Genomic DNA, 117,268 nt, shown 5'->3' with positions numbered 1-117,268 from the left:
TTGGATTGCAGTGGTGGCTGGTAGTCTTTCAAACAGGGGAGGCTGGTCGGTTACGATATTTCCAGATTTTAAAAGAAAAAAGAAAAAACACATCAATTTTGCCCATACTCTTGCCTCTGATCTGGCTGATTGTTGGCAGCGTCACAAACTGTGAAATAACAGGTTCTTTTGGCCCATTAGCCTACTGTCCAATATACATGATGGTGGTGTTGGGGGGGGGGTTATATTTTAACATTTTATATTTTAAAATTGTGGCATGTTGTTTAAAAAGTGATCATTATTGAAAGCAGCTCTTTGTCAGGAACCTCAGCATTCAATGACACTTTCCCTATATTTTACTTATTTTGACTGAGAAATGTTTTATTGACAATTTTGATAACCCTTCACTTTTAATCCAGGTCTGTAGTGTGAAATGTTCTCGGCTGTGTTTTTGTTTAAAAATGTTTTCCAAATTGTAGCTGTGTTTAATTCATATCCAGAAAAATATATATTCCAATATAATATACTCAGCATAAACATTTTAAATAGATTCTATATTTTTGGTCCAGGGCGGCACGGTGGTGTAGTGGTTAGCGCTGTCGCCTCACAGCAAGAAGGTCCTGGGTTCGAGCCCCGTGGCCGGCGAGGGCCTTTCTGTGTGGAGTTTGCATGTTCTCCCCGTGTCCGCGTGGGTTTCCTCCGGGTGCTCCGGTTTCCCCCACAGTCCAAAGACATGCAGGTTAGGTTAACTGGTGACTCTAAATTGACCGTAGGTGTGAATGTGAGTGTGAATGGTTGTCTGTGTCTATGTGTCAGCCCTGTGATGACCTGGCGACTTGTCCAGGGTGTACCCCGCCTTTCGCCCGTAGTCAGCTGGGATAGGCTCCAGCTTGCCTGCGACCCTGTAGAAGGATAAAGCGGCTAGAGATAATGAGATGAGAATGAGATTTTTGGTCCATCCATGACATATTACTAAAGTAGCCTATTTACTGTTGTTGATGTGGGTCACTTGCTGTTAGCCAATTCACTTTCTCGTACCAGGACAGCTGAAAGGAACGAGTATTATTCCCGACCTTTTTCACCAAGTCAATTTGAGGCGTTGGTCTACCCTGCTCTTTAATTTTAATTTTTTCCTCGAAAGGAAGACTGGCAAATGGCTTCGCCAAAATTAAATCAGCAATGCTTGGCATCTGTGCACAGCTTTCTTGCTAGCTGACTAGCCCCCTCAAGTTCAGTCACTCAAATAAATGACATTTCTGGAACTAAGATAGCAAACTTGACAACACTATATTTACACTTTATTTACAATGAAAATATATACAAACTAAAACAGCTGGTAGAAACCGTATGTAATGAATGAAATCGAAATGTAAGCTGATCTCTTACAATACACCACAGCACTTGCGAATCCGCATGGGACTGAACTGAAATTCACCGCTGCCTGTCTATATTTGAAATGAGCTGTCAGTCAAAGAAAATATCCGGCCGCTTTCACCAATCACCAGTCTCATCTCATCTCATTATCTCTAGCCGCTTTATCCTGTCCTACAGGGTCGCAGGCAAGCTGGAGCCTATCCCAGCTGACTACGGGCGAAAGGCGGGGTTCACCCTGGACAAGTCGCCAGGTCATCACAGGGCTGACACATAGACACAGACAACCATTCACACTCACATTCACACCTACGCTCAATTTAGAGTCACCAGTTAACTTAACCTGCATGTCTTTGGACTGTGGGGGAAACCGGAGCACCCGGAGGAAACCCACGCAGACACGGGGAGAACATGCAAACTCCACACAGAAAGGCCCTCACCGGCCCTGGGGCTCGAACCCAGGACCTTCTTGCTGTGAGGCGACAGCGCTAACCACTACACCACCGTGCCGCCCCCAATCACCAGTCTCCTCGCGGAAACTGCCATGTCCCTCCCACTGTGAGGCTGGGAGTCCGTAGGCGGGCATTTTCGCAGTATTTGTCCAATAACCGTCTTGCCTTTTGAGATTGAAAGCGCATAGCTCCCAAATGCCATTGAAGTGCACTTAATCTGGGCTGCATCGCGCTGTCACGAGGGGGAAAAACTCATTAGGCGAACTGGGGAAAGTTATAACGGAATGATTTCGCACTGTAGTTGGGTTGAGCACATATATTTCTATGATTCGATGTTCGTCATTTTTAGAGGAGGCTGAGCCTCCCTCGTTGTCTTAGAGCAATCGCCCGTGTTGGATTGTGCCAATGACAATCTGTTTAAAGAGAAAATTCATTCATTCATTCATTATCTCTAGCCGCTTTATCCTTCTACAGGGTCGCAGGCAAGCTGGAGCCTATCCCAGCTGACTACGGGCGAAAGGCGGGGTACACCCTGGACAAGTCGCCAGGTCATCACAGGGCTGACACATAGACACAGACAACCATTCACACTCACATTCACACCTACGGTCAATTTAGAGTCACCAGTTAACCTAACCTGCATGTCTTTGGACTGTGGGGGAAACCGGAGCACCCGGAGGAAACCCACGCGGACACGGGGAGAACATGCAAACTCCACACAGAAAGGCCCTTGCCGGCCCCGGGGCTCGAACCCAGGACCTTCTTGCTGTGAGGCGACAGCGCTAACCACTACACCACCGTGCCGCCCTAAAGAGAAAATTATTTTGAAAATCTTCGATTGGCCATGCTCGCAAAACGTTATAACAAAGCCAGGGGGACCACAAGCAAACTACTACAGCTACAAGTACATATTGTTTGTTTGTTTTTGTTGTTGTTTTGATGATGATCATAATCAATTGCATTATTTATTTATTTATTATTTCTTATTTGGATCATGCACAATCTATCCACACCTATCAAGAAGAAGAAGCCTTTATTTGACACACACACACACACACACATTGAAATTCTTCTCTGCATTTAACCCATCTGAAGCAGTGAACACACACATGCACGCACACATAAGTGAGCATTGAGCCCCCCAACACACCCAGAGCAGTGGGCAGCCACACTACAGTGCCCAGGGATCAGTGCCAGCATCAGGGGTTCGGTATCTTGCTCAAGGGCACTTCAGCCCAAGGCTGCCCCATGTTAACCTACTGCATGTCTTTGGACTGTGGGGGAAACCGGAGCACCTGGAGGAAACCCACGCGGACACGGGGAGAACATGCAAACTCCGCACAGAAAGGCCCTCGCTGGCCACGGGGCTCGAACCCAGAACCTTCTTGCTGTGAAGTGACAGTGCTAACCACTACACCACTGTGGCGCCCAAACAAAACATAACAAACAAACAAAGAACTAAATAAAGACAAAAAACAACAACCCATGACCACTAATACATTGTTGTTGTTATAAGGAATAATAATAGTTGTCATAGTAGCTTTGCTGATGTTGAAAATGTTGTTGTTGTTCTTGTTTACTGTAGTAGTAATAGTTGTAGTTTTGTTGTTTACTGTAGCAGTAATAGTTGTAGTAGTAGCTTTGTTGTTTACTGTAGTATTAGTAATAGTTGTAGTAGTTTTGTTGTTGTTCTTGTTTACTGTAGCAGTAATAGTTGTAGTAGTAATTTTGTTGTTGTTTACAGTAGTATTAGTAATAGTTGTAGTAGTTTTGTTCTTGTTTACTGTAGTAGTAATAATAGTTGTAGTTTTGTTGTTTACTGTAGAAGTAATAGTTGTAGTAGTAGCTTTGTCGTTGTTTACTGTAGTATTAGTAATAGTTGTAGTTTTATTGTTCTTGTTTACTGTAGTAGTAATAGTTGTAATAGTAGTTTTGTTGTTGCTGTTGTTTACTGTAGTAGTAATAGTTGTAATAGTAGTTTTGTTGTTGCTGTTGTTTACTGTAGTAGTAATAGTTGTAGCTTTGTTGTTTACTGTAGTAGTAATAGTTGTAATAGTAGTTTTGTTGGTGCTGTTGTTTACTGTAGTAGTAATAGTCGTAGCTTTGTTGTTGTTTACTGTAGTAGTAATAGTTGTAATAGTAGTTTTGTTGTTGTTGTTTACTGTAGTAGTAATAGTCATAGCTTTGTTGTTGTTTACTGTAGCAGTAGTAATAGTTGTAGTAGTGTTGTTGTTTACTGTAGCAGTGGTAATAGTTGTAGTAGTGTTGTTATTGTTTACTGTAGCAGTAGTAATAGTTGTAGTAGTGTTGTTATTGTTTACTGTAGCAGTAGTAATAGTTGTAGTAGTGTTGTTGTTGTTTACTGTAGCAGTAGTAATAGTTGTAGTAGTGTTGTTGTTTACTGTAGCAGTAGTAATAGTTGTAATAGTAGTTTTGTTGTTGTTTACTGTAGTAGTAATAGTCGTAGCTTTGTTGTTGTGTACTGTAGCAGTAATAATAGTTGTAGTAGTGTTGTTGTTGTTTACTGTAGCAGTAGTAATAGTTGTAGTAGTGTTGTTGTTTACTGTAGCAGTAGTAATAGTTGTAATAGTAGTTTTGTTGTTGTTTACTGTAGTAGTAATAGTCGTAGCTTTGTTGTGTACTGTAGCAGTAGTAATAGTTGTAGTAGTGTTGTTGTTTACTGTAGCAGTAGTAATAGTTGTAATAGTAGTTTTGTTGTTGTTTACTGTAGTAGTAATAGTCATAGCTTTGTTGTTGTGTACTGTAGCAGTAGTAATAGTTGTAGTAGTGTTGTTGTTGTTTACTGTAGCAGTAGTAATAGTTGTAGTAGTGTTGTTGTTTACTGTAGCAGTAGTAATAGTTGTAATAGTAGTTTTGTTGTTGTTTACTGTAGTAGTAATAGTCGTAGCTTTGTTGTTGTGTACTGTAGCAGTAGTAATAGTTGTAGTAGTGTTGTTGTTTACTGTAGCAGTAGTAATAGTTGTAATAGTAGTTTTGTTGTTGTTTACTGTAGTAGTAATAGTCGTAGCTTTGTTGTTGTGTACTGTAGCAGTAGTAATAGTTGTAGTAGTTTTGTTGTTCTTGTTTACTGTAGCAGTAATAGTTGTAGTTTTTTGTGTACTGTAGCAGTAATAGTTGTAGTAGTAGCTTTTTGTTGTTTACAGTAGTATGAGTAATAGTAGTTTTGATGTTGTTGTTGTTGTTGTTTACTGTAGCAGTAATAGTTGTAGTAGTAATTTTGTTGTTGCTGCTGCTGATGTTGAAAATGTTGTTGTTGTTGATATGAATGACTTCTGTGATCTCTGCATTGCCAGTATTGTAATCACATCTCACTAACTCCACAGTGCTCGCCTTAAATAATTATCAGCCTCATTATCATCTGCATTTTCTCTCTTCATCACAATCCATCACCTGCATCATGCAAATAAGGCGCATGTTATCAGAAGATACTGACATTTTTTAAAACTCTCTCTCTCTCTCTCTCTCTCTCTCTCTCTCTCTCTCTCATGTAGCTCCTGTGAATCACCCGAACCCAGCCTCTCCTCCAGCAGTGTGTCCGGAGGGGATTGTGATGTGCAGTGGACATGAGATGAGCCGCGACGCCGAAGCCCTGCATCACACGCCATCATCAGCAACACGCGCACTGGGCACGGCGCATCAGCCGTGTGCACACTGGGGACACTGGTGTGGTGACGTCCACAAACACACACTGCACGCTATGGTGGCATGTTGGAACGATGCCACGATACTCACCTCCGCCACCGAGTGCAGCACGTCACCATGGCGGCATGTTGTTGTTATTATTATTATTATTATTATTATTATAACCCCATAACACATCACTCACTCAGGCTGGAACAGCGCTCAGTCATAAAAATCAAAATTCACTCCAACACATGAGAACCGTGTAGAATTATTAGACATGTAGGATTTAATCATGATAATAACTCCTCATGTAAAAGGAATGGATGAACACTGACTGCGCCTTTGCGTCGTTGTCCCCCCGCTTCTGTGTCAGAATGGTACAGTCCTACGCTGGACTAGAGGAGGGAGGAGGGAAGTGGCGCTGGAGTAGGGGAGCGCGCTTCTCCTGTTACACCGGGAAACCGAGGCATTAAACACACAGCACACATTTACAGGCAAACACTCCATTCCCAAATAAATCAATCCTCAAGGAGACATTAACACGAAGACATAAGCAAAAGGACATCAAAAATCCAGGTAAGTGTTAATCAGAGGATGGGTAATGAGCAGGACAGGACAGGACAGTGGAGGCTATATTACTGCATTTATTATTAAACAATACAATTCTACTCTAGAAATAAGAGCAGAAGTAGAGGAAAGCTCTTGATTTGATTTTGAAACAAAACAAAACAAAAAAGGTCTCTTAATAATAATCATAACAACAATAATAACAGTGATGATCCAGAAGATGAAGAATAATTCTGCTTGTGTAACTGATCCATTTCCTCCTAACTGCATTTCATTTCTGAGCATGATATCATCCTTGTGTTCTTGTTTACACACCTTTCTGATTGAGTAATAAACGAAACAGGTTGTTTTATGGCATTAATTGGAGAGAAGCCTGAGCCTCGCCCCTTCCCTCACCTTCACACTGGGGCAAAATGTCGAGCTGAAAACCTCCCGAACTGCTGCTCTGTTGTGCGTCTGTGGTTATAACGCGCCATTAGGACTGGATTTGTGTGTGTCATGCTGGAAAATGCGTCTTTTTTTTTTTTTTTTGGTTGGTCGTCATGACGCGAGCAATGACCTTGCAGCAGCAGCAGAAGAAGAAGATGATGAAGAAGATGGATGGACGGATTGATTGCTTTCCATCATAGATGCATTTTAAAAAATGTTGGCCATTTTGGTTTGCAGTTGTGCAGCCAAAAGACAAATGACTTCTAGAGATGGATTGGATATGTAGAGATGGAGTGGAGAAGTAGGGCTGTAGAGATGGAGTAGAGCTGTAGAAATGGAGATGTAGAGATGGAGTGGAGCTGTAGAAATGGAGATGTAGAGATGGAGTGGAGCTGTAGAGATGGAATGGAGAAGTCAGGCTGAAGAGATGGAGTGGAGATGTAGGGCTGTTGAGATGGAGTGGAGCTGTTGAGGTGGAGATGTAGAGATGGAATGGAGCTGTGGAGGTGGAGTGGAGAAGTAGGGCTGAAGAAATGGAGTGGAGCTGTAGAGATGGAGTGGAGATGTAGAGGTGGAGATGTAGAGCTGGAGTGGAGATGCAGAGATGCTGTAGAGATGGAGTGGAGATGTAGAGATGGAGTGGAGATGTGGAGCTGTAGAGATGGAGTGGATATATGGAACTGTAGAGATGGAGTGGAGCTGTAGAGATGGAGTGGAGATGTGGAGCTGTACAGATGGAGTGGAGATGTGGAGCTGTAGAGATGGAGTGGATATATGGAACTGTAGAGATGGAGTGGAGCTGTAGAGATGGAGTGGAGATGTGGAGCTGTACAGATGGAGTGGAGATGTGGAGCTGTAGAGATGGAGTGGAGCTGTAGAGATGGAGTGGAGATGTGGAGCTGTAGAGATGGAGTGGAGCTGTAGAGATGGAGTGGAGATGTGGAGCTGTAGAGACGGAGTGGAGATATAAATCTGTAGAGATGGAGTGGAGATGTGGAGCTGTAGAGATGGAGTGGAGCTGTAGAGATGGAGTGGAGATGTGGAGCTGTAGAGACGGAGTGGAGATATAAATCTGTAGAGATGGAGTGGAGATGTGGAGCTGTAGAGATGGAGTGGAGATGTGGATCTGTAGAGATGGAGTGGAGATGTGGAGCTGTAGAGACGGAGTGGAGATATAAATCTGTAGAGACGGTGTGGAGATGTGGAGCTGTAGAGATGGAGTGAAGATGTGGAGCTGTAGAGATAGAGTGGAGATGTTGAGCTGTAGAAATGGAGTGGATATGTGGAGTTGTAGAGATGGAGTGGATATGTGGAGCTGTAGAGACGGAGTAGATATGTGGAGCTGTAGAGACGGAGTGGAGATGTGGAGCTGTAGAGACGGAGTGGAGATGTGGAGCTGTAGAGACGGAGTGGAGATGTGGAGCTGTAGAGACGGAGTGGAGATGTGGAGCTGTAGAGACGGAGTGGAGATGTGGAGCTGTAGAGACGGAGTGGAGATGTGGAGCTGTAGAGACGGAGTGGAGATGTGGAGCTGTAGAGACGGAGTGGAGATGTGGAGCTGTAGAGACGGAGTGGAGATGTGGAGCTGTAGAGATGGAGTGGAGCTGTAGAGATGGAGTGGAGATGTGGAGCTGTAGAGATGGAGTGGAGACATAAATCTGTAGAGACTGAGTGGAGATGTGGAGCTGTGGAGATGGAGTGGAGATATAAAGTTGTAGAGATGGAGTGGAGATGTGGAGCTGTAGAGATGGAGTGGAGCTGTAGAGATGGAGTGGAGCTGTAGAGATGGAGTGGAGACATAAATCTGTAGAGATGGAGTGGAGCTGTGGAGATGGAATGGACATATAAAGCTGTATCGATGGAGTGGAGATGTAGGGCTGTAGAAATGGAGTGGAGATGTAGAGCTGTGGAGATGTAGGGCTGTAGAGATGGAGTGGAGCTGTTGAGGTGGAGCTGTAGAGATGGAGTCGGGATGCAGTCATGATTCATTGGCAGATTGGTGGATGGAGGATGAAGAACGTACCAATGGCTGTGTCTTCTGCTGAAGTGGCAGTGCACTTACTGAATGCAGTGCATGTGAATAACAGTGAATGAGTTCATGGTTGGGGCGGCACGGTGGTGTAGTGGTTAGCGCTGTCGCCTCACAGCAAGAAGGTCCGGGTTCGAGCCCCGTGGCCGGCGAGGGCCTTTCTGTGTGGAGTTTGCATGTTCTCCCCGTGTCCGCGTGGGTTTCCTCCGGGTGCTCCGGTTTCCCCCACAGTCCAAAGACATGCAGGTTAGGTTAACTGGTGACTCTAAATTGAGCGTAGGTGTGAATGTGAGTGTGAATGGTTGTCTGTGTCTACGTGTCAGCCCTGTGATGACCTGGCGACTTGTCCAGGGTGTACCCCACCTTTCACCCGTAGTCAGCTGGGATAGGCTCCAGCTTGCCTGCGACCCTGTAGAACAGGATAAAGCGGCTACAGATAATGAGATGAGATGAGTTCATGGTTAACGTCACCTCATGCTGAAATAACATCTGGTGATGATAATGGGATTGCACATATTAGTGCACTGATTTCACTCAAATGATAAGCTCATGGTTTCCCATAACCAATTATATCGGCTAGTTACTTCCATTAGCAACCTTGTTTCTGATGATTTCATTCCCAGCGTAAATGTAACATCAAAATACTATCTTGAAGATACACAGTGTCCATCTTAAGCCAGGTTTACACTGAATGAAAGATTCTTTGATTTGTGATTTCTTCATTTTTGCATAACGGCCAATTTAGTGCCACTGAGACCAAACCCAGCCAAATCTCAGGGTCTGAACTCTGCTACGGATTAAAATCCACCAATATGAGGATGTCAAACTCATGGGTTACTACAAATATGCTAGTGGCGATGGCAAAATGCAAACAAAACATGCTAATGAGCATAAAAAATGTCCTTCTCAACTCAAACTAACAGCCTTTGTAGAGCCTGTTTTCTGCAGGAGAGGATTTCCTGATCACGCTGATTGATGACGCAAAGCAGGATGTAAAATAGTTATTTTATTTAGTTGCAGGTTTATGGTTGGAGGACTGCAAGTTGGCCTAGTGGTTAGCATGTTTGCCTTTTGACCAGGAGATTGTGAGTTCTACTTGCAATCAGGTCATACCAAAGACCTACTACCATCTGCACTCAAAAAAATAACTCGCTCAGTGAACGTAATAAAATTATGGAAAGTATTTCCACCCAAGTAAAATGCGTTAACTTAGCCAGAAACAATTTTGTTGAGTGACCTAAATGTCAACCGTGACATGTTGGACTTAGGTTCATGTAACAGACACCCATGTTGGTTTTTTTGAGTGTGGCAAGGTGCTGCAATACAAATTTGAGTAGGGAGTTGAACTGTCGCAGTTACCAGAGGACTAGCCACCCACTGTAACCCCAGTTATGTAATAGGCGAGAGGCTAAGGGCTATAGAAACGGAGACTGGCGCCACCCAATGTGCCTTAAGGGACTGGCTAGTACTTGGACTGCTTGGGAAGACCAGGTCCTGGCACGGGGAAGGACTTTGACTTTGTTTAGAGGACCTTCATCAATGATCTTAATCTGATGTCTTTGTTAGAGAATTCAGATAAGATTTTACTGGGATCTGTTTTCTTCTGCGGGATCTGTGTGGTGGTTGCCAGGGTTTCAAGGTCTGAGCAAAACATTTCCAAACCAACTACGTCTCAAAAACCACACAAAATGAAGACCTCAGACTAGTCCAAGAAATGTTGGTAGTACGTGACAGTACATTACATTATGGGCATTTAGCAAACGTTTTTATCCAGAGTGATGTACAATACACCCAGAGCAGCCTGGGGAGTAGTTGGGGGTTAGGTGTCTTGCTGAAAGGCACTTCAGCCATTTCTGCTGGTCCAGGGAATCAAACCAGCAACCTTTTGGTCCCACAGTTTTTTCTCTAACCATTAGGCCATGGCTTCCCCCATGAACAGTTATATAAACACAAGTCATTTTAATAATTTGACCTCACTGAGGTTTCTCTCGTGTTGTCTTGATATCCCAGATTTCTGAACTGTATTTGAGTGGAAAACCCCCCAAAACAATCAATCACTTTCATGATCAAATCAATTTCAGGAGATTTAAGTATATTATCAAATATGGAAATAAAAATGTACCATAACTATGTTCTATATATTCTTGTTTCATGCCATGTGATGACGTACAGTTCCGAAAGCAGCAGAAATAGTTCTGTAGGTCACAGATACACTGTGTGGTCTTCCACGTTCCCTTTGTTTGCCTTAGCCCATGTTTGCGGAAGTGGATTTGACTTAATTTAGATCATTTGCTTTAAAATAAGAACAGCTCGGACTATTTTCTAACTAGCGGTTTTGCTTTTTCACCCCAGAAACTTATTCCAAACTCGTGTTCTCAGCACCCTTGATTTTAATTGTACAGTTTTCAGAACAAGCAAGACATAATGTTCATTACCCAATTTAGAAGCAATGCTCATTTTCCCAACATATGAACCCTGAATCACATTACACATGCTCCTACTTAACACTTGTTCCAAACATTGATCTAATGGGCTCTTAGCGAACAGAACCGTCCAGATGTTCAGCAGCTTCATCTGCCTGCTTGTGCTCTTCTTGTTCACGGAACCCCTTTTTGAGATGATTCATTAATAATCTCAGCTCTCATGTTCATTTTGGTGAGATTTCTTGCTGTGCATTTTGTCCGTGCTGCGCTTATCTTGACCATGTAACCTTGAGAGGAACCCCCCTAAGGAGCCATCAAAATGGTTGTAGAAAGCAGTTTTAAGTTCCTCACAAGCAGAAAGTGCTTTGGTGGATGTATTGCTTCTTCCAGACGGATCCTGGAAATCACGTGACGCTCATCCAGTCGGCTGTTTATCAAAGCTAATTCTGGCATACTCTGGGTTTGCTCTGGGTTACGTCTGGAGATGTGATCACGAGTGGTAGATCAGGTCTGTTGGATTGGATTTGTAGGTAACTACATTAGATGGATATGATCCAAAACAGAACCTTGTTGTTTTAGAGGTATGGTTTAGTGCTGTGTCATATCTGTTATGCAGATTTAATGAAAATGAGGACATTGTTTGCCAAAATGGCGCCATTTTGGTTTATTTATTTATTTATTTTGAACATGTATAAAAAAAATGTATGTAACTATTTGTACATACAAAAGAAAGACAACGAGAAAGTGACAAAAAATAACTAAATAAAATAACATAAAGAGCTAAGACATTACAGTACACCGCACATTGTTCGAAAAAGGAGTGGGAAGAAGTACAATACTTTTTTAATTTCCCACCCCTTTTTAACTACCCCGAAATCCAAACTACATTAATACACCTATAAAAATATATACCATATATACACTTCATGAATATCTATGTAAATATATAATTACAAAAATATATACTACATACCATATATATATACACACTTCATAAATATCTATATGAATATATAATTACAAAAATATATACTACATACCATATATATATATACACACTTCATAAATATCTATATGAATATTTAATTACAAAAATATATACTACATACCATATATACACTACATAAATATCTATATAAATATATAATTACAAAAAAATATATATATACTATATACCATATATACACTTCATAAATATCTATATAAATATATAATTACAAAAAATATACTATATACCACATATACACTTCATAAATATCTATATAAATATATAATTACAAAAAAATATACTATATACCACATATACACTTCATAAATATCCATATAAATATATAATTACAAAAAAATATATATATACTATTTACCATATATACACTTCATAAATATCTATATAAATATATAATTACAAAAATAAATATCTACTACATACCTATCCCTGTAAATATGAAGATATAAACTATCCCCATAAATAAATATATACCATATATACCATATACTAAGTTAGTTCTAATATAACAATCAATATGAGCTTGAGAATTGGACACATTGACATTTTTCTTTTTCAGCCTACCAATCTCTTTTACCTCCATCAAATATCAGTGTGATCTTGCTCATACCTTTGACCTTGATGTGACCTTTTGAACGTATGCTCCATTTTCAGGTAACACAAGTAAATTGGTAGAGAGTCAATTTCATGCCCACACATTGCACGGTGCTTTGAAGACTGTTGGAGCAATTTAATATAGTTTGATTTTAACATTGTGCAGCTTTCCCGAAATCCACATGTCGATTTAGATCCCTAATGACCAAACCAGAGGTGGCACTGATGAGCGCTGAGGTCTTTATGATAACAGCAGCAGCTCTTCAGTCCAAATCAACAGTATCCAGGTGAAATTATTCATTAAAGCTATTTTGGGGATGTTAAATCTTTCGGAGCTGGAGCAGGGGAGTCAGAAGCACAGAAGCTCCAAGCAGAAGTAGAGCATTAAGATGAATCAGGCAGGTCCTGAGGGCAAGAATAGCCAAAGCAGTAGACGCCTCTCGTTTTGCTGCAAAGTGGCTGCGAGGAGATGCTGTTCCTGTGGGCGAAATAAACTGCATCCAGACGAACACCGTCTGTGCCGTAACGAGAGCTTGTGCTTGCCGCAGGGTCACCAAAACCTCGAGAAAATGTCAAGCATTTAAAAGTAGCACCAGAGTCAGAGTAGCACTTTAGATACAGCAAACTGTCTCAGTGCTGTTAAACACGTCCGTCGATTCCTTCAATAATTTTAAACCGTACTGCTGGGTTGATTCCAGCACCGACTCACAGAGGAATTTCGTAGCAATTTACAGAACTAAGCGTGCGTGAAACACGGGGAATAAATCAGTAGCCTGGGCACCAGGGATAAGCAGATTACGTGTCCAGGCTATTAGCTCTTATTATTCGTTTACTCAGCGGATTAGTAGGTTCAGTACACAGGAAGTCATCTGAATTGCTTTCTTGTCTCATTCAACAACCAGAGAAAGATAAAACCCTCCTCATTATTGACTTTTATATTTTAAAAATTTTCAATTTGCGTTTTTAAACAAACTGACTTTCAAGCTACTTGTTTCCTGAATCCCACCACCTGCTGCACCACACACATCAGCTTTCGCCACACAGATTAACGATTTCCTGGATATCACTCATGACATATGGCATTTTCTGAATCAGGAATATTCAGGTTTGTTGAACCAGTGAAAAAATCAAGCTCAAAGCCGTTGTATGACATAAAAGCGTGAATATCTTTTACGTGTGAATTGAAGAGAAAATCTCGCAACTCGTCGTTGAAACACTGGCAACAAGCTGCTGATTTTTTTGCTTGACTACAAACACATGATGTGATGATAGACGCATTCTTCAAAAAGGATAATGACGATGACTCTATACTCATTTGTGTCTGTATTAAAGCACAATAGCTAACTACTACGCTGTATATTATTGTATAACATTATCTACAACGTTCTACCCGAATCAGTTCTGGACTGTAGCTTTTAGCGAATGGATTTCTAAAAAGTAATGAACTCCAGAATCTCAGAGGTATCAGAATATTTTTACTACTATAAACAAATCATTTTAAAGACGTTTTAAGATAAATAACTGTATAATCCAGGGCCTAAAATGATTAAGTTTAGTATTAGGGGTGGAGTTAGTGTTCATATCTTTTCTTATGATGTCATTTCCGACAAAATGTAACGTATCAGGCTTTTTTGAGTCAGGATTAACGCTCTCCTCTCTCTTGTAAACACACACCTTTCCTATTAATATCACCGAAGTTCCCGAATGACTAATAACCCGAGTCGTTAAAGCACTTAAAATCTTTATCCTGTTTGTATCACCAAGATTTGAATATACCGTCGTCAGTTTGGTCTTAGAGCAATAAGGAGAAATAAAAGTGGTACAAAACGTCCTTTCAGTCCCAGTCACATTTCCTCCATCCTTTATTTCCACCCCCACCTGTGCACACACACCTGCCATCAGCAGAATCCCCAAACATGAGCAGGCCTTTTGTGTGTCTTTGTTTATAATGCAAATAGCTGCGGTGACGATAAAGCATATTTGGTATTCCAGCTTATCATTTGGTTATTGATTATAAAGCTTGAAATGTATTATTCTGCACCTGATTCAGTGATATTCCTCGGAACGGTGTGTAGTTATGAGAAAGAGGAAGGTATTAATCACCTACTGACACATTTGGACGAACAATTATGATAAAGTGCAATATTGCTGAACGTTAACCTGTTTAGATCCCATTTTATTATACAATTATCTTCAAAGATATGAACTACGAGATGGTATCAAAGGCTACGCTAAGGTCAAGCAGTGCAAGCAGGGAGACACAGCCCTGATCAGATGCCAACAGTAGGTCATTTACTATTTAACCAGTGCTATTTAGTAAATATGAAGGATGTGTTGTTATAAGATGCTATTTTCACATCGCAATTAAGCAAAAACTTTCTTTTGTCCATTTTGTGGGCGTGTCACTAAAATTCATGCAAAGTTGTATGATATTCCTGTGCATCAGTGACTGGAGCAGACTGGCTGTTTTTTTTTTGTGTGTGGGGTTCGTAAAATTAATTAAATTCCAAACTAAGTCTCATTGTATACGATGACGTATTAGGACCATTATATATATATAATATATCTCGTCTTCTTCCACTTATCCGGGACCAGGTCGCGGAGGCAGCAGTCTAAGCATGGAAGCCCAAACTTCCCTTTCCCCAGACACCTCGGCCAGCTCCTCGGGAAGAACACCGAGGCGTTCCCAGGCCAGCCGAGAGACATAGTCCCTCCAGCGTGTCCTGGGTCTTCCCCGGGGCCTCCTCCCGGGGGGACATGCCTGGAACACCTCCCCAGGGAGGCATCCAGGAGGCATCCGAAAAAGATGCCCGAGCCACCTCAGCTGGTTCCTCTCGATGTGGAGGAGCAGCGGCTCTACTCCGAGCTCCTCCCGAGTGACTGTGCTTCTCACCCTATCTCTAAGGGAGCACCCAGCCACCATGCGAAGGAAACTCATTTCAGCCGCTTGTATCCGCGATATCTGCGATCTTGTTCTTTCTGTCATTACCCAAAGCTCATGACCATAGGTGAGAGTCGGAACGTAGATCGACCGGTAAATTGAGAGCTTCGCCTTTTGGCTCAGCTCCTTCTTCACCACGACGGACCGGTAAAGCGACCGCATCACTGCGGAGGCTGCACCGATCCGCCTGTCGATCTCACGCTCCATCCTTCCCTCACTCGTGAACAAGATCCCGAGATACTTAAACTCCTCCACTTGAGGCAGGACTTCTCCACCAACCTGGAGAGGGCAAGCCACCCTTTTCCGGTCGAGAACCATGGCCTCGGACTTGAAGGTGCTGATTCTCATCCCAGCCGCTTCACACTTGACTGCAAACCGCCCCAGTGCATGCTGAAGGTTCTGGTTTGAAGAAGCCAACAGGACAACATCATCCGCAAAAAGCAGAGATGAAATCCTGTGGTTCCCAAACAGGATTCCTTCCGGCCCCTGGCTATGCCTAGAAATTCTGTCCATAAAAATTATGAACAGAACCGGTGACAAAGGGCAGCCCTGCCGGAGTCCAACATGCACTGGGAACAGGTCTGACTTACTGCCGGCAATGCGAACCAGACTCCTGCTCCATTCGTACAGGGACCGGACAGCCCTTAGCAAAGAGCCCCGAACCCCATACTCCCGAAGCACCCCCCCACAGAATACCACGGGGGAGACGGTCGAATGCCTTCTCCAGATCCACAAAGCACATGTGGACTGGTTGGGCAAACTCCCATGAACCCTCGAGCACCCTATGAAGGGTATAGAGCTGGTCCAGTGTTCCGCGACCAGGACGAAAACCGCATTGTTCCTCCTGGATCCGAGGTTCGACTATTGGTCGAATTCTCCTCTCCAGTACCCTGGAGTAAACTTTCCCTGGGAGGCTGAGAAGTGTGATTCCCCTATAATTGGAGCACACTCTCCGGTCCCCTTTCTTAAAAAGAGGGACCACCACCCCAGTCTGCCACTCCAGAGGCACTGTCCCCGACCGCCACGCGATGTTGCAGAGGCGTGTCAACCAAGACAGCCCCACAAGATCCAGAGACTTGAGATACTCAGGGCGGATCTCATCCACCCCCGGTGCCTTGCCACCGAGGAGCTTGCAAACCACCTCAGTGACTTCGGCTTGGGTAATGGACGAGTCCACCTCTGAGTCATCAGCCTCAGTCTCCTCAGTGGAAGACATGACAGTGGGATTGAGGAGATCCTCAAAGTATTCCTTCCACCGCCCGACAATGTCCCCAGTCGAGGTCAACAGCTCTCCACCCGCACTGTAAACAGTGTTGGCAGAGTACTGCTTCCCCCTCCTGAGGCGCCGGATGGTTTGCCATAATTTCTTCGAGGCCGACCGATAGTCCTTCTCCATGGCCTCCCCGAACTCCTCCCAGTTCCGAGTTTTTGCCTCCGCAACTGCCTGAGCTGCAGCACGCCTGGCCTGCCGATACCCATCGGCTGCCTCAGGAGTCCCGGAGGTCAACATGGCCTGATAGGACTCCTTCTTCAGCTTGACGGCATCACTTACTTCCGGTGTCCACCACCGGGTTCGGGGATTGCCGCCACGACAGGCACCGGAGACCTTGCGGCCACAGCTCCGAACAGCTGCGTCCACAATGGAGTTAGAGAACATGGTTCACTCAGACTCAATGTCCCCCGCCTCCCTCGGAAGCTGGGAAAAGCTCTCCCGGAGGTGGGAGTTAAAGACCTCCCCAACAGAGTGCTCGGCCAGACGTTCCCAGCAAACCCTCACCATACGTTTGGGCCTGCCAGGTCTGTCCAGCTTCCTCCTCTGCCAGCGGATCCAACTCACCACCAGGTGGTGATCAGTTGACAGCTCAGCCCCTCTCTTCACCCGAGTGTCCAAGACATAGGGCCGGAGATCAGATGAAACGACTACAAAGTCGATCATCGACCTCCGACCTAAGGTGTCCTGGTGCCACGTGCACTTATGGACACCCCTATGCTCGAACATGGTGTTCGTTATGGACAAACCGTGACTAGCACAGAAGTCCAATAACAAAACACCACTCGGGTTCAGATCGGGGAGGCCGTTCCTCCCAACCACGCCCCTCCAGGTGTCACTGTCGTCGCTCACGTGAGCATTGAAGTCCCCCAGTAGCACAATGGAGTCCCCAGTCTGAGCACCCCTCAGTACCTCTCCCAGGGACTCCAAGAAGGCCGGATACTCTATACTGCTATTTGGCCCGTAGGCACAAACAACAGCAAGAGCCCTCTCCCCAATCCGAAGGCGCAGAGAGGCGACCCTCTCGTTCACTGGGGTAAACTCCAACACATGGCGGCTGAGCTGGGGAGCTATAAGCAAGCCCACACCAGCCCACCGCCGCTCACCACGGGCGACTCCAGAGAAGTGGAAAGTCCAGCCCCTCTCGAGGAGCTGGGTTCCAGAGCCCAAGCTGTGCATGGAGGTGAGCCCGACTATCTCTAGCCGGTACCTCTCAACCTCCTGCACAAGCTCAGGCTCTTTCCCCCCCAGCGAAGTGACATTCCATGTCCCAACAGCCAGCCGCTGTGTCCGGGGATCAGGTCGTCGAGGCCCCTGCCTTTGACTGCCACCCAATCCACACTGCACCAAACCCCTACTGCTACCTCTGTGGGTGGTGAACCCACAGGAGTATATATATAATATATATCTAGGGGAAATCTTCCTGAGAAAAAAAAAAACCCTCTGAATTTCCGAGATTCATCAGTCATAAATTTATGAGAGAAAACTCACATTTTCTGATTTTCCTTCTTTTCTATCTGTTAATTTGTGAGAAAAAAATTCAGAGAATTTCTGAGTTTTTCTTGTAAATTATTGGTGTTACAATGTCAGAGAATGTTCAAGTTTTTTCTTGCAAATTTAACTTAACAATCTCTGAGATTACAATATTAATTTGTCTTTATAATTCCCTGAGATTATGACATTAATCTCAGAGAATATCTGAGTTTTTTTTGTAAATTTATGGCTTTAATCTCGGAAATTCCGAGTTTTTTTCTTGCAAATTTGGTTTTGTAATCTCTGAGATTACAATATTAATTAACCTTTATAATTATTTGAGATTAGGACATTAATCTCAGAGAGTATCTGATTTTTTTTGTAAATTTATGACTTTAATCTTGTAAATTCTGAGTTTTTTCTTGTAAACTTGGTTTTGTAATCTCTGAGATTATGATATTAATTAATCTTTATAATTCTCTGAGATTATGACATTGATGTCAGAGAATGTCCGAGTTTTTTTCCTCGTAAATTTATGACTTTAATCTCAGGAATTCTGAGTTTTTTCTTGCAAACTTGATTTTGTAATCTCTGAGATTAAGATATTAATTAATCTTTATAATTCCCTGAGATTGACATTAATCTCAGAGAATATCTGAGGTTTTTTTCCTCATAAATTTATGACTATAATCTCAGAAATTCTGAATTTTTTCTTGGAATAGTACCCTCTTCCTCCTCCTCCTGCACGTCTGTAATTTTTTAACCAGTGTTGTTTTACGTTCAGATTAGACACGTTTTGAAGCAGTACAATTTCCTGCTTGTTTTTGGATGATGGTGAGGATGCTGAAGAAGGTGATGAGGAGGTTGATTGATGGAAATCGAGAGAATATGAGCTGCTTATGTGACTTGACTGTATGTAGCCATGGTTAAAGTATGACATCACATGACGTACTGGTGAATACACACGTCGTTATTTTTTAGCTAGATTTCAACATCGGAAAAACATTTTCTCTTCAGCATCTCCTCATAACCAGACTTCACTCATGAACCAGACTCGTGTGACCAGATTGTTCCACTTTGAAAGCACCTCTGTGACAAAATCGCGTCTCTTGCACTCGCACTATCCCGCTGTATAATCCGAAGAGCCAGAGCAGGTCAGGGGAATACGCAGTGCTCAGTCAGAACAGAGAGTCATTGGGATGCTGAGTTGAGTGAGTTCCTGAGGTGCGTTGAGTTGAAATGGACGAGCTGTAGTCACGATGTGTGTCCATGGCGACAGCAAGCACACAGAGTGATGAGAGATGAGTTCTGTCTTTGAAATGTCCTCTTTCCATGAAACCATGCTGGATTTCGAGGTCTCTCTGAAACCTTGCAGATGAGCCGGATCAGTTCACGGCTTATTTCGTAATCAGAGCGCAGGTGTAGCTTTATGTTTACAGCATTGATTCGCAACCTGGACTCTGTTTTTCACCAAACAGACAGAAAAGTAAAACAGAACAAAATTAAGGCCCAATCCCAATTCTAATTTCTACCCCTCCCCCTTCCCCTCCCCCTTCCCCTTGGCCCTTCCCCTTGAAACTGAGCTACAAGGGATAGGGCTTGAAATTCAACCCTTACGTATTGGGATAGCCCTTCAACGATCGCATACGTCATCGCGTACCTCCGTCAGCGTTTACGTTAGCAAAACGCGACCAAATGCGTCATTGGCTGCGACCAGCCGCTACAGTCAGAGCCAGAGATCTTTGCTGGCAGGGTGTGATTTGTTAACTAACACCACTGAATGGGATATCTTTGGCGCTTCGTGCACCACAGCCGACAGAATGAGGTGTCAGAACACTCATGTAAACAATAAAAGCGAGAATAACAGAACAAAACGTACGCAGTCAAGCAACCGAAAACAATACTCACTCCCAAAGCTTTTTAGCAGCAGCTTGGATTTCAGAAATCGCTGCTCATTCTCAGCTCGAAAGCGAATCAAGCGGCGTGTTTCCTCTGGATAACAACTTAAAACACGTAAATAATGGAGAAAATACATTTATGACAATCTTTCGCCGCGGAAACCGCCATCTTTCTGAAATCCGCATGAAATCTCGCTGAAATCCGCATGGCATTGTGGGAAATCACTCAAACCCCTTCGTTCGGAGTCAGCTCCAGGAAAATCTCCGTTTGGAGGGGTACAGAAGCCCTACCCCTTCCCCTACCCCTCCGCGTTAACTGGGATTGGGATACCCCTACCCCTTCACGTGAACGCGCAAAATGGAGGGGAAGGGCCAAGGGGTTGGTCCAAGGGGTGAAATGGGATTCGGCCTTAGACACAACTTCATCCGCTCTCTGTTACCTCCTGGGTGATGCGATGCCATTTAGTCTCTGCAGCTCTCTTTATGACTTTATTTCTTCACAACAAATGTTTTAATCTGGGTAACAGGGCTGAACTTCAACTCAAAACAATTCCATCAGTCAATATCAGACGATCACCGAAAATAACAAAAATAACTCAAGGTTCATTTTTTTCTTCTTCCAGTGAAAGTCAAGAAATTCTTATGATGAAACTTTCTGTCGAACATGTGAAATTTTTCGTTGAGGTGAATGAGTTCAGGTAACAGGATTGAAAGAAACTAAAATGTATTTTTCATAAAAGAACACTCCAAGCATCAGACATTAAATGAAATCATGAAATTTCTGACTAAGTGCATTTAAAGATGAAGTGTCGCTGTTGTGGGCTGTGAAAGACAAAAAGAGCAGCAAAGTGAAACGGTGCCTCCTTTTCCGTTTTATCCTCCGAACAAATCCAGACGCCTGACTTTAGACTCCAGACAAACGGCTTCTATTGTGTGTCATTTTTAAAGCGGCATTGTTCCATCTCTCGTGGCTCATCTGGTCCACGTTAAAGCCATAAGGAAAGTAAAAATGCGAAAGCATCCTGTATTCTGTACTAATGCAAACTGGCCTTCATTGTGTTTCATTAATCGCAAGCAGTATTTGTATTCGTGTTAAAATGAAATCCCAAATACATGAGTCAGTGTAATAGTAGGACTGCATTGATATGAGTAATTTTTTTGGTCCTCTTCCATACGATACCAGAAGTCGTGTGCTGAACTTGTCGTGATGTTATTTTGTTGAATAGTGAGTGTGAGCAAGTGCGTGAGCAGAGCCGTATCACTAAGCGTGGTCTTTAAACAAGACCATCAATGATGGCGTAGCTCACTCCAGCCCCATCTAATCTAGATGAGCTAAAGTGAATGATCTAGAATGATCTAAAGTGGGCCACCTTACGCAATAAATGTTGCAAGCTATATGCACTACATACAAACTATATATAGAAGCGATATCCACCCTAGGAATACCGACCTATTTACCAGAAAGAATCCAAAACGGCGAGGAATTGACCAAGAACAAGCGATTTTTGTTGAAATGCTCATTAAGGCTGAATTAGTCCATAACTTCATTAATAATCGTAATTAAGCAAATCTGGGTAGAAGTTTTATGTACCCTAGGTACCCCGACCGGGCGGCACGGTGGTGTAGTGGTTAGCGCTGTCGCCTCACAGCAAGAAGGTCCGGGTTCGAGCCTCGGGGCCGGCGAGGGCCTTTCTGTGCGGAGTTTGCATGTTCTCCCCGTGTCCGCGTGGGTTTCCTCCGGGTGCTCCGGTTTCCCCCACAGTCCAAAGACATGCAGGTTAGATTAACTGGTGACTCTAAATTGACCGTAGGTGTGAATGTGAGTGTGAATGGTTTTCTGTGTCTATGTGTCAGCCCTGTGATGACCTGGCGACTTGTCCAGGGTGTACCCCGCCTTTCGCCCGTAGTCAGCTGGGATGGGCTCCAGCTTGCCTGCGACCCTGTAGAACAGGATAAAGCAGCTAGAGATGATGAGATGAGATGAGGTACCCCGACCTTCATGCCAGAAAGAATCAAAATCAGTGAAGAATTGAGGGAGAAGAAGTGATTTGTGTGGAAACTGCTCGTTAGGGATTGATTAATTACTCCGTATCTTCATTATTAATCGCAATTATGCAGATTTGTGTAGAAGCTATATGCACCCCAGGCAGACCTACCTTCCTGCCAAAAACAATAAAAATCGGTGAAGAATTGAGACACGAAACGATTTTTGTGAAATGTGGATGACGCTGGATGGACGACGGACAACGGAATATGATGTGAATTGCACTTCGACTTGAGAGCTAGCTGTCTCAGTGCTCGCAGACGTGAACTGCTCTCACACTTTTATCAGGTTACTTTTATTCCTAGAAGATGCTGTCGTTTCTCTTCTTGATATTTTCACAGAGCAAAGTTCGCAGACTGATTTGCTTTGAAATGCGTCCAGGCCGTTGTTGTTTCATGCCGTTTGTTCATTAGCATGACATTGTACATGTGTCCACTAGGTTTATGTCACACAGCATGATGTTGGTTTTGGAGCATTTTTCTGACTGACTATAAGAATGACTACGATACCTGATGACAGCGTCAGTATCGATGTGTCCCTGTACACTAGAATATAGAGGTCATGGTTTGTTGATGAAAAAAGGAACGTGTCTCTCATTTGTATCATTTACCCACAAAATCTCAAATACACAAGTCAACAGAAAATCAAATAAGTTCGATAAAAGAAGTTCATTATTAGCTGTTCCTCCTGGATTTTCGACATGATGTTTGAACAGACAGTGTATGACACTATGACCAGATATGTCTAGAACTATTTTGGTAGCTTTAAATAATTTAATATGCATTAACATGCATTATTACACCATATTTTAAATAGATAATGAAGGACCAACAAGACACTGAATATTTTGTTGAAATAAATGACATTCTGATGGCACATCAGGCAAACGGCAACAGAGAGAATGGAAAACAAGTGTTATTTATTTTTTTCGCGGTGCAGTTTCCATCAAATCCTGCGCTCTGATTGGCTGGCGAGCGGGTCCGTATCCTATGGTACGGACCCTGGTTACGGACCTCTGGCGACTCGCTCGTTCACAACAACAACAACAACAAACATAGTAGCATTTTTTTTGTCAACATTTATCTTTTTTTTAAATAAAATTTATTTATAAGATTATCAAAAATCTTATACATTTTTGCCAGCATTTCTCAGGAAAATAGCATTAATTTTACAGCATGGATAGTGATATATATTATAGCTGTTAAAGGTGACGTATGATGCCCCTTTTCCACAAGTTCATACAGTTCCCTAGCCTGGCAAGCCAGACTAAATGTGAATATTTAGTCTGGCCTCGATCCGTAGACATTTCTGAAGGGTGGGGGAGGAACAAACCGCTGTCTTTCAAACTGTCTCTGTGCGTATAGGCCAACGCTCTGACCAATCAGCGCAACAGTGACTGTGACGTAGTCAGAGCGACAGAAAGCAGTGGGGCAGGCCTTGAAATAAATCATTTTTCAAAATGCGTATTAATTAATAAACAGGTTCTAGATATTAAGAAGTTTGGAGATAATGACCACAAGTTTGGAGTCTGTACCACATACACTCATTTTTTTTTCCAAGTGTTTTTCAAGGGTTTGCTTAAACTGTTTTTGAGAGTTTTTATTTAGTGGTGTTTGGTGAAATAATTTCCCTTAAATTTAAAATAACGGGAAAATAAGAAACAATCAAAAAGTAATGTTTCAAAGCTGTTTATTAATTCTTCGTACTGCACAAACTAGCCCCATCCTTTTGGCTACGAGCGGAGCCATTTGGTAGATCAGACTTTTGCCATAGCCGGTCGGCAAAACAGCGAAAACGTCCTTCTTGAAAAGGAATGAGCGGAGAGCCTCTTCCTGCTCATGTTTCAATGAAAACTCCAAGTCTAATTCTTCTAAAACTGATTCCAAAGCGGAGTCAAACGCGCGCTGTTCTCTAGCCGTAGCCATCTTTCCTGTTGTGCTTTCTCCAGCGTCACGCAGCTTTGTCGTCACTCCTGCAAAAGCCCGCCCAAAGAATCCAAACAAAAACCTTGCGTTGTGATTGGCGGGCACGATTTGATGCCCGGGGTGTTTTTGTTTATATGGTGCGAGGCTAGACCCACTCGCTAGGCAAAAATATTTTTGGCCGCTAGGCAGGTGGGTCTAGTTTACTAGGCTAACAGTTCCCTGAGGTCATAATGAAATGTCTGTGATGTGTTTTGATCAAAATACCACAAGGATAAAGCACCACAGCTCGCTTCGCACCCTGCCCTGTTCAAAACGGCTGATTTGAGGAACAGCCTGTTCCTTTAAATGATAATGAGCCACTGATCCCCCCTCCCCCCTCTTCCATCAGCTAATCAGGTAGCACTTACCTTACCTCATGAATATTCATTCACAAAGGCAACACAAGTTGAGTTGAGGAATATCTCCACTCATGCCATGAGTGGAGATGTTCAGATGGAGGGGATGGGGGTGGGATTATTCTAATGAGCTCCACTTGTGACACAGAAAGTGGCGCCGAATCTGAACGGCTCATGTTTTCTGAAACAGGCAGCACAAAAGAAACACTCGGGTGTCTTATTTCAGAGTTTGTGTGTTGTTAGCCAGCCAGATACCCAAATTTATGTGCACAAGAACTGAATAAGTGACTTTTTCATAAGGGAAGTGGTTGTATTATGGGATTATTTTGGACAAAAAAACAGACAACGAATCTAGCTTAGTCATCCACCTGGACAGTAAAGGAGTGGGCTGGAATGGACAGGAACTATCTTAAGACTCTAATAACAGGACTGAAGCTGTTTTTAAAGTTAGCAGAGTCATAACCTCAAGGGTTCTAACCCTTTTCCCAACGTAGAGCACATCCTCTCCAGTGAGCTTTCGTTTCCGTACCATGTTATTACACGCACCGTAAATCGGCCCTGGTTATCATAAAAGCACCATTGAAGTTGCATCATAAAGCAGAAGATTTTACAGTTCAGACCCAATTTAAACCTCGCATCGATCGTGAATGGCTCAAAAGTTAATGTTTTGTTAAACGTGTCTGTGCTTGATCAATGCAATGCTCAGTTTGTAAGGGTTACACGTAGAAAACTTTGTGAAAACGATATCACTTATGTTATAGTAGCTAGAAATAGTTCTTCAATCACTAGCTTCGATTGTTGTCTCTCTCGCACACTTTGTCCTGTTACCAAGAAACGGCTAACTGTGTCCTGAAGGTGTCAGAAAACTTACAGCTTTACCTCTGACTGTTACAAAGCGCCGACACTGGAGACTCCTTGCATAAATCCTAAACAAACACGTTTCTCCTTCCAGAAAATTTTACCAATTATTCATTTTTCTTTGCTATACTGAACAACACATTTAGATCACATAGCATGTCCGCTGTACAGATCCACTTGAACGAGCTGTTACTGTAGAAACGGTTGCATGTTAGAACAAGTGTTGCCAGGCAAAACAAACCTCGCCTAGTAGCACTTATGATGAATATGAAGGAAGATATCGCGAAAAAAATAGGTACCCTATGGGTCCATGTGGCTACTGCTTATAAATAAAATAGTTTTCTGATCCCATGTCCAAAAACGATTTTGACCTTTTTGGTAACCTTGACTGGATGATCTTCAAAATGTTGGAAGTTCTATCTGAGACCAATGCCCATCTATCCTGAAAGTTTCATGAAGATTGATCCAGCTGTTTTCCCGTAATATCGTGAACAAAGAAACGAAGAAACCCAACCGCAAACAATACCTCGCCCCTTGGTAGACTCTGTCCCGGGTGAGGTAATGAGAGCATTAATACAGTCCTGTGATTTGCAGCTGCACTCCTGCACAGGGCTTTCCCTGGAAAAATATCAGACTGGTGCTACTGATGCGGAGCTCAGCCCATAACGGCATGTGCCTCCGGAAAATTTTGAAATTAGAGACTTCAAATGGCGTATTCTGGTGGCATCTAGGGCTGATTTAAGCACAGTTCAACATTATTAAATTTGCTGGTTTTTTTTTACTTTGCCAAAGATGCAAAGGGCAAAATTTAAACGGCAAAATTAATTTGAAATGAAAACACTGGAAACAGTCAATTCAGAGAAATATTTAATTTTATTGTGCAATAAAAAATGTGTAATATTGAACAATATAACAGCTGAAATTAGAATATTAGCAATGCGGCTGTCAACTACAGACCTGCAGCCCAACAGGCAAAAGTCACACACAAAAGCCTGCATTACAGTGCCAGGAACAGAATCGAGGTCAAATCACGCAACAGCGCCATCTAGCGATCAGCACCTAGAACGTGGTTTTATGTCTGGTTGCGAATGGCAGTCAGTGCATGCAGCGAAACCCTTTATTTTCACTTCTGCGTTGAGTACCAGGATAGTCTAGACCTATATATTACAATATCTTCCTATTTCTATCGTTATTCTTTGGGGAGTGAAGAATAATCCCCGAAAGTCACGAAGGTACCCTCCGAAGGCGCTTACAAATCTGGACTTCGCCGATGACATTGCCTTGCTCTTTGATGACATCCTGCAGGCCCAGGAACTGCTGTTACATGTAGAAGAAGAGTGTAATGAAGTCAGACTCTTTGTCAATGACCAGAAAAACCAAAGTTATGACCTGCAATGTTCCCCTCACACCTTCACCTAGGACAAAAACTGGAAAGCCCCTTGAGGTCATGAGTGATTTTAAATATCTCGGCTCATGGATTGGCTCCACCGAACATGACATGAAGATCCGAAAGGCTCTTGCGTGGAAGGCCTTTAATGACATGAGAGCTGTCTGGAAATCCACCATATCACGAGAACTCAAGATCAAGCTGTTCTGTGTAACAGTGGAATCCATACTCCTGTATGGTTGCGAGTGCTGGGTCCTGAACATCTCCCTCCAGAAGTCGCTGGATGGCTCATACACCCGCATGCTGTGTGTTGCCTTAAACATCAGTTGGCAGGCCCGCATTCCCAACAAAGACCTCCCAAGGATCTCTGACAAGGTGGCCTGGAGGAGGCTTGGCCTGGTGGGTCACTGCCTCAAACACAACGAGCTCCCCGCAAGTCAACTCATTCTGTGGGAGTCCACACATGAATTGCGGCGTCCTGGTCGTCCAGCGACTACACTAGTCGATACACTCATGAGGGATGTTGGGGCGGCCAACAATGCTGAGCTTGCCACCTGCATGTCCGACCGCAGAGACTGGTCTTCAAGGTGTGCAGCTCAGCTGAGGCCGCCGTCAGTAAGTCAGTCTATCGTTATAACTAATTTTCAGAGCGGAATAGGAGATATTTAGGTGTGGAAAGTACTCTGCATTGTTCAATTTATGGTATTGATTGTTTTTTTTCCGGTGTGCAAGTGACAGCCCGGTGCTGATGTCAGACAGCGTAGCGGAGCGTCACGTATCCATGCTTTGGGGAAAGCCCTGTTGCACTGCCCTGCTGTCAGAGCTGCTGTTCTAGAATATTAATCAACATCTTCTGACTAAACAGATCAGATTCTCCAATTTTGCCCCACATATTTTGTTAACCTTGAACACTTTTTGAGGTCGTGTGGAAGGAAAGCTCCTGAGTACAGGTCTTCGTGGTGCTGTAGTCCGACTCTGAAGGATGTTTCCATCCAGCTGTGATGGAAGATGAGGACTGAAGGATGATCTGGATGGAAGGTGGGCATCAGATGGTGTGTGGGTGTGTGATGTGAAGCTGACGGTGGGAGATGATGGCGTTCGGTGCGGGGATGATGTGAGTCATCAAGGCTGCTAACAGCATGCTGTATAATAAACTGAGTGCGCAGATTCAAATGAGCCACGTTTTGAATCATTCATTCAGAATGTGAGTTTTAAAATATATATAAATATATAAACTGCAAGCATCGTCTTTTCTCCTTCTGGTTCATTCGTGTGAGTCATCCGCCCACACCTCAAATTTGGTGCAATTCATTTTTGTGATCTCTGTGAATGACCATGTAGCACCACATCCATGCTGTAAATCTGTAAATCCTAAATCTGCAACAGAAGGATTATCAGTGTGATTAGCTGGTTCAAAGCGAACAGCGTATCAGACCAGGTTAAGCTCTTTGGCCTTTTTGGATGATCGTGTTTGACATTTATGTGCTCAGTGGAAACTGTTACATATTTTATACCATATAGGATGTGAAACGCAAAGCTAATGGAAATGAATGAGTGGATTCTGATCCGCTGTGTTTACGCCTGGGGCGTTAAACTCATTTTAGATATCCGCCCGTGTTGCCATGTTACTCTGAGTGCATTGTCAAGTGGGTGGGGAAAACAAACAGTTTCGTGACCAATAACGCATCGACAGCATCTCTTAAATGTGATTGTTTATCTGCATTTATCTGAAAGGTACATTCAGAATACAGTTCATCTCATCTCATCTCATCTCATTATCTCTAGCCGCTTTATCCTGTTCTACAGGGTCGCAGGCAAGCTGGAGCCTATCCCAGCTGACTACGGGCGAAAGGCGGGGTACACCCTGGACAAGTCGCCAGGTCATCACAGGGCTGACACATAGACACAGACAACCATTCACACTCACATTCACACCTACGGTCAATTTAGAGTCACCAGTTAACCTAACCTGCATGTCTTTGGACTGTGGGGGAAACCGGAGCACCCGGAGGAAACCCACGCGGACACGGGGAGAACATGCAAACTCCACACAGAAAGGCCCTCGCCGGCCACGGGGCTCGAACCCAGGACCTTCTTGCTGTGAAGCGACAGCGCTAACCACTACACCACCATGCCGCCCCTGGCTTAAAAGTAATGAAATGAAATGTTTCAACATTAAAAAATACTATAAACAGTAAGTAGTCTCAGGTCCAGTGAGTGCAGTTTTATAAGGAAATGAGCTGTAGGTTTTACTGAACATCTTGCAGAACCAGCCACAGTTCTTCTGGACACTTTGCACACTCGCTTCTTCATTCTGCACCAAAACCCAGTAGCCTTCATTATGTTTTTTTTTAAATCTGAAAAGTGCTCACTTATGGAATATCCTGCTCAGATACAAACTTTTTTTAAATGTTTTCTGTAACATTTAATTTTGTGCTGAAAAAAAACCCCCAACATTTGGAACTTGAAAATGTTTTTGTAATGTTTTGACTTGATAATGTAGAAGTCATAAAATAGAAATCTCTAACAAAGTTTGTATGAAAGAGGGTGCCAATACTTTTTCACAGCACCGTGTATACAGTGTGTTGTGTCAATATTCAGCCACAGAGATGTTCACAAGCGCCAGTGACTGGAGGTTTTCTCCGCCTACACAGACGGTCTGTGCCCACTACTCAATCTCAGACAAAAATAAAAACTTGCCTTTCAGTGTTCAAGCGATTTGTATCGTCTCCGCTGCCCATAATTTGCTGCAAATCCAATTATTCCACCACAAAATCGTCTTCGATTTGGATTCCGGCATGACCGGAAGTGACGCCATATTTGTTGATCAATTCTTGCACTCTGATTGGCTGAGCCGGACCACATGATCACACTGTAGTGTATGTACTGTAGTTATGTTACAGAGCCAGGCAGTACACTACAGAAGGGAACTGAGAAAGCCAAGCATGATTGCTCATATCCTGTGAATGTCGATAGAATAATACATTTTATAAGTACTAAAAGTGAGTAAATATTTTCCTTCAGGGAAATCGATAGTTCTTTGGACTAAAAAAACAAGGGACACAGTACTGCGGCATGTTCAGAAGATGAGGCTTGGCCCTGGAAATACGATCGTTACATGACGGCTTAACAAGCAGATTTTCCCTCCAAGTAGATTAACAGTTCTTTCTAAATTAAATACAATTTTTTAAAAATATTTCTCAATTCAATTACAGCCATCAAGACAATTTTGAAATGAGAGCAATATTTGCTTTGTGGGCCGGGTCAGAACCTTTCAATTTGACAGCCCTGCTCTATTTATTTATTTATTTATTTTTGTTTTCCTCTTAGATTTGGCTGGAGTAAGTGCGACTAAATGGGAAATCTCCTCCTAGGGGTTCATCCATCTGTCCAGCAAAATGACAAGTTTCCTCCATGTACAGTTCTGATTCCTTTGGTGTGGGTTTTGTGTTCTCATCTCTTGGTTATAATTCTGAACAAGGGAGGCATTTTTTTTGGATTTGCACCCAATTCCCACCCACTAGCAAGTTCTCCCCGGGCAGACCACGCCTACCAACCAGAGAGGGTGAGGGCTAACACGTGCTTCCTCTGAGACGCGTGCAGCCACCACACGAGACTCTGTGTGTGAATTATCATTACAGCCATTCTCAAGCATCTCACAGCAGCTCAGGAGCATCATACAGTGGTGCTTGAAAGTTTGTGAACCCTTTAGAATTTTCTATATTTCTGCATAAATATGACCGAAAACATCATCAGATTTTCACACAAGTCCTAAAAGTAGATAAAGAGAACCCAGTTAAACAAATGAGACAAAAATATTATACTTGGTTATTTATTTATTGAGGAAAATGATCCAATATTACAAACCTGTGAGTGGCAAAAGTATGTGAACCTTTGCTTTCAGTATCTCGTGTGACCCCCTTGTGCAGCAATAACTGCAACTAAACATTTGCGGTAACTGTTGATCAGTCCTGCACACCGGCTTGGAGGAATTTTAGCCCATTCCTCCGTACAGAACAGCTTCAACTCTGGGATGTTGGTGGGTTTCCTCACATGAACTGCTCGCTTCAGGTCCTTCCACAACATTTCCATTGGATTAAGGTCAGGACTTTGACTTGGCCATTCCAAAACATTAACTTTATTCTTCTTTAACCATTCTGTGGTAGAACGACTTGTGTGCTTAGGGTCATTGTCTTGCTGCATGACCCACCTTCTCTTGAGATTCAGTTCATGGACAGATGTCCTGACATTTTCCTTTAGAATTCGCTGGTATAATTCAGAATTCATTGTTCCATCAATGATGGCAAGCCGTCCTGGCCCAGATGCAGCAAAACAGGCCCAAACCATGATACTACTACCACCATGTTTCACACATGGGATAAGGTTCTTATGCTGGAATGCAGTGTTTTCCTTTCTCCAAATATAACACTTCTCATTTCAACCAAAAAGTTCTATTTTGGTCTCATCCGTCCACAAAACTTTTTTCTAATAGCCTTCTGGCTTGTCCATGTGATCTTTAGCAAACTGCAGACGAGCAGCAATGTTCTTTTTGGAGAGTAGTGGCTTTCTCCTTGCAACCCTGCCATGCACACCATTGTTGTTCAGTGTTCTCCTGATGGTGGACTCATGAACATTAACATTAGCCAATGTGAGAGTGGCCTTCAGTTGCTTAGAAGTTACCCAGGGGTCCTTTGTGACCTCGCTGACTATTACACGCCTTGTTCTTGGAGTGATCTTTGTTGGTCGACCACTCCTGGGGAGGGTAACAATGGTCTTGAATTTCCTCCATTTGTACACAATCTGTCTGACTGTGGATTGGTGGAGTCCAAACTCTTTAGAGATGGTTTTGTAACCTTTTCCAGCCTGATGAGCATCAACAACGCTTTTTCTGAGGTCCTCAGAAATCTCCTTTGTTCATGCCATGATACACTTCCACAAACATGTGTTGTGAAGATCAGACTTTGATAGATCCCTGTTCTTTAAATAAAACAGGGTGCCCACTCACACCTGATTGTCATCCCATTGATTGAAAACACCTGACTCTAATTTCACTTTCAAATTAACTGCTAATCCTAGAGGCTCACATACTTTTGCCACTCACAGATATGTAATATTGGCTCTCTCATTCTCATTATCTCTAGCCGCTTTATCCTTCTACAGGGTCGCAGGCAAGCTGGAGCCTATCCCAGCTGACTACGGGCGAAAGGCAGTGACCCTGGACAAGTCACCAGGTCATCACAGGGCCGACACATAGACACAGACAACCATTCACACTCACATTCACACCTACGGTCAGTTTAGAGTCACCAGTTAACCTAACCTGCATGTCTTTGGACTGTGGGGGAAACCGGAGCACCCGGAGGAAACCCACACGGACACGGGGAGAACATGCAAACTCCGCACAGAAAGGCCCTCACCGGCCACGGGGCTCGAACCCGGACCTTCTTGCTGTGAGGCGACAGCGCTAACCACTACACCACCGTGCCGCCCCCGATAAGTCTAATATTTAATTGCAATTAGTTGCCAATACGAGTCACAATATAAGGTTACTAAAACCAAAAACGTAATTGAATAACATGTTAATTAAGAAATAACACAAGTTTAAAAATTACTTCAGTTCTCCTTTAAAGGAGTGCATTCGAAAAAAAAACACATTACAACATTCATAGCAAGAGTATTCGAGGACTGTAGGGCTATATGGTGGGAGAACCCTGGGATATACGATCACTATCGATCCGTCTCGTCTTTCTTCATTTCACATTGGGTATTCTCTTCTCACTGGGGTTTGTGAGCTGTACATGTTGCTGACTGATGCAGATGTTGGTGCAATGATGAGTTTTTTGCCCCTCCCACTGTCCCCTTATTTGCATCCTGAAATGTCGATGACATGTTGTTCTTCTGTAACCTCAGAGTCTCAGAGAAGCGCTGCGTTCCCAGCAGCACCATCAATGCAGCTTCAAAAAAACTTGATTACATAATTAGGTCTTTCATTAGTACCAAACAAGATCTGGCACTTACCCACTGCTAACACGATCGCTGCCTTACAGTCGAGTCATTCCTAATGAGGCGTGCCAGAGATGCTCGCTATCACTGCGACTGGACCCCAGTCAGCTCGGTACATTCCCATTTGTCCTCATCACTGCCTGACAATTGCACAAACGACTGGCCTTTATACCATTAGAGTGGAAAAGCTGTAATATTTGGTTCTCCGGGATTGGAAATTGCTTCAAAGCCGCCATCCTGGACAGGAGCAGAAAGGATTTGACATTATGACTGCGCCGAATGGTCGCTGAACTCTTGCTTTTACTTAGCTGCGCTGATGTGTTTCATCGAGTCTAATTGAAATGTAAGTGTTGCACTCAGAGGAAGAGTACTGCTCCCTGCTGAGACATTAGCAAAGAGAATGTAAATGAAGCTCTCACAAACACAGCACTCTCGCTCTCTGTACTGTCACAAAGATGAAGCCTTTTAGGCGAGCACATTTTCACTACAACGCACATGTAAGGTTTCACATTGTCAGACCTCGATCAATAATGATCAATAATGCAGCTGGTTTATGGATCAGTCGCTGGCTTGACTTTGCAGGACGTTGAGGGAAATCAATTACAGGATCACGCTGCACACTCAAACCCAGCCAATGATCATTTTAATAACAATTCAGTTCTATACTCTTTGCCTCGCTGATTACATTTTTTGTCACCTCACATTCTCGATTTAATAACGCATAAACAAGAGATGAAATAATCATTTATAATGGCCATGAATGTTCATACTATTACATGTAAAGGGAAGAGTATCTCATCTCATCTCATCTCATTATCTCTAGCCGCTTTATCCTTCTACAGGGTCGCAGGCAAGCTGGATCCTATCCCAGCTGACTACGGGCGAAAGGCGGGGTACACCCTGGACAAGTCGCCAGGTCATCACAGGGCTGACACAGACAACCATTCACACTCACATTCACACCTACGGTCAATTTAGAGTCACCAGTTAACCTAACCTGCATGTCTTTGGACTGTGGGGGAAACCGGAGCACCCGGAGGAAACCCACGCGGACATGGGGAGAACATGCAAACTCCACACAGAAAGGCCCTCGCCGGCCCTGGGGCTCGAACCCAGGACCTTCTTGCTGTGAGGCGACAGTGCTAACCACTACACCACCGTGCCGCCCGGGAAGAGTATTGAGGTATTTCACCTGACGTCACAGGGTCACGTGACGCCCCGGTGTCCACCATTTTGGACGGCAAGCTAGCTAATGTCAACAACAGTAGCTAGTATGTTACTGTAGCAATATTTACGTTCAGTCATTTGGATGACTGTTAAAACCTTTCAGTCTCAAGTTTTTCCTTTACTGGATTTACTAGTTTACTGAGCTAGCGCGCGATGGCTCCCGGCTCGGCCGGAGAGCGCGCGATGGCTCCCGGCTCGGACGGAGAGCGCGCGATGGCTCCCGGCTCGGACGGAGAGCGCGCGATGGTTCCCGGCTCGGACGGAGAGCGCGCGATGGCTCCCGGCTCGGCCGGAGAGCGCGCGATGGCTCCCGGCTCGGCCGGAGAGCGCGCGATGGCTCCCAGCCTGGCCGGAGAGCGCGCGATGGCTCCCGGCCTGGCCGGAGAGCGCGCGATGGCTCCCGGCCTGGCCGGAGAGCGCGCGATGGCTCCCGGCCTGGCCGGAGAGCGCGCGATGGCTCCCGGTTTGGCCGAGCGCGCTAGCTCAGTAAACTAGTAAATCCAGTAAAGGAAAAACTTGAGACTGAAAGGTTTTAACAGTCATCCAAATGACTGAACGTAAACGTTGCTACAGTAACATACCAGCTACTATGTTGTTGACATTAGCTAGTGCTAACAGCTAGTTGCTAATACACTGCTACAACACAGACACCGATCCTAATAATACAGTTCTTAGTCATTGCCTGGTAACAGCAAATTTATAACGGGCCATGTCTCAACAGACTAAGAAGTTATTTCAATGACATTTAATAACATTTTGTTTATCCTGAGGACCGAAAGTAAATGAAAATGTGAACAAACCTTAGCTGTAATCAGATGGCGACCACCGGCTCCAGGGACGACCCGCTGATGTAGGCATGTTACCCAGCCTGACACAAAATATTTGTAGGCATCCAAACTCTTATACGCTTTCAGATATACATACCTGTGTATGGCGATGGGTTTTTAACGACATAGGTATACAGATCCTGTGGGCCGAAGTCAGATAAAGACGAGGGCTTCGTGTACTTCCGTACGTCAGTGAACAATCCTGGTGGAAGCAGGTAAACATCGTTCTCTAAGCCTGCTAACCTCAATTTTTGCAAATACCTCTCCCTCTGCTCGCCCTGTAAATGCCCTACGTCGCTGGATAGTGAAGGTGGTTTCTGCATCTCGCTCCTTTTTCTTTTGTTTTTCGTTTGTCGCCTTCCTCGCATTCAAACTGATTCGAGCCGTGACGTCCAAAATGGCAGCATCACATGACTTGGTCACGTGAGTGAAATACCTCAATATAAGGAGTAAATTAGGAGTGTCAAGAGCAAGTAATGAGTGTGTTTAAATTCATTTACACACCAGTCAACTTGTGATTGAGGTCACTGATGTTGAATGTGGATTGAATATACAGTTGTAGTGTACATCATTCAAGCTACCTGCTAAAGTTAGCTGGTTAACGCTGGCTTCCTACTTTGACAGTGAGGTTCCTATTTTGCGGGTTAATAATAATAATAATAATAATAATAATAATAAATATAATACAGGACATATGCAGACATAACATTCATATCAGCAGTAGCCATCACAGTTTTATATAATGTGAGCTATTACGCACAATATAACATAACCCTGCGTTAACTAACTTGCTGATGAACCTGACCTATGGATGTTATTTACATAATACATAACTAATATTGGCTAATAAATTTATCTACTGGTTTACACAATATAACTTAGCCTCATGCTAGCTAGCTAGCAAACCTTTTGTTGGCTAATAAGCTTGGCTACTGGTTTGCACAAAACTGTATAACTTAATTTAACTCTAGCTACACAGCAAATTCCTCAGTGTTGAATTAACACTTTCAGAGTTAATCTGGGTCCAATTGGACCTATATAAACACAGTAGGGTGTTAAATCAACACTCTGGGTGTTAATTCAACACTGGGGATTTTGCTGTGTAGCTCAGAGCTGCCAACTTTTCGAAATTCCTTGGAGTGAGATTTTTTTTTTGGGGGGGGTCGACGGCAAAATTTTTCCGCACACCATGCAGTAAGTGGGAATTTTGTATTCAGTTTGATATTCACTTGTCCCCCTGCATTCTGGTGTTTTGTTTGTGGGTCGTCCAGCTGGAGATGGACAATGGGGGGTGGGGGTGGGGTGTGTGTTGAGATTTTGGATTTAGTAGATGTTCCTGCATTCTGGTGGATTTTTGGAGTGGCCTGCTGTGCCATACCTACATTCTTACACACCCTGACTTGCCAGGCCTTCAGCTTGTGGCCAACAAAAGCACCAAGTTTTGGCTTAAAAGCCCCCACACTAGAAAACTACAGATGACTGCCAATGTTCCTGTAGCCCTATAGACCTGTGTTTCAGATTTAAAGGCAAGTTCATGTTTGAAAATATTTCATCAGCTAAGCCTAAACACCTTCTGAATTGAAACTAAATGTTAAGTTTTTAATAACTGTTGCAAAAATAAGATTGTCCCTCACTGACTATTCATTATGCATTTAAGGGCTTTCCCCACCACTGGGTTCAGCAGAAGATTGGCATGGGGAAAAATATCAACAGCAAAAGAACAAATAAAATGCTTAAACAGTAAGCAAAATGTGCATGTGCTACAAGAAACATTAAAATGATTAAGTTTGAACAGTATTGAAACACAAAAAGCTGAACCCTGGCCATAGATGGAACTGTGCACACAAAGTTGGGCTTAAAATTTTGGTCATACTTAAATAAGCTATATTAATATATTTCTTATTAATTTATTTCTTATCTATGTTTCTTATTAGTAATAGAGCATTCGTCAGGGCCTGTTATCTGACAAATATTCTCTACCTGTCTTGCCCTCTTTGAAACCCTGTCTCCTCAGTATATTCTTCTGTCTTTTTTTTTTAAAAAATTATTCACAAGTTCAAGTTCTTTGATATTACAGGTGACCATGCTTTATTTACTTTAACTGAGCAATTACATACATCATAAATAATTAAAAATAAATACCCTGTAAATAAACAATAGGTATGGTGGCTAATGGCTCTTCTTGCATTTGTAATATTATCTCTTACTTGCTTTATTTTACAACATTTCCAGTATGGCTTCAAATAAAGTCATAAAGTATGATAACATACAGTAAACAAACTAAAAATGCGCCTTAATAACCGTGTGCTAAGGAGGTGCTCTCCCGTGCTGCTTGTTGGGGAAGATAGAGGCTGTGGCACGGCAGTAGGCCTATAATGATTTAGCATGCCTAGTACACAGCTCTCGATATGGCTTTAAATATTCTCACAACACTTATAGGCTAAAACGATTAAGAAACTTTATATAAGTTCATAGTTACGCCAGTAACACCACACACTGGCGTGCATATGTACAAACCTGTCTGAGACACTCGTCTTCAACTTGGATACCTTCTTCTCTCTCCTCTTCCTCTAAATTGACGGTAGGCGATTATCCAACTTCCGGCGAGTGCAGCATCATTAGATGTGCCACCTACCATAGGGGAGTGTGTACAGAAGGGAACACCTCTCTGCCTGTTTAGCCATGCGTAAGGCATAATTGATCGATCGCAAGTAGTTGGCGCGATGCAATGGGTAGCCTAGATCAGATAGATAAACTAGATTTTTTTCTAGCATGAGAAATCGGAGGTATGGCGTGTGAGCGTGTGAAGACAATCAAATGCGTGTCTCACGCTCATTGTGTGAGAGTTGGCAGCCCAGAGCTAGCTAGCAAAACTTTTGTTGGTGAATACATTTAGCTACTGGTTTACACAAAATAACAGCCTCATGCTAGCTAACTCACAGAACTTTTGTTGGCTCATAAATTTATCTGCTGGTTTATACAGTATAATTTAGCCTAATGCTAGCTATCCAGCAAACCTTTCATTGGTGAATAAATGTATCTACTGGTTTACACAATATAACTTAGCCTAGTCCTAGCTTGCTAGCAAACCTTTTGTTGGCAAATAATCTTGGCTACTGGTTTACACAATACTGTATAAGTTAGCCTAGCACTAACTAGCTAGCAAACCTTTTGTCAGTTAATAAATTTAGCTCCTGGTTTGCACATTACACAATATAACTTAGCCTAGTGCTAGCTAGTTAGCAAACCTTTTGTTGGCTAATAGTCTTGGCTACTGGTTTACACAATACTGTATAACTTAGCCTAATGCTAGCTAGTTAGCAAACCTTTTGTTAGCTAATATATTTAGCTCCTGGTTGACGCAATATAACTTAGCCTAAAGCTAGCTAGCTAGCAAACCTTTTGTTGGCTCTTAAAATTTGCTACTGCTTTACACAATATAAATTAGCCTAGCGCGAGCAAACCTTTTGTTGGCTAATAATTTTGGCTGCTGGTTTACACATTACACAGTATAATTTAGCCTAGTGCTAGCTAGCAAACCTTTTGTTGGTGAATAAATTTAGCTACTGGTTTACACAATATAACTTAGCCTAGTCCTAGCTTGCTAGCAAACCTTTTGTTGATAAATAATCTTGGCTACTGGTTTACACAATACTGTATAATTTAGCCTAGCACTAACTAGCTAGCAAACCTTTTGTCAGCTAATAAGTTTAGCTCCTAGTTTACACATTCCACAATATAACTTAGCCTAGTGCTAACTGGTTAGCAAACCTTTTGTTGGCTAATAAATTTAGCTCCTGGTTGACACAGTATAACTTAGCCTAAAGCTAGCTAGCTAGCTAGCAAACCTTTTGTTGGCTCTTAAATTTTGCTATTGCTTTACACAATATAAATTAGCCTAGTGCTAGCAAGCTAGCAAGCCTTTTGTTGGTGAATAAATTTAGCTACTCGTTTACACAATATAACTTGGCCAAGTCTTAGCTTGCCTAGCAAACCTTTTGTTGGCAAATAATCTTAGCTACTGGTTTACATAATACTGTATATTTAGCATAGTGCTCCTTAGGTAGCAAACCTTTTGTCGGCTAATAAATTTAGCTCCTGGTTTACACATTACACAATATAACTTAGCTTAGTGCTAGTCAGTTAGCAAACCTTTTGTTGGCTAATAAATTTAGCTCCTGGTTGATACAGTATAACTTAGCCTAGTCTTAGCTTGCTAGCAAACCTTTTGTTGGCAAATAATCTTGGTTACTGGTTTACACCTAGCACTAGCTATAATTTAGCCTCGCACTAGCTAGCTAGCAAACCTTTTTTTGGCTCATTAATTTAGCTCCTGGTTTACACTGTATAACTTAGCTTAAAGCTAGCTAGCTAGTTACCTAGCTAGCAAACCTTTTGTTGGCTCTTAAATTTTGCTACTAGTTTACATAATATAACTTAGCTTAGCACTAGCAAGCAAGCAAACCTTTTGTTGGCTAATAATTTTGGCTGCTGGTTTACACATTACACAATATAACTTAGCCTAGCACTAGCTAGCTAGTAAACCTTTTGTTGGCTCTTAAATTTAGCTACTGGTTTACAAAATATAACTTTACCCCAGCGCTAGCAAACCTTTTGTTAGCTAATAAATTTGGCGCTATATATATATATGTATTATATATATTACACAATCTGGCTAACTGTTTTCTTTACATCACTAAATGTTGACTTTGGCTACTGGTTTATGCATTATAATCTAACGCTAGCTAGCTTGCTTGTGTTTGGTTTGAATGCTCCTGCTTGTGAGCTACTAAAGTGAAGTCGCTAATGCTGGAGAGATTATTACTGAGATGGCAACATTAGCATCGCCTTCAGCAGCTGTTTTATGGTGTTTAAGGTACAAATAACCAAAAGCGTAGCTGATTATCGTTAAACGTCCATTTAATTCTGCTTCAGATGTCTGTAATCATGTGATTTGTTAGTTGTTGAAACTATACCGAAGTGTGTTGGCTAGCTGTTTTGTTCTTTCTCAGTCATATGTCATGATCATAGAGTTGCTGTTTAACAGCTGTAGTGCGTGTCACATCTGTCAGCCAGGTAACGAAATGGAAAACAAACAGTAACCTGGTAATAAAGGGCGTATGGAATGCTGGACGTGACGTCTGTACCCCAGCCTGGGGGGCTGCGTGATGGAAAAAGCAAACAGAGCTAGACTTTGTGAATTATTCAGAACTGGAACTTTCCCTCTGAAAATGGAGCATAAACGAGCACTTTATCATATATAATTATATCATTTAATTATCATTCACATCATTAAATATTACATGAATCCCTCAACATTCAAAAAGTTTTCACCTGTTCAGTTTTTTTCAATGAAGACGTTAATATAAGTGAATATTATTGCTGTCAATTTTTTTTTTTTAGAAATTCATTGTAATTACTGTAAATAAAATGTTGTAATTCAGTGAACATTAGCAGTAACTACACTGTGGTTACAAAAAAAGGAGCACAATTATATATGTATAATTAACATTAATGCTTCATAAGATAAGATAAGATAAACTTTATTCATCCCTCAGTGGGGGAATTGACATATTCCAGCAGCTCACAGATAGAAAGAGTCAGGAATAGACAGTAACAAAAAAAAAAAAATAGAGTGCAATAAAAGTATAAAATAAATAAAGTAAAAACATGGGCCATGTATGTAATGTACACAACAAAATCAAACAAAGAATTTTTAATTTTATTTACCTGTGGTAAAGGGCTTTTCCTTTGGTGTTTTTTAAATCAAATTTATTATTTCTTTCTTTTTAAATATATTTTGTTTCATTTGAAATATATTTATTTATGCCTCTATCCACTGAATCAGTCGATCAATTTTTTTTTTCATTTATTTACTGACAGTAATGCTTTACGTATTTTTCTTTTTTTATATATGTATATATGTTGATAATAGGGCGGCACGGTGGTGTAGTGGTTAGCGCTGTCGCCTCACAGCAAGAAGGTCCGGGTTCGAGCCCCGGGGCCGGTGAGGGCCTTTCTGTGCGGAGTTTGCATGTTCTCCCCGTGTCCGCGTGGGTTTCCTCCGGGTGCTCCGGTTTCCCCCACAGTCCAAAGACATGCAGGTTAGGTTAACTGGTGACTCTAAATTGACCGTAGGTGTGAATGTGAGTGTGAATGGTTGTCTGTGTCTATGTGTCAGCCCTGTGATGACCTGGCGACTTGTCCAGGGTGTACCCCGCCTTTCGCCCATAGTCAGCTGGGATAGGCTCCAGCTTGCCTGCGACCCTGTAGAAGGATAAAGCGGCTAGAGATAATGAGATGAGATGAGATGTTGATAATATTGGTCAGCATTCTTTTATTTTGTAATATTTAATTAAAAAGTATATGCGTTATTTTTGTACATAAATGTGACAATAGAGCCTTTAGAATAAATGACTCACTCATTCACAGCCATTTTTGGGGATTTGTGATACTAGGGGCATTTATCCAGAGATTTTTTTTTTTTTTAGAAAAACATATCTTTGGAGGAAATTAAAACCAGAACATTAAATTAAACCTTTTTTTTTTTTCATTTCAAAGTGTAAATCTTGTTAAACAAATCAGCAAGTGAAGAGTGAAAGTAGAAATGTCATGGTAAAGTCATAGAAATGGATTTATACATGTATATCATGAATGAACTATGATTTATTAATCTCATCTCATCTCATTATCTGTAGCCGCTTTATCCTTCTACAGGGTCACAGGCAAGCTGGAGCCTATCCCAGCTGACTACGGGCGAAAGGCGGGGTACACCCTGGACAAGTCGCCAGGTCATCACAGGGCTGACACATAGACACAGACAACCATTCACACTCACATTCACACCTACGGTCAATTTAGAGTCACCAGTTAACCTAACCTGCATGTCTTTGGACTGTGGGGGAAACCGGAGCACCCGGAGGAAACCCACGCGGACACGGGGAGAACATGCAAACTCCGCACAGAAAGGCCCTCGCCGGCCACGGGGCTCGAACCCGGACCTTCTTGCTGTGAGGCGACAGCGCTAACCACTACACCACCATGCCGCCCTGATTTATTAATGATACAGAAAATAGATTTAAGTCGATTTAAATGAGGTGTGAAGAATGCAGGAGTATTTACTGTAATCAGTCATGAACTCAGATGACGTCATACCGCCTCACTGCTGTACAGGTTTTGGCTTGTTCTTCTACTTCCTGCTTTAATAAACACCCACATGTTTATGACCTGTGTTTAATAAAATCACGGTGCTGAAATCGTTCAGCTGCTGTGTATTTAGTTATCAGTGAAACGACAGTAAGGTAGTTAACTCAGTGATGAGTCTACTGCTCAAACACACACGGTGAAATGAGCAGCGCTCTTCAGATTGTCCTTTTCTCCTAGAGACGGACGGGCCGATCGTTCAGCCGGCTCGTTATCTCCGGGGACGAGGTGTGGTGAGAAAGGTGAGAGGAGAAAGCCCAGCATGCTCAGCCAAGCTGATGAGCTCTATTTGTGGAGAGGAACACAAGTGCGAGACCATCCCACAAAGCAATTACCCCCGGTGACAAGAGAAAGAGCGAGATCGAGAGAACAGAGTGACAAACGGAGAGGTTTCATTTACAGCCTATGCTGTCTCAAACACTCCTCTACGAATATGATGGACTCGACTGCCCCATGCACTGATCCAACGTAATTATCTCTATCACAATAATAAAAGACGATTCGTTTGTTCAAAGAATTACGAGTTCATCACTTCCCACCGGGAGCTTTTTAATTGCTGCGGTTGTTCATGATGTCGCTGTCAGATTCACAGCATGTTCCTTTAAATACTACAATCACACAGAGAGAGACAGACCAAGGTCACACACAGGGCCTCGGCGTGTTCAAAAAACCCCAAAACACGACCAGTCGATGGTCCTCTGAATAATTAGGCAGGATTAGAGCCACGTCCCTCAGAGGTTTGTTTCCACAGCTCACAGCACTTTAATAACCAACACAGACAGGACTGTTCATCGATTTACTTCATAACCATGACCTTTCATTTCAATAAAATCATCATGGATTGGACAGAATGATGGGAAATGATGCTCTAGAACACAAAGTCCTCCAGGATATTCTAACACAAACATCAATTTATCATTATAAATAGCCTTGCTAATGAGCGGCCTTTTAATTAATACACTATTTAGTGGCATCGATAGCAGCGTAACATCATTCGTGAGCAGTGTGCATCAGCTGGCAACAGCTGCTGGGATCAACAGTCAACAAGCATTAAATAATTACAAAAAAAATATGGATATACACTCACCGGCCTCTTTAATAGGTACACCCATCCACCTGCTGTTCTGTTTTTGCAGTTCTCTAATCAGCTGATCCCTCGACAGCAGCATGATGTATCAAATCATGCAGATACAAATCACTAGCTTCAGTTAATTTTCACAATGTTCAAACATCAGAACGGGAAAAATTGTGATCTCACACGGAAGTGTGACTTACTTTCACTGTGGTATGGGTGTTGGTTTGAGCCAGATGAGTATTTTTGGTTTGAGTATTTCAGAAGCTGCTGATCTCCTCCTGGGGTTTTCACACACAACAGTCTGTAGAGTTTACACAGAATGGTGCGGAAAACAAAAAACAAACATCGAGTGAGTGAGTGACAGTTCTGTGGGTGGAAGCAAACGCCTTGTTGATAAGAGAGGGTCAGAGGAAAATGGACAGATTCAAGGTGGTTCCAGCTTTTTTGCCAGGAAGGATATAGTAACTCAGATAATGACTCTTTACAACCGTGGTGAGCAGAAAAGCATCTCACCATGCAACAGTAAGCAGAAGAGCACATTGGGTTCCAATCCTGCGAAGAACACGAGTCTTAGAATCATGAACAAGTTCCTATTAAAGTGGCCAGTGAGTGTGTAGGTTTTAAAATGTATAATTGTAAATAACCCCGTGTCGTTTTGCTGCAGGTGGACAACCCTGTCTGCTACATGCTAAGTGTCCTTGACTGACTTCCTGCCACCAAGTGTTCACTCCAGCACAGATCACATCAACATGGACGAGGGCTACCGAGACCGATCGGCCTTCATCAAAGGTGCCAAGGACATCGCCAAGGAAGTGAAGCGGCAGGCGGGGAAGAAAGTGGGCCGTCACATGGACCGTATGACTGATGAGTACACCAAGCGCTCGTACACACGCTTCGAGGAGGACGATGATGACGACGATTACCCCGTGCAAGCGCAGGACGGAAGCTACTACCGCAGCAACAGCCGTGCCAATGACGACGATGACGCTGCGCACAGTGACTCCACTGAGGGCCACGACGAGGACGACGAGATCTACGAAGGCGAGTACCAGGGCATCCCGAGACAGGACTCGTCAGCAGGCAAGGAGGACGGGCAGGCGGGTGGAGCGGCGCAGGTTCAGCATCGCGACCTGGCGCAGTACGAGGGCGAGAGACGCAAGGATCGGGAGGAGCTGGCGCAGCAATACGAGACCATCCTTCAAGAGTGCGGCCACGGACGCTTCCAGTGGACGCTGTACTTCGTGCTGGGGCTGGCACTCATGGCCGATGGCGTTGAGATCTTCGTGGTCGGCTTTGTGTTGCCCAGCGCTGAGAAGGACATGTGCCTGTCGGAGCCTAATAAAGGCATGCTGGGTAAGTCATCTGTCAGCTCATTTTCAGCAGTGGGAAGACAGGACAATCAAAAACCCGACAGCATTTCACACAATGAAGGAATAAAACTCTGTTTAATGCTGTTTGGAAAAAACAATCAACAAGATTTGATGATGCGTTACTGTTCCCACTCTATAAGCTAGCTCATCTTAGCTCATTTGTCGATGAGTGAAATGAGTCATTGTTATGGCAACATTATAGTACTGTAAAGTAGTTGTTATGGTAAATTTTGGTTTGAACGTCATTGTTTTGGTTGCAATATGTTTATTACACAGCTACTGAAATCCCACTCTGGAGATTCTCTTTTGAATTTGCTAGCTGGCACATAGTTTGCTGACTAGCTATAAGCTGCTGAAGAATCCTCCATTAATAATCCTCGTCATCACGGAGATGAGAGAATACGCTTCTGTACTCGCTCAGCGAACTCATTCCTTGATTGCGTAAGTCTTTTAGCTTGCTCAGTTGATATTCCAAGCAGTTTTGATATTTTGAATCATTGGATCTCGATAATGGTGGCATGGTGGTGTAGTGGTTAGCATTGTCGCCTCACCTTCTTGGGTTCGAGCCCAGTGGCTGACAGGGGCCTTTCTGTGTGGAGTTTGCATGTTCTCCCCGTGTCCGTGTGGGTTTCCTCCGGGTGCTCCGGTTTCCCCCACAGTCCAAAGACATGCAGGTTAGGTTAACTGGTGGCTCTAAATTGACCGTAGGTGTGAATGTGAGTGTGAATGGTTGTCTGTGTCTATGTGTCAGCCCTGTGATGACTTGCCCAGGGTGTACCCCGCCTCTCACCCATCATCAGCTGGGATCGGCTCCAGCTTGCCCATGACCCTGTACGGTTACAGATAATGGATGGATGGATGGATGGATGGATGGATGGAAATGGATGGATCTCGATAATGGCTCCTGGTTGGTTTGGCAAACATCATTTTCTTTGTTATAGATGTGTTCTCAGCTCTATATACAGTTAGGTCCATAAATATTTGGACAGAGGCAATGTTTTTCTAATTTTGGTTCTGTACATTACCACAATGAATTGTGAACAAAACAATTCAGATGCAGTTGAAGTTCAGACTTTCAGCTTTAATTCAGTGGGTTGAACAAAATCATTGCATAAAAATGTGAGGAACTAAAGCATTTTTTAAACACAATCCCTTTCATTTCAGGGGCTCAAAAGTAATTGGACAAATTAAATAATTGTAAATAAAATGTTCATTTCTAATACTTGGTTGAAAACCCTTTGTTGGCAATGACTGCCTGAAGTCTTGAACTCATGGACATCACCAGACGCTGTGTTTCCTCCTTTTTAATGCTCTGCCAGGCCTTTACTGCAGCGGTTTTCAGTTGCTGTTTGTTTGTGGGCCTTTCTGTCTGAAGTTTAGTCTTTAACAAGTGAAATGCTGATCAATTGGGTTGAGATCAGGTGACTGACTTGGCCATTCAAGAATATTCCACTTCTTTGCTTTAATAAACTCCTGGGTTGCTTTGGCTTTGTTTTGGGTCATTGTCCATCTGTATTATGAAACGCCGACCAATCAGTTTGGCTGGATTTGAGCACACAGTATGTCTCTGAATACCTCAGAATTCATCCGGCTGCTTCTGTCCTGTGTCACATCATCAATAAACACTAGTGACCCAGTGCCACTGGCAGCCATGCATGCCCAAGCCATCACACTGCCTCCGCCGTGTTTTACAGATGATGTGGTATGCTTTGGATCATGAGCTGTACCACGCCTTCGCCATACTTTTTTCTTTCCATCATTCTGGTAGAGGTTGATCTTGGTTTCATCTGTCCAAAGAATGTTCTTCCAGAACTGTGCTGGCTTTTTTTAGATGTTTTTTAGCAAAGTCCAATCTAGCCTTTTTATTCTTGAGGCTTATGAGTGGCTTGCACTGTGCAGTGAACCCTCTGTATTTACTTTCATGCAGTCTTCTCTTTATGGTAGATTTGGATATTGATACGCCTACCTCCTGGAGAGTGTTGTTCACTTGGTTGGCTGTTGTGAAGGGGTTTCTCTTCACCATGGAAATTATTCTGCGATCATCCACCACTGTTGTCTTCTGTGGGCGTCCAGGTCTTTTTGCATTGATGAGTTCACCAGTGCTTTCTTTCTTTCTCAGGATGTACCAAACTGTAGATTTTGCCACTCCTAATATTGTAGCAATTTCTCAGATGTTTTTTTTCTGTTTTCGCAGCTTAAGGATGGCTTGTTTCACCTGCATGGAGAGCTCCTTTGACCGCATGTTTTCTTCACAGCAAAATCTTCCAAATGCAAGCACCACACCTCAAATCAACTCCAGGCCTTTTATCTGCTTACAGTAATTGAGAATGGCATAACGAAGGAATTTCCCACACCTGCCCATGAAATAGCCTTTGAGTCAATTGTCCAATTACTTTTGGTCCCTTTAAAAACAGGTTGGCACATGTTAAGGAGCTGAAACTCCTAAACCCTTCATCCAATTTTAATGTGGATACCCTCAAATGAAAGCTGAAAGTCTGGACTTTATGTCCCTGTCCATTATATAACTATAACTTGAATATGTTTCAGTAAACAGGTAAAAAAAAACAAAATTTGTGTCAGTGTCCAAATATATATGGACCTAACTGTTCATGGGCAGTATATTTAAGGTATTGTGCATCAATGAAGCTGCTCACAGTTTGAGTACCAACAGTCTTCCTGATTTGCTCATTGTTGTATATTTTGTAGTTATAATCTGTATCGATACCTTCATTTTCCTCAAGTACATTATTTCGCTTCCAACTGCCTCTCACCATGCTCATGTCCCATACGTTAACCTTGAACGCACAAACCTTTCTAGTAGCTTTTGTTGAGTCTGCATGTTTATGGTTTTATCAGTTAGAACATTGCGGAATTCAGTAAACTTTGCCACTGCTTGTTTGATACAATAACTGGTGAAGCACACTGCTTTATCAGATATTTCGCCAGATTTCACAAGATGCATTAATGATAACTTGGCAGAGGTATGTAAATTGCTGAACATTCGCTGTTGCTTCATCTCCAACACTGATGAGAGAGTCTTTTCTAGCAAGTTCATCATTCTTAAACACCTGCATCTTGTTTTTTTTGTTGATGATTGCACGTAGATTATCAACCTCAGGAACAGTTTTGCAGAAAAGGACAATATTATCCATGTAGAATATCCATCCATGTCGAGTTTTCCCTTTCCTCTCTGTTCTTTATTCTTACACCAGTGTGGAATATTGTATTCAAATATAAGATATGGACCCTTTTCACGTGACGTCACGACAAATGCGGCCGCCATTTTGGACATGTACTACCAGTAGTTTACCACAGCCAACATTGAGGAACGGCAGCAAAGAAAGTGTTTATTTTCAGCAAGACTTCCATCATGCCACTATATTGTTGTGCACCTGGATGTAGTAACCATCAACAAACAAGGCAAGGGTTATCATTTTATCGGATCCCGGTAGATGCTGACCGACGGAGAAGATGGATAGCGGCATATCAACGCTTGTGTAGTGACCACTTTGTTGGAGGTAAGACGAATAAAATTAGCCAGAAAAGGCATTACATTGCTGTTAACATTCCATTCTAGTTTACTGTGTAAATAGCTGCCGGAGCCAACGTCCGAGGTTCCGGAGCGCGCGCGCGCTAGCTCGCAGCTGGCCGGGGAGGGAGAGCGCGCGCTAGCCCGCGGCTCCGGCCGGGGAGCGCGCGCGCTAGCCCGCGGCTCCGGCCGGGAAGCGCGCGCGCTAGCCCTCGGCTCCGGCAGCGAAGCGCGCGCGCTAGCTTGCGGCTCCGGCAGCTAGCTCGCGGCTCCGGCAGCTAGCTCGCGGCAGCTATTTACACTGGATCCGGTGTAAGTAGCTGCCAGATCATAATTACAGTAAACTAGTAAATACAGTTTTCTGCATCTCGCTCCTTTTTCTTTTATGTTTGTCACCTTCCTCGCATTCAAACCGATTCGAGCTGAAGTCCACTACATGTCCAAAATGGCGGTCGCGTTTACGAAGGTCATGTGACTGAAAAGGGTCTATATGATGTGAGGGCGTTTTCAAATGATATATTTAATAGTTATTCCAGGAAATCAAGTTGTACATGAGCTGATAGCCGACGCGTAGCACCGAGTTGTCTATATAAGCCATGTACGACGAAATTGAGTGGAATACCTGTTTTATTCTATCCACATTCACTGGATTTTGAGAAACAGAGCATTTTTATTTTTATTTTTTGCAAATTCGATAAATAAAAACTTGATACAAAACATCCAACAAAATAATTTCCGCTCAGAAGGTAAACAAACCGGCGAACTGACAGGAGCAATTTGTGAAAAATGCGATAATAATAATAATTCTTGAAAAATAAAAAAAAGATACATTCTTACCATCAAATACTTTCATTCCATATTTTGTTGCTTTTTTTTGTATTTTTTGGGTCGTCGTCTTCTTTTTTTGGCAGTTGGCAAAAGGTGCATTACTGCCATAGACATATAAACATAGACGCCGCATTGAGCTGGTGGCCCGTTGCTGGGATACGTCAGAGTGTCCGCCATATTTGATGTGGCAAATCTTCCCCGTAAACCAATGCAAGTAAATGGACTGAACTTCATAAAGCCCCTTTCTACAATAATATTTAACTCGATGCCTTTTATTCACCCATTAAGACACACACGTATATATTTGGGAAACAAACAGGCATCAAAACAACACACACAACTTTTAATGTGATGGTTATAAATAGTGTGCGAAATCCCCTGTACACTGCAAACTAGCGACAGATACGCGATAGATAGCTCAGGTAAGCTAATCAGTCAGCATACCGTAGCAAGCTACCAAAACCTGAGGCCACAATAACCAACCTACAAGACTGAATATGATAAATGATGGAAATAGTGGAAAAACTGGAAATAGTGAATGAAAATAAAAATGTACTGTTTTATTTATTGAGTCACCACACAGACCTACTCTCGCTGAATAAAGTGAGCTGAATGAGCGCCAAACTGAGTTCGGCCAGGTTCTAACGCCATACCCAAACAAAATACATCACTGATTCCTTCACATTCAGAAAGGTTAAAAACATTCATCATACGTTCAAAAACGTTCATCATAGTGTGGCACTGTATTCTCTAATTCTCACTGCTTATAACTCTACACCTACCCGGTGGAGATGAGCTGGGAAACTGAAGACTGAAGGAACAGCTCCCTCTCTGATCCTGACTGTCTGACCTGTTCTGTCCAAATCCTCCGTTCTGAAGTGTTCACTGCAGAGCATGGATGACGGAGTAGCAGAAAACCCTTCCCGTCGCACAGCTGTCTCCCACTGCTTTTTCGTGGCTTTATTTTTGGGAAACCTACATAGTATGTGAAAAGTTAGCTAAGCAACTAACAACAATCAGCGTAGTTACGAAGGAAATACTTCGTTGTTTGGAGACAGGTTTCACCGAGCGGCTATTATGCGCGAGACTTCATATTAGCCACAATGTCAGAAAAATCTGTTTGTAAAATTACGCTATAATGACCAAATACAATGAAAAGTATTTTTTCCAGTCTCACCTGTGAAAGGTAATCCCATGCGATCTCGTTTGGACGGTAAACTTGTTGGTACAGTTAAACGCAGCACATGAATGAGGCATCTTTATTCTCGGCTACTGTCTAGACGCTATAGCAGAGACGGTTGAAGAATCTCCACTTTGCCACATCCAATATGGCGGCGAGGATGACGTATGATTCTACACAGAAGGCAGGGTCTATGTTTATATGTCTATGCATTACTGCCACCAACTGGTCTGGAGTGTGGAACAGGAGATACTGTATTCTTTTAGCTATTTCTGTTTCTTTTAAATACTTGATAATTTTTGGGGTTTTGTTTTCGAGTAGAGTTTTTATTTCCTCCTCGGTTGATTCAACAACACGCTCTGCCATTTTGTTTTTCTCTACTCACGGTATATGAGCTAATATCCTAGTAGTAGAGTAACCAATCACAGCACGTGATTGCTCATATGCAGTGAATTTGGACAGAATAATCATGAATAGATCCTGGTATTTATAATGAGATTAATGGTATAAAGATGTTTTGTGTACGTTTGTTCCTTTTTTTTTCAGGAGCACATCTTTTATCGTGTTTGCACAGGTATAGTATAATGTTGTGTCACTATAAAAGGCTTTAACTCTGAAAAAAGGGACTGTTACTGTTATTTTATGTGACTGAAATGAATACAAATGATTATATTTAACATTAATCCAGGCAAAATCCTGCGAAAAATTTGTTAGCTTGTAGCATGTAACATCATTACCATGCTTTAATTTTTAAAGCATCAGAGCTTTGAATTATAATCTTTAAATCCACAAAAGGAAATGTGGAAAGTGATCATATTTCGTAGAGCAGTTGGAAATATTATTGTTACTTGGCTGTATGTAAAACATACAGCCACGCATATTTATTTATCGCTCCTGTGCCAGCTGAGATCTCGAACCGAAAGGTAGTTGAAGGTATATTCCTGCAGGCTGATGTCCGTTCCCATTTCATGCCCAGTACACCATCTGTCAGCTCCACCGAGAGGAGAACACACAGCGAAGCACACAGCCGTTCTCTCCTCTACAACATGATGACGCATTTGCAGCTATAATTAACTGGCAGAAAAGGAAACGTTTCACAGTGCCACGGTGCTGCAGGAAGAGAAGATGGAGATTACCGAGTTAACATCCTCCACGATTGTATAATTAAACAGAAACGTCTCGGTGTTTCACGTTCATTCACGTTAGAACGTGAATGAAAGTGCTCGAGAAATTCACATTTCCTTATATTTATATGTCTTGAACAATATCATCCATCACAAATGTAGTGTAATATAAACATCCGGTGATTCTGTTCACCTCACCCATGAAGTTTTATACAGTAATATAATATTCAGGTATTAGGGACACCTGGACATTCCTGGAATCAAAGCATGATCAATACTGGTGCCAGATGGAGTTCAGAAAATCTTCTGGGACTTTTCACGCACGCAGAGCTCTAGAGTTTATACAGAATGGTGTGAAATACAACTCCAAAAAACAACATCCAGTGAGCATCAATTCTGCATGAGATCAGAAGTTAACAAGAAGGCATGGCAACTCCGATCACCACTCTTTACATCTGTGGTGAGCATAAAAAGCATCTCAGAAATCACCACATGATGTTGCCCCTGGAGGCGGGACACAGAGCAGCAGTTGAAAGACCATGTTGGGTTCCAGTTCTGCCAAAGGGGATTAGTTTTTTTACATTATTGTACCGGGGCAGCACAGTGGTGTAGTGGTTAGCGCTGTCGCCTCACAGCAAGAAGGTCTGGGTTCGAGCCCCATGGCCGACAAGGGCCTTTCTGTGCGGAGTTTGCATGTTCTCCCTGTGTCCGCGTGGGTTTCCTCCGGGTGCTCCGGTTTCCCCCACAGTCCAAAGACATGCAGGTTAGGTTAACTGGTGACTCTAAATTGAGCGTAGGTGTGAATGTGAGTGTGAATGGTTGTCTGTGTCTATGTGTCAGCCCTGTGATGACCTGGCGACTTGTCCAGGGTGTACCCCGCTTCTCGCCCGTAGTCAGCTGGGATAGGCTCCAGCTTGCCTGCGACCCTGTAGAAGGATAAAGTGGCTAGAGATAATGAGATGAGATGAGACATTATTGTACCTTTAAGGGTACAACGGCTTGTCACTGGATCAGTTCCCTCTCGGGTACTTATTTGTACCCTTTATATACTGCTTGGGGCCATATATGTACCTTTTTGGCCCTAAAAAGGTACACATATGCTCCTTTTCCACCAAAGCAGTTCCAGGGCTGGTTCGGGGCCAGTGCTTAGTTTGGAACCGGGTTTTCTGTTTCCACTGACAAAGAACTGGCTCTGGGGCCAGAAAAACCGGTTCCAGGCTAGCACCAGCTCTTTGCTGGGCCAGAGGAAAGAACCGCTTACGTCAGCGGGGGGGCGGAGTTGTTAAGAACAACAATAACAAGACCGCGAAAGATCGTCATTTTTAAGCGACGAGAAGCAGCAGCTGTACAAACGCGAAGTCATCCATTATTATTATTGTTGTTGCTGCTGCTGCTTCTTCCGCGTTGTTTTTGCTTCGATATTCGCGCCAAGGTTTATGCAAACGTAGCGACGTAACTGACGTATACAGCGACGTAACTGATGTATACAGCAACGTAATGACGTGGCTTCCCTTAGCACCGCGAGCTATGGAAAAGCAAACTGGTTCTCAGCTGGCTCGCAAGTTGAACGAGTTGTGAACCAGCACCAGCACTGGCCCCGAACCAGCCCTGGAACTGATTTGGTGGAAAAGGGGTAATAGTTACCTTGAGGTCTAATAATGAGCCCTAAGGGGGACATTAGTGTAGATTGTACCTTGGGGAACAAAAATGGACTCCTACTGTTTCTAACAGTATAGTTACAGAGCTTAAAATCAAGATTAGATACAGGCTCAGAAATATTCAGCAACAGTAATAATCGAAGTAGAAGAAGAATTTCCGTACCCTGCACACACACATCGTTAATCTTCATTTCACACGCGCGGTCTCCAGCACCGAGCCCCGACCTCTTTAATCCCAGCTCCTCTAGAGTTTCGAGACTCATTTAGAAAATTAAATTCTGTTGAGACCTTATTGTGTGATTCAATTCATTTTTAATTCACAGTTCCAAAATGTGATTATAAAGAAATTCTTGATCAAATTATTATCATTATTAGCTCATCCGGCCGACAGGTGATGAGTTTATGCCATCAAGAAATTGCTTCTTCTCTCTCAGTTCTTCACTGATTTTTATTCTTTTTGGCAGGAAGGTAGGTCTGCCTGGGGTGCATATAACTTCTACCCAAATTTGCATAATTGTAATTAATAATAAAGATATGAAGTAATTAATCCCTAACGAGCCGTTTCCACACACATCGCTTCTTCTCCCTCAGTTCTTCACTGATTTTGATTCTTTCTGCCATGAAGGTGGGGGTACCTAGGGTGCCTATAACTTCTACCCAGATTTGCTTCATTACAATCATTAACAAATGTTGCCAGGCAAAACAAACCTCACCCGGTAGCACTTATGATGAATATGAAGGAAGATATCACAAAAGAAATAGGTACCCTATGGGTCCATGTGGCTACTGCTTATAAATAAAATAGTTTTCTGATCCCATGTCTATACAGTCAATATACAGCGGTGCTTGAAAGTTTGTGAACCCTTTAGAATTTTCTATATTTCTGCATAAATATGATCTAAACCATCATCAGATTTTCACACAAGTCCTAAAAGTAGATAAAGAGAACCCAGTTAAACAATTGAGACAAAATATTATACTTGGTCATTTATTTATTGAGGAAAATGATCCAATATTACGTATCTGTGAGTGGCAAAAGTATGTGAACCTCTAGGATTAGCAGTTAATTTGAAGGTGAAATTAGAGTCAGGTGTTTTCAATCAATGGGATGACAATCAGGTGTGACTGGGCACCCTGTTTTATTTAAAGAACAGGGATCTATCAAAGTCTGATCTTCACAACATGTTTGTGGAAGCGTATCATGGCACGAACAAAAGAGATTTCTGAGGAGCTCAGAAAAAGCGTTGTTGATGCTCATCAGGCTGGAAAAGGTTACAAAACCATCTCTTAAGAGTTTGGACTCCACCAATCCACAGTCAGACAGATTGTGTACAAATGGAGGAAATTCAAGACCAGTGTTACCCTCCCCAGGAGTGGTCGACCAACAAAGATCACTCCAAGAGCAAGGCGTGTAATAGTCGGCGAGGTCACAAAAGACCCCAGGGTAACTTCTAAGCAACTGAAGGCCTCTCTCACATTGGCTAATGTTCATGAGTCCACCATGAGGAGAACACTGAACAACAATAGTATGCATGGCAGGGTTGCAACGAGAAAGCCACTGCTCTTCAAAAAGAACATTACTGCTCGTCTGCAGTTTGCTAAAGATCACGTGGACAAGCCAGAAGGCTATTGGAAAAATCTTTTGTGGACGGACGAGACCAAAATAGAACTTTTTGGTTTAAATGAGAAGCGTTATGTTTGGAGAAAGGAAAACCCTGCATTTCAGCATAAGAACCTTATCCCATCTGTGAAACATGGTGGTGGTAGTATCATGGTTTGAGCCTGTTTTGCTGCATCTGGGCCAGGATGGCTTGCCGTCATTGATGGAACAATGAATTCTGATTTTTACCAGCGAATTCTAAAGGAAAATGTCAGGATATCTGTCCATGAACTGAATCTCAAGAGAAGGTGGGTCATGCAGCAAGAAAACAACCCTAAGCACACAAGTCATTCTACCAAAGAATGATTAAGGAAGAATAAAGTTAATGTTTTGGAATGGCCAAGTCAAAGTCCTGACCTTAATCCAATTGAAATGTTGTGGAAGGACCTGAAGTGAGCAGTTCATGTGAGGAAACCCACCAACATCCCAGAGTTGAAGCTATTCTGTACGGAGGAATGGGCTAAAATTCCTCCAAGCCGGTGTGCAGGACTGATCAACAGTTACCGCAAACGTTTACAGTAGTTGCAGTTATTGCTGCACAAGGGGGTCACACCAGATACTGAAAGCAAAGGTTCACATACTTTTGCCACTCACAGATATGTAATATTGGATCATTTTCCTCAACAAATAAATGACCAAGTATAATGTTTTTGTCTCATTTGTTTAACTGGGTTCTCTTTATCTACTTTTAGGACTTGTGTGAAAATCTGATGATGTTTTCGGTCATATTTATGCAGAAATATAGAACATTCTAAAAGGTTCATAAACTTTCAAGCACCACTGTTGCATATATATTTACTCTATGAGGCAGTAGCCACAAAAATTAAGCATAATCCAAAAATGAACAATTTAAAAATCACAAAAGTAAAATATACCAAGTGTCTGTACTTTATATTATTCTACTCTTACCTCTTTCAGTTTTTGAAACTGAAACCTCCGACCCGAGGCTGACACACACACGCTGTTGCCATGACCCGAACTCTTATTTCCCGGAAATGGCCCAGCGCTAGAGCTCAGTGGAACGCACTTTCCCTCTGTAGTAATCATAAACATGTCTGAAAGCGATTTCTTTAGTCCATTTATTTCGGATGGTGAACCGAATTGTATACACTCACTGGCCATTTTAATCAGAACACATGTATGCGCATGCGCAGTGTGAGACTGTTACCCTAGGCTGACACTTGCACGACTTTTGGCCACGATTTTGTCGTGGCAAGTCGTGCCATTTTGGGGCACGAACTGGGAGGCTCCCGCACTGTTCACGACTAGTTCACGCATAGTTCACGACGAGTTCACGAATGCATGCCCGTCCACATTCACGAACTGGCATGACGAGTTCACGCATAGTTTGCGCATAGTTTACGCACTTCCCGCATTGGCACGACGAGTTTGCGCAATTCGGACGGTGTCGTGCCGACTTGGGCACGCCTGTGTCATGCACAACCTCATCCTCATCAGATACCCACACGCAATTTCAGAAGTGGACCGCGAAGATCCGGACACACATGATCTGATCCCTGGTGGATGGAGGACTGACCGACACCTGCAGGGGCTGCTGCCTCTAACCGGCCATCATACCCAGAAGGATGCAAAGGATCAGCGAGACTACCTGTCACATTACTACATGTCCCCTGCTGGTGCTGTCCCTTGGCAAGAAAGAATGGTAGTAGCTTCATGAGCTGCATCCACAGTTGTTCCATTTTTGAAATAAAAGAAACGAAACTCCCCCCCCAAAAAAAAAAGTCATGAAGGAATAGAAAATAAAAGACATTAAAGAAAAAAGCAAGAAAAAAAATTGCGAATGGCGAGAAGTGTCCGGGAAGCCCTATATATACCCCCGCACCGACGCGAGCGCCACTGTCGCGCAGTAGTCGTGAACTGCTCGTGAACTGCTCATGCCATTCGCAAACTGTTCGTGAAGTGCGTAAACTAGTCGTGAACTGCTCGTGCCATCAATGCGTGACCGTGTCAGTGGGAAGGCACGGCCACGCTGCGATGCGCACCAATTCGTGAACATGTCGTGAACTACTCGTGAACTCGACGTGAGCTGTTCGTGAACTATTCGTGGCAGTTCGTGACAGTCGTGGCATGGCGCGCACTTCCACGCACTGGCACGCATCCTCCCGCATCGTCCCGACGAGTTCACGACGAGATCACGAACAGTTTGCGCATAGTTCACGACCCGGTCGCGAAATTTTGTCGTGACCAAAATTTTGAACATTTCAAAATTCTCATCCCGACATGGCATGCAGTCACGACGGGTTTACGCACACTTCACGCCAGTTTACGACTAGTTTGCGCACTGGCACGACTCGAGTCGTGCCAATGCGTGCCACGGAATCGTGCAAGTGTCAGCCTACCCTTACACTCTTACATTCTTACAGCATGATGACGTAGTGGCTAGCCCCTCTATATGAGGCAGTAGACACAACAAAAACGATTTTGACTTTTTTGGTGACCTTGACTGGATGACCCTCAAAATGTTGGAGGTTCTATTTGAGACCAATGCCCATCTATCCTGAAAGTTTCATGAAGATTGATCCAGCCATTTTCCCGTAATATCGTTAACACGAAACAAAGAAACCCGACCGAAAACAATACCCTGCCCCCTGGTGGACTCCGTCCCAGGCGAGGTAATGAAGTTATGGACTAATTAAAGCTTAATGAGTAGTTCAACAAAAATCGCTTCTTCTCGGTCAGTTCCTTGCCATTTTGGGTTCTTTCTGGTAAATAGGTCGGTATTCCTAGGGTGGATATAGGTTCTATATATAGCTTGTATATAGTGTATATAGCTTGCAACATTTACAGTATTGCACAAGGTGGCCCACTTTAGATCATTCCTTCTGGACTAGATGGGGCCGGAATGAGCTACACCGTTATTGATGGTCTCGTTGTTGTTATTATTCTTAATATTATTATTATTAAAATCTGCTTCCCTTTTCCCCAGTGTTTCCCAGTGCTGTTTTTAAAAATATAACATTATCATTTTCCATAAATCCATTATAGTATACTTAACGATGTGTTTCCATGTTGAGGATCCTGTGTTATAATTTATTTGCTAAACATGTCTTCTGAAATGTCTTCTGTACGATGGATGCTTCTTCTTATTGAATGAAGACTTCAGTCAGTGTCAGAGATTTGTAAGAGTCACTACAGTTTTTGTCTTATTAATGTCGAGAGAGAGAAAGAGAGGCTGGTGAAGGAACGACTAGTTACACTGTTTATAGCTGCTCTAACGGAAGTGAAACGAGGAACTTGTTATCTGCTAAATTTGTTGGAGGAAGTTATGTTTTCGCCACATAACTCAAAAAGCAGTGAACGGATTTGGATGAAATTTGGTGGACAGCTTTAGTATTATCCCAGGTTCAAGAGATTTTGGTTTTGATGTTGATAACATGTGGCTTGGCGGAGATATGTGCTCTATTCTACTGAGTGCCCTTCTGGTTATAGGAAATGTAACTATAAAGAGATAAAAAGTATGATGTATGGTTCTTTAATTGAGCAATTCCAGCGTTATGGATGTGACACTTGAACTCAAAATGGCAACAAATGACCCAGTGCATGTTTTATTGTCTCCCAGTATTTAAACAGGTGTTGCATATTTTAAGGCTGTACCATACTGAAGAAGTGATAGAACAAGAACAATTCCCATAGTACATCTAGGGCATGCCAGAAAATGCCAATAAAAGATGCGTTATGGATGACAGAAAAAGTATCACTTTTCTTGGGTGACTGTACATTTTTATCAAACTCTGTGAAATTGTAAACCTAATGTCGAAATGGAGATATCCATTTGATAGAGGGGTCCAAGGTGAATATTAAAAAAAATCTTTGTTTAAAATATTTTGTATTTCATGCAGAGTTTCGGAAGGAAAAGTCAGCGTTATGGATGTGACGAAATTCCGTTATGGATGTGACGAATTCATAATAACGTAATAAAAACTCTTCAGGATGTATTGTTATAGGAAAACTGGTAACAGTAACTCTCTGCTGTCGATTATTTTCCCGTGACACAGTGTGTGTATGAGTGCTCTCGGATTTCTGAGTCAGTGACATCATTTCATTTCATTATATTACAGGCGTTTAGCAGACGCTTTTATCCAGAGTGATGTACAACACACCCAGAGCAGCCTGGGGAGCAGTCGGGGGTTAGCTGTCTTGCTCAAGGGCACTTCAGCCATTCCTGCTGGGCCAGGGAATTGATCCAGCAACCTTTTGGTCCCAAAGCTGCTTCTCTAATCATTAAGCCATGGCTTCCCCATTTCTAAGGCGTGACAGTGAGGTGAATTGGTGCTTTGGATGGTTTGTTGTGTTTGTGTTCTACATGACCAAGCACAGCACCTTCACAACGTTACAGAGGTGGAGGAGAGAGAGAGAGAGATGGAGAAGCTGTGTGTGACAGTGAGAGAGAGACAGACAGAGAGAGAGAGAGCATTTGCAGTACAGATGAAAAAACCCCCTCTATAAATAGCATTGCGCCCTCCTATTTCTCTCTCTCTCTCTTTTGCTTTCTCAGCCTGGAGCCTCCCCAGTTTTCTGTTCAGGAGAGTTATCTGCAGTTGTCTCTCATCCCTTCTGTCTCTCTCTCTCTCTCTCTCTCTCACGCACGCTCACACACACACACACACACACACACACACACACTCTCTGTCTTTTTTCCCCCCTCTGTCCTTTCTTCCCTTTTTTCTGACATGGCTGTCTCTCGTCCCTCCTCCCCTTTCTTCTTCCGAGACTCAATCAGAATGATGGAATGGAAGTAGCCCCACCCATTCTTTTGTTACCGCGCAACAGCTCACGTCTGATTGGCTGTTTCGATGGCGTCACTGTAAAAGTGTTGTGTGAAGCATTAGCATCATCGTTATTAATGAACCAGGCATCACAATTAAAACGTACTAATATGTAATGTTTCTTTCTTTTTTCCCCCAGTTTATTATTTTCCAATTCCACCGTTCTTTTCTGTTCATGTTGTGTTTAAGGTGACATTGTAGAGTCACAAACCCACATGAACAATTATTTACTGCGAATTATATTGGGGGTAATCTGTTAGTATTCATTTATTCATTTTTATGGCAGGTTTTTCAGAAACTAGAAACTTTAAATTTGACAGTAAGTACAGGGATATTAATAGAATAGAATAGAATGCCTTTATTGTCACTATACACATATACAATGAGATTAAAGCATCTCCAATAACAGTGCAAACAGCGTGTAGAGAGAGAGAGGAAGGGGGGGAGAGAAAAAAAAGGGGGGGGTGTAAGGGGGGTAAGGTGCACAGTCTGAGGTGTATGTGTTTGTGTTACACATTATGGAGTGAGGTATTGCACATATAAAGTATTGCACAGAGACAGTCACATCATAAATTATTGCACGAGAGAGTCACATTATAAGATAAAATATTTCACATTATAAAGTATTGCAAGGTAAGGTCAGGTGCACAGACTTGGTGTATGTGCTGTGTGTAAGGTGTACAGTCCTGAGGTGTATGTGCTGTGTGTAAGGTGCACAGTCCTGAGGTGAATGTGTTACGTTTCACATTATGGAGTGAGGTATTGCACATTATAAAAGTATTGCATAGAGAGTCATCTTATAAAGTACTGCACATTATAAATTAGTAAAATAGTAAAATAAATAGACTATAAAGTCAGAGCATATCTGAGTTCAGGGCGGTTATGGCTTTTGGAAAGAAGCTGTTTTTTAATCGGTTTGTCTTTGTCCTGATGCACCTGTAGCGCCTCCCTGAGGGCAACAGGTCGAACAGATCAAAGCCAGGGTGGGAGCTGTCCTTGATAATATTCTTAGCTCTGCTAAGGCAGCGGGAGGTGTAAATGTCCATCAGGGAGGGGAGAGGGCAACCAATGATCTTCTGTGCTGCCTTAACTACCCTCTGGAGCCTCTCCCTGTCTACAGCAGTGCAGCTGCTGTACCATACTGTAGGGGTGTCGTTCTGAGAGATTATGATACAGATCCAGTGAAATGAACAATCGTTTCAGGTTTTATGAAATAAAATTTAGTATGCAACTATAAATATAATAGGATTTACAAATTACAAACCTGGGAGGGATAATTACATCATTTAGTGTTCTTTTATTTGAGCAGCCATAAAAATAAAACTTTAAAAATACAACTTTACAAAATTCATTTTCCTAAAGAACCTTTTGACTGATGAATCTTTAACCATTTTTGTTGGTGCCACAGGTAAGTGGTTGGTAGAACTCATAACTAACTATTTAATATGTAATAGTCATTACATTACTTGTAGGATTTTTCCCCTTGTGTTGTCTGTGGCGCCAACAAAAATAGTTCAAGATTAAAGATCTATCAGTATAAAACTTTTTTTGTTTGAGAATTTCAAAAAAGTTGAACCTTAAAGGTATGATTTTAAAACATACAACAGAAAGTTTTCCTTTCAGAGAGGATTGCAAGTAGAACTCTTTAATGAAGCTATTAGCTTCATTATTAGGATTGTTTAATTAGAACTTCTAATTAAACAATCCTGATGATCAACTCGAGTATGAGTCCTTAAAGCTTTAAAATATACACCAATGGAAACCTTTTCTCAGCCTAACTATCAAATCTCGATTCTGTAGTGTTTAAGCAACTAAAAATCGCTTCTTTAGCAGCAAAATAATCTTTGCTGGAACTTTTATTTTCAAGAGTGTAACCTGCAGTAAAATAAACTATAGAACAAATATACAGGGAAAACTGTACAGTAAAAAAAATCCAGAGGTGATCTTGACGTGCTGGTAAATTCAGACAGATGTCCAGATTGCACTCCTTTCCTATTCATAGTTTCAGAATAACTGTATTAAGATGAATATCTGAATAATACGATTTGCCACTTTAATAGGAACTTGTTGTTGATTCTAAGATTCCTGTTGGCTGCAGGAGTGAAACCCACTGTGTTCTTCTGCTGTTGCATGCTGAGATGCTTTTCTGCTCACCATGGTTGTAAAGAGTGATTATATGAGTTACTATATCCTTCCTGGCAAAAAAATCTCGAATCAATCTGTCCATTTTCCTCTGACATCTCTTATCAACAAGGTGTTTGTTTCCACCCACAGAACTGTCGCTCCCTCACTCAATGTTTGTTTTTTGTTTTCCGCACCATTCTGTGTAAACTCTACAGACTGTTGTGTGTGAAAACCCCAGGAGGAGATCAGCAGCTTCTGAAATACTCAAACCAAAAATACTCATCTGGCTCAAACCAACACCCATACCACAGTGAAAGAAAGAAAGTCACACTTCACTGTGAGATCACAGTTTTTCCCGTTCTGATGTTTGAACATCGTGAACATTAACTGAAGCTCTTGATTTGTATCTGTGCGATTTGGTGCATCGTGCTGCTGTCGAGGGATCGGCTGATTAGAGAACGGCATCAAACAGCAGGTGGATGTATGGGTGTTCCTAATAAAGTGGCCGGTGAGTGGAATTGCAGCAAATCTGTGATTAATCTGTCCTTTAAATCAGGCTGCTATTATTGAAATGAATGACATGCATTAAACAACTGAATAACCGAATAATAAGCCCAGATTTTAATGTGTTAAACAGGTGTTGCTTTTGTAGTTTTTTTTTTTAACTGCAATACAAATACTATTTTAAAATGTCTACTATTTTCAGAGAGGCATCTCTCTCTGACATACAAAATCTATAGGTTCAGATCTGTACCGTGACTCCTGACAGAAAGATATCCAGGGACCTCCAGTCAGAACCACAGGCAGCATCAGCGGCAGCTTACTGAGACTTATTGAGCCTTACTGAGACTTATTGAGCCTTATTGAGCCTTATTGAGCCTTACTGAGCCTTATTGAGCCTTATTGAGAATTACTGAGACCTACTGAGCCTTACTGAACCTTACTGAGACTTATTGAGCCTTGCTGAGACTTGTTGAGCGTTGCTGAACCTTACTGAGTCTTATTGAGCCTTACTGAGTCTTATTGAGCCTTACTGATCCTTACTGAGACTTATTGAGCCTTACTGAGACTTATTGAGCCTTACTGAGACTTATTGAGCCTCACTGAGCCTCACTGAGCCTTATTGAGCCTCACTCAGACTTATTGAGCCTTACTTAGCCTTACTGAGTCTTACTGAGCCTTACTGAGCCTCATTGAGCCTCACTGAGCTTTATTGAGCCTTACTGAGTCTTACTGAGACTTATCCGAGAGAAAAGACCTCTTTGCTGCATTGCGGTGATGGCTATCTCTTTCCTCTTGTCATTCTCAGCTCTCGTGGCCAAGGTGAGAGAATGACAATATGGTTAGCTGCCGTGCCAAACAAATTCCCAGCTCCACAGCCCGAGTCACCTTCATGATCATCCCTGTAGCTCTCGCTGTGGCTGTAGGACATCAACAGTCTCAAAACCACACTTCATCCTCTCTACAGTGCATGTAAACATGTTATCGGTTAATAAAATATAATAAATCATGTTAAGATTTCAATAAAATATACTTTCGCACTCCAATGAGTTTTTCAGATATCCCTAAAGAGGAAGAGAAGTTTCCTTTTTGAATTAATTACATGCATCTTAAAAGCTTGAATTGTTAATAATCTAAGGAACACTTCATAGACCGTTTTTCCCTAACAGTGTAATTAATAGCATCCGAACATCTCCATATTAGTGTGCATTTGTTTCTTTGCTGTTTTGTTTGTGTTTTCTTCCTCTCCTACCACAGCACTTTACCAAAGCTAACATTTAAAAAAAAATGAACAGGTCATACTGTACGTTTTATCCATTTATAGTTACAGTTAATGTTGTGAACCATCCATGAAACAAGAGAGTTCCTCTTATCACTTATGTTATAGCAGCTATAAACAGTAGTTCCCTCACCAGCCTCTCTTTTTTTCTCTCTCATGAAGCGTAAACTCCTCTGTCCTGAAGATTGTGAGAAAACTTAAAGTTTTAGCTTTCCCTGTGACATTTACATTGACACTGGAGACAACTTCCATAAATGTTAAATAAAAGTCTTTGTACAGAAAGAAATCTTACGCCATATCAAATATTATATTTTGTTCTATCCGCATTCACTGGATATGAGCAATCACGTGCTCTGATTGGCTACTCTACTACTAGGATATTAGCTCATATACCGTGAGTAGAGAAAAACAAAATGGCGGAGTGTGTTGCTGAACCAACCGAGGACGAAATAAAAACTCTACTCGAAAACATAACCTCAAAAAATAAAAAAAAGCAACAAAATTTGGAATGAAAGTAAGGTGTAAGATGGTAAGAACGTATCTGTTTTTTTCAAGAATTATTATTATTATTATTATTATTATCACATTTTTCACAAATTGCTACTGTCATTTCACCAGTTTGTTTACATTCTTCATCTTTAAGCATTAAAATTTGTTGAATTTTTTTTAGACTGGATCAAAAGCTCAAAGAAGTTTAAAAATTACAGAACTGAAATGCCCGAGGAAGAATTAAATAAATGTCTAAAGCTATTTTATACCTCGGCACAACAGCAAGACGGCACTTTATACAAAAAAACAGCACTAAAGTCAATTCATGCAGCCATCGGTAGGTTTTAAAGAAGTCTGCCTAAGTGGAAATGATTTTGTTAGATGTTTTTTGGTATAAAGTTTTTACTTATCAAATTTGCAGAAAATAAAAATGCTCTGTTTCTGGGGCGGCACGGTGGTGTAGTGGTTAGCACTGTTGCCTCACAGCAAGAAGGTCCGGGTTCGAGCCCCATGGCCGGCAAGGGCCTTTCTGTGTGGAGTTTGCATGTTCTCCCCGTGTCCGCATGGGTTTCCTCCGGGTGCTCCGATTTCCCCCCCAGTCCAAAGACATGCAGGTTAGGTTAGCTGGTGACTCTAAATTGACCGTAGGTGTGAATGTGAGTGTGAATGGTTCAGCCCTGCGATGATCTGGCGACTTGTCCAGGGTGTACCCCGTCTCTCGCCCATAGTCAGCTGGGATAGGCTTCAGCTTGCCTGCGACCCTGTAGAACAGGATAAGTGGCTACAGATAATGGATGGATATTTCTCAAAATCCAGTGAATATGGATAGAATAAAACAGTTATTCCACTCAATCTCGTCGTGCATGGCTTATAGCCAACTCTGTGCTACATGCCTCATCGGCTGTCAGCTCATGTATGACTTGATTTCGTGGAATAACTGTTAATTATACATTTTTATTTGTTTATGCAGCTATATGTGGCCCTATGCAAGATGTAATTTATAGAAACAATAACGTATGACAAGAAGTGCATTTGTATAAATCTAGACTTTGCAACTGCACTACTGTCAGCGCTGCTGTCATAGAAAATTAATCAACAGAGTCGAACCAATCAGAATTGAGAATTGTCATGCTGTGGTGTAACATCAAATATTTATACTGTAAATGGTTCATACTATTAGATGAACTTGAATGTTTTCCAGAGTGAAAATGGAGTCTGTATGATGTTTCTTTCTGTTTTGCGAAACCTCAGATAAGCAAAATGAGCTGCTGCAGTGACAAGCTGACAAATGCGACTGGTTTAAAAGTAGGAAGGTTATCAATAAAGCACTCGTGCAGTGAGGCAGACTCTGTTGGAGATGATGACAGTATGTCGATGGAGACACTGCCAAATTACTGCCTTCTCAGCTGTTGCCTGTGTGACTCATTGCTGGACTCACACCACAAATCACACAATCATTGAGCACCCAAGCCACCTAAATGCAGATTCATTATTTCAGCGGGGTTCAGAAAACTTTCAAGAATCCAAATAGGTGCTCTACTATCCAACTTTTCATAAACATAGAAGCCTAAAACTTGTTTGTAAGTTGCAGACAAAATATGTCATCACACAACCAACCAACAAGACCATAGTCATTTATTCATGTCTCGTTCACCGATTGTTTATGAAGTGGGCATCTAGTTCAGCTGGGAAACAGTTAGCTTGATCCCACTGCTGCGTTTTCACATTATGGCCTCCTTCTAATTCATGTTCATATAGGTTGCTAGGCAATATTGTGTTATGTTTAATCTAGCCCCTCTCTCTCTCTCTCTCTCTCTCTCTCTCTCTCTCTCTCTCTCTCTCTCAGGACTTATTGTCTACCTGGGCATGATGGTGGGTGCTTTTGTGTGGGGTGGTCTGGCTGATCGGATCGGCCGCAGGCAAACTCTGCTCATCTCTCTGTCTATCAACAGCGTCTTTGCTTTCTTCTCCTCTTTTGTCCAAGGATACAGCTCCTTCCTGTTTTGCCGCCTGCTTTCTGGTGTTGGGTAAATATACAGCAACCAAAAGATCTGCTTGAAAGAACATTATAGACATTATTTGTGATGACAAAATAAAGGACAAAATTTCATCCTTATAGCTAATACAAAGTTTGGAACTTTTTCTCTATCCTAATTTTTCCTTCTGATTATAGGATTGGAGGATCCATCCCGATAGTCTTCTCATACTACTCTGAGTTTTTGGCTCAGGAGAAGCGTGGTGAACATTTGAGCTGGCTCTGCATGTTCTGGATGATCGGGGGAATCTATGCTTCAGCCATGGCCTGGGCCATTATCCCCCACTATGGTACCTATAAAAACCCTAACCAATACCGTCATCTCTGACTATGGTAACAATTAAAATAATTAACCAAACCGTCATCCTGCACTATAGGAACTGTCAGAACCCTTTACTTACAATCTGTGGTAACTCCCAAACTGTTCATATACCTTCATCCCCCATTCTGGTATCTATCAATTCCTTTAAATACCACTGCCCCTACTCTGGAAACTACGGTACAACCCCGATTCCAAAAAAGTTGGGACAAAGTACAAATTGTAAATAAAAACGGAATGCAATGATGTGGAAGTTTCAAAATTCCATATTTTATTCAGAATAGAACATAGATGACATATCAAATGTTTAAACTGAGAAAATGTATCATTTAAAGAGAAAAATTAGGTGATTTTAAATTTTATGACAACAACACATCTCAAAAAAGTTGAGACAAGGCCATGTTTACCACTGTGAGACATCCCCTTTTCTCTTTACAACAGTCTGTAAACGTCTGGGGACTGAGGAGACAAGTTGCTCAAGTTTAGGGATAGGAATGTTAACCCATTCTTGTCTAATGTAGGATTCTAGTTGCTCAACTGTCTTAGGTCTTTTTTGTCGTATCTTCCGTTTTATGATGCGCCAAATGTTTTCTATGGGTGAAAGATCTGGACTGCAGGCTGGCCAGTTCAGTACCCGGACCCCCCTTCTACGCAGCCGTGATGCTGTAATTGATGCAGTATGTGGTTTGGCATTGTCATGTTGGAAAATGCAAGGTCTTCCCTGAAAGAGACGTCATCTGGATGGGAGCATATGTTGCTCTAGAACCTGGATATACCTTTCAGCATTGATGGTGTCTTTCCAGATGTGTAAGCTGCCCATGCCACACGCACTAATCCAACCCCATACCATCAGAGATGCAGGCTTCTGAACTGAGTGCTGATAACAACTTGGGTCGTCCTTCTCCTCTTTAGTCCGAATGACACGGCGTCCCTAATTTCCATAAAGAACTTCAAATTTTGATTTGTCTGACCACAGAACAGTTTTCCACTTTGCCACAGTCCATTTTAAATGAGCCTTGGCCCAGTGAAAACGTCTGCGCTTCTGGATCATGTTTAGATACGGCTTCTTCTTTGAACTATAGAGTTTTAGCTGGCAACGGCGGATGGCACGGTGAATTGTGTTCACAGATAATGTTCTCTGGAAATATTCCTGAGCCCATTTTGTGATTTCCAAAAGCATGCCTGTATGTGATGCAGTGCCGTCTAAGGGCCCGAAGGTCACGGGCACCCAGTATGGTTTTCTGGCCTTGACCCTTATGCACAGAGATTCTTCCAGATTCTCTGAATCTTTTGATGATATTATGCACTGTAGATGATATGTTCAAACTCTTTGCAATTTTACACTGTCAAACTCCTTTCTGATATTGCTCCACTATTTGTTGGCGCAGAATTAGGGGGATTGGTGATCCTCTTCCCATCTTTACTTCTGAGAGCCACTGCCACTCCAAGATGCTCTTTTTATACCCAGTCATGTTAATGACCTATTGCCAATTGACCTAATGAGTTGCAGTTTGGTCCTCCAGCTGTTCCTTTTTTGTACCTTTAACTTTTCCAGCCTCTTATTGCCCCTGTCCCAACTTTTTTGAGATGTGTTGCTGTCATGAAATTTCAAATGAGCCAATATTTGGCATGAAATTTCAAAATGTCTCACTTTCGACATTTGATACGTTGTCTATGTTCTATTGTGAATACAATATAAGTTTTTGAGATTTGTAAATTATTGCATTCCATTTTTATCTACAATTTGTACTTTGTCCCAACTTTTTTGGAATTGGGGTTGGACCATTGTCCTCCATTATGGTGACTATTAGAACCCTTGAAAGAGCATCATCCCCCACTATGGTGACTATCAGAACCCTTTAAATACCATCGTCCTCCATTATGGTGACTATCAAAACTTTTTAAATCCCATCATTCCCCATTATGGTGACTATCAGAACCCTTCAAATACCATTGTCCCCCATTATGGTGACTATCAGAACCCTTTAAATACCATCGTCCTCCATTATGGTGACTATTAAAACCCTTTAAATACCATCATCCTCCATTAGGGTGACTATCAGAACCCTTTAAATACCACCATCCTCCATTATGGTGACTTTCAGAACCCTTCAATTACCATCGTCCCCCATTAAGGTGACTATCGGAACCCTTTAAATACCTTCACTCTCCATTATGGTGACTATGAAAACCCTTTAAATACCATCATTCCCCATTATGGTGACTATCAGAACCCTTCAATTAAGAAAGAAAGAAAGAAAGAAAGAAAGAAAGAAAGAATTACCATCATCTCCCATTATGGTGACTATCAGAATCCTTCAAATACCATCACCCTCCATTATGGTGACTATCAAAACCCTTTAATACAATCATCTTCCATTACGATCACTATCAAAATCCTCTATCCACTATCATCATCTCCCATTATGGTGACTATCAGAATCCTTCAAATACCATCACCCTCCATTATGGTGACTATCAAAACCCTTTAATACAATCATCTTCCATTACGATCACTATCAAAATCCTTTAATACCATCATCCTCCATTTGGTGACTATCAGAATCCTTTAAATATCATCATCCCCACTGTGGTAACAGTTATGGGGAAATGGTGGTACATATTTTGTACCTTATCATTAAAGACTTAGAGGAGGTAGAATGCATTACAGTCCATTTTGGGCACACATTTAGACCTGAAGGACTCCTAGAGTTCCTTTGAGGAGTAATAATCACACTTAGGCTTTCTGTACAGCAACAATTTTGCCCCTACTATTACACCCATCCCCCAGCAGGGTGACAGTCCTTTCCTTACCCTCTGAATCCCACCATCACATTATCTGGCATTACAGTAGCATTTCAAATTACTGTCCAATGGCAACTTGCCTTAACAGTAAAGCCTTCTTCATATCTTCCACCAGGCTGGAGCTTCCAGATGGGCTCGGCCTATCAGTTCCACAGCTGGAGAGTGTTTGTTCTGGTGTGTGCTTTCCCCTCAGTGGCTGCCATCGCTGCTCTGAACACCATGCCAGAGAGTCCCCGCTTCTTCCTGGAGGTCAGTGACTCAGCTCATTTTAATTCCAAAAATAACCCCACATTTATGTAAACGCACTGAGTTGAACAGAGTAGGACAGTTTTCTTCAACTCCGAGTTCCTTATATAATAAGTATTTTGAGGATAAGTATTTATATTCTGACACATTTGGCAGACCAAGTGGCATAAAAAGAGCATTAAAAATCCTAAAATAAAGCAAGCTTTAAGTAGGAAGTGTCTTTTTATACCAGAATGGGAAACATGATGAAGCCTGGATGATCCTGAAACAAGTTCATGACACCAACATGAGGGCCAAGGGCTACCCAGAGAGGGTCTTCTCGGTAAGTACCAGTGACTTGCTCGTAAAATTGCCTGAACTGAATGTTTGGGGAGTTTTAAATGCGTTGAAAATTAATTATGCATTTGTGCTAATGAGTTTTCATTTATCTGTTATAACAGTGCTGGAGATCAAAGTGCCACACATTACATACCCTTGAATTGGTTCTATATTAAATAGTCACGTTGCTGTTTGATATGGAGTTTTCTGTGTGTTGCCATGGATACTGTTACTTTGTGGTTCTTGTGGGTGGCGGAGGCTCAGGGTGAGAGGTTTGTTACTGGAAGAAAAGCTGTGTTTGAGGCAATGCCAGTATTTAGACAGTGTTTTAGATGCACTGACCATGAAAGGTTACTCTGGTTAATAGCGTGTTGAATACGGTTGTACCGCCAGGTGACCACCATTAAGACCGTGAAGCAGTTGGATGAATTGGTGGATATGGGAGATGATACCACAGCCTGGCACCAGCGCTGGAAGCTGAAGCTCATTAATCTTTTTCATCAGGTACAGCAGATGGATAGGAGATATACTGTATATTAAGTACACATGGTGGTGTGATTGTTGTAATATCATGTCATTGTGTTTATGTAGGTTTGGAGCAACTTCCTGACTGTTTTCCATCCAGAGTACCGCCGTGTCACCTACATGATGATGGCTGTCTGGTTCTCCATGTCATTCAGGTAGACATTTTGAAACACTAGTGAAGAATGGAGATCCATAAATGATGTTTGCATATCCATTACAGGGTATTTCATATTTCACTGTTTTGGCTCTTGCTATTGCTGATGGTTTACATTTTAGCTATTTTGTTCATTTAAGCTCGCACAGATTACTATATTACGCTACTGACTCGAATCATTAGCTTGGATCAAAGTGTCTCATTTAACAGTGTCCTGTTTTCCTTCTCAGCTACTACGGCCTGACTGTGTGGTTCCCTGACATGATCAAATACCTGCAAAAGCAGGAGTACAACTCGCGCACTAAGGTCTTCATCAAGCAGAAAGTGGAGCACATGACCTTCAACTTCACCCTGGAGAACCAGATCCATCGTCAGGGAGAGTACTTCAACACCAAGTAAGCACTTCAAAATATCAGACGCCAGACATGAGCACTAATCAGAACTGGTTTTGGTTTGCCTTGGATCATTTCCAATAAATTCATACCAGTGCAGGTTTTATATTCACAAATGTACTTTGAAAATAGATTAATACATGTTCGAAACTCCAAGTGACTGCACTTAGGCCTTGTAGATCTTCCCAGACAGAGCACTGAGACGTTCATCTGGCTTTGATGTAGGTTCTTGAATCTTAAGATGAAGTCCATGGCATTTGAGGACTCCCTGTTTGAAGAGTGTTACTTTGAGGACATCACTTCCACCAACACCTTCTTCAAGAACTGCACCTTCATCGCTACCCTCTTCTACAACACAGGTTAGAGCAAGCGCATCCATTTCTGCCCTCTATACTGTGCCCCAGTCCAGGTCCTAAATCCCATTCCGTCTGCTGTAATCACCTGGACAAACATTATACAGTGTAAAATGTGAAGCAGACCTCGATCTCTGTGAGGTTTATAATCGTTGAATGGAGGACGGCCAGCCGATGCATTTCTCCATCAATCAGAATGACCTCATTCAGTGGAACTGTGTAATGCAGAGAGAAAGGTTTCAGGTATCCTAGCAACACTGCCTGCTTTTCTGTCTGTTAAGGAATGCGAAAGTGTTGCTGCTACGTTTTCTACTGAGAAAGCATCTATTTTGATGGAAATTTGAAAGCATTCTCATCATCAAAGAGCATCGTTTTCAGTTTTAATCATACAGTCAGCGGTGACCACGTTGCTAATAACAAAAAATGATCTTCAGTGTATGTCAGCATTGATGAAAACCACAACTATGCCAGCTTCTGGTAGACCATATATGCATACTATTAATATATCTTTTTTAATAGGCTCGATTTTATTGGCTGAACTCGATTTACACTTGACTAAACTCATAGCTAGATACAGTGGATATAAAAAGTGTACACACCCTGTTAAATGATTGGTTTTTCTGATGTAAAAAAATGAGACCATGATAAATAATTTCAAAACTTTTCCCACCTTTAATGTGACCTATAACCTGTACAATTCAATTGAAAAACAAACAAATCCGTTGGAGGAAAACCATAAAAAAAACCATACAGTGAGCTGGTTGCATAAGTGTACACACCCTTAAACTAATACTTTGTTGAAGCACCTTTTGATTTAATTACAGCATTCAGTCTTTTTGGGTTCACACCTGCCATCAATTAAAATGGCTCTGATTAACCCCAAATACAGTTCAGACATTTACTCAGTTTCATCCTCCAGCAAAAGCCAGGGTTCACAGAGAGCTTACAAAGCATCAAAGGGATCTCATTGTTGAAAGGTATCAGTCAGGAGAAGGGTACAAAAACATTTCCACGGCATTAGATATACCATGGAGCACAGTGAAGACCGTCATCAAGAAGTGGAGGAAATATGGGACAACAGTGACATTACCGAGAACTGGACGTCCTTCCAAAATTAATGAAAAGACAAGACAAAAACTGGTCAGGGAGGCTCCCAAGAGGCCTACAGCAACACTGAAGGAGCTGAAGGAATTTCTGGCAAGTACTGGTTGTGTACTACATGTGACAACAATCTCTCGTATTCTCCATATGTCTGGACTATGAAGTAGGGTTAAAGAAAAACATCCAGGCCCGGCTAAATGGGAAAATATGTTATGGCCTGATGAAACCAAGGTTGAACTTTTTGGCCACAATTCCAAAAGGTATGTTTGGTGCAAAAACAGCACTGTGCATCGCCAAAAGAACATCATACCCACGGTGAAGCATGGTGGTGGCAGCATCATGTTCTGGGGTTGTTTTTCTTCAGCTGGAACAGGGGCTTTAGTCAAGGTGGAGGGAATTATGAACAGTTCTAAATACCAGTCAATTTTGGCCCAAAACCTTCAGGTGTCTGCTAGGAAGCTGAAGATGAAGAGGAATTTCATCTTTCAGCACAACAATGACCCCAAGCATACATTGAAATCAACAAGAAAATGGCTTCACCAGAAGAAAATTAAAGTTTTGGAACGGCCCAGCCAGAGCCCAGACCTAAATCCAATTGAAAATCTGTGGGGTGACCTGAAGAAGGCTGTGCACAAGAGATGCCCTCGCAATCTGACAGATTTGGAGCGCTTTTGCAAGGAAGAGTGGCCAAATATTGCCAAGTCTAGATGTGGCAGGCTGATAGACTCCGACCCAAAAAGACTGAATGCTGTAATTAAATCAAAAGGTGCTTCAACAAAGTATTAGTTTAAGGGTGTGCACACTTATGCAACCAGCTTATTGTACGTTTTTTATTTTTTATGTTTTCCCCCTAACAGATTTGTTTGTTTTTTTCAATTGAATTGTACAGGTTATAGGTCACATTAAAGGTGGGAAAAGTTTTGAAATTATTTATCGTGGTCTCAATTTTTTACATCAGAAAAACCGATTATTTTAATGGGGTGTGTACACTTTTTTTATATCCACTGCACATATCGCTGCTGTTAATATTATTTTTTATCATATCATGCTTGTGCCTAGATTCATCTCTGATGGAGGATATAAAAATGGCCTTTGCACACAGCAGGGTGTATTTGCATAATTTTTTGGGGATGACTGGAAAATAGCATTAATCAGCACCTGTAATAAAATGTATTGCTTAATTGTGCATGTAGTTTTTTTTTTTTAAATGTCGCTCATGTTAATCCTTAGAATATGTTCAATTCTCATAAAAGAAAATATTTAAATAATATCGGCTGGCATTGAGTCGTATATCAGATATATTCCATTCAGCTAGCATGAACAAGTCGAAGACACGTTCAGTATCATGCTAGCTGAATGGAATATATCTGATATACCATGAAAAAAGCCAGCCAATATTATTATTATTATTATTATTATTATTATTATATACACATTCAATGGAACAATTATAGATTTTACAAAACGTTAAGCACAAGGGGTTTCTTACGAAGCAAACCTGGCGGCCATGTTTGTTGACAAATTGTCATAGTCACTCGCTAGCGTGGAAGTTTTACGTGTAATACGTATCTTTTGGTATTTTCAATTCACCGCGACAGTTTACTGCGGGGGCTGCCGTTGAACGAAGAAATGGTTCTGCGCATGCGCAGCAGAAAACTTTCTCATTGGATATTTGCATCAGCTCCGACGTGTGACGTCATGTTGTCTTGACAACCATGCAATATTGTAAACCATATTCAACACTCATTCTCCATTGGGTAGAGTGACATAATACACGTAGGATAAGCGATATGCTAACAATATTGCATGCTATCAAGCCAAACGAATGAAACCTGCTAGAAGGGAATAGAATACATGTTTTTTTTCCATCGAAAAAGTGGAGTATGTATAATAATGAATCATACTGATGTGGCACAGATGTGTTCAGAGATTTGAACGTTGGTTTGTTTTATATGTATAAAATATACTCTGATTTGCTGTTAGTTTACCTTTTGAACCCAAGGTCACTATACAAAGTTCAGATGACCAAAAAAAAAAAAGAAGCTCATCCTCGCTGATCCTTTCTTGTCCAAAACGGTTCCGTTCTTCTTTTCAGATTTGTTTAAGTACAGGCTGATCAATAGCCGCCTCATCAACAGCACCTTCTTGCATAACAAAGAGGGCTGCCTGCTGGACTTCAGCGATGAGAACAACGCCTACATGATCTACTTTGTGAGTTTCCTGGGCACGCTGGCTGTCTTGCCTGGGAACATCGTGTCTGCTCTGCTCATGGACAAAATCGGACGTCTGAGGATGCTGGGTGAGTAAGAGAGTTTCAGAAATGTGGTGTTTTAGCAGTGTGTGATGGATGTTCGCTAACTTTCTGCTCTCCTGCAGCTGGCTCCAGCGTGATCTCGTGCATCAGCTGTTTCTTCCTGTCATTTGGGAACAGTGAGTCGGCCATGATCGCCCTGCTTTGTCTGTTTGGGGGAATCAGCATTGCTTCATGGAATGCCCTGGATGTACTCACGGTAGAACTGTTCCCATCTTATAAGAGGTGAATTTATTTGTTGTTTGGATAACGTTTGGGAAATGTCTATTAAATGGATTTAATTAAATCATGATCAGTGATAGAAGATTCATCATACAATAAGTGTGATTTGAGTTTCTCATATATTTCAAGCTTTTAATTAAGTTCCTATCATAAGAAATGCATATTAGATTGAATAGATTCCCAGGATAAGGACTGTTGGAGTTCTGACTGCTTCTCAGTGGGTTTGCTGCAGAGCCACTGCAGTATCGCCTCCTCTTCACAGCTCTTTGGGGGAATGTCTGAAAATTCTCTTTCAAAACAGCTGAAATCCCAGCAGACCTGCTGCTGAGGAATAGACATTTGTGTGAAGATGTGCAATGACTTACAGTGCCTGCTGCATTGTGTTACACAGTACCCCCTTGTGGCCAAACCGTTTATAAATAATCATTTATAATTATTTGATTTCAAGCAGGCCGGCACGGTGGTGTAGTGGTTAGTGCTGTCGCCTCACAGCAAGAAGGTCCGGGTTCGAGCCCCGTGGCCGGCGAGGGCCTTTCTGTGTGGAGTTTGCATGTTCTCTCCGTGTCCGCGTGGGTTTCCTCCGGGTGCTCCGTTTTCCCCCACAGTCCAAAGACATGCAGGTTAGGTTAACTGGTGACTCTAAATTGACCGTAGGTGTGAATGTGAGTGTGAATGGTTGTCTGTGTCTATGCGTCAGCCCTGTGATGACCTGGCGACTTGTCCAGGGTGTACCCCGCCTTTCGCCCGTAGTCAGCTGGGATAGGCTCCAGCTTGCCTGCGACCCTGTAGAACAGGATAAAGCGGCTAGAGATAATGAATGAGATGAGATGATTTCAAGCAGGCCGGCACGGTGGTGTAGTGGTTAGTGCTGTCGCCTCACAGCAAGAAGGTCCGGGTTCAAGCCCTATGGCCGGCGAGGGCCTTTCTGTGCGGAGTTTGCATGTTCTCTCCGTGTCCGCGTGGGTTTCCTCCGGGTGCTCCGGTTTCCCCCACAGTCCAAAGACATGCAGGTTAGGTTAACTGGTGACTCTAAATTGAGCGTAGGTGTGAATGTGAGTGTGAATGGTTGTCTGTGTCTATGTGTCAGCCCTGTGATGACCTGGCGACTTGTCCAGGGTGTACCCCGCCTTTCACCCGTAGTCAGCTGGGATAGGCTCCAGCTTGCCTGCGACCCTGTAGAACAGGATAAAGCGGCTACAGATAATGAGAAGAGATGATTTCAAGCAATAGAAATAATCCTTTTATTATAATACATCATTTAATGTGTTTTGTTAAGTGCTAAGAAAAAAAAATTACCTATGACCATCGACACCATCACCAACTCACCAGGTCACCATGTTTGCGTAACAAAAATGGATCAGTAAAACCAGTCTGATCCTCAAAATCTTACCTTTCAAAGCCATCAATTTAATTACAATTACCAAATATATTGTATTATTGAAAAAATATATCCAATTACAGTTATAGTTAATGTTGTAGAACATCTGCAAAACAGTTAAAGTTCGTCCCTGTTGTCAGTTATGTTACAGCAGCTATTGAGGTTTTTCACCCACGTGACCAAGTCATGTGAGGCTGCCATTTTGGATGTCACGGCTCGAATCAGTTTGAATGCGAGGAAGGCGACAAACGAAAAACATAAAAGAAAAAGGAGCGAGATGCAGAAAACACCTTCACTATCCAGTGACGTAGGGCATTTACAGGGCGAGCAGAGGGAGAGGTATTTGCAAAAATTGAGGTTAGCAGGCTTAGAGAACGACGTTTACCTGCTTCCACCAGGATTGTTCACTGACATACGGAAGAACACGAAGCCCTCGTCTTTACCTGACTTCGGCCCACATGATCTGTGTACCTATGTCATTAAAAACCCATCGCCATACACAGGTATTGATCTGAAAGCGTATAAGAGTTTGGATGCCTACAAATATTTTGTGTCAGGCTGGGTAACATGCCTACATCAGTGGGTCGTCCCTGGAGCCGGTGGTCGCCATCTTATTACAGCTAAGGTTTGTTCACATTTTCATTTACTTTCGGTCCTCAGGATAAACAAAATGTTATTAAATGTCATTGAAATAACTTCTTAGTCTGTTGAGACATGGCCCGTTATAAATTTGCTGTTACCAGGCAATGACCAAGAACTGTATTATTAGGGTCGGTGTCTGTGTTGTAGCAGTGTACTAGCAGCTAGCTGTTAGCACTAGCTAATGTCAACAACATACTAGCTAGTATGTTACTGTAGCAATGTTTACGTTCAGTCATTTGGATGACTGTTAAAACCTTTCAGTCTCAAGTTTTTCCTTTACTGTATTTACCAGTTTACTGTAATTATGATCCGGCAGCTATTTACACCGGATCCAGTGTAAATAGCTGCTGGAGCGCGCTCCTGCTTGCTCCCCCTCAAATTAAGCAGCGCGCTCCGGCTTGCTCCCCCTCAAATTAAGCAGCGCGCCCCGGCTTGCTCCCGGAGTGCTCTGGGAGCAAGCCGGAGCGCGCTGCTTAATTTGAGGGGGAGCAAGCCGGAGCGCGCTCCGGAACCTCGGCCAGAGCACTCCGGGAGCAAGCCGGAGCGCGCTGCTTAATTTGAGGGGGAGCAAGCCGGAGCGCGCTCCGGAACCTCGGCCGGAGCACTCTGGGAGCAAGCCGGAGCGCGCTGCTTAATTTGAGGGGGAGCAAGCCGGAGCGCGCTCCGGAACCTCGGCCGGAGCACTCTGGGAGCAAGCCGGAGCGCGCTGCTTAATTTGAGGGGGAGCAAGCCGGAGCGCGCTCCGGAACCTCGGCCGGAGCACTCTGGGAGCAAGCCGGAGCGCGCTGCTTAATTTGAGGGGGAGCAAGCTGGAGCGCGCTCCGGAACCTCGGCCGGAGCACTCTGGGAGCAAGCCGGAGCGCGCTGCTTAATTTGAGGGGGAGCAAGCTGGAGCGCGCTCCGGAACCTCGGCCGGAGCACTCCGGGAGCAAGCCGGAGCGTGCTGCTTAATTTGAGGGGGAGCAAGCCGGAGTGCACTCCGGAACCTCAGCTGGAGCACTCCGGGAGCACTCCGGGAGCAAGCCGGAGCGCGCTGCTTAATTTGAGGGGGAGCAAGCCGGAGCGCGCTCCGGAACCTCGGCCGGAGCACTCCGGGAGCAAGCCGGAGCGCGCTGCTTAATTTGAGGGGGAGCAAGCCGGAGCGCGCTCCGGAACCTCGGCCAGAGCACTCCGGGAGCAAGCCGGAGCGCGCTGCTTAATTTGAGGGGGAGCAAGCCGGAGCGCGCTCCGGAACCTCGGCCGGAGCACTCCGGGAGCACTCCGGGAGCAAGCCGGAGCGCGCTGCTTAATTTGAGGGGGAGCAAGCTGGAGCGCGCTCCGGCAGCTATTTACACTGGATCCGGTGTAAATAGCTGCCGGATCATAATTACAGTAAACTACGTAGTAAATACAGTAAAGGAAAAACTTGAGACTGAAAGGTTTTAACAGTCATCCAAATGACTGAACGTAAACATTGCTACAGTAACATACTAGCTACTATGTTGTTGACATTAGCTAGCTTGACCTTCAAAATGGCGGACACCGGGGCGTCACGTGACCCTGTGACGTCAGGTGAAAAACCTCAATAAATAGTTGTTCCCTCACCAGCTTCTCTTTTCTCTCTCTCATGAAATCATTTTAAAAACCCACACAGTTTATGTTACTGAGTTTCCCGTGTCAGAAAACTTAAACATGTCCCCACCTGACAGGGTTTTTAATTCACAAATATCCTTCACATCTATAACACTAGCCAGCTAGCTAAAATAAACTATTCCTGAGAGGAATTTTAAGTCTGATTCATAAATGTTCATAATCACCACTGCTAATCTGAACCAGGTCTCTAAATTCAGCTAACCTGACAGGATTTTGAAGCTTCACAAGTCACAAATGTTCTTCACTGTTAATGCTGGCCTGTTAGCTAACATGGCTAACCTGATGGCTACAAGTAATATGAGCTAATCTGACAGGATTATTGAGAGGATTCTTTTAAATTCATTTTGATGAATGTTGCTAATCTTCATTGCTAATTTTTAAAGCTGTATATACACACTATAGCCTGCTGACAGGGTTTAGAGGCTGATCTTAGACAGCTAGCTAACATGAAAGCCAGAAATGTTCTTCACTGTTAAGCTAATATGTGCTAACCTGACAGGATTTTTAATCCATTTTTATTCATGTTGATGATCTTCACTGCTAATTTTAAGCTGCTAGCTTATATACACTATCCTGACAGGATTTAGAGGCTGATCTTAGGCAGCTAGCTAACATGAAAGTCACAAATGTTTTTCACTGCTAAGCTAACATGCGGCAAACTGACAGGATTTTTCATGCATTTTTATTAATGTTGATACTCTCCACTGCTAATTTTAAGACGCTAGTTTATATACACTATCCTGACAGGATTTAGAGGCTGATCGTAGACAGCTAGCTAACAGGAAAGTCACAAATGTTCTTCACTGTTCAGCTAACATGCACTAACTTGACAGGATTTTTAATCCATTTTTATTCATGTTGTTGATCTTCACTGCTAATTTTTAGCCGCTAGTTTATGTACACTATCCTGACAGGATTTAGAAGCTGATCTTAGACAGCTAGCTAATATGTTCTTCACTACTAAGCTAACCTGACAGGATTTTTCATCCATTTTTATTAATATTGATAATCTCCAGTGCTAATTTTAACCTGCTAGTTTATATACACTATCCTGACAGGATGTAGAGGCTGATCTTAGCTATCTAACATGAACGGTCCTGACAGGATTTTGAAGCTTTTAAAGTCACACATGTTCTTCACTGCTTATCCTAGCAAGCTAGCTAATATGTGCTAATCTGACAAGATGACTGAAAGGGTTTTAAGTCATGTTTATAATTATTGATCATATCTACTGCTAATTGTAGCTGGATAGCTAACATTAACTAACCTGACAGGATGACTGAAAGGATTTTTCGTCTAAATTTTTCAAGTTTGGTATTTTATTTTTGTTATTAGTAGTTTTTATGAACTTGTGTCACATAAACTAGAATTCATAGATTAGCTAATACTCATACATCATACTTAGCTGCTCCATCAAGGTTGGAAACCTTGGCTATTTTGCGAAGACGCTAATGATGATTGTTTTGAGACAGCTGCAAATTAAATTCCAAACTTTAGCTCATATTCTTCATGCTGTTCATGTTTTCCACAGAACTACAGCTTTTGGGTTCCTGAATGCCCTGTGCAAGCTCGCCGCCGTCCTGGGGATCAGTATCTTCCAGTCCTTTGTGGGCATCACCAAAGCTGTGCCCATCCTGTTCGCCTCGGGTGCTCTGGCGGCTGGCAGCTTCTTGGCACTGAAGCTCCCAGAGACGCGGGGGCAGGTGCTTCAATAGTGCGGCCTCCGTGCCAGCAGGTGGCAGCATTGAATTAGGGAGAATCCTCCTGCAGTGTGATCCCGATCTCACAATCAGTCACACATTTTGTCAGATTTGGAATTATAGATGGTATAAAAATAATCCCCTTCATTTTATTCAACACGGTGACGGTTCTTATTAATACATTTGATAGTTGGTGAGATGCCAGAAAACATCTTAATCTCGTCACTCATCCAGTCATCAGACTAGTTTTATGGAAATGTCCATGTATCAGATTCATTATCATTAAATGTCACATTTTATTTTATATATCTGTACCTTCAAGTGGCGCAGTCCTAACCCCTATAATCAACATCCTTACAGAGAGAAGTGTTTTTTTTTTGTGTGTGTGTGTGTGTGTGTGTGTGTGTGTATATACGTTGAACAACTGCCATTTTAGACACATTCCAGATTGTTTTGTAGTTTGAACGTGTTAACCAGCCAGTGATGAGTTTGCCCTTTAATCTTCGTCCACAGCGTTATAGTGAGGTGAGAGCGTATCGTCAGTCAGTCGGTAGATCTTTTCTGCACGGACAGTGTTTGCTCTTTGTGTGGTTCTGGTTGTTGTTGTTGTTGGTTGTTGTTGTAAGTTGTTGTTGTTTTCTTTCACTCATAATGTCCTGAGAATTTTATTTTTCAAGCGCTGAAATTATACAAAAAAATTAAGATCATGGGTACAGAAAAAATCTTTCAAAATTGTTTTAAGGCATAATGAAGAGTAGAAGCAACAGGATGAAAAAAAAACGTGTTCCCTCTTCACATCTTCGATCCATGACGTAATTTGTGTTTACGTTACGTCAAACACAGCAATTCAGCGGCTACTTACGACCCATCATTCCCATTCCGTCCTTCTGTGTTTCTTAAACTTCACAAATTCTCATCTCTTATCAAGTTTTTGAAATTTTTTGTTCAAGGAAACATGATGATGTTCTTTCATAGGCATAAATCTCTCTGGGGGAAAAAAAGACTAAAAATGGCAGAAAACGTAAGGGGAAAAAAACATATCGATCAAGCACAAGATGGTTTGATGCGACTATCAAAACAAGGTTATGATTTATTTTGAAAACTGATGTAAATGCTGTACTGAATATAAATATACAGTTTAGTCTGTCTGTCCTGAACACACTAATAGCTCATATTCAATATATAAATATATAAATATATAGGGGAAAAAAATTTCAGATGCTGAAATGAACTTTCTGGTGAAATAGTACCATAATGTCTTAGATAGGTTCTACTCGACGTCTGTATATATATATATCAGTTTGCTAAGGTAATATTTTTAACTAGACATATTCAGACAGAACAAGTGAATAGAAATGCAATCTGTGCATCACGGGTCACATCAGTGACATGTCTGTATGTTTTCTGTTCTCACGATGATGATGATGATGATGATGTAGTACCTGTAGGTGGGTGTGTGAGTGTGTGGTGTGTGCCTGTGTGTGTGAGAATGTGTTTGCATGTGAAATGTCGAGTGTTCCACAGATTTGTATTTATTTAATTATTTATTTATACGAGAGTTTGATTTTATAGTATTTTTTACTTTGGATGTCTGTTGTGTCACACACAGGGTGCAGTTTTTATTGTCGTTGACGTCGTCACAATGGGGGGGAATCCTTAGACGCTGAGATATTTTAATGAAAATGCTGGACATTGAAAAAAAAATCTGGGAACGAGTGAAGAGTGAAAAGCACACAAATAACAAACATCCTGGGAGATTTTGTTTTCTGTTTCTTTGAGTTATATAGCTGAATGAGTTCCATGTAATAATAATCTATGAGTAAAAACTGCCTTTCCACTGACTCTAAAGATCGTTTAGCGAAAAAACAAAAAACAAAGAAAGAAAAGAAATCAAATAAAATGTTTCCGTTTGCAGGTGACACTCTTCTTTACTGCCATTTTGTAGGATAGCAGCCATATTCTAGATGCACTCAGTAAGAAAAACACATACAGTATAAGACGTCAAAGTCTGTCCTTCATTTTGGCGTTAAGCTCATCACTTTAGTTTTCTTGGACATCAAACGATGTGAAGCACAATCTGACATCTTTAGTCCACTGCTTACGACCAGATCACATTTTAAATCTCAGTTATATACAGAGAAAATGCGGGGAAGCTCAATCTGCACTCTCCTTACGCTTACGATCGTCTACTTGGTGCAAAAAAGAAGAAATTGTGCAAAAATTAAGAAGCGTTTTGAAGGTGCCAGGACAAATCTCAAGAGGAATGACCTCGTTTTTTATGGCACATTTTCATCAGTAATAATCTTTACCCAAAAAAAAAATTATCTATAAGAGTATGCAGGCGGATATGAAGCTTGCATGACGTGATGAACTAACCAACTCTCAGAACAAACTACCTTTCATTGTCCTTTCTACTGGAAATGTGGATCATAGACTCACCTTTCAGGAACATAAGTGGACCGTAATTCAGTTTACGTGAAGAGTAAAGCTTTAAAGGGACAATATGTGTATGCATGGACCTTTTTAGGTCTTCTTGGTTAAAGATGCATATTAAAGGTACTTCAGGGTACCACCTGAGCAACAAGGAATTGTCCTTATATTATTCTGAGAGTATAGAACTGCATCGGATGCAGCAGGTTCCTCTTACGGTGCTGCTTTTGCATTTATCTATCTATTTATTTATTTATTTATTTTCATCTTCAGAAAATGCTTTATCCTGATCAGGGCTACTGATGGATTTGTTTAAATTTTGGGAATTAAATTCATGAGAAATTGTGTGGTAGTAATAATATCCTGAGCAGTGTGTGGACCTCTATTACATCGCCAAATATTTTCCATTTCATCCACTCAAAATTTGCTTAAAATATTTACCCACAATCTTATAATCCAAATTCAAAAGAGCAACAAACTGTATGTGTTTTTTTGAAAAATTTTTTTTAATTAATCAAGGAATCAAATTAAGGTAATCACGGTAACTTAATTAGCGCTCGTGTAGGAAAACCTTTACAGAAAAGTCACACAATTTAATGAGAAAAACGTCTGAAGTGAATTCACACCTGTCCATGTCACTGAAAGGTTACGCCCTGAAACTGAATCATAACTCAAGTAAGCACGCATCATGACATCATGTGAATAATGTGAATAATAATGTGAGATCGTGTTATTCAAAAATGAATTGGAGTACAGATTTAAAATGTACAGAGCGCCATAAGGGTCGTGGAGGGGAATTGATTTATGACCTACTTTTGCATTCCTTTGCACTTCGGGTTAAGGGTTAGAGTTGATGCAGAAGTATTGGAAAGGAATGCAAAATTTGCTTTAAAAAAAATCCCCACCATGACCATTAGGGGGCACTGTAAAAATGTGAGACATGTAACAAAACACTAAGAGAAGCACATCTCGATCGATACATCTCCGTTAGTGCTTTAGTCACTGCCAGGTTGGTGAAATAAAACTTTCACGTGTCTACAAATACACAGAAATGTTCTTGTACAGCGTATATCTCAAAAGCGTCATGTCTTTGCCGTGTTGTTCTCTTCGCACCCATCGAACTCCACATGACGATGTCAATATTGCTGTCGTGTGCTGTCGAATTGCTGAAATAATCAGTCTCAGTGATGTTTTGACCTATTTGTATGTTTAAAAAGTAGTTCTTGAGGTTGTGAATTTTACAGCGCCCCCTAAAGGTCATGGTGGGGATTTTTTTAACGCCTTTTGCGTTCCCTTGTAATACTTTTGTGTTAATCCTTAACCGAACTGATGTAATGAAAAGTATTGTGAGGGAACACAAAAGTAACTTAAAAATAAATAAATAAATAAATAAATAAATAAATAAATAAATAGAAATTCCCTACCATGACCATTAGGGGGCGCTGTAGAATTTCTCCCATTCAGGGTTTTTTTTTTTTTTTAATGTATTTTGTTACAGGGTCTTTTTGTATTTTTCCAAAAGCACTCACTTTTAGTCCCAGTCCATCGTGTGTGCAAAAAGAAATCAAAGCAATAAGTGACTGATGTGTTTCTTGGCCCCACCCCCATTATTGACTATTGGGATAAAGAAAGCACACTGAAAATTAAATTTGCAGCGAAATGAGATGTGTAGTGATTTTAAAATATTAAGAAAAGAATATTGCTGTATAAATCTCGCCTGTACGAGGCCAGTGTCTCTTGTTCTACAGATATACCACAGGTCTTTTGATGCTTTTGTCAAATTCAAATGTATTGCCATAATTTAAATGTGACGGAGTTTATCACCTTATCATTGTACTGTGCTGTAGAGGTTGTAGTTGTTTGTATGTAAAAGTATAAATATGTGCAACAATAAAAAAAAAAATTGAAAAAAAAGACAAAAAAGGGTTTAACATGAGAAATAGAGTGCTAGTGTAAGTTGTTCATTTTGTGCTTCGTTTTATTTTTTGTACATGAGAATGACAATGACGTAAAGACGTTGACATTATCATTTACTATGGAGACTATTTCAATGTTACGCCAGAATGGTTGTGTATTAAGGTGTGTGTGTGTGTGTGTGTGTGTGTGTGTGTGTGTGTGAGAGAGAGAGAGAGAGACTTTTTCAGTCATGCTGGGAATTTTACTGCAGTCAACAATTTGGCAGTGAACAAATCCTGGCCTTTAATGAAATGAGAACATACATATGAAAAATAAACCTATGTCATGGAGATAAAATGATTGGCATTGTAGTTATTGACTTGAAGAAAAGGTTTGAAATAGAGATTAGAGTTTTTAAAAAAGGCATTTTTCATGACATTAGATGATGCTTTACAGGCTAAACAGCTGTATGCTGATAGATATAGAATGATATTGCTACAGTCTGGTGCATTTATTTTCATTTTCTAGCTGTTGTGAAGATTATAAAGAGTTTGAAGACAGTTAAAAATGTGAAAGATGGAAATACAGGTTCTTAGAAACAGCTGTACACCTGCACTTCCATGCAATTATCTAATCAGCCAATCATGTAGCAGCAGAGCAGTGCATATAATCCTGCAGATACAAACCGGGCGAGAGCTTTAGGGAACGTTCACGTCAAACATCAGAATGGGGAAAAAAATCTCCGTGAGGTTGACTGTAGCACAGATGGTTGTTGGGGTCAGTTTGATTATTTCAGACATCTCCTGGGATGGGGCGGCACGGTGGTGTAGTGGTTAGCGCTGTCGCCTCACAGCAAGAAGGTCCTGGGTTCGAGCCCCGGGGCCGGCGAGGGCCTTTCTGTGTGGAGTTTGCATGTTCTCCCTGTGTCCGCGTGGGTTTCCTCCGGGTGCTCCGGTTTCCCCCACAGTCCAAAGACATGCAGGTTAGGTTAACTGGTGACTCTAAATTGACCGTAGGTGTGAATGTGAGTGTGAATGGTTGTCTGTGTCTATGTGTCAGCCCTGTGATGACCTGGCGACTTGTCCAGGGTGTACCCCGCCTTTCACCCGTAGTCAGCTGGGATAGGCTCCAGCTTGCCTGCGACCCTGTAGAAGGATAAAGCGGCTAGAGATAATGAGATGAGATGAGATGAGATCTCCTGGGATTTTGTGGATGGAAATTGCTCGTTGATGATCAGAAGAGAACGGCCAGACTGGTTTCAGCTGACAGTAAGTCAGTGGTAATTCAAATCGCCACTCTTTACAATCGTGGTGAGCAGAAAAAACATAACATGTTGAACCTTGAGCGGCGACATCACCAGACCACACTGGGTTTCATTCCTGTCAGACAAGAACAGGAATCTGACAGATGCACAGCGCAACCATTTTCATGATTGATTGATTAATTAATTGATATTACTTTCTTAATGTTGCACTTGACTGTGTAATATAATGGTAATCAGCTATATAATATTTATTTGCCTATACATCTATAGTTATAATTATGCAATGTGTTTATCTCTTCCTGGATATGATAACGTCAGGTTTCTTGTGCAACCTGGAACATGGAAACTTAGCTTGTAAGATTTCAATAAAATATACTTTCGCACTCCAATGAGTTTTTCAGATATCCCTAAAGAGGAAGCGAGGTTTCCTTTTTGAATTAATTACATGCATCTTAAAAGCTTGAATTGTTAATAATCTAAGGAACACTTCATAGACCGTTTTTCCCTAACAGTGTAATTAATAGCATCCAAACATCTCCATATTAGTGTGCATTTGTTTCTTTGCTGCTTTTGTTTGTTTTCTTCCTCTTCTACCACAGCACTTTACCAAAGCTAACATTTTTAAAAAATGAAGAGGCCATACTGTACATTTTATCCATTTATAGTTAGTCAATGTTGCGAAACATCCATGAGATGCAAACAAGAGAGTTCCTCTTATTACTTGTTATAGCAGCTATAAACAGTAGTTCCCTTACCAGCCTCTCTTTTTTTCTCTCTCATGAAGCATAAACGCCTCTGTCCTGAAGATTGTGAGAACTTAAAGTTCTAGCTTTCCCTGTGACATTTAAGTCAAGTTTATTTGTATAGCGCTTTTAACAATAAACATTGTCGCAAAGCAGCTTTAGAGAATTTGAACGACTTAAAATATGAGCTAATTTTATCCCTAATCTATCCCCAATGATGAAGCCTGTGGTGACGGTGGCAAGGAAAAACTCCCTCAGACGACATGAGGAAGAAACCTCGAGAGGAACCAGACTCAAAAGGGAACCCATCCTCATTTGTGCAACAACAGACAACATGACTATAACATTAACAGTCCTCACATAAAGTCAGCTTCGTTGATGCTATAAACCCCCCACCGACGGAAACCCGAGCGCAAAACCGTTCACGACAACCGCAGTCCCAAAGTCAGCAAGTCAACTGCAGTCCCCAGCCACAAAAGCACCACTGCAAGAGTCCAGAGCGTCCTCCAGGCGTGACCCCCAACTGTCCACATGGGGCCGTCCTCCACAGGAGTGATGTGCCCAGACACAGGGCACCAGGATGGATCAGGCAGGTCCGAGGAGCAGAAGAGGTTCAGCATCTCGATCCCAGGACCAACATGTAACTCAGAGGGACAGACTTGGGGAGGGGGAGAAAACACAGGTTGTTAGGTATTCCCAATGTCACCTGAATAAGTAGGAACAGTATACATATTGCACTGAGTATAAGCAGGGACTCCGGCAACTAACTATGACAGCATAACTAAAAGGGGAGAGCCAGAAGGTAACACAGGCATGAGGGAGCCCCGGGACATAAAGCAGCAGCCACTACACTGTCAACAAACTCAAGTGAGCAAGTGAGTGGGGACTGACAGCATCCATACAGTGGTGCTTGAAAGTTTGTGAACCCTTTAGAATTTTCTATATTTCTGCATAAATATGACCTAAAACATCAGATTTTCACACAAGTCCTAAAAGTAGATAAAGAGAACCCAGTTAAACAAATGAGACAAAAATATGATACTTGGTCATTTATTTATCAAGGAAAATGATCCAATATTACATATCTGTGAGTGGCAAAAGTATGTGAACCTTTGCTTTCAGTATCTGGTGTGACCCCCTTGTTCAGCAATAACTGCAATTAAATGTTTGCAGTAACTGTTGATCAGTCCTGCACACCGGCTTGGAGGAATTTTAGCCCATTCCTCCATACAGAACAGCTTCAACTCGGATGTTGGTGGGTTTCCTCACATGAACTGCTCGCTTCAGGTCTTTCCACAACATTTCCATTGGATTAAGGTCAGGACTTTGACTTGGCCATTCCAAAACATTAACTTTATTCTTCCTTAAGGCAGCTGGGCCATAGAAGGTTCACGCTGCACGCTGCATGCTGCACGCTACACGTTCACGTGAAGAACCGGACCCTGGGCCATTAAACTTCAACTTTTCTCGGTAGTCGTCCATTTTATCTCCCTAGACCCGTTCTGATTGGCTGGCGCGGCGGTGACCTTGGGGTCGTGCATGCATTGACTGGAATTTCCATCTTCACGCCTAGAAAAAAGTGTGCATGTTCATTTCTCGCTTCACGCGTGAAGTGTGCAGCGTGCAACGTGAACGCCGTTCTATGGCCCAGAGCAAGTCATGCTACGTTTGTCCACTTTTCTTTACACGCGTGTAGCGTGTAGCGTGCAGCATGCAGCGTGCAGCGTGAACCTTCTATGGCCCAGCTGCCTAACCATTCTTTGGTAGAACGACTTGTGTGCTTAGGGTTGTTGTCTTGCTGCATGACCCACCTTCTCTTGAGATTCAGTTCATGGACAGATGTCCTGACATTTTCCTTTAGAATTCGCTGGTATAATTCAGAATTCATTGTTCCATCAATGATGGCAAGCTGTCCTGGCCCAGATGCAGCAAATCAGGCCCAAACCATGATACTACCACCACCATGTTTCACAGATGGGATAAGGTTCTTATGCTGGAATGCAGTGTTTTCCTTTCTCCAAACATAACGCTTCTCATTTAAACCAAAAAGTTCTATTTTAGTCTCATCCGTCCACAAAACATTTTTCCAATAGCCTTCTGGCTTGTCCACATGACCTTTAGCAAACTGCAGATGAGCAGCAATGTTCTTTTTGGAGAGCAGTGGTTTTCTCCTTGCAACCCTGCCATGCACACCATTGTTGTTCAGTGTTCTCCTGATGGTGGACTCATGAACATTAGCCAATGTGAGAGAGGCCTTCAGTTGCTTAGAAGTTACTCTGGGGTCCTTTGTGACCTTGCCAACTAATACACACCTTGCTCTTGGAGTGATCTTTGTTGGTTGACCACTCCTGGGAAGGGTAACAATGGTCTTGAATTTCCTCCATTTATACACAGTCTGTCTGACTGTGGCTTGGTGGATTTATTCCTCAATAAATAAATCACCAAGTATAATATTTTTGTCTCATTTGTTTAACTGGGTTCTCTTTATCTACTTTTAGGACTTGTGTGAAAATCTGATGATGTTTTAGGTCATATTTATGCAGTAATATTGAAAACTCTAAAGGGTTCACAAACTTTCAAGCACCAGTTTACCAAAACACTATGTCTGAATTTACATTGTATACATTTACATTGAAACTGGGGACAACTTTCATAAATGTTAAATAAGTCTTTGTACAGAAAGAAATCTTTCACCATATCAAATATTCTATTTTATTCTATCCGCATTCACTGGATATGAGCAATCGCATGCTCTGATTGGCTACTCTATTACTAGGATATCAACTCATATACTGTGAGCAGAGAAATACAAAATGGCAGAGCGTGTTGCTGAACCAACTGAGGATGAAATAAAAACTACTAAAAAAAACCCTTCAAAAAATACAAAAAAAAGCAACAAAAAATAGAATGAAAGTATTTGACGGTAAGAACATATCTTTATTTAAAAATTTCAAGAATTATCACATTTTTCACAAATTGCTCCTATTTCACCGGTTTGTTTACATTCTTCATCTTTAAGCATTAAAATTAGTTGATTTTTTAAAGACTGGTTCAGAAGCTCAAAGAAGTTTGAAAATTATAAAACTTGAATGTCCAAGGAAGAATTAAATAAAATGTCAAAAGCTATTCTATACCTTAGCATGACAGCAAGACGGCACATTCTACAAAAAAACAACAACACTAAAGTCAATTTGTTCAGCCATCTATAGGTTTTTAAGAAGTCTGCCTAAGCGGAAATGATTTTGTTGGACATTTTGGATAAAGTTTTTATTTATCAAATTTGCAGAAAATAAAAATGCTCTGTTTCGCAAAATCCAGTGAATGTGGATAGAATAAGACAGTTATTCCACTCAATCTCGTTGTACAACTACACAGCTTATAGCCAACTTGGGGCTACGTGCCTCATCAGCTGTCAGCTCATGTACGACTCGATTTCGTGGAATAACTGTTAAATATATTCCTTCAAATATAATGCAGTGGAGTCCTACAACTTAAACATGTTCAACTTTCAAGAGTCAGTTGAGCTTTTTATTTATAAATAAATAAAAGGAGAATTGCATTAAGAACCTCTTTTGAAAATGATACCTAATCAAAATGCCAACATGTTTGGAAAAATAACCAGAATTTAATAAGAAAATAGCAAGAATATACAATTTTTTATAAAAGATTTATTGCACAGTACAGGGTGTTTAAAAAAATTTGATATCATTTTCCAGTCTTATAACTTTGCCAATTCTCGACCTCAAATTTTAACAGCATGTGTGGAAACAGGTCAAAATTTGATGTTTAATGTTTTTATCTTTTTAGGTATAGAAATGCCATTCACTGGAAAAGAAAAAGCATTTTGTGTGTTAGAGTACGCTCGAACACAGTCGAACAAGACTGTGCAGTGTGCATTTATGAGAGAATTCTCTAAAAAATGCACAAACTTCTATGCAGATTTGGACATGGCACAAAAAGTTCAAAGAGGAAGGCTGTCTGTGTGTGTGTGTGTGTCTCAGGTGGCGTGCATATTGAAAATTTGTGAAATCGTTCATGGAATCCACATACCTTTGAATTTCTCATTCAAATTTTGAGGAATAAATCTTATATTGCTCAACATTAAGCCTGTTCAGTTTCATTTGCCTAGGCTATGCAGATTCTGGGATATTTACTGTACACTTCAAATTTTTTTTTTTTTGGGAAACACCCTGTATTTTGGGGCGGCACGGTGGTGTAGTGGTTAGCGCTGTCGCCTCACAGCAAGAAGGTCCGGGTTCGAGCCCTGTGGCCGACAAGGGCCCTTCTGTGTGTAGTTTGCATGTTCTCCCCGTGTCTGCGTGGGTTTCCTCTGGGTGCTCCGGTTTCCCCCACAGTCCAAAGACATGCAGGTTAGGTTAACTGGTGCCTCTAAATTGACCGTAGGTGTGAATGTGAGTGTGAATGGTTGTCTGGGTCTATGTGTCAGCCCTGTGATGACCTGGCGACTTGTCCAGGGTGTACCCTGCCTTTCGCCCGTAGTCAGCTGGGATAGGCTCCAGCTCGCCTGCGACCCTGTAGAACAGCATAAAGCGGCTACAGATAATGAGATGAGATGAGATCCTGTATTTTCAGACTCTCTTAAATTTTTAAAATACTGTTTGCAAGTTTTGGGGTTCAGGTCCCTCTGATGGCCACTAGAGGGCGGTGTGGGTTTTTTTCCTTCGCCGCCGCAGCAACGAAGAAGAACCGAGTCTCTGTGAGTCTGAAGAAGAAGAAGTGTGTTAGAGTCAGGTGAGAAAATAAATGTCATTAATGTTGCTTTATTGAAATATTTAGCGTTAAAGTTTTTTTTAAATTCACTGTCATTGTGTCTTTGGGGTGAATTTCGTTTTATTTTAAAGCTAAACGTCTCTGAGGCGGAAGTGTAAACAGTTATAAATTAAAGGAGCAACAATGGAAACAATTTCATCGTCACTAAAAAAAAAAAAAAAAATTAAAAGGAAAAACTGCACCCTGAGACTCGTTAAATGTTAATATTAAAACATTTGTGCTGTGTTTTTAGTGATTCTGGTGCTAATTTGTTGGTTGTTGCTGTATTTACCTTATTCCTGTGAGATGTTGGGTGGGTGTGTCCCTTTATGACGTCACAAAGGGACACTGTCCTGGCAAGCCCAGTTACAAAATTTCAAAATGATATCAGGTTTCACTGATTGCTGATAAAAACAAAAGACGACCTTTTCTTCCTACTCTTTTCCTGTGATAATAGTGGAGATGTTCAGGCAAACGTTGGACTCAAAGTCCCACCCTGTGTCTGAAATCGCTCCCTACTCACTACATAGGGTGCTATATAGTGAGGACGCCATTTTGTAGCGCTGTCCAAAACCTTTGTGAGGATTATTTACACCCTATATAGTGCACTCAAAGAATCCCACAATGCATCACGAAAAGTAGTGTACAACGATGGTCACTAACCAAAGCAATATATCCCATCATGCATTGCGGTCGCACTGAAAGAAATCAAATTAAAAGTCTCAAATTTGATTTAATAAAAGGCAGCGGCAAAGAAGAGAGTATTCAGCCTTGATTTAAAAGAACTGAAAGATGCAGGCACTTTGTATTGATTAATGTGTGAAATGCGCTCAGTATAATATGGATTTATCACAAAAACACATGCATGTATTTATTATTTTGAAAACCCACCAGCCGACTGATCTGGCATGTTTTAATTGTGCGACAGTAATGACATAAATACCAGCGCGACAGACTAGTGTCCGAAAGAGTTTTTACATTTTACCAATGAGCTCACTATATAGTCCTCTATATAGTAATTCCCTAAATAGTGAGTAGGGAGTAGTGAACGAGTGAGCGATTTCAGATACAGGGCCAGAATGCTTGGCTCGTTAATGAGTTATGGTTTGACAAGAGCAGTGTTGCTGACAATGATACTAATATGAAAATCAGTTGTAGAAGCTGATCTGTTTGAGCAGAGTGTAAACAGACAACAGGACTAAAATCTTCAGGGCTAAATCACACTGCACCACCAACAGAAGGTCGCCGAACGGCATTGTGGGTAATGCAGGAAACGAAAGTGAAAAGACGAATAAGTATAAACTTAAATTTTCTTCAAAATTAACGTGTAAGTTGTTCAGGGTAGATTTTTTTTCTTTCCTTTAATTCTTTAAATCTTTTAGTACTCCACTGTGACTATAAATTCTGCTTGATTTCACTAATTCTCTCTTTATTTTAATATTATGATCTTGTTGCTCTTTCTGAAGAATCATTGTGATCCTTGCAGACCTGCCGTGGCCGTCCTGTCTCACCTGATTTACCGATGCTGTCCCATGTTCGCCACTTGATCCGTTCCTCCTCCGTGGCGCTCTCTTCATCCAGACGCTTGTCTCATCTCATGGAAGCTGCTTCCAGTCGGCCGGTCGAGGCTTCCATTCGCACCAAACTGACTCAGGCTCTTGATCCAGAGCACCTGGAGGTGTTGAATGAGAGCCACATGCATGCCGTGCCTCCGGACTCCGAGTCGCACTTCAGAGTACTGGTGGTGAGCTCTCGCTTCGAGGGTTTGTCCCTGCTGCAGCGCCACCGCCTGGTCAACGAGGCCCTGAGCCATGAGCTGAGCAGCAGTGTTCATGCTCTCGCCATCCAGGCCAAGACGCCCCAGCAATGGAGCAGCAACCCGAGCCTGGCTCAGAGCCCGCCGTGCCTTGGAGGATCCAAACACGACAGCACGGTGGCGGAGAAGCTCAAATCTGGACTTAACTAATCCTGAGAACTTCCCTGATTTCGATAGAAAGTGTTTTGTTTATTTACTGAAATATGCTGTCCGAGTTGCCTTTTTGTTGGACTTTTGTGTTTTGTTGGACATTAAACACATCCTACTGAATAAAAGTGTAAATGTAGCAGATGATTAAAACAGAAATCCATTTATAAGATTCATAAAATATTGAAAAATTTGTGGTGGAACAATTCTGCATTCACGTGTTGTCCATGTCGTAATGAATGACCTCAAATAAAATAAATGTGGCTAAGCTCCACCTCTTAACCAGAAGTGATTTGATTGACATGGTACGTGACCGATCACAGCTGCACATCAGCTTATTGTTTACGCTTCACATAAAACTCAAGTTTTCCAGACAGCTTTTTTTCCAATCCTCATTTTCATTTTTTGATTTTCTTTCAAACACTTTGACCACAAATTAATTTTGACTTTAAAAATCCACATTTTGTTCGCGGCTAATTCTCAGCTACAAGTGTCGTTTCCTCAGTCTCTAAACTACTCTTATGAACAAAAGTAGCTAATGTTGCGTTGCTAGTGATCCAGTCTTCAGGGTTTTATGATGGAATCCATGTTGGGAGGTTCGAACTGAACCAGAAGACGTCCCTGTTCATCTTAACTCTGCTCCTGCATTTCCTATTCCATGACTCCAGCCGTAACGCCCGTATCTTACAGTCTGTGTCTGTCAGCCAGAGGAGCCTGTTCAGTGACGGAATGCTCCTTCCCAAGTGCAGGATGAACAGACTCAAAAACTCCTTCGTCCCTCACGCCATCAGACTGTACAACTCCTCTCTGGGGGGGAGGAGGGGTAACAGGAGGATGGGAAGGAGCAGTAGCCTAGCCTAACAATAAGCAATACCGGACAATGTGCAATATAAAGTGCAATATCTCTCCTGCTTCCCTCCCCCATATCTTATTCTTTTATATTTGTATATGTAAATAATTTATTTTAATTTATCTAGAAGTTTTCTCTATTTCTTTTCTCTGTTTATCTGTAATGATGTTGCTGGAATCTTAATTTCCCTGAGGGAACCCTCCCAAAGGGATCAATAAAGTTTTATCTAATCTAATCTAATCTAATCTAATCTAATCTGAAAGAGCTCCTGAAGATAAATCTACCATAAGGCATTTATTCTGGGTTTTATATTTACTCTTGGGTTATGTTACTATTAAGTTTAATTTCTGCATAGTGTTTATTATTGTGGGTCAGATTTTTTTTTGCAGTGAAGCTGTGGACAGAAAAGTGTACAAAAGTTTTCAAAATCCACTTGCTGGCAGTTTTTCCGCCACCAGGGGGCGATATGTGCTAATAATTACACACTGATGGAAAAGTGGCTCGAGAGCTGAAACTCCTCCTGAGCTTGATCTTCCTGACTAAAGACAAAACGTCACTAATTCTGCAGGGCTTTAATGAAGTTTCCTTGAGAAAGGATTCAGTTAAATTCTCGACTCCGGCAGGAAGTTGGCAGTCTGAGAATATTGCATGGTCATGTGACACAATATAACACCTCCTCCGTCAGCCTCTGGAGACTGGGTTGGTCACCTAATTCCAGGGATATTTATTCTGTGAAAAAGAAGAAAAGAACAAAAAACCCCTCTCTTATTACTACAGAAAAGGTGCATTAATGGGTTATCTGATGGTTCTTTATTAAGGTTCTCCCTGGAACCTTTTCTGATAGAGAAACAGTGTTTATCAAGGCAGAGTTCTTTCTGTGGTCATTGGATAATATCTTACTTATTGGATTCTATCTCATGTGTTCTTATGGACAGTTCATTATTTTAGATGATTGGAGCAAAATAAATAAATATGACATCTCCAGCTTTTAATCAAAACTGTTGTCAGAGATCAGGAGATGGTGGAGTGGCCTGGTGAGAAAAACAGCACAGTGATCATTTTACAGCTCTGTTCATTACAGAGAGAGAGAGAGAGAGAGAGCCCGGGGCCCGGGGCTGAGCTGACAGGTCAGAGCAGGGAACCATGAGCACACACACTTCACTCCCTCTCAAAAAAAAAAAGAAGTCTGATTTGTGTATTCGGTGTCCAGGTGTTCCTGAACGCTCCATCTGGGTGACAGAATCCAGAGCTTTAAACACAGGTGGGCAAATTTTACTGCCCATGCAGCCGGACGAGGGGTCACGCTGAGGACGAGGCTGTGCTCAAGAACGAATGTTCACTCGTTCATTCACTCAGTGGCTCATTTATTTACTGAGTTATTCACTGATTCATATTCACTAATTTATTTATTTCATTATTTCTTTCTTCATGCTCTCATTTATTTGTTTTTGTTTGTAATTTGATTGTTTTTTGTTTATTCACAGTCTTGTTTGGTTATCCACTCCCATAGTGTGTTTTATTGGCTTGTTTCTTCTTTGTTTGTTTGTTTCTTCACTCATTTATTTCTTTAGTTATTTACATATTCACTCCCTCAACTATTTATTTGTTTTTGTTTGTTATTTGATTGTTTTTTGTTTGTTCATAGTCTTGCTTGCTTGTTTGTTTGATTGTTTATCTTCTAGTCCCACAGTGTGTTTCATTCATTCATTCATTCATTCATTCAACTATTTATTTGTTTTTGTTTATTTGATTCTTTTGTTTATTTACAATCTCATTTGTTTGATTGTTTGTTTATCTACTCCCACCATGTGTTCTGTTCATTCATTCATTCATTCATTCATTCCCTCAACTATTTATTTGTTTTGTTTGTGATTTGATGGTCTTTTGTTTATTCCCAGTCTTGTTTGTTTGTTTATCTACTTCCACAGTGTGTTTTATTGTTTCATTCATTCATTCATTCATTCATTCCCTCAATTATTTATTTGTTTTTGTTTGCTATTTGATTGTCTTTTGTTTATTCACAGTCTCGTTTGTTTGTTTGTTTATCCACTCCCACAGTGTGTTTTATTGGTTTGTTTCTTCTCTGTTTGTTGGCATGTTTGTTTCTTCACTAATTTGTTTATTTAGTTATTTATATATTCACTCCCTCAACTAACTTCCTATTTGTTTGTTTGTTTGCTGATTTGTTTATTCATTTATTTACTTATTTGCCTACACTCTTAAATTTCTGGATTTCTTGAAATTTCTGTGTAGAACCCGAACAAAAATCTACCACAAACTGAGGTTCTGCGTATTAAAATCAAGATCAAGAAGATCAAAATAAAGTCAAATAATGACTAAAAATAAAAATACTGATTTTGAACCCTGATTGAGTCACTCTGGTAACTTAGGCAAAGACGGGGGTAAAGTCTTGATGGAGAACCCTACAAAAAGTGTTCTCCTATGAGAAAGGGTTCCAGGTAGAACCTGTTATTGGATGAATCCTTAAAGAACCTTTTTTTCTGACAGTGATGGATTTACTGAGTGAGAGTGAGCATGCCGTACTCACTCCACATTACTGCGCTTTATTTTTATTACCTCGAACCTTTCATTTATAAACGAGCCGAACCACACTGGGACCTGAGAGCTGACACTTTAAGGTTCTTTAAGGTTCTAATTAAAAGGATTAATCTGTAAAAGGGTTCCACTTGGAAAGCTCATTGGCAGGGTTTCTGTTTTATTGAGAACCCACTTGTGTGAGATTGTGTTGTGTTTCAGTTTCTGTAAGCAGAGAGCAAAATCTTACCCTGAAGGTTTCCATAAATGAAATAGAGCCGTGTGGATGGGAACCCATGCCCTGGTGTGTCAGAGCGGGCAGAGTGATAGTGCCAGGGCTGGGATCCTGCCTGCTGTGCCGTTCCCGTGAGCGCCCTGATTTACAGGCTGTACTGCTGGATCTCGGCTCCCCAAGCACCACTGACCTCCAGGTTCAGGAGTCAAAAGGTTAGAGACTGGGGGTTGAAGGGCACCAAATGGTTGTCTGAAAAAGCCCCTCTAGGGCCCTGGCCGTCTCCACAGCACTGACGTCTGTAACTTTCCTCGGTCACATGTGCTGCTTGTGGACTCTGGGAGACCGATGGCTTTAACATTTGCCCCAATCATAAACTCCAAATCACTGCAATTGTTCTCTGAATGGCAGAAGCAGTTTGGTTCTCAGTGTGTCCCAGATGGTTCCTGGCTCCTGTTTAGGGTTGTGGATAGGTTTTGCATCGTTCTGTTGTGTTTTTACAAAGCAATTAGTTGAACCAAACCCGAGTAAGATGAGTTCTTTGTGAATGAAATAATGAGATTCTCAGGAAAATTCTCAGGAGGGGTGACGGTGCTGGTGGTGAGGTTGGGTTTGGGGTCGGGTTTGAGTTTGGGTGACCATCAGCATGTTTGTTTATCTGTTTTGTCTCTTTGTATTCAAAGAAAACAATCAGATGTAAGGTGATGGAAACGGCTCATTATGTCCTTTAGACTGGAAGGCTTTCTTCTGCTCCGGCCATTCAGCTAACGAACGCAGCTCCTGAAAGAGAGACAGTGAAGACGAAGACAATGTCCTCATGAGGGAGAATTAGTTCCACTCAGTAGTCCAAGTATGAAAGCAGAGACAGGATCAGAAGGGATTAAGAGCAAAGTCCACACAGGTGGATGGTAGAAGAGTCACATAGCACAAGGGTACTTCATTTACAATACATATACACGCCCTCAGACACACCCTCTCTCACAGACACGCCCTCATACACACCCTCTCTCACAGACACGCCCTCATACACACCCTCTCTCACAGACACGCCCTCATACACACCCTCTCTCACAGACACGCCCTCATACACACCCTCTCTCACAGACACGCCCTCATACACACCCTCTCTCACAGACACGCCCTCATACACACCCTCTCTCATAGACATACCCTCATACACACCTTCTCTCACAGACACGCCCTCATACACACCCTCTCTCATAGACACGCCCTCATACACACCCTCTCTCACAGACACGCCCTCATACATACCCTCTCTCACAGACACGCCCTCATACACACCATCTCTCATAGACACGCCCTCATACACACCCTCTCTTATAGACATACCCTCATACACACCCTCTCTCACAGACACGCCCTTATACACATTCATACACATTCTCACACTCTCATACACTCTCTCATACACACACTGTAAAAAATGATTTGTTGTTTTAACTTAAAAAAGTTAGTGCAAGGGTTGCCTTAAGGGCTGCCTTAAAATTTTGAGTTCACTGAAATTAATATAGTAAGTTCACAACAATTTAACTTACTATGTGAATTCCAGTGAACTCAAAATTTTAAGGCAGTCCTTGCACTAACTTTTTTTAAGTTAAAACAACAAATATTTTTTTTTACAGTGCACGCTTTCACTCTGTTCATTCATATCTAAAGTCTAGAAATAAAAAAATGAAATCAATACTTTCTAAAATATATTTTTTAAAATGACATCAAAAGTCCTTTATAAGTTGTAACTAGTGTTTTTATTTATTTAATGATATATGATGAACCTCATGACTGAATAATTAATATCTGCATTATTAATTAGCAAAAAAACCCTCAAGACTTGATGCAGGTAAAATAAGGAATTCTGTTTTCCAAAAATCTTGCTCCTGCGCTGCTCCTGTGTGTAAAATATCTGATTTATACAGTTTATCTTTTCTCAGCTAACAGAATCTCAGTGAGGCCAAACATGCTGAAGACAACGGGGATCAAAAATGTGTCTTTTTTTGTCTTAAACAAGTGAAACGGCTTGAAATCAAAACCAGTGCAAAGAAAAAAAAACTATAAGGAGGGAAAAAGAGGGTGTTATTTTCCCAGCTATAAAATCAATAATTAAATATTTTATAAAAACAGTCAGGGTTATAGAAATGATTAAAAATTAAAAATAAATACAGAAAAAAATACATTTAATTAATTTTGTGGATAATAAACATCAGGTTTATCAGGATTAAAATAAAGAAAAACACAAATAATTTAACACTAATGAAGAACAGAATCGTGTTTAAATTAAATCATTTTGGAAATTATTTGATGTGTATTTAAATGATTCGATAATCAGTTATTTATTTAACATTATTACGAGTCAAACTGTTTGACTCATGAAGTTTAAATGTATAAATACTGTAGAAATATATTGTTTTATTGTGCAGAACTGAATCCAAGAACAGAATTAATTCTGTTAATTTAGTTCATTTAATTAAACTGGTTATTATATGAAAAAATAGTCACAGTGGCAGGTGAAATACAGATTTTTTTTTCAGGCTTGAGATGAAATCCGTGTTTTATGAAAAGTATACCTTTTTAGAACTTTGTCTTGGATTTCCTTTTTCGGCAAACAGAATGTAAATAAATGAATAAACAAATAAATGAATGCGAATTGATGCTAAATGTGAATATGATTTAAATGAAGCGCATGTCAGTAATCGCTTGTTCACCTGTAACTCTTCTGTTCTGGTTGAAGGCGTGTGGGTGCAGTCGGCCTGAGCCAGGGGTCAAAGGTCATACCCTGAAAAGCTGGAATTCAACCTGAGGCTTAATCTCCTGTAGTCCAGATGCATGATCTGCTGAAAAGAGCCCACTTTGGCGCAGACAAAAGCGTGATCTATTGTTCGCTCTGTCAGGCCGTGTGATGTATTTTATCCTACGCACACAGGACAAAAACGGATCGGCGATTATATAAGCGCCATCGTTTTCCTCCCATGCTGCGTCTGCCGGAGATGGTGCGGACAGCGGGCTGTTTGACCTCGCACTCTTCTGGTCTTTGTTCCAGATGCCCCCTGTTTTTCCACCTCGCCCTGAACCCGCCGCTGCTGTGTTCTCTTTCAAAATAAAGCGTCAGGGGCCCTCCAGTTTATTTTCATTAGGGCTTTGAAATGAGGCTTTTGAGAGGGCTGAGGAGAGGAGTGACCAAAGAGCGCCTTAATACGGCGATTAGGAGGCAAATAAAACATTGTTGCTGAAGAAAGACGAGGTCGTCTGAGGGTTTACGGCATTTTTACGCTTTAGCTCATTTTGGTGTGGTCATGGATCAAGCGTGCTGCTTGTTGAATTGAGTGGTTCAGATCCGACCGCTCCTGATAATAACCGGATTTGGAATTTCACTGTGTAATGAAATTCCAATTCAAATATTCTCAAAAAAACATCTGACACACAACCTAATACGTCCATGATTAGCAAAATGACCTGCGTCTGTATGACGAGTCGAATTTTCTCCCGAAGTTCATCACTGGAGCTCGCTGTCTCGCCGAGGGCTGATAGGAGACACATCCTGAGCGCAGGGTGATGCACTAACCCCTGACTGAGTCTGCACACGCATTGTCGTGTTTGCTAACATGAAGCTCATGTGATTTCACTTCAGCTTTTTGTTTCTTCACATCACCATCACTGAAGTGTTTCTGTTTCTGTCCTCTTCCATCTTCTTCTCTGTACACACAGGAAATGTTTAGAAAGGAATTAAAAATCCAGGAAGCAGAGAACTCACACACACAATACCCAAGAAATTATCTAGAGGTTTCTGAGTGAATAGAAGGCAATACATTCCTGGGAAATACATCAATATTTTTCCCAGGATAACTGCGTCCTACAAGATGCTGATATAATTGAATTTAAAACAAAAACAAGAAAAGACCTCAAACGAAGCCATAGGTCAAAAATTAAGAAATGAAAGCACTGTTAGGGCAAAAGTATCATTCTGAGTGTTGAAAATGAAATTTCATGTGCTTCTCGTGTCACACAGGCAGTTTATTATTCAGTTATTATTCATGCATTACCTTTAACCAGAGATGGACAAAGTACCCAACTTCATTCCTGAAGTCAAAGCACAGCTCCCACTGGTCAAATGTTACTCCGATACAAGTGAAAGTTGTCCAGTCAAATTTTACTTAAGTTAAAGTACTGAAGTACTTGCTTATAAAAATACTTAAGTATTAAAAGTACATTTTCTGTCAACACATTGTTGTATTGTTGCCTATTATTGCCAAAACCTAATGCCGTTACCAAAGACAGAAATGTGAATTCACAAAATGAATGCGTGCTGTGCCATCATGGTGGTTTAACATTAAGCTAGCTAGTCAGTGAAACTCCACCCGACTTCTAGCAAACTCTTTTCAAACTTGAAATCATATTGGGTAGCTCACGCTCCTCGAAAAGAAAGATTTCTACATTCTTTTTATTTGGCAAGATTATATTTCTGAAAGGACTTCAGAGAAGTTAACGTTATTCATGTTAGCGTAACTCCGTTTTTACATGCTAACTAACAGTGTCCAAGTTAACTAACTATGTGTTAACGTTAGCCGTGGACAAGGCGATGGCAACTTGGCGGACAAATCCATAGAAAGTCATTTGACTAAACAGACTGCATAGCTATTGCAATGTTATTGCTAGCTTTAAAAGCACAGACAACTTCATTGCAAGCTTTCTCTTGGAATAAAATGTTTATATCCCTCAATATGCTTCCACAGGTTGGATGGCGAGTTTTTGTAGGCTGTGATGTGGTTCGTTTTTGGCAAACAAAGCAAACATTTAAAACAAAATGAATCTTTAATCCTTTCAGAAAACTGAAACATGGGTTCTAGGTCTAGCCATGGGTGCGTGCGTTCTCCAGAAGAACTGCCTCCTTCCATTCTGCCATCAATTGATCATGTTAAATAATGCTGCTGAGTAATGATTGAACTTGATTTTATACAGTCTATGGACGTGATGTGACCCTAGTGATTACTGATCGGCTCTCAGTGTCACCTGCAAAAAAAAAACAATCACGTTTTAGAAAAGAAAAGAAAAAAACATCCACTTTCAAAGCTGCTTCATAGTAACAAGGACCTTGAGATCGAGATGCTGACCTCTTCTGCTCCTCAGACCTGCCTGATCCATCCTGGTGCCCTGTGTCTGGTTGGAGTCTCATCACATCACTCCTGTGGAGGATGGCCCCATGAGGACAGTTGAAAGTCACACCTGGAAGACGCTCTGGACTCTTACAGTAATGCTTTTATGGCTGAGGACTACAGTTGACTTGCTAACTTTAGGACTGCAGTTGTCATGAACAGTTTTGCACTCAAGTTTCCATCAATGAAGAGTTTATAACATCAACGAAACTGACTTCATGTTAAAACTGTTAATGTTATAGTCATGTTGTCTGTTGTTGCCCAAATGAGGATGGGTTCCCTTTTGAGTCTGGTTCCTCTCAAGGTTTCTTCCTCATGTTGTCTGAGGGAGTTTTTCCCTGCCACCGTCGCCACAGGCTTGCTCGTTGAGGATAGATTAGGGATAAAATTAGCTCATGTTTTAAGTCATTCAAATTCTGTAAAGCTGCTTTGCGACCATGTCTATTGTTAAAAGCACGATACAAATAAACTTGACTTGACTGGCCTTGACAGAAATGTAGTGGAGTAAAAAGTACGATATTTGCCTTTCAAATGTAGTGAAGTTAAAGTCATAAGTTTCCAAAAAAATAATACTCAAGTAAAGTACAGATACTCAAAAAGTGTACTTAAGTACAGAACTAAAGTAAATGTACTTCATTACTGTCCACCTCTGCCTTTAACAGTTGAGCCGTTCTACCGAATGGGTGCCATTTGTTTGTTGCAACTCTTCAAAATCAAACTGACTTTTTAATCCTTTTTCAACACTCTAGATCACAACACACATATTTAACTATTCAAAATGTGTGCTGGTCAATCTTAGAGTATTTTATTTCATTTTTTACAAGATTTTTAAGAGTAAGATGGTTGCTTTGTCCTCAGTCCTGTTACCAGGATTCATGTGTCATTTTAAAAGCATGTTTAAAAGAAAAAGGGTTTATTTTAAAGAAATGCGCACACAGCGATGATACATTTAACAGTTATTCCACAAAATCGAGCCATACATGAGCTAATAGCACTATAATCCATGTACGACGAGACTGAGTGGAATAACTGTTTTATTCTCTCCACATTCACTGGATTTTAAGAAATGGAGCATTTTTATTTTTATTCTTTGCAAATTCGATAAATAAAAGCTTTACACAAAACGTCTGACAAAATCATTTCTGCTTAGAATGCAAACAAACCGGTGAAATGACAGGAGCAATTTGTGAAAAATGCGATAATAATAATAATTCTTGAAAATTTGAAATAAAAAAAGATACATTCTCACCATCAAATACTTTTATTCCATTTTTTGTCACTTTTTTTTGTATTTTTTGAGGTTTTGTTTTGGTGTAAAGTTTTTATTTCATCCTCAGTTGGTTCAGCAACACGCTCTGCCGTTTTGTTTTTCTCTACTCACAGTATATAAGCTGATATCCTAGTATCTGATTACAGTAGCCAATCAGAGCGTGTGATTGCTCATATCCAGTGAATGTGGATAGAATAAAAAACACCATGTGTCAACACTTCGAACCACAACTTTTAGTTTCAGCTCCACCCCCAGCTCCACCCCCAGTCCCATCCACTCAGCACCATCGAGTTGCTTGGCCCCGTCACTCTGCTGTTTGAGGAAACTAATCAGCTGCGGTGTATAACAGTGTAATAAAGTGAGTTTCTGTTCCCATCCTTTCAGTTGATTAGTTTTCCATAACAGCACATCCTGAAGCATTCTATTCATCTCTTGGAGTTATAAGACCAAAAAAAAAAAATATCCAGCAGCTTGTCATGTTACTGAGAAAACGCAAAGGGACAGTGTTACCTCTGACACTGGAGACTCCTTCCTTCCATCAATGTGAAATAAAGACATGGAACGAGCAGTTACTATAGAAACCAACTATATAAAGTAACACGTTAAGATAAACCTGTGAGTTGGTTTACAGTCAGACCTTCTGTTAGAGAAAACAAATCAACCTTCTTCCATCTTTGGCCAGTCAGAATCGAGAACTCAACATGCCGTGGTTGTGGTATAAAAGTAAAGCGTGAACATCAGCAGTAAAGTGATTCTGATGACGTCCTTCACATCGAACCTTCACTTGATTCATGGCGTGTCTCTGATCCCATGGAGTTCTTCTCTACACACAACAAAGAGCTGCGTCTCGCCTTTTCCATCCCTCCAGGCCTCTGTAGGTCGCTTCCTCTCCCGCATTCACATCTCAGTAACCAGGCACCACCTTGCTATGCTCCGGCGCTCCAGTGGTACGAATCCCTCTCTCCGGCTCCATTCACACAGAGATCAGGAATCTCTGGGGTCAGGCACGGAGTGTTTACTAAACACACCAACAAGTTTCTCAGAGGCACACGTACACACACATCCCATCTCAGACACTTCCCCTCTCTCTCTCTCTCTCTCTCTCTCTCTCTCTCACACACACACACACACACACCTCCCGACTCTTACATCCTCTTTGTTTGGGCTCGTTTGGTTTGTATACAAGCATCCTGGATCACAAATGGATCTTTAACACTGTACACTAAAGTCATGTGAATTAAATTCTGCTTCCTGTTTTCGGTTCACTCAGAGATGTTTATTAGAATAATAAGAAGAAACTTTTATTTGTCACGCTTCAAGCACAGTGAGATTCATCCTCTGCATTTAACCCATCTGAAGTAGTGAACACACGCACACCCACCCAGAGCAGTGGGCAGCTATACTACAGCGCCCAGGGAGCAGTCAGGGGTTCGGTACCTCGCTCAAGGGCACCTCAGCCCAAGGCCGCGCCACGTTAACCTACTGCATGTCTTTGGACTGTGGGGGAAACTGGAGCACCCAGGGGAAACCCACGCAGACACGGGGAGAACAAGCAAACTCCGCACAGAAAGACCCTTGCAAGCTGCTGGGTTCGAACCCAGAACCTTCTTGCTGTGAGGCAAAAGTGCTAACCACGACACCACCACGCCACTGACTCAGATCTCACAGAGATGCTGTAGAAATCTCACACTGTAGAAATCTCACGCTACAGAAATCTCACGCTGTAGAAATCTCACGCTGTAGAAATCTCAAACTGTAGAAATCTTACGCTGTAGAAATCTCACACTGTAGAAATCTCACACTATAGAAATCTCACACTGTAGAAATCTCACACTGTAGAAATCTCATGCTATAGAAATCTCACGCTGTAGAAATCTCACACTGTAGAAATCTCATGCTATAGAAATCTCATGCTGTAGAAATCTCACGCTGTAGAAACCTCATGCTGTAGAAACCTCACGCTATAGAAATCTTACACTGTAGAAATCTCACACTGTAGAAACCTCACACTATAGAAATCTTACGCTGTAGAAATCTCACACTGTAAAAATCTCACACTGTAGAAATCTCATGCTGTAGAAATCTCACGCTGTAGAAATCTCAAACTGTAGAAATCTTACGCTGTAGAAATCTCACACTGTAGAAATCTCACACTATAGAAATCTCACACTGTAGAAATCTCACACTGTAGAAATCTCACGCTATAGAAATCTCACACTGTAGAAATCTCATGCTATAGAAATCTCACGCTGTAGAAATCTCACACTGTAGAAATCTCATGCTATAGAAATCTCATGCTGTAGAAATCTCACGCTGTAGAAACCTCATGCTGTAGAAACCACACGCTATAGAAATCTTACACTGTAGAAATCTCACACTGTAGAAACCTCACACTATAGAAATCTTACGCTGTAGAAATCTCACACTGCAGAAATCTCACACTGTAGAAATCTCATGCTATAGAAATCTCACACTGTAGAAATCTCACGCTGTAGAAACCTCACGCTGTAGAAACCTCACGCTATAGAAATCTCACACTGTAGAAATCTCACGCTATAGAAATTTCACTCTGTAGAAACCTCACACTGTAGAGATCTCATGCTATAGAAATCTCACGCTAGAGAAATCTCACACTGTAGAAACCTCACACTGTAGAAATCTCACACTGGAGAAATCTCACGCTGTAGAAACCTCACACTGTAGAAACCTCACACTGTAGAAATCTCATGCTATAGAAACCTCATGCTATAGAAATCTCACACTGTAGAAATCTCACGCTATAGAAATCTCACGCTGTAGAAACCTCACACTGTAGAAACCTCATGCTATAGAAATCTCACGCTGTAGAAATCTCATGCTATAGAAATTTCACGCTGTAGAAACCTCACACTGTAGAAATCTCATGCTGTAGAAATCTCACGCTATATAAATTTCATGCTGTAGAAACCTCACACTGTAGAAATCTCATGCTATAGAAATCTCACGCTGTAGAAACCTCACACTGTAGAAATCTCACACTATAGAAAACTCACGCTATAGAAATCTCACACTGTAGAAATCTCACGCGATAGAAATCTCACACTGTAGAAATCTCACGCTATAGAAATCTCACGCTGTAGAAACCTCATACTGTAGAAACCTCACGCTATAGAAATCTCACGCTGTAGAAATCTCATGCTATAGAAATTTCACGCTGTAGAAACCTCACACTGTAGAAATCTCATGCTGTAGAAATCTCACGCTATATAAATTTCATGCTGTAGAAACCTCACACTGTAGAAATCTCATGCTATAGAAATCTCACGCTATATAAATTTCATGCTGCAGAAATCTCACACTGTAGAAATCTCACGCTATAGAAATCTCACACTGTAGAAATCTCACACTATAGAAATCTCACATTGTAGAAATCTCACACTGTAGAAATCTCACGCTATAGAAATCTCATATTGTAGAAATCTCATGCTATAGAAATCTCACACTGTAGAAACCTCACACTGTAGAAACCTCACACTATAGAAATCTCACACTGTAGAAATCTCACGCTTTAGAAACCTCACACTGTAGAAACCTCACGCTATAGAAATCTCACACTGTAGAAATCTCACGCTATAGAAATCTCACACTGTAGAAATCTCACGCTATAGAAATTTCACTCTGTAGAAACCTCACACTGTAGAGATCTCATGCTATAGAAATCTCACGCTATAGAAACCTCACACTGTAGAAACCTCACACTGTAGAAACCTCACACTGTAGAAATCTCACGCTGTAGAAACCTCACACTGTAGAAACCTCACACTGTAGAAATCTCACGCTATAGAAACCTCACGCTATAGAAATCTCACACTGTAGAAATCTCACGCTATAGAAATCTCACGCTGTAGAAACCTCACGCTATAGAAATCTCACGCTGTAGCAATCTCATGCTATAGAAATTTCACGCTGTAGAAACCTCACACTGTAGAAATCTCATGCTGTAGAAATCTCATGCTATATAAATTTCATGCTGCAGAAACCTCACACTGTAGAAATCTCACACTATAGAAATCTCACGCTGTAGAAACCTCACACTGTAGAAATCTCACGCTGTAGAAATCTCACGCTATATAAATTTCATGCTGTAGAAACCTCACACTATAGAAATCTCATGCTATAGAAATCTCACGCTATATAAATTTCATGCTGTAGAAATCTCACACTGTAGAAATCTCACACTATAGAAATCTCACACTGTAGAAATCTCACACTATAGAAATCTCACGTTGTAGAAATCTCACACTGTAGAAATCTCACACTATAGAAATCTCATATTGTAGAAATCTCATGCTATAGAAATCTCACGCTGTAGAAACCTCACACTGTAGAAACCTCACGCTATAGAAATCTCACACTGCAGAAATCTCACGCTGTAGAAATCTCACACTGTAGAAACCTCACGCTATAGAAATCTCACACTGTAGAAATCTCATGCTATAGAAATCTCACACTGTAGAAATCTCACGCTATAGAAATTTCACTCTGTAGAAACCTCACACTGTAGAGATCTCATGCTATAGAAATCTCACGCTATAGAAACCTCACACTGTAGAAACCTCAAACTGTAGAAATCTCACACTGTAGAAATCTCACGCTGTAGAAACCTCACACTGTAGAAACCTCACACTGTAGAAATCTCACGCTATAGAAACCTCATGCTATAGAAATCTCACACTGTAGAAATCTCACACTGTAGAAATCTCACGCTATAGAAACCTCACGCTATAGAAATCTCACACTGTAGAAATCTCACGCTATAGAAATCTCACGCTGTAGAAACCTCACGCTATAGAAATCTCACGCTGTAGCAATCTCATGCTATAGAAATTTCATGCTGTAGAAACCTCACACTGTAGAAATCTCATGCTGTAGAAATCTCATGCTATATAAATTTCATGCTGCAGAAACCTCACACTGTAGAAATCTCACACTATAGAAATCTCATGCTGTAGAAACCTCACACTGTAGAAATCTCACGCTATAGAAACCTCATGCTATAGAAATCTCACACTGTAGAAATCTCACGCTATAGAAATCTCACACTGTAGAAATCTCACGCTATAGAAATCTCACGCTGTAGAAACCTCACACTGTAGAAACCTCACGCAATAGAAATCTCACACTGTAGAAATCTCATGCTATAGAAATTTCACGCTGTAGAAACCTCACACTGTAGAAATCTCACGCTGTAGAAATCTCACGCTATATAAATTTCATGCTGTAGAAACCTCACACTGTAGAAATCTCACACTATAGAAATCTCACACTGTAGAAACCTCACACTGTAGAAATCTCATGCTATAGAAATATCACGCTGTAGAAACCTCACACTGTAGAAATCTCACGCTATAGAAACCTCACGCTATAGAAATCTCACGCTATAGAAATCTCGCGCTGTAGAAATCTCACGCTGTAGAAACCTCATGCTATAGAAATCTCACGCTATAGAAATCTCACGCTGTAGCAATCTCACGCTGTAGAAACCTCACGCTATAGAAATCTCATGCTGTAGAAACCTCACGCTGTAGAAACCTCAGGCTATAGAAATCTCACGCTGTAGAAACCTCACACTATAGAAACCTCACGCTGTAGAAATCTCACGCTGTAGAAATCTCATGCTATAGAAATCTCACACTGTAGAAACCTCACGCTATAGAAATCTCACGCTGTAGAAATCTCACGCTGTAGAAACCTCACACTGTAGAAACCTCACGCTATAGAAATCTCACGCTGTAGAAATCTCACGCTATAGAAATCTCACGCTGTAGAAATCTCACGCTGTAGAAACCTCACACTGTAGAAACCTCACGCTATAGAAATCTCACACTGTAGAAATCTCACACTGTAGAAACCTCACACTGTAGAAACCTCATGCTATAGAAATCTCACGCTGTAGAAATCTCACACTGTAGAAATCTCACACTGTAGAAACCTCACACTGTAGAAACCTCATGCTATAGAAATCTCACACTGTAGAAATCTCACACTGTAGAAACCTCACACTGTAGAAACCTCATGCTATAGAAACCTCACGCTATAGAAATCTCACACTGTAGAAATCTCACACTGTAGAAACCTCACACTGTAGAAACCTCATGCTATAGAAATCTCACACTGTAGAAACCTCACACTGTAGAAACCTCAATCTGTAGCAATCTCACGCTGTAGAAATCTCACACTCAACGATGGACACTTATTTAAGTCGCGGGATTGGAGTAGTTTTGTGGGAAAAGAGATTTTCACTGACTTTCTTTCTTTTTTCCTTTTAATGTCCAGATTGCGTAATTTTTCCCTTCATATTTGTCTCAGTTATTTATTTTTTCTTCTTCATGAATGTTTTTATGTTTGAAATCTTTTTTATTTTTAGACAGATTTGTTCTAAAAATCTGTAAATCTGTCATATAAATTTTGATTTACATTTTCTTTCTTTCTTTCTTTCTTTCTTTCTTTCTTTCTTTCTTTCTTTCTTTCTTTCTCACCATGTTCTTTCTTTCTTTCTTTCTTTCTTTCTTTCTTTCTTACCACATGTTCGTTCGTTCGTTCGTTCTTTCTTTCTTTCTTTCTTTCTTTCTTTCTTTCTTTCTTTCTTTCTTTCTTTCTTTCTCACCACTTTCTTTCTTTCTTTCTTTCTTTCTTTCTTTCTTTCTTTCTTTCTTTCTTTCTTTCTTTCTTTCTTTCTCACCACATGTTCTTTCTTTCTTTCTTTCTTTCTTTCTTTCTTTCTTTCTTTCTTTCTTTCTTTCTTTCCTACCACATGTTCTTTCTTTCTTTCTTTCTTTCTTTCTTTCTTTCTTTCTTTCTTTCTTTCTTTCTTTCTCACCACATGTTCTTTCTTTCTTTCTTTCTTTCTTTCTTTCTTTCTTTCTTTCTTTCTTTCTTTCTTTCTTTCTTTCTTTCTTTCTCACCACATGTTCTTTCTTTCTTTCTTTCTTTCTTTCTTTCTTTCTTTCTTTCTTTCTTTCCTACCACATGTTCTTTCTTTCTTTCTTTCTTTCTTTCTTTCTTTCTTTCTTTCTTTCTTTCTTTCTTTCTTTCTTTCTTTCTTTCTCACCACATGTTCTTTCTTTCTTTCTTTCTTTCTTTCTTTCTTTCTTTCTTTCTTTCTTTCTTTCTTTCTTTCTCACCATATGTTCTTTCTTTCTTTCTTTCTTTCTTTCTTTCTTTCTTTCTTTCTTTCTTTCTTTCTTTCTTTCCTTCTTTCTTTCTTTCTTTCTTTCTTTCTTTCTCATCACATGTTCTTTCTTTCTCAGAAGTGAAATAAATGAAACCTCTTACAGGATAATTTAAGGATTTTTTTTAGAAGCAAATATAATGAAATATATAAAGTCCATTCTATTATATTACAGATTTATATTTTCCTTTATTTGTCTAATTTTATGACTGAAATCATGCGATGACTTTAAGGTTTCTGAAAAAATCTGTAAAGATTTTTTTTTTTCATTCTTTGTGCCAGAATTTCCTCGGAATTTCTATTTTTTTCCCAACAGCCAATCAGCACATTTCTTGAATCTGGAGTTCAGACTGAAGAATAAGATTTCTGGATTTTGGTCCTGATTCCTCAGACCTTCCTCTCATTCCTGCACACTTTCACAACTGCTGCAGATTTTAACCCACCTCTCCCCCCCAAGATGTTTACCAGGCCAAAGCCGTCCCTGAGTCGCCAGCTGAGAGAGAGAGAGAGAGAGAGAGAGAGCGTGCTGTGGAACGACATCTTTCTGCTTTAAGTGCTTTGCTCCAGCACGACCAAGTAGGTCAAGAGAATCGACATGAGGTGAAGAGACTCACGAGAGCGTGAGGAGAAGGTCAACCGTAAAATCCCCCTCACACACACACACACACACACACACACACACACACACACACACACACACACACACACACACACACACACACACACACACAGAGCCAGGATCTTCCCTCCTCTCTGGCTCGGATCCCCCCCCATTCTCTCTCTCTCTCTCTCTCTCTCTCTCTCTCTCTCTCTCGATGGCATCATCCTGGTTGGCACTCAGAGTCTGCATGTACCTTCTGTATCATCTCATACGAGGCCCTCACAGTGATGGAGGGTGATGGAGGGCGGGGATCCTGATACTCCAGACAGGGTGGATGATCGAGTCGACCCTGAATGTCAGATGTCAACTTCTGTTTGCTTAATTGCTTCAGTGGGTGCCAGTTTCACTCCGGAGGTGTTGAGTGATGCATTTTGGATGGAAAAACTGCAAAATTTTGGCACAATTAATTACAGAACTGTGGCAATTTTGCATCATGAATGTGCTGTATAAATCTCTACAGCACTGTTTATCTTCTTTTGAATCCCCGTGTCATGCTTCTTAGTTGTGATTGACGTATTTTATTTTGAAACAGGAAGTGACAGGAAGTGTTGGCATGTTTGGAATGAAGTGTTGACTTAGATACACCTCATTCATGCAGAACCTAAACAAACCTTAGCAAAGCTTTGGGAACTCATTAAGTATGGAAAAGAGTGAAAAGCCTTTTACCGACTCTTAATAATTAAAAAACTGTGATGATGGAGTATAAAGATTGATCTGAGGAAGTGACATATTCCAACACGGAAGAGCCACAAGCTGGTGAAAGACCTCCAAGAAATGCCAACCACATTAACCACATTAACCACTTTAACTATATTAACCACTTTAACTGCCAACTTGCACAAATTCCACTGTTTTCCATTTGAATAATAAGCAATGATTAAAAAGGGAGTGTGATGCCCAAAACATGCCGACAAAAATATATAATTCAACATACAGTACACAAAAATTTCAGGTCCCAAAGAGCATTTAACTGGACGACAAATTTTTCTTCAGTGTTTGATAATTTTCCTGGAAGTGATGAAAATTTAAGTAAGAGTATCTCCAAAATGTTTTTCCCTCTTTTTTCCTGTGTCATACAGGCACTCATAACACTAAGGTATGAGTATAAAAAGCTCTTAAGCACCAGTTTTGATTTCACATACACATTAAAGCTATAGAGCCTTTCGATTTCATAAAATTAGTGAAATGTAGTTCCCTCTGAAATGTGGTGATTGTGACTCAGGAAAACCACTACCCACAGTGACTGGTGAGCAAAAAAGTTAATGTAAAGCCCTGCAGCATGGGTGTTCCAACAATCACTGACCTGCAGAAGAGCTGAGAAAGATCGACACTGATCATAAAAGACTCCACAGTGAAATGGTTTTTGCTGGCTGCTGGTTACGACAAGAAAGCCATAAGAAAATACAAAACGCTTCGTGCACGGGAACACAAGCACGGAATTCACTCAGTCGAGTCAGTACTGTAAACACAGCAGAACTGTCAGATTTATTTTTAAGTTAAAGTTGATTTTGATTTCCTTCAGTCTGATTTAAGTTCATATACAACCAGATTACGACAATCTTTGGGCTGTTAGAGGAAGCTGTTAGAGCTACAGGGTCAAATACGCTATTCAATCTCCCTAAAGAATCACTAAAAAGGGAAGGACAGTAAGCTTACTGACACTGCATTGTTTGCGCTTTGTTTTGGGAGCTGATCCTTCAATAAAGTCGTCCTTTTCAGTTCTTTGACTCGTCCTTGTTTTTCGTTTTTTCGCACTTTTTATGACTAAACATAAAGACAGAAGGGTTGTAGGCTTCGTGACTTGGCTCATTAGACTTTACTCCACCACTGAAGTGTGCAGAACACAGTCGCATGCTGTCTGTCGGTGTAAAATTCTGACAGCGAAAATTTTCTGTCTAACCCACGCTTTTCGACGCTTAGCTTCTTTAGGTATTCTATAAAACTTTAAATCAGGAAACGTCGTTTTTCCCCGTGTGAATTTGAAGAAATGACTGAGGATACCTGACTTAGTAAATAAATATAGCAACTGGTTACCCACCCACCCCAAGGCGTAAAGCATTATGGGTATATAAAAGTAGAGAATTACCAGGAGAAATAAAGACGAATCTGATTAACGGTGCATGGACTCTAACAAAATGGCATGTCACATTTTGGAAATCAAACAGTTTAGCACTTTGCAGTTTAGTAAAGTTTTCAGGAGGAGGATGGGGAAAAAATATCCAGGAAGTAACGACAAGACAAAGTCATTTACTGTAAAGGAGCTGTCACTTCGAACGGCAGCAGCACATGAGCCAGCGTTTTTTTTTGTTGTTGTTGTTTTTTTACTGGCGAGGCAAAGAGGGCGTGAAAAGAGGGAGTTGGAGAAAGATGGTGGGTCGAAGCTGCTCCTCCTTTAGCTCTGGAGAAAGAGGATGAAACCTGTCATTAGGAAGGTTAAATGAAGAAAGCCCTCAGTAGGGTGGCTATTGTCGCCGGACAGAGAGGAGGGCCAGCTCTTTAGGGCCTTAAATAACACGGCCTGCTGCATTGTCCTGAGCTGAAAAGGCAGAGGTGAAGGGGGGGGGGGGGGGGGGGGTTTAAACAGCACTCAGCAGCGGGGAGGGGTACTGGCAGGGGATCCAGGATCCTTTTGGACTTTGTTTTGTTTTGTTGAATTTTATTTTCATCTCTTGTTGTTCCTTCCGTCTTTTTCGACAGCTCATCCAGAACCGGTTTTAGAAACTTTCTGAGACGCGTCATCCTGGGGGGAAACTCAGCTCTCTTGTCCTGAAAAAGGAGTGAATTCACTTGTTCAACATTTAAGCCTCTCCTCAGAGCATGAAACACACACTCTCTCTCTCTCTCTCTCTCTCTCTCTCTCTGGCACATGGAAAGAAATGCTGTCGACCAAAAATGGCCTAAAAAGTAATGAAATGAAATGTTTCAACATTAAAAAATATGATAAACATTAGTCAGTAAGCCGTAATAAATGAAACAAAGTCAATATTTGGTGTGAGACGAAATTCCCTTTGCTTTAAAAAATATTATATATAGCAGTCTGAGGTCCAGTGAGTGCAGTTTTATAAGGAAATTAGTTGTAGGTTTTACAGAACCAGCCACAGTTCTTCTGGACACTTTAGTCACACTTGCTTCTTCATTTTGCACCAAAAAATTTCCAGTGTGTTTTCTTTTTTAATCTGAAAAGTGCTCTCTTATGGAATACAAACTCAAATACAAACACTTTTTTCTGTAACGTGTAATTTTGTGCTGGAAAAAAATGAAGGTTTGGAACCCTAAAATGTTTTTGTAATGTTGTGACTCGATAACGTAGAAGTCATAAAATAGAAATCTAACAAAATTTGTATGAAAAAAACATATATATAAGACTTTTGCACAGTACTGTGTGTGTGTGTGTGTGTGTGTGTGTGTGTGTGTGTGTGTGTGTGTGTGTGTATCACACTACAGATATGAACAGGCTCGGTTCGTGTGTATTACTCGCTTTGATCTTTGAATAATTACTTGACAGATTACAGACCGACTTTCACTCAGTGACTGCTGATAACAGCGTGATGAATTTCCACCATGACGTTTGTAACCTTTGTAGTTGTCAGGTTTAAGGGGGAGAAAACAAATATGCACAGAATTTTCACAGAAATGTAGTTGTGTACAAATCAACCAAAAAATTGTGTGTATGTGATAAAAAAAAATTCCTAAACAATTTTAAAAGAGTTCCATGGCCACTGAATCCAACAGTAAGTATTTACATTTCTACAGAAGGTTGTGAGGACATTTAACAATTAACAATTATTCCACGAAATCAAGTCATACATGAGCTGATAGCTGACAAGGTGCATACTATGTACGACTCGAGCTCATGGAATAATTGTTTTATTCTATCCACATTCACTGGATTTTGAGAAACAGACCATTTTTATTTTTTTGCAAATTCGATCAATAAAATCTTTCTACAAAACGTCCGACAAAATCATTTCCACTTAGAATGTAAACAAACCAGTGACATAATAATAATAATAATAATAATAATAATAATAATAATAATAATAATTCTTGAAAAATACATGTTCTTACCATCAAATACTTTTATCCCATTTTTTTTGCATTTTTCAGGTTTTGTTTTTGAGTAGAGTTTTCATTTCATCCTTGGTTGGTTCACCGACATGCTCCGCCATTTTGTTTTTCTCTACTCATGCTATATGAGCTGATATCCTAGTATCTGATTAGAGTAGCCAATCAGAGCACGTGATTGCTCATATCCAGTGAATGTGGATAGAGTAATTTACAATATAAGATATGTACTGTATATGCGACCCTGTAGAAGGATAAAGCGCCTAGAGATAATGAGATGAGATGAGATTAGTAGGATATTTGTGTTTGCGAAAAAAACAATTCTAAACATGTGAAGGAATGATGTTTATGTTTATTGCTGTAACTATAAATGTAACTATAACTGAAAAAAAGTATTATTAAAAAATAAAATTGTTGGTAAATTGGTGTGGCGTAAAAGGAATAAAGCACTTCCGGGTCTGCTGTTATGGGAAAACAATAAACACTCTGCTTCATCACACCACTCTACCAGTGATTATTTTCTTATAACAGCACAGCATGGAGTGTGTTATTCCTTATTTAGAAGATATCTTCTTCTGATTTTTGTGAATATAATCTAATTAAACTTAATAATTTACAATTTTTTCCAGGCAAGTTTTGACACGGCCATTGTAAACATACCTTTCTTACCTAGACATGCTTCCAAATACATTTTTAAAGAAAGGTGAACATGTGAGCACAGCAGGATTTGTGTGTGTGTGTTTTTTTTAGGACATTGATCAGGTTAAACCACCTGTTAGTGTTTAACTCACCTTGTGTCCACTTTTCACTTCGCTCACCGTGTCTGAATATTAACTCACGACGGGGGATGCTTCTGCAACTTTATCCCATATAACACAAAACTACAAAACTGTGTGATCAAACTCTATAAGAGAACAGAGTATTTATATATAGATTCTTCACCAAGACCCTGAGGATGTGGAGCAATTGTGTATTGAGGAGCATTCTTGGATGGATTCCTCACTCTGTATTCTTCAATATTCTTTTTTTTATTAGTATTGATATATTCATATACAATACAATGATACAAAACAATTATAATAAAATTATACAAAAAATTAGAATTCAAATATAACACTGAATTTAAAATTAAGTGAAAAACCAAAATTAACAGTAAGGAATAATGTGTATATGGAGGGGTGTGTGTGTGTGTGTATAAGGAGTAGTACTGACTTACTGTTGGGCCGGGGAGATGGAGGCTGGATCGCAGAGAAGGATGGTTTCAGAGGAAATGAGTATTATTATCTTTATGTAGGTTAATAATAAGAGAAATAAAAATAGGGATAAGAATAGGAATAATTTGATTAACTGACTGATTATACAGATTGCCTGGGCACCCAAATAATATTCTTAATTAATATTCTTTAATAACATCAAGTTTTATCGAAGACTCAGTTGTCAAAGGGAGTACTAACAGTACTAAATATAGGGGTACCAATAATTGTGACAAAGTGGTTTTGCTGCAAAATGACAGACAAGAGGTTTTAACTATATGTATTTATTTCAGTATAAATTTATTTTAATTAATACTTAGATTTCTTACTGCAAAAAATATCTTATGAATACGAGCAAAATATTATTAAAATAAAATTATTTAATCGTTCCAACTGTGAGATTATTATAAATCAAATATTAGATTACTCAACTGGTTTTTAGATGCTTTTACACAATTCAACCTTTAAATCTTCTTTTCTTTCGGCAGATTTTTTTTTTTTTACTCGACTTAAATAAATGCTTTAAATTTGAGAAAATATTCAGGAATATTTTGGAAATACGAGATATATTCAAGATATTTTCCTTTTCTCAGATGTCTCTTTTCCATTGTTCTCTTATTACCTACAAAAGCATTTTTTAAATAACGTATTTCTTTTTTACACATCTTTATCAAAGGTGGCAATAATTCAGGCTCAGATTATAAATTAAACGTATTTCAAAATAAATGTCAAATTTTTGTTGCGGCTAGCTATAAACGTGACCTTTGTATGTTGGGAACTGTTCCTCGCAGAGATGTTTAACGCCACGCAACGTTTGACGTCCTTGAAATTGCGAAACGTTACATTAACCTGCTTTTTCAGTTTTCTCCAAACAAGATGCAAAGGTCAAGAAAAGGTCTCCTAATCTGTCCCTGCTGGGGTTTGTGACAACTTAACACTCTCCAGCCCTACCTGAATAGGCCATAAACCTATTTGGACAATTAGTGACTCCATTAGAGGGTTTTCACTCGGCGCTGGCACTCTAACAGTTCGAAGAGCACAATAAAGTGCTCGGGACCAGGACCTGTGCTTTTAAATCAAGAACCTGAAGCTCGTTTTGAAGTCACGCAGATACAGCAGTTTCACTGTGAGTAATAATAATTGAAGAAGAAAAAAAGAGAGCGAGCGAGCCTTGTGTCCTTCTGGTGTTTATCATTAATGGGAGTCTTTAGTAGATGAATAACTGGATGACAAATTGAGGACGAAGTCAGCGTTACACAGACCTTGTTAATGAGTACA

The 117,268-nt window shown here is 41.3% G+C and overlaps 2 protein-coding genes across 4 annotated transcripts; both read left to right on the top strand.

Annotated features, from left to right (window-relative positions):
- Window positions 1-5,889: 5,889 nt before the first annotated feature.
- On the top strand, window positions 5,890-80,845 carry sv2a (synaptic vesicle glycoprotein 2A). Its single transcript, XM_060900413.1, has 13 exons — window positions 5,890-6,023; window positions 43,686-44,374; window positions 65,397-65,577; window positions 65,724-65,875; window positions 68,825-68,958; window positions 69,188-69,277; window positions 69,667-69,777; window positions 69,865-69,953; window positions 70,183-70,347; window positions 70,570-70,703; window positions 73,894-74,097; window positions 74,175-74,334; window positions 79,515-80,845. Exons 2-13 carry the CDS (start codon window positions 43,771-43,773, stop codon window positions 79,696-79,698), a joined length of 2,208 nt encoding a protein of 735 aa, XP_060756396.1. The 5' UTR covers window positions 5,890-6,023; window positions 43,686-43,770; the 3' UTR covers window positions 79,699-80,845.
- A 9,861-nt stretch (window positions 80,846-90,706) lies between these two features.
- Window positions 90,707-93,031, top strand: bola1 (bolA family member 1). 3 transcript variants are annotated; one of them, XM_060900998.1, is made up of 2 exons: window positions 90,707-90,768; window positions 92,273-93,031. In XM_060900998.1, exon 2 carries the CDS (start codon window positions 92,309-92,311, stop codon window positions 92,750-92,752), a length of 444 nt encoding a protein of 147 aa, XP_060756981.1. In that variant the 5' UTR covers window positions 90,707-90,768; window positions 92,273-92,308; the 3' UTR covers window positions 92,753-93,031. The 3 variants fall into 3 exon arrangements, with proteins under 3 accessions (XP_060756981.1, XP_060756980.1, XP_060756982.1); XM_060900997.1 differs by having other exon boundaries at window positions 90,714-90,768; window positions 92,253-93,031; XM_060900999.1 differs by lacking the exon at window positions 90,707-90,768 and adding an exon at window positions 91,091-92,113.
- Window positions 93,032-117,268: the final 24,237 nt, after the last annotated feature.

Source organism: Neoarius graeffei, chromosome 19, assembly GCF_027579695.1.
Source record: "Neoarius graeffei isolate fNeoGra1 chromosome 19, fNeoGra1.pri, whole genome shotgun sequence".
Classification (NCBI taxonomy): domain Eukaryota; kingdom Metazoa; phylum Chordata; class Actinopteri; order Siluriformes; family Ariidae; genus Neoarius; species Neoarius graeffei.
This window is presented reverse-complemented; position numbering and strand designations above follow the sequence as displayed.

Coding starts and splice junctions, on each gene's coding strand:
- sv2a (XM_060900413.1), top strand. CDS start 43,771: ATGGACGAGGGCTACCGAGACCGATCGGCCTTCATCAAAGGTGCCAAG. Junction 65,578..65,723: donor CGCCTGCTTTCTGGTGTTGG/GTAAATATACAG, acceptor TTCTGATTATAG/GATTGGAGGATCCATCCCGA. Junction 68,959..69,187: donor GTCCCCGCTTCTTCCTGGAG/GTCAGTGACTCA, acceptor TTTTTATACCAG/AATGGGAAACATGATGAAGC.
- bola1 (XM_060900998.1), top strand. CDS start 92,309: ATGCTGTCCCATGTTCGCCACTTGATCCGTTCCTCCTCCGTGGCGCTC.